General features: G+C 38.6%; 8 protein-coding genes across 13 annotated transcripts; 4 read left to right on the top strand and 4 right to left on the bottom strand.

Annotated features, from left to right (window-relative positions):
• Positions 1-2431: 2431 nt before the first annotated feature.
• nfkbie (nuclear factor of kappa light polypeptide gene enhancer in B-cells inhibitor, epsilon) lies at positions 2432-11726 on the bottom strand. The gene is made up of 6 exons (XM_015011294.2): positions 10984-11726; positions 8131-8233; positions 5901-6111; positions 5198-5286; positions 4305-4553; positions 2432-3228 (listed from the first exon to the last, which is right to left on the bottom strand). Exons 1-6 carry the CDS (start codon positions 11298-11300, stop codon positions 3166-3168), a joined length of 1032 nt encoding a protein of 343 aa, XP_014866780.2. The 5' UTR covers positions 11301-11726; the 3' UTR covers positions 2432-3165.
• Positions 11727-15776: 4050 nt separating this feature from the next.
• tmem151ba (transmembrane protein 151Ba) lies at positions 15777-26327 on the top strand. Its single transcript, XM_015011296.2, has 2 exons — positions 15777-16160; positions 20767-26327. The coding sequence occupies exons 1-2, from the start codon at positions 16077-16079 to the stop codon at positions 22207-22209; spliced, it is 1527 nt and encodes a 508-aa protein (XP_014866782.2). The 5' UTR covers positions 15777-16076; the 3' UTR covers positions 22210-26327.
• Positions 26328-26757: 430 nt separating this feature from the next.
• Positions 26758-30785, bottom strand: drc5 (dynein regulatory complex subunit 5). Its single transcript, XM_088002117.1, has 4 exons — positions 30651-30785; positions 29936-30505; positions 28864-29313; positions 26758-27527 (listed from the first exon to the last, which is right to left on the bottom strand). Exons 1-4 carry the CDS (start codon positions 30753-30755, stop codon positions 27345-27347), a joined length of 1308 nt encoding a protein of 435 aa, XP_087858243.1. The 5' UTR covers positions 30756-30785; the 3' UTR covers positions 26758-27344.
• A 4233-nt stretch (positions 30786-35018) lies between these two features.
• rnf8 (ring finger protein 8, E3 ubiquitin protein ligase) lies at positions 35019-41533 on the bottom strand. Of its 4 annotated transcripts, none has more exons than XM_015011302.2 (9): positions 41293-41533; positions 40951-41079; positions 38506-38957; positions 37837-38044; positions 37538-37600; positions 37272-37361; positions 37085-37192; positions 36682-36893; positions 35019-35421 (listed from the first exon to the last, which is right to left on the bottom strand). In XM_015011302.2, the coding sequence occupies exons 1-9, from the start codon at positions 41413-41415 to the stop codon at positions 35385-35387; spliced, it is 1422 nt and encodes a 473-aa protein (XP_014866788.1). In that variant the 5' UTR covers positions 41416-41533; the 3' UTR covers positions 35019-35384. The 4 variants fall into 4 exon arrangements, with proteins under 4 accessions (XP_014866788.1, XP_014866789.1, XP_014866786.1 ...); XM_015011303.2 differs by having other exon boundaries at positions 35019-35418; XM_015011300.2 differs by having other exon boundaries at positions 35019-35418; positions 36689-36893.
• A 1068-nt stretch (positions 41534-42601) lies between these two features.
• aida (axin interactor, dorsalization associated) lies at positions 42602-48898 on the top strand. Its single transcript, XM_015011288.2, has 10 exons — positions 42602-42936; positions 44113-44179; positions 44286-44339; positions 45152-45206; positions 45287-45350; positions 45449-45555; positions 45791-45913; positions 46065-46187; positions 46621-46738; positions 46824-48898. The coding sequence occupies exons 1-10, from the start codon at positions 42830-42832 to the stop codon at positions 46921-46923; spliced, it is 918 nt and encodes a 305-aa protein (XP_014866774.1). The 5' UTR covers positions 42602-42829; the 3' UTR covers positions 46924-48898.
• A 93-nt stretch (positions 48899-48991) lies between these two features.
• Positions 48992-64671, bottom strand: mia3 (MIA SH3 domain ER export factor 3). Of its 2 annotated transcripts, XM_015011284.2 has the most exons (28): positions 64341-64671; positions 62853-62986; positions 62688-62774; positions 60476-62591; positions 59615-59929; positions 59294-59424; positions 56583-56714; positions 56364-56385; positions 56182-56270; positions 56023-56100; positions 55718-55828; positions 55546-55617; positions 55355-55459; positions 55150-55272; positions 54965-55052; positions 54788-54843; positions 54599-54689; positions 54355-54493; positions 54042-54204; positions 53903-53938; positions 53470-53537; positions 53201-53286; positions 52871-52984; positions 51617-51679; positions 51490-51536; positions 51317-51385; positions 50535-50916; positions 48992-49721 (listed from the first exon to the last, which is right to left on the bottom strand). In XM_015011284.2, the coding sequence occupies exons 1-28, from the start codon at positions 64516-64518 to the stop codon at positions 49465-49467; spliced, it is 5352 nt and encodes a 1783-aa protein (XP_014866770.2). In that variant the 5' UTR covers positions 64519-64671; the 3' UTR covers positions 48992-49464. The 2 variants fall into 2 exon arrangements, with proteins under 2 accessions (XP_014866770.2, XP_014866772.2); XM_015011286.2 differs by lacking the exon at positions 51317-51385.
• A 934-nt stretch (positions 64672-65605) lies between these two features.
• taf1a (TATA box binding protein (TBP)-associated factor, RNA polymerase I, A) lies at positions 65606-71101 on the top strand. 2 transcript variants are annotated; one of them, XM_015011304.2, is made up of 11 exons: positions 65606-66066; positions 66855-66999; positions 67759-67922; positions 68041-68154; positions 68239-68437; positions 68644-68762; positions 69112-69270; positions 69365-69431; positions 69566-69689; positions 69777-69931; positions 70623-71101. In XM_015011304.2, exons 2-11 carry the CDS (start codon positions 66876-66878, stop codon positions 70667-70669), a joined length of 1272 nt encoding a protein of 423 aa, XP_014866790.2. In that variant the 5' UTR covers positions 65606-66066; positions 66855-66875; the 3' UTR covers positions 70670-71101. The 2 variants fall into 2 exon arrangements, with proteins under 2 accessions (XP_014866790.2, XP_087857827.1); XM_088001701.1 differs by lacking the exon at positions 65606-66066 and having other exon boundaries at positions 66841-66999.
• Positions 71102-91938: 20837 nt separating this feature from the next.
• On the top strand, positions 91939-103067 carry dusp10 (dual specificity phosphatase 10). The gene is made up of 4 exons (XM_015011295.2): positions 91939-92164; positions 93076-93905; positions 99108-99476; positions 102467-103067. The coding sequence occupies exons 2-4, from the start codon at positions 93122-93124 to the stop codon at positions 102730-102732; spliced, it is 1419 nt and encodes a 472-aa protein (XP_014866781.2). The 5' UTR covers positions 91939-92164; positions 93076-93121; the 3' UTR covers positions 102733-103067.
• The last annotated feature ends 18829 nt before the right edge of the window (positions 103068-121896 follow it).

Raw genomic sequence — 121896 nt, 5'->3', positions numbered from 1 at the left:
GTTTTAAAGTATCACCTTGCTCCATTCATCTTATTTTTAGATTTTGTTTACCTTTGTTTTGTTTAACACACTGGTTTGACATTTATTTTATTTCTTTATCCACAAGTTACAGAAGGGGGAAAACACACTGCAATGTCATTAAATCCAACCTTTCAGACGAATTTAACACGATACATCACCTTTGTTTATATTACATATTCTGCTTATTCATGAGTGAAGAGATCTATAAGATCTTCATATCTTATTTATCTTCACGCACTGCCTTCCTGTCTGAGTGAGACTTTTCTGTTATGCTCAGCAGGGGTTTTACACCTCCTAAGGTTAGAGCTTCATGTAAGACTGCATACACCTCAGTAGAGCTCACAGCTGAACATTTTCCATGGAGCAAATTAAAAGAGAATATTGAGGGTGGTGCGCAGAAGGTAGAGAGGTCAAACAGTAGGAGGGGATAAAGAAGGGTAGGTAGGATTACTCAACCGTGACCTAGTGAAGTGGCAGATTTTTCCACTGCAAATCAGAAAGCCTCACTGAGCTAACCTAGAATATCAAATACAAAGAGCCAGACTCATGTGTTACTAAACTGTGTAAACAATTTCATTCTGATGTCAAAGCGAAAGATGTGGGAACCTTTTGTACCACAGTTTGCAGAAAACTCATACTTTTTCATTTCTGCCAGTTAAAAGACATTTCGCACAGCAAAATTGATCCCTTGGTTCTTTTCTAGCAAACGGTGACATCAGCAGTAATGTACAAGATACCACAGAGCAATTTCAAGTTTAAGGTCCCTTCCAAAAAGTATTCAAACCCTTTATATCTTTCACATTTTTGCACAACTTTAATGGGAAACTGTAAATCCTTCTCTCCTTCATCTTTCTCTTTATACTGAAAAATTGTGCACTATTTTGTGTTGGCGTATCACAAAAAAAAATACATTAAAATTTAAGACTGAAATGTAAAAGAATGTGAAAAAGATCAAAAGTTGTGAATAATTATTTTTTTAATCGGTAATTTCCCCATAGTTGAATTCCCTGCATATTTTAATGTGGTTTTATTTTATCTATAATATCTTTAGAGCTATGAAAGTTCTGCACAATATAACTATTAGCTCCAGCAGCATGCAGTACAGCATTAAATTATGTGTGGCTTGTTTGCAGAAACAAATTACACACTTCATTCATTATTTGTGGAGATTTTTAGTGCAAATATTTGAGAATTGGTCAAACATCCTCTCACATCAGTAGCTGTATGAACTGAAGCGTTTGGTGCAGTAAGTGAAACATTTTCTAACAAAATTCCTGAATGTTAGAATTATTCTTACATTTGTAATTTTATGTTAGCATGTTCTTATAGTGACTTGGATCTTCCTGGGATACTCCTGAGCTGAAAACCTCTGTGTGTTACTTTAGTTTCTGTGTCCCCCTTCTTTGTTTCCGATTTCTCACCCTGCTGTGAAGATAGGATGTGGGTTTCACCCCCTCCCCCCCATTCCTTATCACACCCTTCTTGCTAATAAAAGAGACAAACAAACTGAAGGTTTTCAGAACACATGGAGATCGGCTTGGAGAAGCTGTTCGCTGTGTCTTCTCCTTCTGCAGAAGTTTGGTTGAAAACTCAAAAACTCATATACGTTGTCTGTGGTTCTTCTTTTATGTAGGTTTGAGAAAATACCTATCACTGAACTTCTGAGTAAAGCTAGATAGAAACCCGCACAATGCTTAGAGCCTCTTTCCTGCAGGTCTTTACCAGAATGACCAACAGAGACACAAAACACAAATAGCTTTAGAGTTTCCCAGGTCACAGTTGAATAGGGAAGTAGGTACAGTTGCATAACACTGTGTTCCAGCTGTTTACACAAGTATAATCATTTTTGCACTGCTCCGAATTTACCAGAATTTCTGCACACGAGCCTGCTTACAACACAGGTTACCTGGGTATCATCACATGCAAGAGTCTTTGTATCAAAAAGCCCTCCACGTGAACCAGTTTTGCTGCCAGCGTGTTTACAAATGAGATCCAGGCGGGTGGAATTTCCAACCGCCCTGTGTTCATTGTATTGTAAATGCAATAAGGAAGAAGACACTTACTGTAAAACAAAAGTTACACCTTGCAGGGGCAGGTGACAGGAAACGAAAAAAGAACTTTGTCATGAGGGTAAACCGTGCAAACTGAGTACAATCATAAAAGTTGACCTAAAGTGCATGTTTTGTATAGCTTAAAGTGAGCTTCGGTCTTTAAATCATCTCCACTCTATTTTTCACGCAGGCTCTTGCGTGCATGCCTGAATCAGTTTTAAGGATACTTGAGCAAACCTGGACTTTCCACCGCAGAGCAGCTAATTCAGGTTAGGGTGTGCACCAACAAAAGCAGTGCCAAAACACATTAATGAGAATCAAAACTTCCTTTTCCCAGAAAAAGAACACACACGTGCAAATGTTGTTTTAACTTTTATTACAAAATAAATGAACTGCTCGTTGCAGCAAGAGAGGCCAGTGTAATTACATGCAAAGGAACATCTGCAGCTTTTTGTAGACAAAGAGATAAGAGATAAATAGATACATTGTCCTACAACACAAAGCAGCAAACCTTAAAAAAAAGAAGAAAAAAGAAACATTAAGCTGCGTTTTATTTTTAATATATTACATTTTTTTATACTGGCTATCAGTTTGTTGTAATAAGCAGGGGTGCGATTAGTTTGCAGAAATGTACATTTTTTCAATTTAAAAGGAAACCAAAATATCATCTGCTTAAGAATGCATTCTCTAAACCAAACATGAAAGGCCATGCTTTCATCATTTCATATGCACAGACTGTCTCTAAAATGAATGCAGCTAAAACAATTTCCATTTGTAGAAGAGGTAGCATCTTTGGGGGCACCTGCATCGATAGTTTGGCACTTGCATCGGGGCACATTTCGAAGTCGAGAACAACACATCCTGATCCTGTTTTTGTAAATCAGCGTTCAGTTAAAGCAGAATCGCTCCATTTCCCATCAGAAGAGCAGATTAATATGGTGCACATTTCTCACTAGATATTAGAGTCAACTACGTATAAAGCCACTATTTTATAAACAACTTAGTTAAAAAAAAAACTTTAATTATTTAAATCAAAAAGTTCCAGCTGCATTCAGGCTCCAGGTGTGTGCTACACTCCATCATCTGGCTGTGTTCAAAATGACACCACCGACCTTCCCAAGATCTGGATGTCATCAAATGGAAACAGCGCCAGAATCTAGAAGAAAAACAGAAATAAGTGTCAAAATAACCGCAACTGAGATTAAACACGTTTCTTTTTCTCTCCCAAAAGACATGTAGTTTTGGACAAAAAAGTAAAAACACAGAAGTACTAAATCTTCAGTACATAAAGGTGCTAAAATGTTTTAGAGTGTGTATACATTTCAGCCGCCTGTGTAATCGGCCTCTTCTTGTAATCCCAGATCCACGCGATGCTGGGATCAGATATCTGTGGGACTCTTTATTTTTCTTGACACTCTGTGTAGTTTTTATGACTCCGACTTTCTTTTCACGTTTGCTTGGAAGCTTCTCTGCAAACCAGCTCACTCATTTCTTCTGTCTTCTGTCAATTTGAAGGCTTAGAAAAGTTGTGCAATATCCAAAAAACCCAAGATGAGGTAACTTAACATGACATATAAAAACTGCTTTGATAAAAGTGGCTGAGGCTTTCCTATTTAAAGATAAAGAGAATTAAACTGTTGAATAAAAACAAATATGCGAACAAATAAAGAATTAAAAAGTAACCTGGGAATTTTACAAACTGCAAGTACAAAGATCCTGGGACTTAAGAGGAATATTTTTCGTTTAGTAATAAAACATCTTGGGGCTTCAGAGTTACCATGCAAAAACTGCACCAGATTCAGAGATGTGCAGCACCCTCCACAATTTTTATCGCCACTAATAAAAAAAAAAAAAATCTACAAATAGCTGATTTAAATACCTGTAGACATTTCCAACCAATTCTTTTCACAAAACAATGAAAAGATTTGTGATGATTTAAAGAAAGAAAAGTTCAATTGAAAAAAGCAATCAGGTTACATTTATTTTATAAGAATTGATAGGACTGTCAATAAAATGATTTCCCTCCATCAAATTAAAAGGTTTAATTTAACACAACTTGTTTTTGGGTATTTTAACCACGAGATTGAATCCCCCAAAAAAGCCTTCCTGTCACCTGGTGAGTGTTTTCAGACAACTCTCTGACATATATGTCGCAAAAACGAAGCCTAAACTTTAAGTTCTGGTTCCTATTACTTTTAACATTCCCAAAAACAATCAGCACCAGCTGCTTACATCGTTGTTTCCGTCGGCCAGATCCAGCGCCGTCTCGTCTTCCATGTTTCGCAGCATTTTGTCGGCGCCGAACTGGCAGAGGAGGTCGGCGATTTGCGCGTCTTGCCTGCCTACGGCGAGGTGCAGCGGCGTGCAGCCGTTAAACATGGGAGCGTCCACGTTGGCCCCCTCCTTAAGCAGCAGCTTCACCGACGTCATGTCGTGCAGCTCGACGGCGAGGTGGAGAGCCGTTTTGCCGGCAGTTCCCTCCTGCGTGGGGTGAAATTAGCAAACCAAATTAAAACAGTTGTTAAAAACATGAAAAGCTTAAAATGTTTTTGCTTGAAATTAGGAAGGGCGAGTCTAGAAATTACAGCTTATGTAACAGTTTTAGTTAGTTTCTGAATGTGAGACAGAGCGGCATATTGGGACAGTGATTTAAACAGAGAGGAATGTCTGTGGTGGTTCTAAGATCAACAGCCATGTTCCCTTCCATCAATAGAAAGTTAAGAGCGGCAGGCGGCCAGCCTAATCATATCTCAAATCTAATTATGTCTCCCTGAATTCTGCAGGAAGCCCTGAGCTCAGCTCGTATCACTATCAACATAGGACAGGTGCAGCAGATTTATAAACGGGAACACAAAGTACGCGAACACGCAGTAAACAAGGCAGGGGAAGCCGACAAATGGGACAAATATTATCAGGAGAATTCACAGTTTTTTATGCGGCTGTAAAAACCATTTTGTCACCCAGTTTACTGTTTATGTACAATATCTGCAAACATCAGGGAGGATTTGGTGACAGTTTCCTGCAGGTGGACGAGCACTAATTAATAATTTGTTAGTTTCAACCCAACTTCAAACACTGAATTGCAGAAAAACACCACAAGTTGCATCACAAATTCGCAGACTAACCTGGATGTTAAGATCTGCTTTTTTTTTCATCAGGAGCTTCATGATATGATGCTGCTTGTTCAGCGCTGACAGGTGAAGACAGGTAAGACCTGCAAGGAGGAAACCCACTCATTTAAAGCATTCAGTATGAAGCGTAAAACAACCATAAGTGACGACCAACAAGAAAATTAACTGGTTTTATCTTGGATTGATTACGCGTTTAAAATATTGCGTTAAAATGTTTTGAAGCTACTTCCATATTTGATCCAGTCCCCATTAAAAACACAAAACATGCAGTTTTTAGAGAAGGAGACATGATAACAGCTTTTGTCTAGGGGTTGGCATTTATCTTATTGCTTATCATGAAAATGGTAAATAAAAAAAAAACTCAGTGTGATCGTTCTGTTTCTCTGTTCCACGAGAGCATCAATAAAAAAAAAGAAAAAAAAAATGGAGTTACTGTGATATAAATCCCAATTTAAGAGAAAAACTGAATGTTTCTCAAGAACAATATTTATGTTTGTGGTGCTATGAATGCTGTGCGATGCAAGGAAAGCCATAGAGTTACCTAAAAAAATAAGTAACAAATCTTTATCTTCATCATTAACAAAACAGTACCACAAAATATCACAATAAAATTCTGAGTGCATATTGCCCACCACTACTTTTATCTCCATTTTACACCCACAAAAGCATTTACACATTAACAGCACAGGAGTCTTACCTCTCCAGTTCTGGGTCTGTAGAACTGGTGCCAGCGAGCTCGGAGGAAGGTCTCTGGTCATTTCTGTTACACACTCTAGCTGCCCGTGCTGGCACGCCACGTGGAGCGGCGTGTTCCCGTCCTGGTCCTGCAGCTCCAGGCTGGCCCCCTTCTTCATCAGCATCGTCACCACTTGCGTCAGGTTCAGGTAGGTGGCCAGGTGCAGCGGGCTCTGAACATCACCAGCAAACAAGGATGGAGTTAAAAACACATCCTTATGTGTAATAAATCTAATACATTAGATTTATTAGAGATGCTACAAGGTATTAACTTTGATCAGTGAATGCACCATAGCCAGAGGTGGGCAGAGTGGCCAAAATTTTTTACACAAGAGTAGTTCTACTTCAACATATTTTTACTCAAGTAAAAGTAAAAAGTAGCTGTCTAAGAAATTACTCAAGTAAGAGAATAAAAGTATTTGGTAAAAACGCTACTCAAGTATTGAGTAACTGATCAAAACATCAATAATTTGAAATGTAAAATCTACATCTTCAGACAAAAATATAAAGTTATGAGGAAATTTTGTTTTTTAAAAATCAACATTGTTCATGTAAACAATAATTACAAAATAAAATTAGGCAAAAGAAACTGTTTTACAATTTCATTTCTTTCAAAAGAAAACTTAACACAATAGGTGATTTTTTTAAAGTTAAAACAAGCTTGTTCTTTATTCAGGGAAGCTACTCACAGTGGGTAGAGCATCCAGAAATTTTACTCAAATAAGAGTAGAAATACTTCAAGATAAAATACTGAAGTAAAGGCAAAATGTGCAATGCATTAAATATAATTACACAAGTAATTATTTTTCAAAAAGTTACAAGAAAATGCAACTAGTTACTGCCCAACTCTGATCATAGCCAACAGTAAAGACACTTTTGTGGCTGCTTGAGAGAGGGAGAGAGCAAGACTTTCAGCAAATAACAGGAAGGCTAGAAGCAGTGCAGGGAATTCTGTTTAATTCTTTTGAGCTTTTATCGTATTTTAAAGCATGGTGGGTTTGGTACTGTTAGCAGTCTTTTGGGAATCTCAAAGTTTTCAGCAGTACACATATTGAGATGGCAGTAACATGCTGTTCTTTGGTTTAAAGTAATAAAACACTGTGCAGCAACTACTCTCCCATGCATACAACATGTTCTCTGTTCCTAATAAAAAATAACTAAAGCATGAAACGGTAGAAAAAACTTTTTCCAATGCTATCCTTATATTGTTTTTTACGATATAGCGCTTAGAAAAAGTTAGGAAATCAGCATTTGTGTGGGGTGTCTCTATTTTTTTTTTTTTTCATCCATAAAGAAAAAAAACAGAATATTTCCTGGTTACATCTTCTCAAATATCAAGTCTGTTGATTTCTAACATCCAAATTTAAACAACTTGAGTGTGTCTGCTACCAAGATTTCAAAAGAATGCCTTTAACCAACGACAGAGAGCAGGCCTGTACCTGTTTACACACCTCATCAAAGACAACCGCAAAAAAAAAAGAAAAAAAAAAAAAAGAAGAAGCAGTTCTAGCTGAGAAAGTGAGAGTCTAGCATTCATTCCAAATCAAACAAGAATTCCTGCTGTGCAGCTTTCTGGCCCACTGAGGTTAAAGCAAATGCAGTAAATGATGAGCTTGATTCCTTTGAATTTACACAGAATTTTCAGAAAACCTTAAGTACGCATAAACTTCAAAAACAAAACCTTTTGTACGTGGCTGGATCTCTGCATGCCGACTCGAACGTAATTTTTCTCTTATAATGACTGTTGAGAGGAAATTATGCAACTGAGGAGTGCAGTGCAAACTGAGTCAACGTATGAAGTGCTGACTCTTTATTTTCAAATGTTTCCAACTGACAGCCCCTGTCAGCTTGCTCCACGTTTGAGGCTCTAGATCCCACTTCCTGAAGGCCTGGAACAATTCCTCCACCCACATCCACACAAGGATACACTCCAACCAGCTCCCTGCGGTTCTATTTCTACACAAGGTAGAGGAGGGGAGTTTCCATTCGAAGTCCCTTATGAGCTAACGCTGGAGCCACCCACAGTGACGTTCCCGAGAGGGGACAGGCTACGCGTAAGGAGGAAGAAAACTTCTCTGGAAGTACACGGATATAAATATTACCTCTGCTTCTGCATTCAAGGTACTGGAAATGAGGAAGCAACACTGGGGAGAAAATTCCTAGCGGAAGCTGCCATTTGCTGATCAACCAACCTGATATAAATTGTTCTGGATGTCCAGGGCTTCTTTTGGGAACAGCTGTATCAACTCTTGAGAGATGAATATATCCTCATGGATGATGGCTAGGTGCAGGAGTCTAAAGGAGAGACACAAAGACGAACATATTTGCATTTATGTTGAAAAGAAAAATGTCACATTGAGCAATATTTCGCTGTAACATCAAGTGGGTAGACAAAAAGTCAGCACTTCAACAAAATGTTGCATCACAATTTTCCTCAGTACTCATCTCAAGAGAGTAACATTTAGTGGGCCGTATGGCAAAACTGAGTGATTGGGATGTTGTGCAACATAGAGAAAATTCTCAAGAACATCTCGCATCAGGTCGATACTGCAAAAGGAGGATAGTGATTTCAACCTGTAAGACTACGGTATGACTTTGGGAAATGTTTCCGTCAACTTGAACGGCAAAACAAAGCAAAAGCACTCTAACCTCAAGGCCTGCGTGGGAAGTTGTAGCAAACAAATGCAAGCACAAAGCAGGAAATGGAACAGCGCTTTGGTGCTTAATTTAGACCGACCGAGAACAACACAACGAGGGCCTCGCCAGAGAAACATCTCAGCATTTTCAGAGGGAGGCCTGACCTCCACGTTTTACGTGTGCAAGAGTGCAAATTCAAGAAAGCGCACACTAATTCAGAGCCACCAAAACATTGCGCTCTGAGATGAAGTGTTACCGCAGTGTGATGTCAAAGTCTGACAGTTCTCGCTTCAGACTAAATGTCAGAAGTCAGACTCCGATTCAGAGGCAGACAGAGTGGGATCAAAAGTTCCCACAGTATGTCGCTGCACAGACTTCTCATTCAGCTTTCTGCGCTGAGAGAGGCACGCAAAAATGTCAACTTTCTCAAGTTACCCGTCAGACAACGTGGTGAGACGTAAAGAAGACACTAAACTAAAGCACTAATCCTGTTCCACAAATTGCAAAAAATATAATCAGAGAGAAAATGTTCAGAAAGTTAACAATTATATGTTTATTTTACATTTAACACATGCTACTAGTGCATTTATTCCAAGTTGAATGAAAAAGTATTTTATGAAACAGTAAAAAAATATAGCTTAGTTTGTTATACAATTCAAGATATTTCTTAAAACTTTGCAAAGTGTTCAAACCTTTAATAAAGCTAATCACTCTATATAGTGCGTGTTCTAATGCACTTTGATATTCAATATTTTTCCAATAAGACCACTTTAACACATCCAGCTTTGTGTAATTGGTTACAAAACATCTTTTGAAACAAGCAAAAGTTATTTTTTTACTCTGATTTTTCTGTTTTTAAGCAGAGATGCTAAATTTTAGCTAGTACAGGCTGAGGTTTATTTACTTTTGTCTTGAAGTGAATTACAATAATCTAACAAATACTATTAAAAATATATATATATTTTGAGATAATTATGGAAAGTTGCTGGATAATTTTGGGGAAAATACACGAATGTGAAAGCAAAACTCTGAAAACAAATTAAAAGTTACCCTGGAAAATTAAATGTTTCCAAACCTGTTCTTGCACATTTGCAATAAAACATTAAAGCTGACAGATAAATTTGAGATTATCTGGAAGTACCTTTGAATGAACAGACTCATTCAAATGTTTGCAGACTAGTCAATGTGCCTCAAATAGAGCCCTATTAGCAAATTGGCATGAAAGGGACTTCCTGGTTTGGGTAAGTCTTGAATGAATAAGACCTTAAAGAATCCCACAGGGGAAAACTAGAGTTTGCATGCTTCTCCATCAGTGTAAATAGCCCAGTGTGGTGCGATTCAGGTGTTTTTCGCTGTTCCCAGCAGGTATCTATAGTTAGGGTGCGAGAATGAAACCATATGGCTCTGGCAATCAGCAAACGGAAATCAAAAGAGGTCAGAGACACAACAACAGTTTCCGCAATTCTGCGACTGCATCACTCACTGGGCTGCATTGGTTGCAGGACTCTTTTGACAAAGTCTGTCATTTGTAGTCGAAACACACCTGAGTGGCAAAGGTGACACCGGATGAGTGGTTCACACATTAGAAGGTCTACTGAGGCTATATATGGAGGTTGAGGTGTCTAGATTTGGTGCAAAAGAGGTGAGGTTTCACCAAGTCAAACTGAGAACTTAAAAAAAACGCTGCTCTGTCGAAATTTATTTTTTCTTTCTTTAAAGAAAAATGCTCTGGTTAAAAATACACAAAAAGAAAGTTAAAATGTGATTTATGAGGGGGAAAAAATCACATGCATATAGAAACTGTCCTGTCCTGTCAAACAAGTTTTCTCTAATCTAAAGCAAGATTTCAGCGACCTCTGCAACATGTGCTCTGTCTGTGATGCAGGGGAAGTCCAGGCCTATCTGTTTCACTTCTGTTTTCTGACTGACGCCTCCCAGCAGACTGTCCACATTCATGACATGGACAAAGTTCAATAAAAGCCTCCATGTTAACACTTTGAAATCCCCTTCAGCACCAGTTATCATGGGAAAACCAAGCCTTTAGATTCACAGTAATGAAAGAAATGCCACTTGCCCTTATATGGGTGTTTCAGGTTCTCAGATGAAATAAAAGCATCTACTCTGATATTCTAGTTTTATAGGGACTTTTTCCTCCAGCAAAAAAAAAAAAAATGCAAATTAGAATAAATTAGTTCTAAGTGAAAAAAAAATGTAAGAAGTCAGTGACTGTTTTTTTAACATAAGAAAATATTTGCAATGCATAGTCAAAACTGCATTTCTCAAGATATAAAGAGTGATTTTACTATTAGTAACTGGCTTATTTTAGATAAATACATTCTAATTTGACAATTTTAAGAGTACTTCTACCGAAAGTGGAGATATTGATTGTAAAAGGAAAGAAAACCTACGTGTCTCCATCTTCTGTAATAGTTGTGAGTAAATTCTCTTGTTTAGAAAGTTCAGGCATCTTTGCTTGCACATCCTCGGCGCTGGAGATAGTGCAACCCTCTACGATGTCCGACAGGCTCTCCACCGTGATAGATGAGGACGTGTAGGCTGAGTCCAGGCGCTCCTCCCCGGTGGAAAACTTGTCCCTCGGCCCGATGGAATCGCTGGTCGGTTCCCGGGGCTCCTCTGAAGTTACTATGGAGATATAAGACTCAATGCCCGAGTCCATGCGGATGTCCTCTTGCAGGTCCTCTTTGCCACAACCGTCGCTCGACATGGTGAACGCTGGTGGCCTCCCTGGGTTTCCCCCGCTACAGCCGCCTTCCTTCCCGGATGATTTACAGTTTTCTAGCGGGTGTTGTAGCCGCTGGCTGCTCGGTGGTGAAACCCGGACAGGCTACCTCCGCTCCTTTATAAGAACAGAGAAACGAGCCGCTAAGTCTCATTCCACTAACCTATATAAAGTACTTCCCCTTGCAGTAACAAACCCTCAAAACTAAGAGATTCTTTGCTTTTGTAAAATAAAAATAAAAAGTATTAAACCATGACACGTTACTCCTAACGCGACGAAAACGGGTTTTAAAAAAAACAAAACACACAGACAAGCGAAGAGTGGTGAAACGGCTCTGTTGCCGACTAGATATCCGGTAACAGCGTGAGCTCGAGGCGGAGAGCATATGAGCAATGAAAGGCGAGGATTGGAAGAGCTGTTTTTGTCAACCGGGGGAATCCCCAGTGCGCGTGCGGCAATAAACACTCTGTCTAACACTCGCGCGCGTGCGCACACAGCTACAACAAGCAGGCGCGCGCGCACGGAACAGAAAGCAACAGCCAACGTTCTCAAGGCGGAAATGCAAACGAATTTCAAAATTAAAGCTGGGAGAGTTGAAGCTTTCAACTATGAAGGGTATCAAGTAACAGGTGTTTTCAGTAGCAGTTCAGTCTACTTCCTGTCTGCCGCTCTAGAGATCATATAGAATAAAACAATAACGAGACACAGCTACTAAACAAGCAACAGGGAAATGTGACTTTTGTTTTCAATCAATTCAAGAGACAGTGGGACCATGTTTTATTGTTCTGAGAGACAGGGACTTGTACAAATTGCAACAAATTCCAACAAATTTCAGCTGGACATACAAGAGGTTTTAGATCAGATCTCTAACTTGGAATGTTATTCTTTTTTTGTTGAGGTAAATTAGCCTAATATAGTTTGTTTTTGTGTTATAGTTTATAAATACAGCTGACCCCCATCTATTTGCATATTTACTTGTAGAGCTTAACCAGTGGCCTCTCAGAAAATTTTTAGAGTGATGGATCACTACTGACTCGTGTATTTTCACAAATTGTTTTGTGCAAACTAAAATATTTTAAACAAAATGCAAATTGTAAAGGTAGGAGCAATGCTACTTGACACACTATTGGCTGGCATTTGCAAAGTAACCAGTTCAGGAGCCCTACTTATTTTGATCAGCTGTAGCTGATGGACAAGAGTGGCACGAAGCAAGACTGTACATAATTCCATTGGTGCACTGTGCACAATAATGTACATTGAAGCATATTTGATGTTTAAAACAGGCAGTTATACACATTTTGATATTTTCTTTTTTTACATCTCAAATAGGCCTATTTGCAGATTTTAACATATGTAGCAATTTAGTATCTTGATTCAGATGGGCATAGGTAAAGGTTTCGCTCAAACACCTCAGCTAAAAGAAGAAAAAGTGTCACAGGATAACTAAGCCTCACCCAACGTGGGCAGTGTGGTTGACAGCAAACACATCGTGATAGTTCTATTCTGAGCAGCAAACAGGGGGCACCGACTCAGTGCATGGGTGCATCTACTCTCCATTGACAGCATGTGTATAAAAGCATTAGAAAAATGTGTTTAGGTAGATAAAATGATAGTTTGAGCATTCTGTTTCCAAAGTCTCCCTCGGCGTTGCCTATAATTCATATCATGAACTGAACCTGCATGATATGAAAGGACGCCATGATCACTAAAGGGCAGTCTTTTGTTGTTTGTTTACTGTAGAGCTATAATTTGTAAGCTGGAATATGCGACTATTTGCTGGTACTGACACTGGAAGGGCACATTTTCTCAGGAGAAAACCAGTTTGCTTTTGCTTTTTAATTCTGGTGGCCAAGTCAGGCGCCACCACCTCTGGTATTCAAATGCTTTAACAAAAGTTACTAAACAGAGTAATACACCTCCCAGTGGAGGAACATCTAAAATCATATTCTTAAAATGTGGCAAAGAGTGTAAGAAATATCCTCAATAAGGCTGCAGAAAAGACAAATAATGTGAAAACACACTCGCATTTACTCCATGAAAATTGCTGACCAAACTCCTAGTGATGTTCCTGTTTAGACTAAATAAATGTAATTCCTGAAGCTCAGTTTTGATGCAGTGTAATTATAACACATCTTTATGGAAATGTGTTTTATTTTTAAAAGCAGAAAACAGGAAGTAGCTCTTTGGCTGTCACTGGTTGCTGCAAAGCCACAGATACACTTTCCATTAGAGGCAAAGTTGCTTTCTACAAACAAGCAAAAACTGAGCATTTCAATGTAAAACTGAGCATTTCAATATAAATATCACCATGTTGTATTGGACAAATTTGCAAATCAACAATGTGGTAATTTTGCCATGAACTTGTTAATTTAACTGGATCGTGTAGTGAAATGTACATCATGTTTCTGTGCAAATTTGCATGGAGAAACTAATAAATGTTTCATGTCAGAGCACTGATATTTGACACCACAAACACTAAGCGAATTGTAGCCTATCTCATTTTGCTCTTTTCCTTTTTGCTGCTGTGGCTCGACCTTTAGAGGGCCCACTTCCACAGCTGCTGCTCTGCTCTCAGAGGACCAGATTAACCATAAATGCAGTCCATAAAACAATCTGACTGCCGGAAAATGCTAGAGGAACATTTTTATTACTCAGGAGCTGCCAACTACTTTCATGTCATCCACTGTCATGTTTACTTGCTCCACCTTGTGTCAGCCGTCCGGTCCAATGTCCAAACTGTGGGTGTTGCGAAAGAAACGGGGTTGTGTGCCGTGGATGACTGTGGTGAAAGTATTTTTATGTAAACAGAAGGAAGAAAATATTTTTTTCATATGTGCTTAATCTCCCTATTGTCGTCATTTTTCCTCCTTCTCACACGGCAAAAACAGATTATGGTGTCTTTATTGTCACGGTGTTACATAAAACCAACAGAAATATGATTTTTTTTCAGCTCAAGCTGCAGTGGTTTTATATGGATAATTCAGTTTTTTGTGTAAGCTGTAAAGAATGGGGAGATAATACTAGTTGGCAATGTTTTTAATCAAAGTACATAAAGATTTTTTTTTAGAATAAGAGTCAAAGTAGTTCAGAGAAACAGATTTTTTTTTTCTGGCATGTTTTATGTGAAGTGTACAAAAACTAAAATAAATGTGGCTAAAACTGTTGTCATTTCAGGAGTATAAAATACTATGTTTATAAAAAATAGAGAAAAAAGTGTTTGTTTTTTTCTCCCCCATACTGTTGCAATAAATGTAACCGTTCTTTAATTTTGATGTAAGCAGCATTCTCACAGTGAAAGTGCTGGATTATCAACAAATCTAACATGGACATTTTGTGTATACCATGTTACTGTATATGTTTAGCAAAAAATAAAATCAGTTGCATTTTAATTTGCCTTACAACGTCACCAGCCAATAATGAAATAATGAAATAATTTGCCGCTTCTAATTTATTTTTGGGATTTTCACTCCCTGTTTACGTTATTTGTGCTTGTTTTCTATTAGATTTCTCAGCCTCCTCCTAGTAGAAACAGAGAGACTCATACAGCAAAGCTTGTGTTTTTGCCCAGTGGAACATCAACATGTGGCAGGAGGTAAGTATAATCAAACCCACAGCTTTTGAATTACAAAACAACTACTCTACGCCGCAGTCAACCACATGTAATGTTAAGTTTCATTCTCAGTTTTTCAGCATTTTCCAGCAACGAGAACACCAGTTTGCGTCAATTATCATTGATGGCAGTTTACTCTGCATTTTTAACACCATCCTGGAGATTTAAGATTGTTCAACTGCTGTTTAGCTTTAACTTTTATTTTATTTACAAAAAGGTAATGAATTGTTGTTGCCAGTAAGCCACTTTTGTGACTACAATTTAGATTGTAGATGTTGGATAAGAATTTTTTTTTTTTTATGGTTTTGAATGCATTACTTGTAAAACTTTTCATGTCAGGTACTGTTTAATAACCTCTTGCAACTCATTTGCAAACGTATTAATTCAGAATCTTTGTAGAAATCTGTCAAGAGTTGCTGTATTTCTCTTCCTCTCGTGACGTCATCAACTCAAATATGCAAAAGAAAATATGTGATTTATTTCTTTCAGTGCACTTTTTAAAACAGTGTAACTAGTGATCCTGCTGGAGAAGTCAACATGTCATAACCCAGCTTTGTGTGTTTTTGTCAGTGCACATTTTGTTAGTGCAAAAAAAAAACAAAAAAAAAACACTACTGGGTTTAATCTTTAAGCCTACAAGGTTGTTATCTCTACCTCTCAGCCAGTGCGTGTCTTCGGTGGTGTGCAGAGAGAGGGTGGTTCCCTGTGCAGCAGCGCCTCTCCGCGCTCCTTCGTGTATTATTTACGTTGTGCTGTCGGGCTGGCTGCTCACACGTGTCCCACCGTCTCGCCTCTTTGTCCTGCATCACACTTTCACTGTGGCTTCACCGTCAGCAACGGAGAGAAGCTGACTGCATGCCGCGTTTGCTCTTTCCTCGCACTGTTTTTCCTGCAGCGGACTGCTCAGCCTTTTGATTGGGCTCCTTTTCAATAAAGCGGAACGCGTCCCACCTGAAAGAAGGAAAGAAAGAAGGAAAAACAGAGGCAGGGGATGCGGCATCTCCCCAGCCCTTGTCCTCTGGTTCCGGACGGACTGGGACGGGTTAGATGACGTGCGGAGGGGGTTCTCCGGGTATTTATGTTTCGCCCTGCGTTGGAAAAGACCCATCCCACCGGGAGATCCATGCTCCGGCTTTTGTGTCGCTGTCATCATGTCCCCAGCATCGGCTCCAGAGGCCAGTGAGAGCAGCACAACCACGGTCCAAGAGGAGGCAGCGGCCAGTCCCAGAGAGGAGGTAAGAAGCTGTTCGCAGCGTTTAGATCACTCCAGATGAATGTGAGGAATAAATGAATACAGCCTTTAATCGGTTTGACTGATTTCGTTAATAGGCTACCATGATAGGTCTCTGCAGGCTAATGAAAACAACCTGATTAGGGTTTAATTGGAGTCAGTGACTGTACAAAGGACATTGCTGTGCATCTTTCAAAATGAGCCTCATCGGGGATCCTGAAGTGGATCCCAACAGGCAATCAAAGGTGTGAAAAGAAGGAAAACAAAGAAAGGGCCACACAAGAGCAAAATATACTCTGGCAGGGAAATATTTGATTTCTTCACTATAAAAACACGCAATTACACACGTTTGCATGTAATTAAACTTGTCATTGATGAGTTGGCTGCACTTTTTATAAGGTATAATATCACGTCTTTCTTGCAGACTGCTGGATAAGTTACACATCCATTACACAAGAGGCTTTTTATGTAACCTAGCTGTTCTTATTATGTCAAGAAAAAGTATCTCTGAGTGTGTGAGACATTTATTTAAAGGCACAATGAAGGGTTTTTTTTCCACTCAAGAAGACTGCTGGACTGATTTGAACTGAGCACATAAGGTATCATCTCAAACTGTGGAGGCTTTTGAAGAGTATACTGTAAGCTGGTGAGATACACAAGAAAATTAAAAATGTAAGTTTTCCATCTATGTATGTTTTCTTTATATTTGGTTGTAGAATGAATACAAGGGCTAATCAATGACCAAAAAAATGGACAATCCTTAAAAAAAGGAGATTCATGTATTATTACAAATATTATTATAATATTTAGAGAAGCTGGTTACTCACAGGATTGTTGCAGATTAATAGAAAGTTTAGTGGAAGGAAAAAGTGTGGTTACCAAAAAAAAGTTGCAACAGCTAACACAGCACATGGACCAGTGTTGGATTTATTGTGTTAATCTACTTCTGAACCAGATATGACATATAAAAGCCAATTTTAGCATTTTAGTTGGAAATCAAGGTCCCAGAGTCTGGAGGCAGAGTGGAGAGAAACGTAACCCAAGGTGCTTGAAATCAAGTGTGAAGTTTCCTTTCATTGATTGTTGAAGAATCCATGTCATCTGCTGCTGTTGGTCCCTCTGTGTTTTACCAAACCCAGAGTCAGCGCAGAAGTCTACTTGGACATTTTAGAACAGTTCACACGTCCCTCCGCTGAAAAGTGTTAAAGAGACGGTGGTTTGTTTTTCCAGCAGGTCTTGACACCTGCCCACACTAAATAATGATTTTTATCACCGTGACTGATTAACCAACCAACCAACCTGAGACAGACCTCACAGTGAATCTATTTTTGAACTGGATTTTGGAAATAAACACATTGTTGATGATATTCTGAGTCGTCCAGACACTTGAATGAAATGCATGGACAGAAAACCAGTATGACGTAAATGTTGATCAGGAGGGCAAATGCTTCTGAAATCTGTAGTGAGTTCAACCCGTTTAATTCTTTGAGGCATTCTTGTGTAGCAGTTTGGTGTTATTTACTAAATGCAGGGATTTTCCTTTATTATTGTAACAGAAATGTCTGCCTTACAGTGTTTATAGTGCTGAGTCACTTCCTTTCCTTCGCCGCTATCAGCTCTAATGACCAGCTCTTTCATGTTTTCAGGCTGTGGATATTTAATTGGCATCTCATTTGTTGCAACTAAAATTTCTGTGTAATGTTCCTTTTACATCAGGCCTGATCAGTTTCACCTAGAAAACAATCTTTTACTGCACACAAGTGCATTTATTTCCAAATTTCTTACACTCCCGAATAAAGTACACATAAACATCATTGCCTGTGGTGTTTGAACAGAGCTTGTAAAATGTAACATGAACCTAAAAGTATGTCATGTTGTATTGATTATTGTGAGTGGAGTAAGAGCAGGGTTCTGTTGAGTAAATAGTCTTCCTGCAACTGGTTTTTCTCAGTAGGGAGTTTCACTGTTTATCCCCTTCACCCTGCGGGATGTTGCCTTATAGGTTGGCAAGACACTTGGGGATCATGTGACCAGGGTGGGGAGGAAACATCTATTATTTATGTTTGTCTGTCACTCAGAGAGCACAGAACCAATATGTCGGATTCATTATGAAACTAATGCATAAAACATGGAGAGTGCAAAAGTATTAGTCACAATCTGATTTAACAAGTCCAACGTAAATTATTTTGCTAGCGTCTGTCCTTCCTGAGGCTTTTGAATCTCAGTAGCTCTTTAGATTAGCTGTTAATGCTGCCGTTGGGACCCGCTTTTCTCTGGGGTGATAAATGATGCCATCGGCTTCATGCTGCAGGAGTCAAATAAATGTTTGGCTTTATAGTTGAGCCCTAATACTGGCACTGCTGGCTAACTAACTATTTCTCTGCATTGTAAGAACAGTTATTACGTACTTTACTGCAGTAACTTAATCTCAAAGTAAAGAATAAATAAAAACCCAGTCTTTCTCCTTGAAAGTTATTTTACAAAATCACATGTGCCTTGAAGAATTCATGTAAAATACATGTAGCTGAAACCTTTTTAACATTTATTATATTTATATCTGAATAGCTTTTTCTGCAGTATAGGTCTGAGGTGAAATAACAGATGAAGATATCCTGTTAGTGAATAACCTGCAGCGCTACTTTTCTTTCAATCTTGTAAAATCCACATTATAATGGACTATTTAAAACATAAAGACATTTTAAATTAAAATCTGAGCGTCTATAGGAAAATTTAAAATGGATTCCTATAGGCGTTTTAGCTGGTTAATAATCTAAAACTTTTATAGGCAAATCAACCCAGAATTGGATGAAAATGAACACATTCAGCTTTCTGTCTTAGTTATTTCAGTCCTCATACCTAAATCCCAAGACTACAATAGAGCTATTCAGCAGCAAACACTCAAGGTGGATTTGGCATACAACATATAATAAATATTTATATTTTTTTCACTTTAATAAAAAGACTGCTATAACAAAAATATTAATCTAGATATTATTTTGAGTGTTTTTGGACACTGTTCCCATCATCTAAAATGGCCAGATTTCAACCAGTCAACCCATCGCAGATCAAAGCAGGCTTATATGAGACACGGTTCATGCTAAAATAACAAAAACAAAACAATATTGTTCTGGTTTTGCTGTTTTTATGGTAATTTTCACCAAGACCTACAGAAAAACCTGCACAACTGCAGTAGTTGTTTTGATTGTTGTGACATAAATCTTACTTTTGTGTAGGCAAGGACTGGTAAGAGATTATTATTACTGTATTATAACTTTTAATAAAAGTGGTTTCACTGCATGATAGTGTTTACAAAGATATTTAAATTAAACATGATCTAATTTCTTTTATAAAAAAAAGAAAAACAAGCTGTTATTTCTGCTGCAACTCACAAAATAACTGATTATTACAGTCATATATTTTTTTTAATTTATGTATTGCTATTTTGTTAGTATGCAAAAACATAGAAAAACACAGTTTACTTCACATATGTCTGCTAATAGCTTCCAAATTAAAGCTTTGCTAATGCATGACATCCCTGCAACATGTTGCTGCACTGCCATGTTTTTTTTTAGCAAAATGTGAGACAGTATCTCAGTTGATTGGACCAGAACAAATGGATAAAAATGCTGAGCAGTGAAGGACAAACTTGGACGCCTACTCTTTTACCAAATGTATGTAAACTGATAGAAGTGACAGCTGCTGAATAAGATTTTAGACTTGTCAGAAGTGTTTCCATTGCCAATGTGTGAATCAGGTAATTGTTTCTTGGCTTGCACAGTTCAAAACATCAGGCAGGTTGATACAACTCATGCATAAACTATGCAAAAGCACTTATGAAGCAGAGAATTTGTATAAATATTTTAGTTGCATGAGCCCCTACCTTTAACTTTTGTATTTACATGTTAGTTCATGTCAAGTCTTGTTATATTTGTTGTATTTATAAAAAAACAAACAAAGAAAAATCAAGTTTTGTACAATCTTGATGTTTCTACTGCTTTTATAAACTGACCAAGTGCTTAAAAAACCACACAGCTTTTTGCTATTTTTTTTAGCAGTAAGTTAATGTTTTTTGGTGTCTGGGAAATGAGCCATTTCAAAAACTTCCAGAATGTACCTTTACAAATCAGCAGGCACCCAACACCTAGCAACCTCAGAGAAACCCAGTGCGTTATCTAGCAACCCCAGCAAAGCCCAGCCGGTCACCTAACAACCCAGGTGGAGGTCCAGGACGTTTGGCCAGCTGATTTTACAGCTGTATGCGTTGTACAAAGGCTGCTATAAAAGAAAAACAAGTGGTTTGTTCACTTACCATCTAGAAACCACTTGCTGCTGCTCTACTTCTGCTTTTCATACAGATGTGTATAATTGCGCATCTGTTTGCAGCCACTTTCAAATTGAGCTGGTGGGCGTGGCCAGCAGCAGCTTATTTGGATTTAAAGTGACAAGAGGCTCTAAAACAACTCATTCTGAAAGGGGCTCAAAATGGAGTGCAAAAAATGTAATGAACATGTTTTGTGTAGACCGCAGACCTACCCTAACCTCTTTAAGGAAGCATAACAGGTCATCTTTACTATTACTGCTGACTTCTGTTTGCCCTTCTTTTCTTGCAGCAGCATCCTCGGAAACAGTCTCTGACCAAGTCTTTGTGCCAGGAGTCTCACTGGAAATGCCTTCTGCTGTCCCTGTTGATGCATGGCTGCGTAGGAGTGATAGCCTGGTGCCAGGTGACCAAGGTCACGCGTCTCTCCTTCGACAGCGCTTACAAGGGGAAGTCCATGATGTATCACGACAGTCCCTGCTCCAATGGTTACATCTACATCCCCCTGGCTTTCCTGGTCATGCTCTATGTGGTCTACCTTGTAGAGTGCTGGCATTGCTACGCCCGGAACGACCTGCTGTACAAGGTGGATGTGGACAGTGTGGCCGAGCGCATACAACGAATGCAGCAGGCCACGCCCTGCATCTGGTGGAAGGCCATCAGCTACCACTATGTCAGGAGGACACGACAGGTGACGCGCTACCGCAATGGAGACGCATACACCACCACGCAGGTTTACCACGAGAGAGTGAACACGCATGTGGCCGAGACAGAGTTTGACTATGGGAACTGTGGCGTTAAGGATATCTCGAAGCAGCTGCTAGGTTTGGAGGGATTCCCAATTAGCAGGCTGAGGTTCACAAAGTGCTTTAGCTTTGCCAATGTGGAGTCAGAAAACACCTACCTGACACAGCGGGCTCGCTTCTTTACAGAAAACGAGGGCCTGGATGATTACATGGAGGCCCGTGAGGGGATGCACTTAAAGAATGTGGACTTTAAGGAGCACATGATTGCCTTTTCTGACCTGAACCATCCTCCCTGGTATGCTTCCAACTCTGCTTTCTGGGTGGCAGCTGCGTTCACTCTCTCTTGGCCATTGCGGGTGCTGACGGAGTACCGCACAGCCTGCGTGCATTACCACGTGAAGAAGCTGTTCGGCTTTGACTATGTGCCAGCAACGCCATCCGAGGAGCGTCCGTATTGCCAACACATCCCACGGGTCAACACCATCGACAGCACGGAGCTAGAGTGGCACATTCGCTCCAACCAGCAGCTAGTGCCCAGCTACTCGGAGGCAGTCCTGATGGATCTAGCCCAGCTTTCTGGGAGCTGCAACAGCTACTCCACAAGTGGGCGGTACGGCAGCTACAGGCAGAATTGTGAACGCTGCCACCGCGCCATCAGCAGCTCCTCCATCTTCTCCCGCAGCGCCCTGAGCATTTGCAACACAGCGAGCCCCCGCATCCCCTTCAGCGCCAGCCGCTTCTCTCTGGGCCGGCTGTATGGGTCCAGGCGGAGCTGCCTGTGGAGGAGCAGCGGGAGCCTGAATGAGCAGTCCTGTCCCACCGAGAGCACTCGCTGTCTGTCAGGTCAGCAGACTAATGAGGAGAACCCTCCGGCCTATCAGGACGCTCTGTGCTTTCCTGTGCTCATTGTGCATCGCAACGAAGGATGCCTCAATCACGACCATCGCTCTTTGCACAGGAATGGCTCCTGTGTGGAGACGTCCCTTTGACCCACAGCTAGCCCAATGTGATGACACAAACTGAGGCTGAGAAACATCTTTAGCCCTGGCTTGTGAGGGTGTGTACATTTACAATGCTTTGTGAGTATTTGGGTACTTACACTTTTTCACATTTTGGACACATTACAACCAAAAACTTCTGCACAACACAAGTTAGTCCATGACTGGGAAGTGGAAGAAAAATCCTCCATCCACCATTTTTTACAGGCAGAGTAGAGCGAGGACAATCCAGTCCGTCTCAGGGCATCATGACAGATTCATGCGTACACTTTGATAATTTAGCCTGACTTGCATGTTTTCATACAGAGAGAGGAAGCAGAAGTACCTGAAGACAACTCAGTACATGCAAATTATATGCAAAAAGGCACCAGACTGGATTTAAACACCTGCAGATAGACAAGTCAGAAAAAAACGTTGTGGAGAATTTTAATGTAGGATCAGGTCCCAAACTTTGAGCATCACATAAAGCACTCTTCAATTCATCATAAGAGTAGTAAATGTACATCCAAAACTGCATGAAAATTTATTAAATCCCATTGAGAAACTTTGGCAAGACTAGAAGATTTATGTTCGCCAGCACTAACTATTCAGTCTGACTGTGAATGAGCAAAAATGTCAGTCGCTAAGTTTGCAAAGCTGGCAGAGCGGTATTCCCAAATGACTTAGCTGTAGTTACAGCATTCACTTAGGAGGACTGGATCCTTGCACACCACACTTTTCATACTTTATTTGTAGAAAAAAAATTCAAACAATTTATCATTTTCCTTCCACTTCAAAATTATGCACCAATTTGTCTTGGTCTACAGCAAAAAATCCCAATAAAAACACTGAAGTTTGCAGTTTGCAATGTAAAAAAAAAGTGAAGCGTTCAAGTGATATGAATACCTCCTCAGCAGTCTGCATGTCTTTATCATAACATCCACCTAGAGGTTGTAACAAGATTTGTTCAGACCTTTACAAATAATGATTCTGATAAGTTTGGCACAGATAACCATTTCAAACCAAGCAGTTCTCAGCTGTCTATCAAGGGACTACCAACTTGGAAATACCAAGAGAAGTCACACCCTACTTTGAAATGTCACATTGGTGAATGAGTGTCTTGGTAACGTTTCTTCAATTCTGACAAATTAGGAGTTTGATAAGAAGTGAAAAATTTGCAATATGTTACTGATGCGCAAGTGAAACAACAAACACACTGAGATATTAATAGAGACATACACATTGCATGAGTCATGTGACTCACGAGGGAAAATACAGACATGAATGAGACTCAGCAGTTTCCTCATAAAAGTACCTCTGATGAACTCATCAGTCAAGCCTACATAGAAAATCAAAATAAAAGTATGTAGGAAACTCAAATCATGGACATATTCATTCAAGGTCAGCACAGATATTAAAAAAAACATTAAAGAGTCTGGTAGAGATAAAGCATCTACTGAACGGAAATCAGCATGTTTGCAATGACATTATACTCCCTTCCATGCCAAATATAGAACAGGAGGAAGATGAATAATTTAGTGGATGAAGGACATGAGAACTCTAAACAGAATCATCATTTCAAACTGTGTCTTTCTTTATTTCACATTTGACAGTCCTACTCAGGCTACCTCTTCGTTTAAGTGCCTAACATCAACCATTTCCGAGAAACATCCACTTTCACAATCTGAACCATCTCATCTCAGCCTCTTCCCAATAAAACTACAGAAGAACCGCATGTGGTATGTCACGGAGACGTCGGTCTTCTGATGTCATCGCCGTTGAAAATGGCATCCTACTACAAGTCGAGTCAAACGCTCTTTCTGGTGTTTTTCATAAGACAATAAATAAATCAAAAATGACTTTCAAGATAATGTAACGCAGATATTGCTTTGCCAGCTCTGCGTTGCTGCTGATGCACATCAGAGAGGCATCCAGAAAGCTTGTCATGTAACTGTATAAACAGGCCTGGACTTGACACTGTTAGTAACACATTCAATAAGATGACAGGATTACCCGAAAACAAGACTTAGAAGTACTTCCTTTTATCCCTAAAGTATAACCAGAACATATAGGATATAGCATAGACGTAGATAAGTGCAAACTAAGAGCACAGGTCTCTAATGTGAAGATTTCCTTCCTAAATGTAACATATATTGAATAAGATAGCATTTGCTAAAGGTTTTCATCGACATTGAGTGTAAAGGGTTTTGTAGTTTGCCTCTTTTATCCTTCTTCGGTAGCTGTGAGTTGTAATGCACAAAAATAGTAAAATATCAAAAGGATATTTTTAGTTTGTCAACAACTTTGGATACCAAGGGGGTTCTTATTCATTTAAATCAGTTTGCTATCAGTGACACTGTCCTTCTCATCACGTACTAATCCATGAACGGTATTTGTCTGCGCTCAATCTGTCACTGACTGTATTCCACTTGGGGTGTTATGTTTGGAACTAGCTTAATAGCAATACCTAAAATACATTAAAAATAAGAACTGAGGGTGGATTAAAAATTCTTTCAAACCTCAAATGTATTAATAGCACATATGCAAGTCCCGCCAACCTCAGGATAGTGTGAGACAATGAGTTTGCTTGCAACAACATTCCTGCTGTCATTTCTTTCTCTTTTCCTTGTGAGGCGAGTGAGTCGCTGGTATGCAGAAGTTGCGTTTTTCTAGTTCCAAGTTGGAAGAATCAAATCAAACATCCCCTGAAGTCTAAATTGAAACTCCATAAGTCAAAGGTAGGCCTTTCAATAGCCAATATGACTGTCATACACATAACAACATTGTGGCTAACAGAGAGACTGTACAGACTTTGTGAACTTTCTTATTTAGCTCTAGGACATTTAAAAGGGAAAGAAATACATTTTTATTGGCTTAAATAACAGCTAGTTGTTAGCACTTAATGTAATTAGGGTATATTTTTTATAGGAGCAATCAATGGGAATGTAAAACCCAAATATCCCACATTTAAAGGGTCACAGCATGCCATCTATGTAATTGTTGCAAGTTGCCACCTTCAGGTAATGCAAAATAAAAATATCTGATGCAGATTAATCTTATTTTAATTTCCAACAGAAATGTCTGAGTGGTGAAGGGTTGGGTCATGTCTCAGCATGAATTAGGCTAAAACCAATTAAATTTGATGACCACTACAGAAATCATCCAATCCCATTCTCTAAATTATTATCAGTCAGCAAACCGTCATGGTCTCAATGTCTGATTATGGTCATTTGTAAAATAAATAAATAAATAAATAAATAAATAAGTAAATACATAAATAAATAAATATTTGAGGAGATTTGTTTACGGGTGCAATGTTTACATTAAATGTGACAGAAAAAAAAACTGCTTGGCGTATAAGCCAGCCTGAAAGGCCAATAGCTTTCCTCTGTTAGAATAAAAGATTTTGTCATGCAAAGCACTAAACCCTTTATTGTGTCTGGCAAGCATATTAGTTTGTAGCAATAGATTGTACTGTTTCTGTCCAGAATGCTTTGGGGCTCATCTTTTTATATCTGTATAAATTTGTGTATGTAGGGCAGAGAGGCTTTGTACTGTAAATAAGATAGAGCTGAGAATAATGACTGTTCTTGTAGCTGAATGTTTCTCTCACACACAGAAACATTGAGGCCATAGCAGCAGGAAAAACTTTGACATCCAGGTGTTTAATGGTGACAAGCTATTCTATCCTTAATGCAACACAGCTGATACCAACTTCATGTGAACTTTAATTAATCTTCTGAGTAGTTCTTGTTCCTTTTAGCCACACTTATGAATCACTTGAATGCACTCTTTTAGCTACGTAAGCTGCCATGTTTGAAATGGCGGCAGAAGCTGGTGCATTCACACTTGAACACATACAGCACAGTCTTTTTGTCTAAGAGTCACTGAGGTTATATATATTTTTTACCTTTGATTTTGTTTGTTTTTTGCAAGGTTAATATGATTTATGTTTATTTATTGTCATGAATCGCACTACTTGGTTTACTACCTGTTGAAAATGTTGAGTGAAAACGTTTTTGTGTATTTCAGTATCACCACAAAGCTGCCTTGCTGTTACATAAGGACTAAATACCAAATATCTGTTCAAAACTGGATAAAAATGTCAATAAATGAAAATGCTCACTAAATCTATTTTGTTTTTATCTGTATTGTGACGAGGAGAGGGTGACTCAATATTATTTCATAACGTTTTGTTATTATCCTTCCCATCAAGTCTGACAAAGACGCCACATCATGATTCTGCCACCACTATGTTTCACTGCAGGGATGCTCTACAGAGTTAGTTTTCAGTTTTTTTGTAGATGGACATATTTTTGTAGCTTTGCAGTTTTGAACAATTCATTTTAGGATAAATTAATATATATATATATATATATATATATATATATATATATATATATATATATATATATATATATAAAATCCTGCTAGAGACATGTCAAGCAGGATTCATACCTGACCTTTCTGATGTGTTTGTCACTAAAGTATTGCATCCAAACTGAGATTAAATTGCATAACTTTATAGAGGGGTTTCAAAAAAAAAGACAATACATGCCACATTTTTCAGGTTTTTTATTTGTAAAATATGTTGAAACTAATGTATCATTTTTCTTCTACTTAGAAATCATGAGCTTTTTGTTTTGTTCCAGTTGCAATACATTGAAATTTGTGAGAGACAAAATGTAATGGTGAGTTAATAGGGCCTTTTTTTCTAAAGTACTATAACCTTTTCTTATTTATAACAAAGTGTCAAAGATTTTCAGAGTGTGTTACTTGTTCCTGCACAGCACGATGCATGTTCATGGTGCTGTGGTGATGTAGCCTCTTTTGCAAAGCTGTGGCTCACTTTTTCAAGTTACTTTGCCTTAAATCGCCACTAATTTCAATGCTACTGTGAATACATACTTGCAACTTTAGAAATCCTGCAGAATGGTTTGTTTGGTTTGTAAATTTATATGCTAAAAATATTTTTTAATCACAAATATGTTACATTTTAAAAACATCTAACAAACAAACCTAAAATTCAGAAAGTATGTGTATCCTTAGATTTAAAGGTATGAAGTAGTGTTTGAAAAACACATTTTAATGTGCTTTTAGATATAGATATGGAGTAGGACTCAGTATCTGATAAATGCAGGTTTATATTAAAGACAAAAGGTACTTCTTCTCCTCTTCCGAGCTTCCTTTTCGCAGTCTGCACACTGATTGTCCCAAATCGCCTTGTTAATGGAGGCAGCATTCGTCTCATCAATTTCTGTCTGGCGGATATCACATTCTGTTAGAGTGCTGTTGTGAACCATCGCCTCTGCCAAAGCTTTACCTCCAACCTGCACAAACACAAGACACAGACACACACACACACGTGATGTAGCAAAGAAACACAATGCTTGTGATAACATCCCACAATGTAACAGCTTTAAAGACACATTTGACAACCTTGTATAATCACCACTCCCTGCTCACACTTTCAGAACTGCACATTGCTGCTGTCACCAGTGACAAATAGTTGTTTTCTTACACAGAAACAGCCATTTCTATTTTTACAAAGATTGAACCAAGGTCACAGATACTGATGGTATTACGTTTCTGCTGTGTGGGTGACTTTTGATCCTCTGCAATGTATTCCAGACAGAGATACGGTATGCCATGAAATATTTGAGAGGAGAGAGCGTGAGAGATAAAAAGTCAGAAATGTGTCTCATGGGGAAATACTTAACTCTGCTCTCCATTACTACATGTTTTCCACACGTGTCTATGAATAATTGAAAACCCATGTATTTCACAGCTATTCTGGTTACTTGCGGCACACATGCCTGTGCAGACTGCACCAGTCATCAAGTGAAAACAAAGGAAGCTATTTTTCCACACTTTAGTTGCATAAACCAAGTTTTGTAACGATAAAGGTGTTTAATGATATGGTGCATCTGGAATGTATTCGCAGCACTTTTCTACATTTTGTTATGTTACGGCCTTAATCCAAATTGTATTGAATTAATCTCTTTCCTCAAAAATCTATGCACAAATACCTCATTATGACAATTTGGGGAAAAAAAATCATCACAATCGCCATTGCTTGAATTTCTATTTTTAATAAATTGGCAAAACACACAAAACTTTTCCTCACTTTGTTACTTATAGGCATGGAAAAAGAAAAGTATGTAAAAATATTTGAAATTGCATCTATCCATGTTTCTATAGTTAGAGCTTGAACACCATAAAAATAGCTGGTAAACCTCAGTATTAACAATTTTAAAATGTGTAAAGAAAAAGCTTCGAGAACTTAACAACTCTATGAGAACATTAATGGCTTAATTTTCACATGTAACATGTAGGATCAGAGTCCTATAAAATACATCAATTTATTGTTTATTTATCAGATGTTAATTGAAGTAGTACGTCAGAGAAAGATTAACATGCATGACATTTCTGCTGTTGGTGATCCAGGAAGTACTTTGGTATATTTCACACACCTTTCTGCTAAATTAGTCCTGATGTAGTAATAAAACCTTTAGCAAAGCCTTGTGACATGAATATTATGGTCAAATAGAACATGTTTAAAAATTATCTTAACCCTTTTAAGAGTTACAAGTTTGCTTCAATTCCCAAAGGAGCAAAATAAAGTAGCTTTATAGAGATAAATAATAACGACTTGTTCTAACTTACCTCTCCAAGGCTGTTGCAGGACAGATTGAGGGTCTTCAGTGTTTCATTCTTTAGAAGCACTTTTGACAGCACAACAGCAGTTATGGAGGTCAAATCATTGCCTCCCAAGTGCAGGTATGTCAGGGTCGTGTTGTTCTGCAAGGCCTCGACAATGGCCTGCCCACCTTCGTCCCTCACCTGGTTCAGACGCATGTTCAGGTACCGTAGAGTGGAATTGTTTGACAGAGCCTGAGCTAAGATTTTGGCTCCATGGACGTCGATTTCATTGTTGCAAATGTTGAGCTTCTCCAGTCGGCCCTTGGAGAGCAGCTCACCAACAGACCTGGCACCACCGTCTCTGAGGATGTTGTGAGCTAAGTCGAGCTCTATCAGGGAAGGATGGTCCATAAGGCATCTCAAGAGCGGGCGACACTTTTTATCGTCAACTTGACTTTGACGGATCCTCAGGACCTGCAGACACATAATACAGTACTCTGAGGCTTTAAGTTGTCAGCAATAACTGCTGATTGAATGGTAATATTAAAGAAGAAATTAATACTGAGCAACAGCTGTGAAAACCTTGCAAAAAGAAGTGGCCACAAATCTGGAAAATAGCTGGAAATGTCACAAAATTTGCAATTCTTAATTTTATGCTTTCAGACTGAGCCTAAAGTAAATGATCTGTTCCAGAAACTTTGATAAATTTGACCATAAAAGTTGTGTAAATACCAAAAAAAGGGGCTTGTAGATATGCCATCCACAGATATCTTGACTTTCTATTTTTTTTTTTTTTCACTTAAATGCTTCAGATCACCAAACTAATTTCACAATTAGGAAAACAAATTACAGTTTTCATTAAGGAAAGAAAGTAATTTAAGCAAGAAAAGTGAGTTTAGAGAGCATGAAAGTTCAAGTTTAAGTCTGAACTGTGACAACACCTCTCCAGATGCAACAATTTTTATTTTTGTGTGTGTGCCATGCAAGGATACCACAAAAAATTTGTAAATGAAAAGATTTTTTTTTTTTACAGAACTGCAAATAAAATAAATTGCAACCTTTTGTATATAAACTGATGAGAGAAATATATGTTTACCTTCAGAGTTTTGCAGCCCTTAAAAGCTAAGGTGAGGGCTCTGCAGTCCCTGTCGGTTATTTGAAACATTGTCCATTCAAAGTTCATCCCACATTGTTTGATTGTATACACCAAATGGAGCTCTTCCAGATGTATCAGCTCAGCCAACACAGGCCCAAAGTCAAAATGACAAATTGAGGGATCATCTTCCTCCTCATTGGAAAGCGTTGCTATTTCATTCTGATCATCATCTCTCCCCTTCACAAACTTCCTTGAAGTCAGCAGCAGCTGTGTGATGTTCAACCTCTTGACATAATTTTTACAGAGAGCGAGCGCATCGAGAATGACCTTAAACTCTGTTTCCTCTGGGATGAAAAGTTCGATCAAGTTCTCCAAGTGCCTCTCGAAGAACATCCGTTTCCAGCTGTAGTCATACTGAGAGATGTCGCAGATCTTCCACCGCTGCTGGCAGCACCGCTTCCAGAACAGACCGTCAGGGACCAGGTCGGCAGTCACATGCAGAGGCAGGGAAAGAGACAGCCTCGACTGAATTGAATCTTTCAGCTCGGGTGTGAGTTTTTCAAATAAATACTTTTCTGTAACAAGCACAAATTAAAATTTAACGTTAGTTCATAAAAAGAGGCACAAAAAGAGCAACACAATTTTAATATAGTGGAGTTCAGGTTGCTGTTCTGCTGAAAAGTGAACCTCTGACAAGGATTTAATAGGGTACAACAAAAATACCTTCAACTGTGTCTGCAATGCATCGTTGACATAGGCTGGACAAACTGGGAACCAAATCCAGGGACCAGTTTGGATCTTCGGCAATTATACTTCTCATTTTTATTTTGTTTTCCACTGGGTTGGATGGTTTCTGGAAAATGACAATGATATGGAACAAATTGAGGGTGTTTTTAACATATATTAAATGTAAATTTTAACAAGCTGATATATGTAAAAGATATATATAAACAATACAAATAAACCAAAATTTGTCATATTGAGCCGAAAGCTTTGCAGTTACAAAACACTGTTGTTGATATCTTAAGGAATAAAACAAGAATACTGTTGTTAATTATTTCTTAATAAAGACCAAAGTGTCCACATTTTGGATATATCTCTATTCGCAGAAGAAGAAAAAAAAACACTTGCTAATGACATAAAAGCGCTCATCTAAATGAGTTGCTAGAAGTTTTAAATGTAGGTTAAAAACGGCTAACTTGAAGATGTCCCTTTAAATTTTCCATTAAAGCAGCTAACGTTGTAGCCAAACTGCGGCCAGCGGAAAATAAACTCAAAATAAAAAAAATATGACTTTTCAGACTTTAACACTATTATTCTTCCCGTTAAGATAACAACTCACTATGCATAAAGATACATTGTATTGATAAATTTATATGAGGCCTTCGTAGCAAACCTGATGCGTGCTGGTTCCGGAACAAGCCTGTTTCTATGGAAACGAAACGCTTTCAGTTTAATTTACGGTTTCAGGAAATTGTAGGTACTATTGTTTATCTCGAGCGTTGACATAATTACGCTAACTACATGTCAAACGTTCGAGGTAGCTAAGTTAGAGAAATTCATACTCGATTTGGGGTTTTGTTCACTGTTCAAACTATTTTAGAAAAACACGTACACTCCCAATTTTAAAGTACCAGGTCTTATTTGTGAGTTCTCAAAAATGGACATTCCCGAGCTTTACGTAAATGCAACACCGAAATCAGGAGGAAATGAACGTCAAAATCACAGTCATATCTAGGGAAGCGCTCAAATGCTTCCACTTGAATAATCTATGTAAATCGTCTGTCAAAATATTTTCTGACTGGTTACTGTTGTACTTCCTATAAAGAAAATCAACAACATAGGGATAACCCGACAACTAAAATTATACAAAGCAGCAGTATTTTGGATTATATTCCAGATAGATATAAGATCTTTATGACAGTAAAGTGTTTTTGTGTTTAGTTATTAATTTATTTATTTTATCAGGCAGTGTGGAAGAGCAAGGTCATGCTGAGAACCACATTCACATTCTACAAAACAGCCAGATGGACCTGGGATACGGATCGTAGGTCTTTTGGATGAGAAAACACTGGATGGAGTGAATCCATCTGTCCAATAAACAACAACATGAGGTGCCCAGACACTGTGTAGGAGGAGGAGGTGAGGGTAAGGGAAGGATCTCCTTACAAGAATTACGACTCGCATTTGCACTGTTTATTTTCTGTGACGCCAATGAAAAATGTGAACCCTCATTACCTGAATAATCCCTGAGTGTTTTACTGTAAAGTACTTCACAACACCAATATAGAAATAAGATTTTTTTAAAGTGCCTAGTGCACCTATTTTCCACATTTGTTTTGAAATTTACTTTTTTTTAATTAAGATTTTAAGTCATAGACTTAACTTGCAAAACTGTGATAATACATTTCTTCAATTTCTTTTCTAAATTGAAATCTGAAAAAGGTAGAATGCCTTTGTATTTTTATTTATTTTTGACATCCCTAGATAAAATCCATCTCTTCAGATATTTTAATTTGTGACCTATATAAATAGTCAGTATATTTTTCTATTTTCTTGACTGACAATTGAGAAGGAATTGATTTTATAAACCCATTATAACCATGTTTCCCATATGTGCCACACAGATTGTGTCAGGGAGAGAGTAATGGCTGTTCGAGGCACCACGAGCTTCCTCCGTGTATCTGAAGTTCAGTTGGGCTGGAAGATGAGAGGCTCCAACTGATCTCCCCAGGCAGTCCATCAGTCCTGTGTTTGTGTAATTCGGCCTGACGTACACACACTGCCCTTGTAGTTCGGCTTTAATGGACTGGCGTGACATCAGCCAACGCAGGAGGCGAATTTACTCTATGAACTGCTGTCCATGTGTACTCTAGGTGAAGCTACTCTGCTTGTGAATGACAATGCACCACACAGATATCGGTTTATGTATCTATTGCATTTGGATGAAGCGACATAATTCAGCTGCAAATATCTATAAGATCAGATCTGTATAAATCAAATGGCATATTCTTGGAAATCCTCAGATTACACACACAAGATGGTCATGAGTCAAGAAAGTTATATTTATTTATTAATTTTTATCTGTTTCAGACAAAGATGTTAATGCAAAAAGCAGTTTTTAACTGATTTTATGGGAAAATAAAACTTTTTCAAATCAGCAAGTTCTAAGTAGAAAAGTATTTGTCGCGCAAAACCAAGAAACTGATCGCAACACATCATACCGTATTCACTTTATCTTTGTCTGATAAATTCTTATATTCAAATTTGTTCAATGAATGGAAACATTTGACAAAAACAGGAGAAATCACCTGTTTAGCACCACTGAACTGTCCTCAAATGTCTGAAGAACTATTTTAACACATGGAGAAACACCTTTGTCTTTCCACAGCACCCTGTGACAACAGTGTGCTTTAAAATATTGCACCACTTGTGGCATCACACATCCATTTGCTCTCATAACACCAAGAGGTGTTGCATTAGTTCCTAAGCAACGTGGCGTTTAATTTCGGAAAAACAGGAGACAGAAGGGCTTAACCCAACAGCACTTCTTTAGAAATAGAAATATTTTTGTAGAATTGACACCCACATTCAAAGCTACTGATAAACTTATGTGTGATACTGTTAAATGGGAAAGACACATGTTAAAGTAAAAAAAAAAAAAAAGAAAAGTGCTATTAATAGATATAGTGGTGTGAAAAAGTGTTTTCTCCCCATCTTGGTTTTCAGCTTTTTTCTTGCATGCTCTTCTCACTTCAGTGTTTCAGAACATCAAACCAATTTAAATATTGTAGGTTTGCGTTTCGCTCTCTCTTAATGATCAACACCTTCATTTAGTAACTCCATTTGTGTTTGACTAACATAATCAGGAAACACTTTTTCACATGACTCTCTCAGGGTTTCAGCAGAAACAAATGAGGATTATTCCTTGAGTTTGAGTCACACAAGAACCTGTATTAAATGTCTGAATTAACTATGTAATATATAAAAGCTCTTTTTACGCTGGTTGAAAATTGCATTTTGGTTGAGCAAAAGCAGAGAAAGCTGAGGTAAACTCTAAGGTGCAGCCAGAGGGAGGGATTGATGCTCTCTCTTTTTCTGCTAACACGTCCTTTCAGCAGAGCTGGTTTGCAAGGCAAGCGATTCCCAGAAGGCACAGCAACTCTGGACCGAAACAACAAATGTTTGTCTTTTCATCATTCATCATATGCAAATGCAGAATAATTTGTACCAATCAACAAGATTGCTCTGTTTTATTTTAGATATTATTTGGAGTTTAAATTACAACTTTATATATATATATATATATATATATATATTTTAAATAATATTTCATGGTAACACCTCGCAAAAATTTTGTCACTTTGCAACCACAAACCTTAACTTTTAGTGATAGGCCAACATAGTTATGGAGGATTAATAAAGAATGGTTTTAAATTTGAAGTGTAACATATTTTTCAGAAAGTCTTTTCCAGCCTCAAACATGTTTCTTTCAATATTGCTTTGTATTTTCGCATCATCTATTTCTCCCATCAAATCTAACGCGCTTCCATGATTTTGCTTAATCATCCTACATTATGATTTTAAAAAAATTATATAAATTCCTTCAAAAAACAAAAAGGGAACTAAATCACATGAAAGTGGTTGCAATGTGGGGAATTTCAGATAATGTAAAGTAGCTCAAGGGATTGTATTGCTTTTGCAAATTATTGTATACAATTGATGCTGAAAAGTGATCATGATTCATCAACCCACACAAACATCATGCTTCATAATTTGTTTCAGATTTATAGGTAAGTTGGTGTCTTTTGTCATCTAATAATTAATAATCCTATGCAATATCTTGAAAACATTATTTTTTTTGAGCTGATGTATGGTACTTGGATTTATTGTAAACATTGATAAATATTTTCAGGTGGATAAAATGACACAAAATAGACAATCTGTGGGTTGAACATGCATTAGCCCACATAATATAATCTTGCATAAAATTATGAAAAATTACTTTTTATCTAATAATGAATCGCTTTATCCGATGTCAGTGTAAGAAAAGCTAAAACACAAAAAAGAACAGGTGAAGGAATGATAGTGAAAATGCATAGGAAGAAACTTTATTCCTGTTGCTGAAAATTCACAGAAAAACTCAAAATGGCCTCAATACAAAAACAAACATAAGGAACATTTTGTGGACTCATGATGAGACCCAAACATTTTTTTTTACAATATCCTTAACCTCCCCAGAACCATCCAGGGAAATCTAAAACTCTACAGAGTCCTGTTCACATTAAAGAAAAAAAAAAACAAAACAAAACAAAAGGGCTAAACCTCCAATTCATCAAAACTGTCTTCAGAGTCCACATGGATGCTGCTGTCCGTCTCCACTGAGACCACAGAGCTGAGACTGCTGTTTATGGACACCATGCTACTGTCGCTGGTCCTGCTACTGTCGTCATCGTGGATCACCATCACCTCGGCGATGGCGGCTGCTGGAGAGCACGGAGATAAACACAGTGTGAGTTTGGTCCATTGTTGTCTCTTATAAATGAATATCTAGTTTCGTGGGTTATCTTTTCCTTTTTGACTGTGTTCCCAAAAACCATGTTTTATAGTACTGCCATCTAGTGTCTGAAATGTTTATTTCCTCTTTTACTGCCTTAGAAACATGCAACCAGATTTGTAACCTACAATTATAATTTTGTCTTTTACTCAAATATAATTTCCATCCTTTGATTTCAGATGCCTAACTTTTTGGCCACATTGCCAAGAAACATGTTTTCAGGAGTCAGGATGAAGGTTTTAATCTTAAAAACGCTACCAAGTGTCAAGCATGGTGGTGGCAGCATGATGGTAACAGTCTGTGTTGCTGATGGAGACTCTAGCGCATTTCAAAGTGGGTGGAAGAAGATTAAGGACTACCTTCAAAGTTCTTCAACATATTATCAAATCAACAATTATGATTGCTACTTGGACACAACTGGTTGTTCAAACAGAAAGAAACGCCCCAAACACGTCCATCTGGGACTGATAATATTAACTCTATAGTAGGGGTTGCACCGATTGTTGTGTTATGGCCGATCATCAATTTTTAAAAAAGCTTCACATGCTGTTCATGATTTTAGGTAATACATTTGTTTTTATAACCAACACTGTTGTCAATGTCTCCAATAACACAGAACAAAAATGTCAATTTTTGTCACTTGACGCCATTTTTAAATAAAAATAAAAAAAGAGAGAGAGAGAGAAAAAGTCGCTAGAGCTTTCTGAAAATTCACAAATTCTAGTAAAATTCTTAAGTTGGCAACAGTGGGGAAATTATTGCTAATAACACACTTGGGTGATTTTCAGACCTTAGCAGAGGCAGATAAGATCGGTTTCACAAGCAATTATCGGCTGATAGCCAAAAATTAAAGAAATCGTTGCACTCTTACTTCCTACAAGTCCCCTGATTTCAAGACAACTAAAAGCGTCTGGGCTCTGCTTCAAAGCCGTCAATCCCATGAAACATTAACGGTGTTTGTTGCAAGGTTACAACAAAATACTCTTTAAGAAAAGAATGAAAAGAGAATGAACTAAATAAGTTTACTACAAATGACACACTGATGACATTCGTGCCCATCGTGAGTGAATCCAACTTTCTGGCTGGAACTGAAATTCATGCCAACAAATATTTTTATTGTAAAATGAAAATGTATGAAAATGTGCAGGTGTACGAGTGCCTACTACTACAGACGGCCATCAGAACGCACCTCATACCTTTCCTCTCAGTGACGAGGGCCTGCCGCCGGGCCTTCATGTCGAGGCTCAGGTTCTCCACCATGCGGTCGATGCAGTTATCCAAAGCCAGACAGCGGGTTTGGGACTGGATGGCCTGGCGACAGATGGGACACTCGTCTTTTTTATTGCGCCACTGCTTGATGCAGTAACAGCAGAAACTGTGGGCACAGTTCAAGATGACGGCCTGGAACAGGAGTGAGAGGAGATGTTAAAACATTTTTAAAAACTATTCAATACAGGATTTTATTTTATTTTTTTAGCCAGTTTCGTGTTTGCTTTGAGTTGTGCTATTTGGACCGTTAATTATTAGATCTGATTTGAGGCGCCCCCTAGTGGTTTCATAAAACATTAGCAAGAGTAGTGATATAAACCAACCTCGATGAAGAGCTCTGAGCAGATGATACATTGAAGCTCGTTCTCTAGGACTTCAGTAACTTGAGTGACTACCTCTTCTTTCTGTGCTCTCGCCTTTTCTTTCTCCTCCTGCACAAACAGAAAGATTTAGAAGTTGAAAGTCATGAAGAAAAGAAATAAAACATTATAAATGAAAGCTTAAATATACCTTGGTTACTTCGAGCTCTTTGTTTTTAGCCAATATAATTTCCTCAAAGCCTTTTCGAGAGAGGGCGAGTTCATCTATCACTTTTTTTTGCTGTTGAAAATAAATAAAATCAAACTGACGTTACACAGACACTTAAAACACACAAGATAGGCAAACACTGCTGGAAAAAACCCCTGCTTGTTTTAGTTTGTCGATTTTGTTATGAACAAAATCAGTATAAAAGGGTTCATATAACAGTTATTAAGAAGCTTTTTTGAGTTTCTCACCTCTTGTAGGGCCTCTTCAAGCTGTTTTTTCATTAACTCCTCTTGCTGTTGGGTTTTCTGCTCCTGATTAAGTAGGAATGCAATTTGATCAATAAAATATTTGAGTTTAACAATGAATACAGTTTTGTTGAGAATAAATATGAAACAGAGCAGCACTGTGAAGTGTGAATACTTTTTCAAAGTTCTGCAAGTGACTCTTGTATAGGAGTTTTGTCTTTTAAATGCATAAAAGCTTAATATTTTGAATTTATACCATGTTGTAGGAACAAAAAAAACAAACAAACAACAAAACAGTGCACCTCTAACTGCCTCTTTGTTTCGCTGAAGGATTTCTCTAACGTCTCCATGCGGTGCATCTTGGCTCTGAGCGCCTCCAGCTGACCCTGCAGCTCCCGGACCTGCTCCCCCCGGAGAGGGTCCGCCTGCCTGGGCTCGCCTTCCAGAGACTCGACCTGCCTCTGCGTGTCGCTAACCTGCTCCCTCAGGAGCAGGATATTCTGGCTGTACCTGCAGAGACAAAAAGATACCATGTCTTTTCCTCTTCTACCTTTTAATTTTAACAGGAAAACCCGTTTGTAAAGAAATTACACATAAATAGAAAGCAAATGTTTAACACAGTGTGTTCTTTAACACTTAAACCCCACCAAGAAAAAAATATACAAGGAGAAACTCCAAACTGTCTAAACTGGCGAAACAACTGTCTATCTAGCAAAGTTATAATAGTTCACTAAAACTAACAAAATAACGAAACCTGAAATTGAGAAAACATTTTCGTTAACTGAAATGAATAAGAACGGTACTTAATGGCTAAAAACTATAACTAACTGGAACTATATTGTGCAATTATAAAACAAAAACATACTGAAATCATAAATTTAATATTAATATTTTGTGTTTATGAATCACAAATGTGAAATGATTAACCAAACGTAACCAAGACGACCAATTGGAGGAGGTTTTTGCCTTACATTTGCAGGTTGTCGAGGTCCCAGGCAGAACTGGATCCATCGGGAGGAGGCAGCTCTCCTTCATTCTCCTGTATGCTGGTTACCGTCTCCTCTGGCTGTGTGTGACTGAGCTGCCGCCTCGCCTTCACAGGAGACAGAGGACAGGGCTTCGCGAACGATTTGTCTGCAGAAGAGCAGCGGTAGAGCTTGTGCTTGGAGGTAGAAGGCTCAACCTCTTCTACGCCCAACTTCCTTTTGAACTTTCTGGGTGTGTGGGCCACTTTGGTATCCTCTCTATGTTCCTTTACCAGGTAGGACTTAATGTCTTTGAGGGGCCGCTGGATGAGGATGTAGTCAAATTCCACTTTGGTCCCTAGTAAAGGAACTCCAAGCTGGATGGAGTCTCCGAGTCGGAGCAGATAGGGTTGCTCAGCAGGTATCCGCTCTCCATTTACCCACACACCATTGAGACTCTGGGAAGGAAAGTAACACAGTGTTTAAAAGCTGCTGTAGTATGTGAAGTGCAAAAATAATAGGAAACAGTAGTGTTAAAGAACATAGTTTACGTTGTTACAAGCAGTAGCATTGCTCATTTCTGTTAGTCTCTCTCTGTATTACCTGATTTGCATTTTAGAGTTGTGTCTAACAAGCTATTAAGTTAGGGATGGAAGTAGGGCTGAAACGATTCCTCGAATGATTCGAGTACCTCGATTACTAAAATTCCTCGAGGAAAATTTACCTGCCTCGAAGCTTCGTTAATTTATGTTTTATTAGTTAGCGCACCGTGTTCCGGCCGGGACTTCATTTGCGTTGCGCGGAGCTCTCACTTCCGCCTCTGAGTTGTTGACAAAAGCTAAGTCTCAGCGGCATAAAGTCCAATCTTCAAGATTGGCCCGTGGGGATTTTATTGATTGATGATAATGCCCGACTTTTTATCGTTTTTGGGGAACCAATAAGCATCCTTAAAATGACTGGGGGAATGCCTGGAGTACGGCAGCATTTCTCCTCCGGGGCTGCTGGTTGAAAGCGAACGGCGGGAAGAGCGCTGAGGTGAGCGGATAGCCTGAACAGGGCGGGCGGCTGAGTAGCTGATGCTTACCGTGTAAATGTAGCTTTACCGACGAACCGCACAATAAATTTCATATCCCGGTCTGAAGAAACGGGTGGCGGAGCGCATCGTACATGGCTGGTAGATGAGTTTCTGAGTGTGACCAGTGAAGGTGTCGTAAATATCCCGTATTGCTTCCCCCCGTGTTCGTCCCCCGGTCTAACGGTTCGTCAGTCCGCTGGTCTATTTCCTCCCCTCCACCCCATGTTCGTTCATTCGCCCTCTCCTCCCACTCCAGGCGGCATTTCCCGTATTTTCAAACCCAAAGCGTGACAGGTTAGGTGGCAAGGTGAGTTTAATTAATCTATTAAACTCACTGAAGATGAATACATAAACTAAAAGCTGGATTGTAGACATTTTTTATAAGCACATTTGTGAGCCTGCTTCTTTGTTATTAAATTCAATATAATTTCAGATTTTTCTATAACTTTTCTTCTGGTTAACTTAGAAAGTGAGCTATTATTGTTACAGGTTAGTTTTCTAAACTACAAAAAGCAACTGTTAGGGATGCTCAAATATGAAAAATTGGACTGATATTGATATCTGATAGTAACACTGGTATTATGCCAGATTTACCAATATTTCATTTTATAATTTTTTTTATCCGATTACTCGATTAATCGTAAGAATAATCGATAGATTACTCGATTACTAAAATATTCGTTTACAACAGCCCTAGATGGAAGTTCGAGATTCAAGAAAGGTGAAAACTGTACACATCTTTTGTCTTCTCGGGATGACACCTTATATTGACTTTTATTTACTGAAAAGAAAGTTTAGCTCTTCTATTAGGATTTTTCACCTCATTACTCATTTGCGTCCTTTAGCTAAAGCCATAGTTTCGCACAGATGTTATAAAGGATAAATAGAATTTGAGTGTAATATAAGAAGAGAACAGGAAAAACAGATATAACTGCATTAATATCACAGCACAGTGGCAACAGTCAAAAGGAATAGAAGGAAATCTATGCATTTAGAACAATATAATTACATGAGAACCAGTTACTAATTCAGGTTAAACAGTGGGCAGGGATGTAAGGGTCAAAAGGCACACACGAGTCAGTCATAGAAATTTTCAAAACAGACTATATAATAATATATAATACAAAACAATGAGAAGAAAATAATGGACTCGGGACTGAACCTTGTGGAACTCCAAAGGTTATATAGGGGCAATGGTAGAGAACTGGCTAGCACCAACACTCTAATACAATTTAATATAAAACATAAATGCACGTATAGAGTCATAAAGAAATTAGTTTTATTAAGCATCCGTTAGACTTTAACTACATATGTGTGAGGAGAAAAGAGACAACTAATGACGTATTGAGTATTTAGCTCAAAAGAAAATTGGTCACCTTCTTATCTGTCACTGTCCACTGGCCGTCTTCCTTTTGCCTGAAGGAACAGTGCAATCTGGAGATCATGAGAGGGCAGGTTGAAGATAACAGCTGGTGGGTTACCTCTACTCCCCGTCCAACAGTGATCTGCACAGTCAAAAATAAACATGAAACTTGCAGCGCTTTACTTTGATATAAAAAAAAATTGAATTACGTCATACTGAATGCCAAACACACCAATAACACACGATAGATAAATATATATACGAATTTAAAGAGGCGACAAGGACGCTTATGTATAAACTTTAAAACTTCACAGTCATTAAGTTTTGCTTGTTAGCTAACATTAGCCAACTGCACCTCAGCGTTTTCGAACAAACGGAGCCAGTCCGAGTTTTTCCCGACTCTCATCAGACATAAAACCTCCGAGTCTGAGCAGTCATCCTCCTCAGCCGAGCAGCAGTCCGTTGCTACGCTGTCCATGTTACCTCATTTCGGTAGGAGGCCACTTCGACCTAAAACACCCTACCTACGTTACGATTCTCTGCCATATCGCTGCAGCAACTGCCTACTGTGCTAGCGTTGAAGCTCTGCAACGCTACCAGAGAAGCCGGAAACGGTTAGTTTATTTTCAAAATAAAAGCACTACACATAAACTATTATTATTATTATTATTATTATTATTATTATTATTATTATTATTATTATTATTATTATTATTATTATTATTATTATTGCTAATTGTATTGTCATTATTTATTTATTGATTATTCAAACAAAGGCATTTTATTGTAAATAAATAATAGACAATCAAACAATGTATAATTCATCCTCATAATTTAAACACATTTTTCTTTATGTATAAATTAAATATCGCTGATTGATCTATTCATTTATGTATTTTCCATTTGAAAACAATTGAGTTATTTCAAATAAATAAATAAATAAATAAATAAAAGACTGTTTTTGTTTGTTTTATTCATTTGAAATTCTATTATTATCTTTTTAACTTTTTAAATGTATTTTAGATTAAAACCCCCCAAAACAAATTTAAAAAACGAAAACAAATAAAAACAATCAATAAAGTGGGTTTATTAAAATCAACTCCACATTTATTTATCTAAGATCAATTAATAACTTTATTTCCGATAATCGATCCTATAAATTGTGTAAACTCAATTAATTTGCTTTTTCAAATATCATCATCTTTCTAAATTAATAGTCTTTTTTAAAAGTTATTTTAGCAAAAATAAATAAATAAATAAATAAATAAATAAATCCACCTCATCTTTTTTCTAATTTCTTTCTCCCAAAGATGATTTTGGGGGGAAACTCTTTTGGAAAAAACAAAAATGGACTTGTCATTAATTTAGGAAGGCGATGATATGCAAAATTTGCAGTCTCAAAAAGAAAGCCAGAACAAAAGCAGTCAGAACACCAGGCACTGCAGGCTTCACAGAACATAGAGTTCGTTATTCAAAAATAAAAAAATAAAATACTGCTAACATATATTCTTCAAATGTTTTTGAATGTAACAACCTTTTTATGTGTCCAGGTAGAAATTTACTACAGCAATAGCTAAATTTGACTGGAACTTCAACCATATTGTGTCATTATGTAACCGACGTCCACTCGGGCGACCCCGCATCCCGAAACAGGCGCACCCCGAGTTCCAGGCGGGACTTCCTCTCTCCTGCGGATGCGACATCAGGGCTGAAGCAAGCAGAAAGGGCTTGGTCGGGGTGTCACCGGGTCCTGATCCGTGCGTCTCTCTCCGGACGGCAGATATCCCAGCCGAACTGGACGCCGCCGTCGCCGCAGCTGGAAGCCCCCCGTAGAGGAGCCTCCTCCTCGGCTATGCTGCCCTGAGAGCGCCGCGACCACCCGCCCCGCCAAAATGTCTGATGTCAACAAGACTGTTCAGAAATGGCACGCCAGTTTTAAGAAAGGCACAGACTTTGACTCGTGGGGGCAATTAGTGGAGGCGATAGATGAGTACCAAATGTAAGTTCAGCATGTGTGTCCTGTCTGTCCCCAATGGTTTATCCAGAAAGCAGCGCTGCTTCCTTTTATTTTGTTCAAAAATGTTTACAGCTGTATGTCCAGAAACCTGCAGGGCAGATAACGGGTTCATAAGAAGTTAGGCTGGGAGCTGTCAGTGCTCTCTCACAGCAGTAAATAAACCCTTCCCATCCATGACGTGATGTGGCATTTGTTGCAGAGGGAGTGGGGTTGTGCGTGCGTGTGTGTTGGTGTGTGTTGCATCCCTGCTTCATCCACAGCAGCAGCAGCAGCAGCACCAGCTGTTTGATGGAGAGTTCTGGTCATGGAAAACCATACAGAGCTGCGTGTTGTGTAGGGCAGAAAGAGGGGGAGAAAAGAGCCAATATTCCTCAGAGTATTGAGAAATAGTCAGCCACACCCTCTCATTGTTATGGGTGGGTTTCATATGAGAGGAAAAGCTTTGTCCTTCTCGGAGAAAATCCCGCTCACTGCAAGTTATTTCGGGCTGTAACCCTTGTCAAAAATATTCATTTGCAACAAATGTTTTCGATAATAAAAATAAACATCAAGACCACCTGATAATTCATTTTCTTTATCACCAGGGGGCTCTAGAGTCCCTGCTCTGTCTTGAAAAGTATCATTTTCTGAATAAACATGAAGAAAATCACAGATTTTATTACATTTCTTAAAATAAAAATTTAAAATGCATATTTCTAAAAACAATCAGATGTATATTTTGTGAGCTAAATTCATACTCAATAACAAGGCTTTAACACATTTTTCACCACAAACTCTCATACATTTTGAGACTTCTTCCTGTCTAATTAAAGTCTGGTTACTTGAGTGCAAAGGTGCACTCAAGTAACCAGAGACAAAGCTGATTATTTGTGGATTTTGGCATCTTTTCATGTTTGTAAAAATTACAGCTTTAGGGGTATTTTAGATGTAGTTTAGTCCTGAATTGAAAGTTGCTTGGAGACCAAAAAGTTAAAGCCTTTTTTTTTAAATTATTGGATTAGTAGGAATTCAGTTAGTTAGCAAAATTCAAAATAATGTTATACTCAGATCACCATAACTGTTTTGAAAAAAAAAAGTCTAGGGTCTTTAAAGTTATGAGTTGATGTCTGATAATTTAAAGTGTTTGATTACGTCATCTGTTTGTGTCACTTCATCCAGTCTCGCCAGACAACTGCAAAAGGAGGTCCAGTCTACAAATTCTTCAGACTTCACAGAGGAGCAGAAGGTAGGCCTTTCAATTTTACTTCCTGCTGCTTCTCCAGGTCAAACTCACCTGCTGCAGTCCAGCTGACAACTGTTTGTGTTTCTTTTTTTTATTATTTCATTTATAGAAAAACTTAGGAAAGATTGCAACATGCCTGGAGATGAGAAGCGCCAGTTTGCAGGTCTGTATTCCTACTGCTGCTAAAATAATGTGCAGCTAATTTGATACAATATATATAAAAAAAATAAATAAAACATTTTTTTGGTAGTTTTCAAGTGCTTCATCTGTTCAACATTATATATTGATATTGTACTAAAGAGTATCACAATCCACATGTTGGTGTCTGGTGGGCTGAATCCCTGAGCATGCTCAGTTACACAGTCAAAGTGTTTTTTTTTCTCTCTTATCTCTGCAGCAACAGTTGGTTTCCTCCCATTTTTTTTATCTGTCGCTCAGAAGTGACACATATGTGTGCAAATGAGGATGTAGACCTGTTAAAAATGTTTAACAGGACTTATGTAGAGATCGCATTGTGGATATTTATGTAGCATGGGGTTGAATTTTGCAGTTACCTGACATGCAAAGAGACCGGCACTTCTACATGCCTTAAATGATGGAATAACAATATTATTTTTTCGTATGGAAGTATTTTTTTATTCCTGATTTCTTCTAAGGAAGCAAATAAAAAAACATCTTTACATACTTTATTGCACACACCTTGAACTTTCTCCTATTTTTTTATGTTAAAATAACAATTATCTGCAAAACCGCTCAAGCTTATTGAGCTTGGATGAAGCACATCTGTGAATGTTAATTTTCAAGTCTTGCCAGAAACTCTGAATTTGATTTGGATCATTACTTTGACTAGGGCATTCAGCTAAGTTCATCTTTTGATCGACTCTAGCTAACTTGTCACTACAAGTTTCTGCACTGGCACAAGTTAACCATGTTCTTCAGAATATTATATAATATTTTGTCTGTTTTTTTCTCCAGTGCACTCAGTCAAAGGAGGAGTTCAAGTTAGAAGACCTGAAGAAACTGGAGCTCAGTGAGTGACTGAATGTGGATGACTTCTAATTTATAAGAGCAGCTGTTAAAATGTGGCCATCGATTCCCTTTTCTCAACAGTAATCAAGAACATACTCACCTATAACAAAGAGTTTCCCTTCGATGTCCAGCCAGTGCCATTAAGGTGAGTTTCCATCACTGAACGCTTTATCTATTCGCTGAAATATTTTGGATTTCTTTATTTTCCGATTCGAAGGTTTTTTTTTTCCTACTCTTTGTTAGGAAAATCTTGGCTCCGGGTGAGGAGGAGAACTTGGAGCTGGAGGCAGAGGACGATGCTGCTGCTGGAGCAGTATCGACAGAAACATTCCCACCGAGAGCTGCTCCCGGTACAATTTCTCACAGAGAAACTGAACAAACAATGGAGAAAATAGCAAAGCTAACAATCCTGACAATGCAGACGGCTTTGGGGGGGCTTTAAACATCCTTAACTGGAATTATTCGTGACATCGATAAAAAGAATTATTTTAAAATGAAAACTTAAACACAACCTTCAAGCCTCCACAAGCACAGCATAGTCACTCTTTTGTATCGGAAAACCTTGCGTCACATCTTATGTTACAGGTACTCTGTTGCCACGGTTACCGTCAGAACCCGGGATGACGCTACTCACACTAAGAATAGAGAAAATTGGGTTGAAGGACGCCGGCCAGTGCATCGACCCGTACATGAGCATCAGCGTCAAAGGTAAAGGATTCAGCCGCCATCTTGTTTAACTCAAGGAAACCTCTCTGGGGCTTTGAAAGTGAACCGTCTTCCGGTCCTGAAAACATCTGTTTGTCTCTGTGTGTGTGTGTGGGGGTGTGTGTGTGTGCGTGTGTGTGTGTTCTGCCTTCAGATGTGAACGGAGTTGATCTGAACCCGATGCAGGACACGCCTGTGGCCACCAGGAAGGAAGACACGTACATTCACTTCAGTGTGGACGTAGAAATTCAGAGGCATGTAGAGAAATTACCAAAAGGTAACGACTGTCATCGTGTCCATTTGCTATTTGCAGCTCATTCAGTGGCGGTTCTGTTCTGTTCTTTTTTTCTTTTTGTTTTTTTGGGTTCATCGCCTGGGACCAATGTTGACATAGAAATTCAGAGCTGTGATTGTAGAAATGGGTGATATGGAATATTTTGTGTTAGTGGTGTGATAATTATTCAAATTATGATTTAAAAAAAAAGACTATTTATTATTTCTTTTTTATGTAACCTTATGGCTGCGGCATTAAAATCTTTAGTGTATCAACCTTCCAGTCCAATCAATTTACTTTAGAAGTCAATTAAGAAGGAAAGCTTGTGTTTAATTTAATGTTGTATAAAATCTCTGAGGTTGGATGAATGTTTTAACGGACTTCTTCTAAACCTCCTGTACTGATTTCATTGATATAAAGCTCTAATTTCCCGCAGGAGCAGCTATCTTCTTTGAATTCAAGCACTACAAGCCCAAAAAGAGGTTCACCAGCACAAAATGCTTCGCCTTCATGGAAATGGACGAGATCAAACCCGGACCGATTGTCATTGAACTGTGAGTTTGACTTTCTTTTCCACTCGTTGTTTTTTTTTCTTTCTCTAACTTTCCAGAGAGCGATCACGACTTCAACACTTTTCAGGTACAAGAAGCCAACGGACTTTAAGAGGAAGAAACTGCAGCTGCTCACAAAGAAGCCACTTTATCTTCACCTCCATCAGACGCTACACAAGGACAGCTAAGCCCCGACTCGCCGATTAATCTCACTGCATATCCAGGGAAACGTGGTGTTCCTCCTCATCGCCACATTCAGCAATACCAAATGAAGGCTGAGGTGTGAAGAAAGTAAAAGGATCCGATCTCCTCGCTCGGATTTTATGAATTTAAGTGCATTTTTTTGTCTTCTGTTACAGGGAGTCCCGTTAATATACTTTAAACCAGCAGAAACATTTTAAAGCAGTTTAAGACGCCTCATGTTCAGTCTTCCACATGTAGCTCTCTGGTTTTTCTTTTCATATGGAGTCACTGCAGGTACTTCCGGTTTGTTTTGTTTCGTCACAAAACTCTGGACTTAAAAACAAAACAAAAAAAACCCCCAGCAAATCATTAACTCCTTAATCCAACCACTGTTTTGGGAAATCTTTAATCTGCTTCCTGGAATATTTACAGTAGTTTGTTTGATTTAGCGTTTGTTCTTTGACTGCTGCTGCTGCTGCATATGTCTGGAAAAGGGGTTTAAACTGAGGCATTTAATCGGGATTGATGCCACTGAAGACACACTACTGGGTTTACACGAAGTCGGCAACAACAGAGGATTGCAAAACTGTCAAGACTTTTAGCAGATTTGGCAGAATTCCCTTAAATAATAAGAACATAAAAGCCGCCAAAAGTGTGCAAAACTGTCCTTATCTGTCAGGATTTGCTGTAGCATGCTAGAATTGTATGAAACTCCACAATATGTTGGTATTTTTAACTTCTCAAATGGAGATAAACACCTAAGATTATAAAACTTCATTATATTAACAGTATGATGCTGTGAAAAAGTATTTCTTCCTTTTCAGATTTTCTCAAGCAAAGATGAACAGAAAAAAAAATTTTTTTTTGAAAAGGGGGCTTTTATTTTATGAAAGGAACAACATATTTCCAAATTAACTAACCAAGGGTTAGAGATATTTGGGCAAATATCACTATGGCCCAAAGAGTTTGAAATTATTAACCGTTATCGGACAGATGTAATGGACTTTGTTTCACATCTGTCCTGGAGTTTATTTAGTTCAGGATGTTATTTGTCATTAGAAAACTTTTAGCCTACTTCATGTTGTTTGGTTCTGTTAAGGTTTTTTTTTAATGGTGTCAGGTTTGGGTGCGGTCAGTAAAATGTAATCAAAATAACTGGTCACAGTCACAACTGGGGGGATTTTCTGTTTTGGAAAGTTTTCTCCTATTAATAAATGAAAAATTAGAAAAAAGAAAGTTCAGTATCTACTCAGGGGGCAAATACTTTCTCTCACGTTTTTACTGGAAGTAATTCGGAAACAGGATCCACTAGTTGTGCTCCAGTTCTTCAGATTCTACAGTTCGTTTAAGTTCTAAGGTGTTTAAAACATTGAAATCTGCCTCACAGGAATACCAAACATTGTCTCTGAATCCTAAAAAAAATATCTTGTTTTGAACAACAAACCCAAACTATTTGTTCAGATTGTTCTGGTTTAATATATTTTAAACATACAATGCAATATTTTTTTAGTTAATTTGCAAAGCGTATGTAAATGAGAAATTTTCTTAATTCGGCATTAAAGCTTCAAGATGGATTCAGCTCAGTTCTACGTCTGAGAAATCAAATGCTTAAAACATTGTAAAGCAGAAAAAGTATTGAGATGTTTTTTTTAATCCAGTGGTTTTGTTTGTGCAGTTTTACTTAAACAATGAAGGTTAAATGAAGCTGTGATAAGATGCATCTCTTCACGTGGATGAAGAACAGAATTGTTCAAACATAATCCATTACTTTGTAATGCTATTTAACTTCACTTTCTGTCACATGTACGTGGTTAAAATCTGTTTGTAAACTTTATTTTTGTAACATCACTAAAACGAGGACAAACAAACTGTAAGACTAACTGATGGATTAACTGTAAACGTGCATCGGGAACTGTTTGCAATTTTTTTGTTCAAACATTTACAATTATTTTTGATTTATAATAAACTATAACCGAGGCAGTTTGTAATTGCAGTTCTTTGAAAATGTATTTTGCAATCAAAGTCCTCTTGAACCCAGAAAAGTGTATTTACTTCACTGATTGACAACACGGACAGAGTTTCCATTCTTTATTATTAAAAGTTCTAGCCAACATAGTAAAATAAGTTATACATCTGGCCATCGATTTACACATTTCCTTTATACGGTTTGCAATGAATCGACATGTTTGGGGAAGAAAAAGGGATTCCTGAAATGTTATAACTAAAACCACATGTCTCTTGCTTTTTTTTTTTAATAATTTCCACAGGAAACATTAAAAAATATGTCCCTCTAAATCACTTATTTTTAAAAAGATCAACACAACTTGTCTTGCACAATAACCTGCAAATAAAAGTTCTTAACTCATAAATTTCAGACACATAATTTCTGATTGTGTTTTTTTTAAAGACCTTATATTTTAATAAACATCATTGCAATTTTGTATGACAGAAAACTGAAAGCCATCATGACCTAATGTTTGGACTTGATTTGTTATCGTGTTACTACAGTGAAGCTGCGTTCAGCTCCGTTCCTTAGCGTTTTAAGGCTAGACCATTCCAGGTCTGACTGAATCCTGAGGAGCCTCCTGCTTCAGGTGCGTGTCCGGGGCGGGGCCGCTCTGGGGGCCCGCTGAGTTCTGGGGGTTACTGGGCGCCCCCTGACCAGGATGTGCAGGAAGGGGCGGGCGTCCAGGTGGCGGCACGCCCGGCGGCAGGTCCATGGGCGGGCTGATGTGGTCTCTGGGTCCTGGGAAGCGCATGTCATGAGGGGTGAGTGGACGGGGCCCCAAAGGTCCACGGACACCTGCATGGACAGAACGAGGGAGGAAAAAAAAAAAGAGGAACAGCAGAGAAATGAGAGACATGAAAAAAACGTTATATTTTTTATACTTCAGAGTGTCAGTAACTCACTCAATTACCATAGTTGTATAACTACAGCATAAAGAAACATGTTAAAAAACTCAATACCTTGTTCAATTAAATTTTTAAACGGTTTTGCAATTAAAATCTGAAAAATGGGGTGGAGGTTTTATGGAAGAATCTGCTTCAACCAGCTACAGACATTTTTTTTTCTCCTTGTTTACAAAAGTTGAGATGCTCAGTCAGACTGGAAGGAGATCTTCCCACAGTTTCTCGTTTGCATTTAACCTGATCTGGCTTTCCAGATGGGACGATTGCCAGAGACGCAGTTATAAAACTGTACATCTTTGAAAAGCATGAGTAGAGCCTTCTGCACAAGCAACAAGTGGTTTCTGTCTTTTCCAGCAGCCACTGTAGAACGCATACAGCGGTAAAGCAAACTGACAAAATGTCCTGGATCTTCGCTTGGGCTAACGACACAGTGCATGTGGATTGTGACTTAATGAAACGGCTCATTTTCAGACACCAAAAACTGACCAGGTGGCTTTTTTTAAGTGCTTGGGTTGTTTTTAGAAATATAAAAACCTGCAAAATGTTAATTTTGATTGAAACCAATTTTAATCTTAATGGTACCATTAATCAATAAATTGTTAGCATTCCTAGTATGTGCTGTCCGTTGTTTCCACAAAATGATGAAACCCCACCCCCTTTAGAAAAAAAGCTAAGTGCTAAAAGATGAAGTAATGTGTAAACCTACCGAGCGGTGGAGGCATCGGTCCAAAATTATGCGGTGGAGGGGGACGGAAGTGTGGTGGTGGCAGGCCTCTTGGATCAGGGCCCAGTCTGGGTTGGAATAAATGTCCGTTGGCAGGTCGAGGGCCAAACTCCCCGCCCATGGGTCCAGGCAGGGGCATACCTGGGTGTCCGTTGGCCGGCAGAGGAGGGACGTTTGGAGGAAGAGGGCCTGGTGGGAGTGGGTACGGGCCTGGTCTGGGATGCCCGTAAGGCCCGGGTGGAGGGAGACGGACGTTGGGTCCAGGAGGGTGAAAAGGGTCATGTGATCCCGGGCCTGGAGGAGGCCTTTGGACCATCGATCCGGGCGAGTCTCTGATTGGAGAGGCCATGAAGGATCCAGGTCCCTGTAAACGACGGGAGGAAAAACGACATCTAATGTGTGCAGTGAGAAACTTCCAGTGAGATCAGACAGAGTAAAACGTTAGTCGTGCAGAAAAGAGATCCACAGTTATATCCACGAACAAGAGGTGCAGTCAGCTGTTGCTCAATCACATGACCAGTTACCACAAACCATCATCTGGATCAATCAGAAACCCTTTGAAACATCGAGAGCAATTTGGTGCATCATCCATGAGTGAAACCACAAACTTAGAAAAAAGAAATCTTTGAATGACCCAAAAAGAAAACCAATTCCTTTATTCTCCTCCCGTTCCTAAACCCAGTGTTAGAGAGGAGGAGGAGGAGAAGTTGGCGTGCTTGCATTCACCTTCACACCAAACACCTGGACTGAACCTTTATACTCACTGGCTCTGGACTCTCTGTGGAAGCCACAGCCTGACTTTCTGTTTTTATCTGTGGATCTATCACTTCAGTCTGTTTTGGAACAAGGACATTCACAGCTGAAACTTCTTTAGGAGCCTTTTATGTGCAAACGGAGAAGAAATGTAGTTGTTGCATCTGAATAACAAATGACTTACAGATCCGTCTGGGTTGGCAGGAGAGGAGCTTCTTGGGCCCATCATGTCTGAAAGATGAACAACCGAGTCTCAAGCAGATTTAAAGCGAACATAAACGATGTGACGTTAAAGCTTTCAGAACACACACCCATGCCTGGGACGTGTTTGCTTTCAGAGTAGATGCCGTGTGGATCAGATGGAGGTCGAGGGCCTGAATGGAGGAAAACAAAACAAAGAGAGAATGAATAAAGAAGGTGAAGCACCTGCCATGTAACCAGCAAGTTTCACAACATGGAAAAAGGAAAGGAGGTTAGGATCAACAACTGCGACACATTTGTGCCAAAATGTAACATTTTTCCAGACTTGAATTTCCAGATGGATGAACAAACTGATGAATGGAGAAAAAGATTGATGGTGGGATGGATTTACGTATTTACAAATTGATGGTTGGATATATTTTTCCCTCCAGGAAGTCGGAACTATTAAAACAAAAATCACTCATCGGTCGCAAATCTGACCAATCATCTTAACATTTTCTGTATTTCTGACCAATCACTGTAACTCATTGATATTTTGACCAATGCCAGTACATCCTATTAAGCTTGTTAACAAGAATACGAATATTGTTAGCAATTTCACATCCCTTGCTAGTTAATGGCAGGAATAAACCCAATCCTCTTTAATTTCTGAACTCGCTGTTGCTTTCCACATTTTTAAAAGAAATCTTTGTCACAATTAAAAGACGAAAAAGTCAAAACCGCAACATTTTGTAAAAAGTGCTGCAAAATTAGTAAATTTAGGATGCAAAAAAATAAGAAACATTGTAACATCCTAGAGGGACTGATATATGAATAGATAAGTAAATGGATGGACATTCTGCAGAGAGGAAGGAGAAATAAAGAGATCGATAAAAACATTTAAGACTATAGAAAACAGTTTGGAAAAACTAACATTTTTCAAATCTTTGTCACCATACTTATCTAAACCTTGAAAATCCTTAAATTTCAGGCTTCATCACACAAGATAGGAACCCTGTTACCTTCATTTTAAAGAAAAAAGTCTAAAAATTTAACACAGAGGGATAATCTTCTCGTGTCCCCTGCTGATAATGAGAGAGCTACAAAGATGCAATCAAATCAACTGCAACACACTCCTAAAAAACACTTTGTAACAGGGAAATTTTCTGATGGTTTAGCCAAAATGAATAAAAATAAAAGGCAGGCACCAGGAAGGAAATAAGTGCAGGATGCAACGCAAACAAGAAGGAAAGTAAAGTATCGAGGTGAAAGCTGAAAAGGAAAAAGTAAAGTGTGAAAAGGGAAAGAGGTTTAAGGCGTTGTGAAGAGATGAAGTCCAGCTTTGGTGCAAATTAAAGTAGGTGAAGAGATCCACTTGGACTCACCATACGGGTCAATTCTTCGCCCTACGGGGGCAGAAGGAGGGCGCCTGGGACCCTCGATCATTATAGGAGGGGACGGAGCACCCCCACTCACAGGGGAGGGTCCATATGAATCACCTGTTATGACCAAACCATCAGCTTACTGAAAGAAGAGAAACTGCTGACAATACACTTATCAATAAGTGTTGATATTCCAGGATCTCCCAGACAAGATGGAGTCCACTTATTTAGACAAACAAAAAAAAAAAGAACAACAGGAAATGGCATCCTCTCGTTTTGTTTCTGTGGAATAAAAGTGTTGTGGAGAATAAACAACAGAAAGGCGGGATGTACCTTGACGAGGACCTGGAGGCTGACCGGAGTTCGGCCTGAACAATGGCGCGCGGCGCTCATTAAGCTGCGATGTAAGTATGGCCAATCTGTCAAATTAGATTAGAAATCATCATCAACTGCAGGTTGGATTAACATAATTGTTTCAAACTAATTTATCTTATGGAACAAGAAGAAAAAAAGTGTGCTAAACCAAAATAACTTGATAATTTTAACAACTCCTCACTCATTGCTTTGTCCAGCTTTCTGTCTACAATTCATTCAATACTCACTTTTCACGCAGCTTTGAGGATTCTACCTTTTCTTGACTTAGAGCTCGCTCAGCATTGCGAGCATTCACCTGCAGACAACACTGAGAATTACTGTGGAGCCAAATCACAATAAATCGCTTTTTACAAACACTAACAATCTAGAATGCATGGCAAAAGTTTTAACACATTTTTACATATTTTCTGGTGCAACACAGTCTTTCAATGTGAGGCGTGGACTTGCAGAGCTGATTGTTTAAAACATGGTCAATAAATACAATCCTTCACAAAACCACAGAATTAAAACAGGGTGAGGATTTAACAATAAACCAATGCAACTAAAAATCTCTAAAATCTTTAGTTGTAAGCTGACAAAATGTGAAAGTTTAAGTGATATGAAAACATTTCTAGTTTTCTCTAATTTCTCTAATAAGTATGTGAATTCTCTGTAACTTACCCAGTTGGAATGAGTTTTGTTTTCCTGCTCTTTTATCTAAAAACGATACAACAAAATAAAACATGGTTTATTAATAACCATGTTATGGCTTCTTTTTTTTTTTATACGCATTACTTTCATTACACGTTAACAACTCTACCTGCTCTTTATAGACCTCCTCTGTCTTCTTCATCTGCTCCTCCATCTCATTAATGCGCTGCCTTAAAAGTTTCACCTGCTCCTCGGCTTCCACAGCTTTCCCTCCCACCTCAGACAGCAGATTTTCTTTGCTGCGCCGCTCCAGCTCCTCCTTTGTCAACCTCCTGTGCAGCAACAGATTCACGATCCCATCAGCAAATAGTAACTGCTCCACATGTCAAACCATAGTTTCCAAAGAAGAAACCAACATATTCACATATTCCGGGCAGCTTGGTTTAATAACCGGACAGATGACTGCTGCAGGTTTTACTTACTGCTGCAAGGCATTTTCCTTCTGCTGATACATTTCAACCATGATTTCATTTTTCTGCTGCAGGATCTTGTACTGGTTCTCAATCTGACTCTTCTCACTTTTGAGGGCTCCGATTGAATGTTCCAGCTCCTGGTGTTTTTCTGTTTGCAAAACAAAACTGCATTATTCAATGTGAAGCATTTATGCTGTTATGCCAACAATTGTAACACAAATTGACACTTTAGAGAACTTATTTTAGGACAGACCCTCAAGTTCCTTTCTAGATTTTTCTTCATTGAGGAGTTTTGCCATGAAGCGGTCGCGCTCTTCTTCGATAACTGTGAGAGTTGTCTGGACCTATCAGGGAAAGAAGAAATTAAAAATGCTCAATCCTTAAAGCAAAATGTCTGCTAAAGCTACAATGACATGTGAAGGAGTTGGATCTTAAATCTTACCCTGGTAACATCCATCATTTGCTTGATTCTGTTTTTTATGGCCATTTTCTTATCAGCTGATGACATGGAAAAAAACAAAACATAATTAGTATGTAATACAAGTAGAAACTGAAATATATCTGAAGAATTTCAGTTAAAAACTTTTAAAACTTTTTTTTTTTTAAGTGACAAGCTTACCAGGTGCAACTTCACCATTTGCCAAAACACTGGTTTCACCTTTCTGCAAATCGCAAGCATCTAGGTCTGCCAGAAGTTCAGACAGAACCTAAGGGAAAATTATTTTTGCTTGGGGTTAGTTTTTTTAAAATTAATATTAATATTATTTGTAAATGTACAGAAAGATTTTGGGTCAGCAGACAAACCTCCACATTGTGATCTTTGAGCACCACAGAATCCTCCAGTTCTTTATGGGACTTTTGATAAACTTTTATCTTCTCATTCAGCTCCTTATGTTTTTCCTCCCAACCCTTAATGGTCGTTTTAAGCTGCAGGGATGAGAAACGTCAGGGGAGAGCTCAGAAAAATCTGCTCTACAAACTGATTTGAAGTGTGTTCAACGTGTCTCACCGTTTTATTCTCTTCCTTTAAAGCTGCAAACTCTTTCTGGAAACATTTGTGTTGAGCATTTCGTGCATCTTCTCGAATCTTGGCTTCATCCAAAAGAATAGTCGTCTATGACGAAACAAATATATGGGTTTAAAACATGTTTGAAGTAAGAAACTCTTCAGATGTAAAAAAGTATGATGTAAGGATCGTACCTTAGCTAGAGCTTCCTGGATCTTTTTCCGGCTGACCTGCAACTTTTCATTTGCCTTCTCTAATTTTTCTAGCTGTCGTATAAAAAAAAGACATTGCATCGTTTTCTATTTGTGAACGGCACAAATTTGTTGTTTTAATTAATTAATAAGATGAAAAAGAAGGATAAGCTACCCTGCTGTCATTCTGGAGAGAGATGGCTCGCTCTTCCTCTAGTAGCTTCAAGTATTTGTTCTTCTCTTCTGCCATCTGTTCGTTCATCTTGTCGGCTTCGACAACTTTGCTCTGCAAAAGGCAACAAGAGAAAGTTGGATGACCTAAGAAATTTTATTTTTACAGCTGTAACAATCTGTGCAAAAGTTACTTTGTTTTATCAAATGAGCCAGTTTCTAAAAAGCAAAGAAAAAAAACCCTGACTCCTAAAATAAACTAATCTCGCCCCAATCTTAAAGGCAAAAAATAGACCCAATTTCCCTTACCTCCAACGCTTGCATCCTTTTCATGGTGCAGCTCACAGTTGCCTTTGACTGTTTCTGATTTTCTTTCAGTTGTTCAGTCTTTAAAAATGAGAAATTATAATTAATACAATTCTTCCAAGTAGTTTTATGATACCACATGAAAAATATGATGCAGCTCACCTGCTTTTGGAGTTCAGAAATCTTGGCAAGAGCATCACTCTTATCTTTAATGAGTGTTTGGATTTTATCCTTGAGCTTTTTCTCATCCACTTGTTTTCCACATAGTAAAAGTATAAAATCAGTAATGTTTAAACAAATGAATTGTGGTACAAAAAAAAAAAGACATAACAACCCAGACTTACCAAGGTATTTACTCTTCTTCACCTAAAAGAAATGTGAATATAAACATCAAAAGTCTTATTAATTACTATGTGAGCACTAAAGCATACATTACCATAAACTGGGTAAGATGATCCTGTTTTTGTATTATTTATGAATATTTTACCATGCACATGTAAGTCATATTTTTTGCTGTTATTAAATTAAGCAGACATAAGAGAAAAACATATTCAATCACTTACTGCCAATACTGTCCTCCAGAAGAAGATGGTGAAGGTAAGCACTCCAATCAAAGCTGTAACAACGACAGCTTGCCAAGGACAGCCAAACATCGTTTCCCCTGGCTTCCACTCCTCTGGCAGCAAAGAAATCATCTGAAGCACAAAAACAAGACAGAAAGGCGAAAATTAAGCTTGGAAAAGGATGATTTAGGAAAGAAAAACAAAGCTGTGTAAGAAGGAAAACAGATAATGCGTTACATTTGAATCGTAATAGGAAAACCCATTGTCTCACTTTTTCTGCCCCATCTGGTGTGTGATGCTTCAGACTCACTTTGACAACTGAATATCTGAAGTACTTTTGCTCAGCCTACTGTAAGGAATTTTATGAGATGCCAATAAAAATATGCTAGCACAATATCAATTTAGTGTTAAACTGATTTTAAGACTCAAATTTGCACAGCAAAAATCCAAGCCAAGCCTAACAGAAAAGGGGTATTGTACAAAGCTCTTAGAGAATAAAATCAAATGAAATAGAACTACATGTGGGATTTGAGAAGATTTAATTATCTTAATTTCTAGAAAATGAAACTGATGTAAAATAGTTCAAGTACATGAGAACAAAATTGTTTGTTTCTCCTCTGGAGAAACAAACAGGAAAAACGTGGGACGAAATGGTAATGAGAAGGTAATGGAGGCACCATTTAGTAAACAAGAGGACTGACCCAGAGCTTAGAAAAACAAGTTAACATACAGAACATCTTTATGAAATGTTTACAGGTAATGTTATACTAAGATTGTATTTATTAGCTAGACTTTGATCAACAAACAGGAGTTCATTAGAGGTAGGTGTCCACTACATTCACAAGCCAGTCTTATGGCATTATCAGACTATTAAGAATCAATATTTGGCTAATTGGATAAAGCTTCACTGCCTTAAATGTCCAAATCTATTACAGATTTAAATGAACGAAACGCTGAACGTTAAACAAAACTAAACATTGCAATTGCATGTTTAATATTTTGTGCAGCCGCAATAACAAAAGTAAAAACATTATTAAAGTATTTCTCAAATCATTTTGTGCAGAGATTAAATTAAACAAAAAACAATTAGACTTAGTTACTTTGCAACTCGTTTCCTGTGAGGTTCAACATCCTGTATTCAGCCCGCTTTATCTAAAAGCAATCGTTTAATGTTGAAATTGTTCTAATAGGAAGCTGAATTACCCTCAGAGGGAACTAATCCAGATGAAACATGATCAGAGCCAAGATAAACAACGTCTAAAATTGAGGTCAAGCTCGATGAGTAAATTCATCTGCAGATAACATCCACCTCCTCAATTAGCAGCGAGCTAGAAGAGCATTTTAATTACCTTCCATCTGTGGTCAATTCTACACAGTCACTTACATGTTGCAGCTCCTTTAGTAGAAACACGTATATATGATCTTGTTCCGTTACAGGTGGTCTCGGTATTGTATCACCCTCCATGGCCATGTCGAAACAAAACGGGAACTAGCCAAACACTGTTTGACATACACCGGCTAGCTTGTTAGCTACAGCTAAAGTAATCTGTTTAAAAGATAGCCCTTAGCTTTCAAGCTCAGTTCGCCCGGAAAAAAATATGATAAAGCCTAAAAAAAATATTGAAGATCCTAAAAAGGTAGACAGGCGAGTAACAAGCCCGCAACAACAGCCTGCTAACGGTGTGTATCAGCTGTCATTCAGGTATTTAAAAACAATACAGTGGTTAGCTTAGCTGGGAGCCCGAACACGGCTAAGAGTTTAACAAAAAACGTAATAAATGAGCTAAAATAATCCGACAGAAGGGAGTCTACAACACAGCGGTATATAATGAGGACTGTATTCCAAAACAAGGCCCGTCAGTGCTGCTCTGAGAGCCAGCTCAGCATCGGCTGTGTTGAACTTCAGCCTACACCGCGACACAAGAGGGGGAGGGCCGTGCGGCGTTCAGGGAAAATCGGAGTTCAAAACTTTGATACGTTTTCTGCATGAACTGAAGATTACAACAACACGGCTCTATAAAAAAGTTAAATCTGTGGCAGAAGTTTGGAATGTAATGCTTTGAGGGAACATATACAAACTACAGTTTCCATAATAATTATTAAATGCAAGTAGAATCTTTTGGAAATATGACAACTTCTGAACTAAACACCATAATGACTAGACAACAGCTTTAGATTATTTTCATTCAAAGTATTTAACTGATTTTGTTTTGATAAAATTCAAAGATAGATGGTAATTACTTTAACATTTCTAATAAGTTAATTCTTTGTTGAGCTGTGTAAGAAAAGTTTTTAATAATAAACGCAATAAAGAAAAAAATGGTTTTAATAGTTCTTGTGTTTTTCTGCAAGATCTGCTTAGGACATCTACAACAGAATTGCACCAAGGTACAATGTTGTTTTTAGCTTTAAACTGCGTACTTTATATTTTTAATAGCCATCTACTTATGTTTATTTACTATGTTAATGAAAAGGGCTCATTCAGTTGCCCTAATTCTACAAAACAGTATTTCCCTTCTTATAAAAGTTGTTTTCTCTAGAATACTGAAATAGAAATGCATTTCAATTTAAGTTTCAGAGTTTGAGTTAGAACTCCAAATAGATTGTTTTTAGCTTTCCAGATCAGCTCCAAACGTATTCAGGAAACCCAAGAAACCTTACACATGTAGCTTAAATATAATATGTGACACTAGCATCATATATGAACTTACCACAGTGGTCCACTCCACAGTTTTATTCTTGATTACTGAGAAGATGCAGCACATGTAAACAGTTCCAGTTGTAAACAATCCCAATTCTTCCTCAGGCTTTTCTGTCACCGTCTCCATAGAGTCCACGGATCCTGACAGAAGTTAATATTAAGTTGCATCAGGTTATCTGTTTCATGAACTGATTAGGTACACCTATTAGATCACTTAGAAGTTTGGTCAAATTTGACTCCAAGTTTATGGCTATAATAAAATGAAGAACTATCGAGCCTTAATATCACATACTGAGTTTATTATTCCAAGAGAATACAAGAGACTACTAACCTGAGGGATGATGTTCAACTTCAGCCTCAACATCCACATCCAACTTATAGTCAGGGGTGGGTGGAGTGACCGTTTCCTCCTCGTCCGACACAGTGAGGCTCGACTGGTCTTTGTTTTTATCAGAGTCTTCAGCATCCTTCTCCGGGATCATGTTTTCCTCATTCCAAACCACCTGCTCCTCTTTATTCTTAGTCGACTCCTCTTCCAGATCTTCTGCTACTGTCAGATTATATTCTTCATCAGTTTCTGGCACATTGTCAGACTTCTCTTCAACAATGGGAGGCGTCTCTTCTGCAACATTGGAGGGAGGTTGGTCTGTAGAGCAGAAATGGACAAACGTTCTTTCAGATTTGTCTTCGCTACTGAGAACTGATGCTCCAGCAATCATTTAGGCATTTATTTATGTAAATTTGAGTACATTATTGACTTAAATCTGATAAGTTTTTCAGTTTGGTTTGGTAATAAAAGGAAAATCATCACTGCAGGTGCTGTTTTTTCTTTGGGCCTCAGTGGTTCAAAGTCTTATAACAGTTCTGATTCCAGAACATAAAAAAAATAAAAAATACTAGTTTTGCCATTCCTGAGGTGAACTGCGCACCCAATAAAAGAAGAAACACCATGTTGGCAGTAAAGTGGCATTCTAGTTGGATGAGTTATTTGAAATATCCGGCTGCCCGCTGAAGACCACAATTGCTTTTAGCTGTGTGAAAATTAATTCCAGATATAACAGGATATTGGTCTCAATGGTTTTAGAAAGATGACTCAGTCAGATGGGAGATTATAATCTCCCATCTGACTTTATTAAATACAGAGAAGATTACGTTGCAACAACAGATTAAAAAAGCTAAAAATCAAACCTACCACGCGTGCTCTCCAGTGGTGTTACGGGTGTTATTAAAGGTGCACTGTCACTGGTTGTTGAGTACTTTTGGCGTAGGCTAAAAGCAAGTTCCTGAAAGTCATCAAGCATTTCAGTTTCCTCATCCAAACTACTCGTGTCCGCCTGGTGCTCCTCGTCTTGTTTTTTTTCCCGGCTGTCGAGCATCTTCTCAATCTCGTCGAGGATAGTGTTCTCTGAAGCCTCCAGGATGTTCTCGAGAGTACTTTCGACATCTTGTGTGGCATCTGTCTGCGACAAGCGAGTAGCCTTTAACTCTGTGTCCAGATCAGCAAACATGGCTTCCACTTTGAAGAGATTTTTGAGTCCCAAAAGCTTTTGGATGTGCTCCATTTTCTCCTCTGTGAAGTGCTCTCTAAGCAGGGACAGCCTCATTATATTTTCGCTGTATTCTGGCTCTTCAGCCGACTCTGCTAACTGAGTTGTTTCCTCCGTGGGTTTTTCATCGATATCATCTGATTGAGCAGATAAAAGTGCATTTTCATCCTCAAGTAACTCCTCTTTTTCTTCATTAATCTCTTCATCAGTCCCTGCATCTTTTTCATCTTCTTCCTCCTCTGTATGTGGTTGCTCACGAATCTCTTCTTCTTCCACAGATACTAATGTTGGGCTTGTATTACTTTCAACATCTGTCACTATGTTGTCATCTATCTGATCTGGTTTCTCATCGGTTATTAAGTGCTGGTCAACAGTGACATCCGACTTATTAAATTGCTTTAGCTCAGAAGACTGGTCCGGGACTTTTTCACTTTCAGTAAGACCCAATTCCTGCTCGGACGTGGTTCTGCTTTCATCTGACACATCGTCTAAAAGTTGTTCTTCCACAACAGTCTTCTCCTGTATGTCATCATCTGTTTTGCTAATTTCTGGATCCTCTAACTCATCTTCATCTTCAGGTGTTTCATCGTCTGATTTATCATCATCAGGAGTGCTTACAAGATCATTCTTTAATACCGGCTCTTCTGACGGACTACTCTCCTCTGTTTCATGGGGTTCTGGCTCACTGGAGGAGTCTAATGCTTCGTCCTCCTGTTCCATCTCATCCTTGTGTTCACTCACTTCTTGATCACCCACATTTCCGTCAAACGAAAGCTTCTCAAGATCGTTTTTCGTTTCGTTAAATTCTTGCTCCACAGAGTTGGATTGATGGGGATCTGGAGGAGGTGGTTCCATGTCTTCTGGATGTTTTTGATTATCTGGTAAAAGGGGTTCCGTCTCAGTTTTCTCAAAACTCTTCTCAGGTTCTGCAGCAGCTTCCTCTGCCTCATCCTCGTCCTCATCCTCGTCCTCATCCTCGTCTGAACTCACATCCTCTCCTGTGGTTTCTCCTCCCGTGACAACTGAAAATACTGCATCTCCAAGTGAAGTCCACAAGTTTTTCGCCTCTGTGGCGTTTGGTTCTTCTTTTTGTGCTGGTGGAAGTTTCTCTTGCTCTTTTGGAGAAACCATTTCCAGAGTGTCTGCGGGTTCCTCCAAGAAGGAAAGCAGTGGAACCTCCTCTTTACGTTCTTCTGGATGGTTCTGTAGATCTTCGCTGTCCTCCTCTTCATATGGAGTAACTTTTGTGGTGATCTCTTCTTCTGTGACGACAGCATCAAAAGTCGTTCCAAGGGTGGGTTTCAACTGTGGGATCTGCACTCCTTCAGAAACCGTCACTGGAGCAGACTCCACATCAGATTCATCTGTGGTTTCACTACTTTCTGGCATAATTTGCACAGGAGACTCTGTCACATTCTGTTGCTGAACTTCCTCGTCCTCTGTTACAGGCACAGTGGCTGTATTAGACCCTTCGTCTTTCAATGAAGATGAATCTGTCGAAGTGTTTATTTCAAGTTTAGGCAAAGAGGCACTTTGGTCTTCATGAAGCTCCTCTGACTTATCAACCTGTTTAGTGTCTGTGCCAATCTCAGTCACTTCCTCTACTGATGGCTTAGTTTCTTCCTCAATGCTCTCTGTGTCTTTTTCTGTTGTTCCATTATTCTCGCCATCATTCTCCTCGACAGGCAGACCTAAGAGTAGGTCTATGTCGTAAGAGTCAAACTTGTCATATCCAGTGTCAAAACAGACAAAATCTGTTTCCTAAGAACAAGCATAAATGAAAATTACAATACATACTATGCTTTGCATTATTAGATATTCATCCAGTAATTTAACATGCACAATATCTTCACATACCTCTGCTTTAATTTCAAGTTCTTTTTCTGTATAAAGGTGGTTTACAGCTAGAAGGTCCTTTGGGAAATATCCAAAGTTGCTTCCGACCTTTCGAGAAGAAATGGTTTTCTGTATTAGAACAATTTAAGCAAGAAAGTGATCATACATTAAACACAGTATACTCACACTTCCTGCCCATAGGTCAGCCCTTTTTCCGGACAGCTTATAGTATACATATATAGTTTCAGATTTCTTAAATGAAAGGAACCGACAATCAGGTCCTGAGAAATCTTTTACAGCTTTTCCCCGGCAAAGAAGCACTGGAAAAGAAAAATGATACATATTTCAAGGATGCATATATTACTCAACTGACATAAACTGCAAATAACAGTCCATCTACTGACAGGCGCGCCATTTAGGAAACTGCAATTCTTAATGAAGTAAAGAATGAATCTGCAAAGCCAGATGGTGATGAACTAGCAAGACATTTAATCAACCCCACCATCCCATTTAAAATTGAAAGTAGAAATGAGCCGGAAAAGTGAAATTTAATGTTTTATGAGACGAGATAGTTTCCTGTTGTGATAAGCCACAAATTAAAAGATTACCAATCCTTTGATTTGGTGGCTTAACAAACTAGTGTGTCATTTTCCTCTGAACAAAATCACATATAAACTCAAGAGTGAATTTGCTGGCCAGTCAAACACCGCAATTTCTTGGTAGAGAATTGTACTTTTGGTAGCGTGGGCACCTGTAAAGTCCTGCAGGAAAAAGAAATCAGGATCTCTGTAAAGCTCATCAGCAGAGGATAACGAAGTGCATTAAAATTCCCAGATAAACTGCTGTGCCGACTTTGGATAAAACATAGCAGAAATAACAGCAGCAGTAGATGGCACAGCTTCTAACATCATCACTGAACTTGGAGACTTCACACAACACTTCAAAACAACTTGGACTCTGAGCCTTTCCACTCATTCTCCAGGATCTTTCTTTCCAAATGAAATGCAAAATTTGTTTCATCTAATAAAAAGACTTTAGATTACTGTGTAACAGTTCCTTTCTCTCTTTAGACCAGACAAAACACTTCTAATCCGTGGGATAAGAAGCGTTTGTATTAATGGATTGCATTAAAAATCCTTTTTTAAACAGTTGTTACATAATATTCTAACCTAGGTATGTTTATAAGCCAGAATTTTCCAAATGAACAGCAATAAACACTGATATTAATACGTTTAACTCCTTATATTTAATTATTTAAAATAAATATAAATTTCATTTATACTCTAATGTTTCGACACGCAACTGCATAAATTTAGCAGTGAAGTCAAACGGCTGTTTGGACCGAGTATGGCAGTAACGTGAGATTCTCAAACCGGCCGGTGGCTAATTTTTGAGCTAACGTTAGCGAGGCAGGCCGAAGCCACCAGGAAGACAGCCAAGACAACCTGAGTCCGCCCAAACTGTCCCTATTAAGCTACTTTTAATGTCTATCATATCCGCTTTTCGCGGTGTATGTCACAGTTAAACTGAATAACCGCAAGAGGCAGTCAAGGTCGCACATATCGACTGGCAACAAGTGAAGAGATAAGGCTCAGTTTATGGCTAACTGTAGTATCGGGATGAAGGGGAGGCGACAGGACGCATCCCTGAATTTCTCCAAGACTGCAAACTTACTGCTGCACTCCTCGTCGGCGCATCTTTTAAAGTCGGAGAACCTCTTCTCCAAAGCTGCGGTTGAAATAAAGTTAAATAAAAGTAGTAAAAAACCCTGTCGGTAAAAGTGTTTTGCTGCCATGTTGGCAGTTTTGTTTGCCTGGCTTCTTGACTCCTCCGCTCGCTGGAGCATGAGCATTGGCTGGGCAGCAGGAGCCGACACGTCAGCAGATCAGATCCGGCTGCGTGTAGGCAAGGGTGGGCTTTCCCAGGATCTGAGGATGGATGTGTGGCTGCCCCAGGTGACTCCAGGAAAAACAGTGCAGGTGGAGAAAAGAGTCAGCACATGAGAAGTGAAGGCTGCTCTACAAGTTTCAAAACGGGAACTTCTTGTTTTTTTCCCCGCTCTCATTCAGATGTGATGCATTTCTTGGATCCTCCTCACCAAATCTGTTTCATTTCCTTTGAAAAGATCTTGAATCATTCCAGTAACTTCATCTTTGTGGGGGAGGTATTTGTATACTGGTGCTTGAAAGTGCAAAAAAGAAAACAGCCATCATGAATTATACCTTCTAACACCTGGATTATCTCTTTAGAGAGTGGAAAGCATTGAATCTTTAATTTTTTTTGGATACATCACAAACTTTAATGGTTTGTATGCAAGTTTATTTTTTATGCAAGTCAAAAACCCCAAAAGTGTGGCATGCATTTGTTAAAACATCCAGAGGCCACCACTTTACAACTACCATTTGAGTACATTGCTTCCCAAAAGTGTACACATTTGAGTTAAAATGACAGGTTTGGGAGACTTAAACATTCACATTCAGAGCATGATGAATAATGCAAACCTTTCTACTTTAATGTTGCACAATTCAATTGGGGGGGAGGGGGAACTGTAAAATACAGAGTTCAAAAAGCACAGTAACCTGGTTGCATGATTCATCGTTCAGACATTAGCTAAGTCTTTCCAAAATTCTACCTTTTTTTGGTGAAATCATTCTTTTTTATTGTGGATATAGTTGAACTCACTGGGACACTGTTTGTATGAAGTTATTTAGGTGATATGTGCTGTTTTTGTGATCAAGAGCACATTTTGACTTTGCAAGCGACATCTATTTTGGTTTCATCAGACCGTAACAGTTTTCCAAAAAGCTTTAGGGAGATTTTTTCAGGCCTGGATGTTTTCTTTGGGAAAAATGCTTTTGTCTTGGAGTTGCAAAAATGCTTCTACAAACAAGGATAAAGTCAGAGTGAAATCAATATCAAAAGGCAGGAGGAAGTTGTAACTTGATATCCAGGAAGCTAAACCAAAAAAATAAAAATAAAAATCTGGCTCAGTTACAACTAAAACAAACAATATTGAATAAAAGGTGGATAATCTTATCTTACCACAGAAAACGCAGAAAAAAAAAACAAAATCAGAAAATATGAGGGAAAAAATAAGAGCCTGACGCTTTACAAGGGAATATTGTAAAATCAAACACTACCCGTAACTCCACCTCTTCCGGGTTATTGAAGAGCCAATAGAAGTACAGATTTGTATTTTACTTCCGGGGCTACACTGGAAGCATGGCAGCTACAAAACAACAGTTAATTTCAAGTAAAAAAAAAAAATAATAATTTTAGTAAATTAAGACCGATTAACCTCTTAGAATTAGGCGATAGATTAACGGTGTAAAAAGCTAACAGCATAAGCTAACGAATTAGCTATTTTTAGGTATATTCAAACAAGAATTAATCCTAAAAGGTAAGTGTGATTAAACTTTGTATTTCACGAACTTGGCTGTCTATTTTTCTGTTAAATTATATTACTGATGTTGGAAGGTTACTACTAATTCAAGAATATTTTAAAGCTTTACTAAAACGTCTAACTAGAGCTCTTGAGTTAGCGTTTCATTAGCATCTCTATGCACTTCAGTTCGCTTTTTTTAAAAACAAATTATTGAACACTTGTACAAAGAAAACAAAAGCACAATTGTTGAGAGATGTTCGAAACAAAAACAACACAACCTACACAGATTTAATGCTTTCTTTTTTTTAAGTTTATACTATGTTTTAGATCAGACTACATCTGACATCAGTTATAAATAGAAATAAATATACCTGAAATGTTCTAAAAAATTTGACAAATTAGGAAATAAATACCGGCCAATTTCTACAACGTCTTTAAGTAAACGGGTACTTTGCAGCCCTTAAAGGACAGATCCACCTAAAAGAATCGTGACTGGGTGAGTATGATTGGTATATAAAAATGCATGTTGGCTGAAATGGTGTAAGAGGTCAGTTTACCAAGCAGTACAGCCAATCAGAGGATTAGGATCTATTTTTTTCTCCCCTTATCTCAGTATAAAAATATTTTTACAATATTTTGAGTACATTATTTAAAACCGTATTCACACATTTTCTTGGTTGTAAAGTAGCTTTTGCTCGATATCAATAGAAGTTCCTTAAGTTGTCTTGTTCACTTGGAAATCTGTGGTGATAGAAAAAAAAAAACACTTCTTGGTTCACACATGTACCCGTGTTACATTTCAGAATATTCCTGGAGAGCTGATAATGGAAGCCTTAGACGAATATTTGGGCCCTCCTGTTGTCCTGGAGGATGAAAGCGACTCCTCAGACTGCAGCTCCAGAAAAAGACACAAATCAAAACTCTCACTGGCCAAATCTATGTGTGTAGGTGAGAAATTTAGCATGCGGTTTAGCATGCTACATCATTTCCAGTGTACACAAATTTTCATATCTAGGAGTCAAAATTGGTCAACAGATGCATAACAATGAAATATAATAGCACAAAGTCAGATTGTTTTGGTAATTCAAGTAGAAAACTGAAACTCGTATATAGATGAGTGATGTACATCAAGCGTTTACTTCTGTAAATTTTAATGATTAGGACTTATTTACAAATATACTTGTATATTAAAATTCTAGACTAGGGTTGCACAATATATTGCAAATTTATTTATCACTGCACACAGTATGCATATTGTAAAAAGAACTGCTTGCACCGTTTACAGGTATTGATTAACTATTTAGTTCAAATGCTTCCAGCCTCTATGTTTCTGAAATGAATTTGGTGACACTTCCTGTTAAATGCAGCATGTAGAGAGATGATAAGGAGGTAAAATCATTAGGAAATAACTAACTTATTTCATCATCAGCAGATCTCAGCAAGAAGCAAATTTTTTTCAATAAAACGTTTAATAATTTTTTTCCCCCATGGCTGTTTAGACTGCTCATTATCTGAAACAAAAAGTTATTGCTAAAGAGTGCTCAGAGAAAAACAAATAATTATAATGCTGTGTGAAATGAATTCATATAATTCTTTGTAAAAAATAATATTTTTAACTGCTAATATCAAACAAAAAAACTGTTCTGTTAATAGTGCTGCATACGTTGTAAAACGTGTTTTTTTTTTTTCCCTTCCTGAAATTCTCAGAGGCACACGTTGAAAGTAGCTTTCACAAGACATGCAGGATTTGTCTTGAGCACGTCCGAGAAGCAATGCTGCACCACAGATGGCAGGAGGCTGCAGAGTACATGGCCAGTTACACCCAGGTATTAGAGGACAGAAGTACAGTCAAGGCACAGCCAGATAAAGAGGTAGGTTGGTTGGTTTTTAATTATTCCAACATTTTTAAGATCTTCTTCATGCAAGTTTCACTTGTGTTTGGGATTTGTGTTTGGGATTTGTGTTGATTCCTTTCACACTTTGTTGCAGCTCGTTTGGAGAATGAGCACTGAGATCCTTCACCATCTCCCCAACGCAACAGTGACAGACTACAACATCATATATGAACGAATGAAACACTCAGGATTTAAACATTATCTGATGGTGTGTGTGTGCTAGCAAACCTGAGTGCAGACTTTTCATTTTCTGCTGCAATTTTATGTCTTATTTATGTCTTTGTTGCATTAGATTTGCCTGGAACATTCTTTCCACCTGATGCTCCACGGCGACATCGAAGCTGCAAAGCATCAGGTTTCCATCGCTGAGAGCTGGAGGCATGGGAAAGAGTCGGTTTCTCAGCTTCAGCGCATTAGACTGATCCATGCCTACAGGAGTTTGCTGGATTACATAATGTGGTGTGAAAAAAAGTCAACGCTCTCCAACGACAGTAAGACCACACTTGACCTCACACCATTAAAAGCATCCATTATTTATCGGATTCCTCTCAGACTTTTCCAAGTCTTTATGTAGTGTTACACTGCCCCCTCAGGGGCAAACAGAGATACTGCATGTCTATGGGAGACCTAACTTTGGAAAAACTGTTTATGATTTATGATTTGATTCGTTTCCTAATATCTGTGCCATTTTCTTTAGACCCTTTTGAATCGGACAGCCAAGGAATGCACACCTTCTTCAGACTTGCCTCTACAAATCTTCAAGAAATTTTGAAAAATCCAGGAGTTTGGGATCCCTTCATTCTTTGTTATGTTGAGGTCAGCACTGATTCAAACACTCTGAAAGGAAGGAGAAGGCTTGTGTTTGGAAATATGGATATTTTCTGCAGGCATATCATATATTGTTAAACCAAAAATCCTTTATTTTTTTAGTTTCATGCAATATCTTCCATCTTTATTTAGTTTAACCATGGTATACTATGGCTATATGGAGTGAAATAATGTAATGCACAAAATGTCTGATTAGTTAGGACTCAAATCCATTTATTTAAATGGAGGTATCTTGTATCTTTCTGTGTGTACACAACTTTTTAAACATATTTTAGCATATTCTCAGTGTTAATCAGTGTAAAGAAATGTAGCAGCCTCCTGTCTGTTACTTTGCCAGATGCTGGAGTTTTATGGAGACAACGAAGAGGCTCAGAAAGTCCTGAACCACTATGCGTACGACAACAGCTTTCCCCCAAATCCCAACGCACACGTCTACCTGTACCAGTTCTTAAAGCGACACGACACTCCTGACAAAAAGCTGATGAAAGTGTTGAAGGTATAACGCATCGTTTAATAATAATAATAATGACTTTTGTCCTATGTTTAATAAGAACAAAAAACAATTTGAATATTTTTGCATTGTACTGTAGCACCTGCAGGTGTTAGTGCCAAGCCATGAACTGATGTTGACCTACAGCTGCCTCTTGCTTCAGTCAGGTAAAAGCAGATTGTTTTTCCAATAAATGTGGAATGAATAACAAAATGGATGGAATCACCGAAATATCTCTCATCTTTCAACGACTCGTTTTCTTAAGCATATAGTAATGTGCTTGTTTTTTTTATTTTTAAAGAGAAAGAAAGTCATACCCAGAAGGCTTTAGGAGTCCTCCTTGAGATGCTCGACTTCCAGTGCTGGAGGAGCAACCTGGACGTTTGGAAGTGTTTACACGCCGTCATTCACCAACTGCTGCAACGGTACGCACACATCCTTGGATGGAAATGAGATTTCTAATCAGAAATTTCCTGCACTGCAACTGATTCACTTGTGCTAAACAACACCAGGGAAGAACGGGCGACTTCAGTCCAGACGCAGATGGCTCTAAGGAACGACTGGTGGCCTGCTCTGCATTTCACGAGCTTCCATGCAAAGAAAGACTTGGAGGAGAACAGCGAGCTTTTCGAGGTGAAGGCATCCCTGGTAGAAATCCTCTGTCCAGGTTAGTGGGTCGCTGTTTCGAGTGGACTTTACTTGTTCTGACACTTTTCTTTTTCTTTATAGTTGTTAATACACGTGGAGCATTGATTTATTATAAACCTTATATAAGATTTAGTCTGAAGTATTTGTTCACGCCTAATTTATTTGTTGGTTCTTTAGAACAGTAAATTCAACATATGAATACCACAACATGTTTTACTCACGTTTCTGGTAATTAGTGAGTCGGTAAGTGATATATTTAATTAAATTGAGATAAGTGTTCACTTCTTCTTCCTACTTTTCAAACAGAGAAATAGTGGTAAGCTAATTATTTTGTTCTTGGTTATGTATGCACATGTTTTCTCTTGTCCTTCTTGTTTTCTTTGTTTTTGAAATGAACAAATACACATTTAACCTATTAGTCTGGAATTTACTTTTATTCATTTCTGATAAAAGTATGGAAAAATAAAGATTTATCTATTAGGATCTATTTAGCATTTATCTATTTGTCAGTGTAGCGTTTTTACACTGATTTATGTTAAATTTACTTGCTTTGTCTTTTAATTTGCCACCACTTGTTTTACCCATCACTACTGATTGAATTCAGATTTTGGGAAATGATGGAAGTATATAATAATATTCCAGAACGCAGTGAATGTATTACATGTGCTCCAGATCTGCTTTTCATTGGTTTGTTGTTTCTCTCTCCGCAGGTCAATCTCCGCGGTACACCGCTGAGATGCAGATGCTGACCAGTTAAAGGATTTTGTGTGGTGGTAATTATGTCTTGTACCCTGAATTTTTTTAAAGTCTTGCAATAAATAGGAATATCCACTATGTGGAGCTATTGTTCTGTATTAGAATTTTAAAATTTTATTTCAACAGAGAGAAACTCTAAAAGTGAGCATTTACATGATATTTTTTCTAGCTTTTATGTTATCGTGTGTCTGACTTGGAGTGAGGCTTTAGTGTCAATAATTAATTCCCATGTCACACAGAAGCAGCAGTTTTCACACTGTAATATTTATTTCTTTAGGTACATGATATACATGTAGCTACACATGTGACAGGTGGTTGAAGTTTTCTAATAAAGCTAATTAATTGTCATGACAAATTGTGAACATGATTACTTTAAAATTCTCAGCATTTTCTGTGCTGATCTTGAAAAATAAATACATTACAATTTCATCAATCTGATGCCTGAAACAGTACATTTTTTGAGTGCACATGATTCTCCCTTTCAGATTTCATTCTTTCCTCCCTTGCATCCATGAAAAGAAGGTTTTATTTAGCAAGTATAGCTGTGTTTATATTAATAACAAGAGCAAGTGTTTATAATGATTCTGTGTTGGTTCGCTGCAACTTTAGTGAAGCAGCAGCAGCAGCAGCTCAGTCAGGCGTGTTCAATGTGTTGCAGTTGTTACATAAACCGAAGCCCAAAGCGTTTGCCCCGACAACAGGAGCAGCTGGAAGAGGCATCTGGGAATTCGCAACACATGTTTAATCATTCACAACTCTGGGACCAACGACGATGGACTAATCAAGAGCAGAGTTCTGGATCCTGCTCCAGATTTTCCACTTTTAGAGTTAATTTTGTTCACAGCAGCCGAGAGTGATGAAGTGTTTCTCGTGTAGGGTTCTCCTCGCATGCCATCTTGTTTAAAGCATCTCGGGGTTTTGATTTCTTCCAGATCGCAACAGTTTGATTAACTGTCTGCCTCTAGAGGTTGATGCAACCCTCATTCAGCTTGGGACCACAGAGAGTTGAAAACAATAGAACGTGTACTCGATGACCCTTGTTGCTTCCAGAAGCAGCTGCTAGTGTCCGTGGTGGGTCGTTTTGGATCCTGCTAGTGTTGATAATGTGTGTCGATTAGCGATTTTAAACACTGACGCGTTGCTATTATCTTGTGAATAATATTGCGGCAGAAAACAAAGATTAAGGCTGACGTTTAACGTAGATATGCAAAGGAAGCAAGTTAGCGAAATCAATGCAAAATGTCTCTTAAACATGCAGCATAGTCAGTTCTGCTGACATGTTGCGTCATAGGAATGCATCCGGCGAAGTACTTGCTTTCTGACTAGTAATATAATTTAGAGTACGTCATTTGTACTCTAGATTATCTTTATCTATGTAGGCACCTTATCTCCTGGTGAGATGTGGTGGTTGTAGCAGCAGTATTCTGTGGTGATACTTTTTGAAACATGACAGGCAAGCTGGTCAAGGTTTATGGGGGCATATAGTCATCCATCCATTTTTAATATCCATCCATCCATCCATCTTCTTCCGCTTATCCGGGATCGGGTCGCGGATTTAATAATTAGATTTAATTCCTGTTATATTTAAATTGAAATTAGTTTTTGCTTTGTTTTGAATAGAGGCTCTAGTTGATCAGGTTTCGTGTCCTGACCAGGCGTTTGCTTACTTTTTTCAGAATGAAACCTCCACATAGTTTTTGAAGAAGTTTCTCTGGACACAACGAAAGTGTTCTGACCTTGAACACGGCATTGCAACTCAAATAAAACGCACTGTAATTGTTGTGGGGAGCCAGACGACCTTTTGGGAAAGTTTTGTCATCAGACATCAGACTGTAAACATCTCTTTCCTCACATCTGTGACCCAAGAAACAATCAGAGGAAATTATTTTGACTGTTGCTTCGGTTTTTTTAACTGCACCCTGTGGGACAGAGAAGGATTACTGAAGGATCTTTTTGGCATTGTGACCTGAAGCCTGTTATTCTCATTAGCCCCTCGTTGTAATGTGAAGATAAACATCACTGGAAATATACAGAGTCCTGTGAAAAGCATTTGCTCCTTTGAAGATTTCGTTTAGATGAAGATAACCTTTAATAACCTCAGGATTTCCACCTCTGAATCACTTGAAACATAAAAAACGATTATGGCCTAGCCAAAGCCCAGACTTTAATTGAGATGCTTTTAATAGTTGAATGAGGTTGAATGTGGCTCAATTATAATAAATCCACAAAGAAGATTTGGTCAAAATTCCTCCAAATTAAATTAATACTTGATCTCAGCTGTTATTGGCAAGGGCGGCACAACTAGTGATTAGGTTTTAAGGGAAAGTTACTTCTTCACATTGGGTCATGTTGGTTTCTAAAGCAAGAAAATCATCATTTAAGCTTAAAAACATCTGTAAGGAGGCATAACAATAACACAAAACATTCAGAATAAAACACAAATTTATTTTGAACCAGTAGATCAAACCAAAAATAAGAAAAACGAATATATACTGCTCAAAAAAATAAAGGGAACATTTCACTTTAATTGTGTGTGGCTCCAAATCCAGGCCTCCATTGGTTAACAAATTTGATTTCCATTGATGATTTTTGTGTGATTTTGTTGTCAGCACATTCAACTTTGTACAGAACAGAGTATTCAATGAGAATATTTCATTCATTCAGATCTAGGATGTGTTATTTGAGTGTTCCCTTTATTTTTTTGAGCAGTGTATATATCATCATTTGTAGCCCTTTAGACTATTTCCGTGGAAATACTTTTTTTAAATGCATCAAAACTTTCCTTGAGTAACCATAGAAACTATATTACCATCCAAAGAAAAGAGGCTATTTTAGAATCTGACCTCTTATTTCTGGTTTTACAAGTTTTACACGTTTAGCGGAGGGAGGGACTTCAGTGCTGCTTCCAGTGAACAGGCAGGTCAACTGGTTGCACTGGTTTAAGTTTTCAGTTTACATGGGATGAAGGAGGAGTTCACGTTAATGCTGATCAGTAACACGTACTCTTTGTAAAGAGTACCGTCAAGAAAGGTGTGTTAATGCGGCCTCGTTAAGACAACTTTAATCAGGCCTTAAAAAGCCTTTGCTGTCTTCATCCTGACATCACTGTAAAAAGTATTCCTGCCACTTGAAATTTTTCACATTTTGTCACATTACAACTACAACTTGCAGTATCCTTCACTGACATTTTACGTGATAACCAAACCATTTTTATGCCATAAAAATGGAAGGAAAAAAAAGCCAGAGGGAGTCTCATTTAAAAGTTTTCACAGACTACAAATGTGGAATAAGATGCGCTGCCCACACGAGACCAAATTCAGGAGAAACCTTGAAAAGAAAATCTAGTAAAGACCACAAAAGACTTGAAACTAGGGTGAAGGTTCATCTTTCAATCCCCCTAAATGTGGAGCTGGAACTGCAACTAGATCATAGCAAGATCATATGTTAGAATGGCCTAGTCAAAGCACATACTCGTATCAACCTGAAAATGTGTGTTGTAGAAAAATACATTGGCAGACACTTCACCTAACTAGGCTTGAGCTAAATATGCAAAGAAAAATGGAAAATGGTGTCGGATGACTTGCGTATCTGGTAGAGAACGACCCCAAAATTCTTGATGTATGAAATAATAAATATAACTGCAAATTTAGATTTTCATTTATGGGCAATTTTGAAAACCAGTTATCCTACTGTTTCTAGTTATGCACTACTTTGTGTTGACTTACGACATAAACTCCCAATAAAATACTTTAAACTTGTGCTTTTAAATACAGACAGCGCTGTGTGTTTGTGTCGTTAGTCATTGCCTCAGTTTGCAGACGGGACGCGTTTTTCTGCAAAGAAAAACAAACAGTGTTGCCAAAAATGTTTCGGTCCTGTGCTTGATGTCTTGGGTGATTCTTTCCTTTCTGAATTGGACAGAAATTGAGTTTTTCTCCTCTTTCAAACCTTCACTCTTGCTCATCTTGTAGAAGGATAGATACGCTGAGCAGCTGGTCCCATACAGGGTCTCGCTTGGTTGGTCTGCAGGGCGCCAAGGATTTTTAACCTAAAATCCAGACTTTCCACAGCGAGCGACATTGTGCAACATCTCAGTAACTCTGCACGACATTTCTGTGAGTGTGGGGAGGGGGGGGGTGTAGTGGTTCAGAGGATGAAAAAAAAAAGAGAGCGAAACTGTGATAACTCAGCCATGCAATTTGGACTTAACATACTGATGTGTTCACCAGTGCAGTATCCTACAAGCTGGAGGAAGATAAGACAGGAGGCTGCAGTCAGCATACGACAACAGATCAAACAAATAAATAAACAGGATTTAAAAAATGCATGAATGCAAATCCCACAAAAGTCAGCTTTAAGTCTTATTTTTCTAAGATGATTTCAGTGCATTTCAGCCAAAGCTACGATAGCCTATTTGTACACCGGGTTTTCATATATATATATATATATATATATATATATTTTTTTTTTTTAAGTACTTGCAGCTGTTGAGACAAAAATGCTTGAGGGATGTTCTGTTTTGTGAAACATCATGGAGGCAAAGAAGAAAAATATATGCATATCCTCTGAAAAATTTCCTCTCCATTCTGTCTGTGAAGTTGAAAGTGACAACTGCAGTACCTTTGTTCTCAGAGTGCAGCCACAAAAATAGCTTTCAATAATATATTAGGAAGAATAATAAAAAAGTGTGTTAGCTGCTTTCTGCTCAGCTGTGTATGTTCCAGGTCCTCTAGCCTTTTTCTTTTTCTTTTCTTTTTTGCGCTGTACGCCAACTATAAGGGACAAAAAAAAAAAAAAATCAAACTAGTGAACACCAACTGATCCTTTTGACTTGTAAAAGCGCTCCACTAATCAAGCATGAAGTCAATTAGTCCTGGAATAAATGTCTTATTTCTCCACATGCATCATCATCATCCAATCCTAACCGGACAATTACTTGCACAGGACACATTCCTTGTATCTTTCTACATGCAAACAGCAATGTAATGACTCAGGCATGCAAAGCGCCTTGACCAACAGAGCGTCCACCTGAGGCAACGGGGGTGGAGATTTAATTTCTTGAGTGCCCCCGTATGACAAATTGCAATCCAAATGTGACTTTCCTTCAGGCTCCGTGGAGGCCAGCCAAGTGGAGCACAAGTGGAAAATAAAAGCGTGAGTATTCAGAAGAATGGGGGGGTAAGGAAAGAAGAGACGAGTCTTGGGCGGGCATCAATTATTAAGACGTGGATGACAGTTGTGACAGTACATCTGTATCACATTAGGGAGGAAATGTTTTAACAAAGCCAAGTGCCACGCCGCTGCGAATATGAGACGAGTGTTTCGAGTTCTCGCTTCCGCCCTTGTGTTCGGATTGTAATAAAACCACACGTTGAGTTTCAGGAGGATATTTTCTCATCGTGAAAGCTACGAGGAATGGGTTAAAACAAGTTGACGTGGAATGCAGCTCAAATCACGCGAGTTCAAAAACAGGGTTTTTCCAAGTTGATGAAGACCAAAGTCAGGAAGTGGGAAGCAGATGTTAGCAGAAAGTAATCAAAGTAACAAATGAATGAACATGTAGGGAATGATTAAATGGGAATGTCTTAATATGTCTCCGCTCTGAGAACCGGGGGAACATTTGGGACTTTAAGGCCTCATAATGCCTATGTCTGGAAAGGTTTTCATATTCGTTAAACTTTTTGGGATTTTCACACATTACGAAAACAAACTTTAATGTTTCATCTTGAGTTTTTATGTATTAGAATAATACAAAGTCCTACGTAGCTGTAAAACAGAAGGAAAATGATAAATAACTTTCCAAAACAAGTGTTTACAAATAAAAATCTGAGAATGTACCTAGGTATTTTAGCCCCCTTTACACTGATCCCCTTAAATAAAATCCACTTAAACCTGATGCCAGTTAAAACGTCATGTTGTAAATACAGTTGTTGTGCACATGAGACCTTAGAGGTTTGTTAGAGAATAGTATTATGACATAAAAGATACATGTCTTGATTATAAAACAATGTCCTATCTTGCGCAAAAAGGATCGGTTACATTGAGGAAAAAAACAGAAACTCACTTATTTATTCAAAGGTCAACCAGTATAATTACTACATATGGCATCAGTAAAATGGAATAATACAAAAAAAGCCAGCGTTTTAACAGCAAAGAGCAGAAATACAAGACGACATCCAAAGTTGCGTCAACATTTCGTGAACAGTCTCCACTAAAATCAACAATAGGTGTGGTGAACTCAAAATTAAGTCTCTTGTTTCATTAAACTGGGCTTTGTGTAGACTTTCAAACCAACAAAAACTTTCTCCCTGAGCCACAGAAAACACAACTTGTTCCTCTAAATACTCTAAGCCCAAATCCCTGTGTAAAAGTCAAACTTAACGTCTTAACAGTGGAGAGCTGTTCTAAATATGTTAGCTATTGTCTATTCCCACAGAAGGCACTGCAGCTAATATATTGCAAAACTATAAATTAAAGTAGTAAAGTACACCTCCGTTGTTAAGCTTGAAGCTCTTAGATGTTGACATTTGATTTTACCTGTTTTTATTTTTTTTAAAAATCCCTACATGGGGGAGATTAAAACGGCTTCTGTAGCCATTTCTCTTGTGAATGTTTACATGATGTCATCCTTTTATTCTGGCCCTTTCCTGTCACTGTACGCAGAGGCACAATGGCAGCAGTTTTCAGGAAACATGTAATCTTAGATTTCATTTGGTGTCCGTTTTGCTTCATCTCCGTGTAATGGATATATTTACGCTGTTTGGCTTGTGATGTAATTCGTCAGCACGCACAAAAAGAACCCCCTGTCTATTCTACGCTTGTTCTGAAACTCTGCTTACGTGATACCAGGTAGGTGTCGGAGCCGAGCGGTTCTCCAGAAAGCTGCAGGTTAGATCTCAGTGACTCATGTGAGTGTGTACTGTATGAGCCCACTGACTCATCTGTAATTCTTTGTAATGAACACAAACCACTAAACAACAACGTCTGGCTGGCCTAACGAAGCCTTGTTTTTGTCAGCAAACTCGTCCTGCAGGGGCGGGGGGAGACTGAGTGGTTGGAAAATACTGGGAAGCCTGATGCGTTTTGGACTGACGTGGAAGCTGGAGTGGGTAACCAAACAACCTATCTGTCTGTATGTCTGTGTAGTTCTGCCTTTACTCATCCGTCTCTCTGTGACTTCCTCTCACCCACCAGCGCGTCTGCCTGTTGCCAGGTGATGGAGATGGACTGGCTGTCATCAGTGAAAATCTGTCACGCAGATATTTAATGCGTAAAGGCTTGTTGGGTCACTTAATTGATTGGTTGAAAAAGCTTTTAGCACTCTGTGAACAAACCGTGAACTCTGGGAGCTTAAAGCTCACCAGAACTTTGCCACGCAACTGCTTGAAAAAGAAATGACATGACCCGTTGTTTTCCCAATTTAAGTAGGGCAAATGATTTGGAATCAATCGACATCATGCAAAAGTGTAAGACACAGAATGACAGTTTATGTTCTTGTTTCATGTTATATAATATCTTCATTTACTCTACTTTTTTCATATTGATAATTATAATACAGTACTGACAGGTTGCTCAGTACAAGGAGATAGATGCCTTTATTTTAGCAGAAGATGCTCTGGGGCAGGATGATATGATTATTTCATATCAATTGATATTGATAATAATTAGTTTTTTGTTTTAAATATATAAAATACTGCCAAACTTGATGGCGTGACCGTTCCTGTTTTATCCGCAGTTTTCACTCCACAGCGTTTTTCTTTTTAAGCAGTTATGAGGGAACCTTTAACTGCTACTGCGTCGGCTACTCAACAGGTCGTTGCTAGGTAACCGCAAGTTACTCAGAAGGTTGTTGCTAGGTAACCACAGAGAGAGTTAGTTTGTTGATTCCACTCACTTTGTTCAGCTGGCCTTGAGAGGTTCATTGGATGAAACCATCTTTTTGGAGTAGGAGCCAAACATTCTGGCTTTTTGAAACATACTTAAAAATCAAATATCATTCACTTCTTCGTGTTGTAGAGCTACAAACCCAGAACTTGCATTCATCCTTCACACTGTAGTGTCAGTCAAACTTCCATTACTCACCAGGGAATCTGCACTGACAATCTGTGTGTGTTAAAAATTGATTTTAAGGTGTTTTCATTGATTTTGAAATGGATTAACGGTCATAGTCCAACCTAATATCTTGACTGTTACTCTATAATCCTATACTTCCACAAATTTGTTAAAAATGTATCCTGACTTTTAGTTGAACATCGTTTGTTTGATTTTATTCATCCGTGTTTACATATTTCACTTTTTTATTTTGTTTTGTGTGGTTCTATTGAATTTTTTAACACTTCACACTTCAAATATAAACATCAAATTTTATGTTTCTATTTATCTGTTATTTGATTTATGAGTACTTTTTTGGTGTTTTGGATTTTTTAATTTATATCTGGTGTTTTCATATCGACAGCTTCAATTCGATTATTGTCAATTATGACAATAATTGAATAACATTTCAGATTATTATAAATTTTTTATTTGCATAGTTTCAAACATTTTAGTGTGATGGTCATTTGCAGTGCTTGTTGTTAATGTTTGATTGTACTGATGTGATATAATGGATTTTTTAAAATAAATTTTCTGAAAATGGGCAAATACAGTACATATACAGACATAATTTTATAACGAGGGAGCCAATTTAAGCTTTGCCACCTCAGCTGAGTCTGTCGGCTTGCAAGCCTTTATTTCTGCTTCTTCTTTTGCATTCAAAAGGCTGCGATGGTGAGCTGCAAGCTGACATTTCGCTGCTGGCCTTTCTCTACGCTGGCCTTTAAATTAGCTGTTTTGTGTGTCTTTGTGCTGTGTTTAACTGTGTGTTAGGTCAGATTAACAAATGCTAAGGCCCTTAGCAGGCTGAATAACAGCATTAACCAGCAAACAATGGGACTGTGGGACTAAGCCCTTTTCCAACCTGTCTGACAGCTTGTAGCGTTGATGTCATCCTCTGACTCAGGCTGTTACCACCGCTGCTGCCACCCTGGACGTTTGGAGGCATGACATCACCAAATGACACATATCATTCTCCACTACTGCCTCTGTGCTTTCAGTTCAACGCTTTGTTCTGTCTCTCTAACTCCAGTCATTTGCATACTCATCAACTTTGCTGCACTGTGGGCTTCCACCTTATCAGACTGTGATCACAGAGGAGGAAGGGTATTGTACTTTGCTCATAGAAATGGAAAAATCTGGATTTTTGTCTGTTTTGATTTGTTGTGTATAATTGGGAGACACTACCTCATAAACTCAAACCATATTTTCAGATGGACCCTCATTATTGAATAAAAAAAAAAGAAATAAACATAGGTTAATTAATTTTCCATTTTCTCTGGGTTTACATATGTCTAAATATATTTATTCATACATCAATACCCACACACACTCATAAGGTTGTTTTCACTAAATCATTGGTTTCAAAAACTCTTTAAGATTCCAGACTACAAAAGTCTTGTTGCCAACCTCTAAGTTGCTGGTTGACTCCCGCAAACATTGCCAATGAGATACTGAAGAAAGAGTTTGGTGGGAACACAAGCAACTCTAACAGGTATTCTTGTGAATGACTCAGCATTAATCCCTAAAAACCTACAAAATCGTTTTATAATAGTTTCCGTAGATCTTCTCAATTGCTGGGTCTCCTCAGACAGTGGGAGTCATGGTTTTGATTTTCAGAATAACGCTAAAAGATTGAAAAAGCATCAGTGTTTGTAGAAATTGTCAAATCAAATGTAGCTACACCATTTTAGGTTTAAAATGCAATTTCACATGACGTCCACAGCTGCGAAATAATCCCACTTCAAAAAGTAAAATAAAATTGTACCCATCCCTTTAAGACGATTTTACACGTTACAAATTTCCATTTGTGAAAATTAATATTCAGTGTATTTTAGTATCATTCTGTTCCCATTTTGAGCAGGACCAAAATGTTATATATTCATGTTTTATTGATACACATTTACACGCAGTTTCATCGTCCTGCTACCACTGAAATAATGTTTTTTAAAAAATGACTTTACCAAACATTAACAATGTTAGTGATGAGTCAGTAGAGAAAATCAAAGGAGATATTCAGACAAAATGTAAATGGTCCCCTCCAGTATGGAAATGTAGAAGAAGACTGTTTTGCATATTAATTTGTATCTGATGTGGTGTTTTAGTTTAATGATCTTCATGGAAACTTTTAAACTCTTTCAAGAGGACTTAAAAGTGTTGGAAATAAATATTTCAGCACTGATTTGCACGATGAAGTTCAACAAATTTCTACACAATCAAATTTGAAGGAATTATTTATTTTTGAAGGCAGACTTTGAAGTCTTACGTTTCTTTGCTTCCACTAAAGAACATCTGTTAAGCTTTGCTCTGGAAAGGGAGCAAAGGAACTGTTCTGCTGTGTGAGGAAACTTTTCTCCTGCAAAAATCATCCATCTTTCACTCGGGAAGTGGAGCGTTTTACATTCCTGACGGCTTGTTTAGAGTTATACGAGGATGTTACCTTACAGCCGAGGTCATGAATGCAATCTCAATTAAAACTTGCAGAGAGAAAATAAAAAACACAAGCTGATATGATAGACCAGATCTTTCTGTGATTTACTGACAGTTTGGGTGTGGCCGTATTAAACCAGAGCAGTTCTGTTTGAATGCAGGACGACAGCTGTGGACGGAGGATAAAGCTCAGCCTCCTGTGGGAGAAGCCATTCAGACCTAAAATGTCCTGGCTTCTGCACAGCCATGCAGCAGATGACCCTCCCACTGTCCTAGAAACTGTTGCTATTTAGACATGATTACCGTTGGGTGCAGAGAGAGTCATTGTTATTTATATTTTCTTATCTGTCAGTTGGGTTTATAGGTTTGGGGGGGAGCAGAAACAGCCGACAACCTGATGGTTGAAGCAGAGAAATTTGGGTTATGACCTCAGAAGCCCTCCCCCCCAGATAAAGCAGATGAGCATAAATATGCGGGAGCATCATCAAAAATCCCCAAGGGGATGATGCAGTTCCCCTTTGGGTTAAGGTCAGAGTTAAATCGAGATCCAACAGCGGGCTGAGTGAAATTATCTCGTCTTTTAGGGGTCATTTTCACACATTTAGTTAAAAGATTGATGAAAATCCCCAAAATGTGCAACAGATTTCAACTTCCTCACTTAGCTTATTCACCTTAAACGTGAGCACATGTTTAAATTGTATGATTGTATGAGCTGGATAATATTTAGTCGCTCCTTGGTGACCATGAGGATGAGTCACTGCTCCTCTGGCGAAGCGAACATGCCAACAGGAGCCCCTAACACAGAGCAGACTGCAGGAACGCACGAGCTGTTATGAGTTCAGAGATGGAGCTGTTATTGTTAAATGTAAACCGTCCCTGTCCTGTTAATCTGTCAAAGCGGCAGGCTTCCCCGCACACAGCCAACGCTCCCAGGAGAAACTTTGGTGTATATTTAGAACATGATTTTTCTTCTGACTTTGACTGCACACAACCGCTTTATTCTGCTAAATTTAGTTGTCCTTTACCCCCACCTGGAAACCCCCTGTCACACAGTTTCAGAGGCGGTGTAAACCACAAGATGACGTCTGAAATGTGTTAAAAACGTTGTCCCCTTTGCACACAGTTCATAGATCTAAATACGTTGTCTGTTTTGACTCCCTGGTGCATTTCAGTAAGCTTGCATATAATTGAAATAGCAATTTATCTCAGCGATTCAATTCAAAAAGAGAAACTCCTACGGAAAAAAGCTCATATTATCTACACTCACACACATATCTATGTATCACATAAATTACTTTATTATTTATTTATTTATTTATTTATTTATTGTATAGTAAATTTCTTAATCTGGGACCTTAGTCCGAATTTTGTACCACAATCAAGCAAAATGGTATGACAATAATAAAAAAAAAATCCTTCAATCCTTGAAAAATACACATTACACACTGAGTGATATTTTTAAAGTGATAATTGTAAGAATGACAACTAAGGTTGTCACTGTTGCTTTTGCACACTTTGTCCTTCCACTCAACTTTCCCTTGATATGATTTTTGTGGAGGGTGTCAGGTCATCAGTCTTCCCCATGGTTGTGAAAACCATAACGTTACAATTCTGTTCTTAAAATAGTTTTACATTGATGTGGTGTAATATTCTAGTTTCCTGATAAACTGAATTTTTGGTTCGCACTGGCTGTGGACCATAATAATTAAAATGACCAAAAATAAATATTGGAAATAAAACACTTGGTTTGATGAATCTAAATGAATCTCACTCTGATAAATAAATACATTTCTGGAAAAACTTATTAAAATCGGTTTGATGATCTGAAACATTGAAGAGAAAGATACAACTTCACAAGAGAAACTAAAGACCACTATTGATGCGGTAGATTGAAAGTGACAAATAAAGCAAAAATGACTACGTTGGAAAACTTTCTGCTTTGCCGAAACTAATAATAAAGCTTAAGTTTAAAAAAAAAATCTTAGTTGGTCATCTTGAATACAAAGTTCTTATAGATCCATTTTTTATAGAATCCTAATTCCAGTTATGTAGTTTACAGACACTATGATTAAAGAGCTTAGTAGGTAAAAGAACAACTAAAGAAAACTAACTCCAGCTGACAGAAGGGAATTAAACTCTTAATGAAATGAAATAATAAAAAAGGAATATTTGAAGAAATATTGAACTTATGTTGGTCCACGTCCTCCACCAGAATCTATTTGGAGTTCGGAGAGAGGATATTTCATGGCTGCAATCATCACTGCTAAACTCATGAATGTATTTAGTTTTTTTTTTTTTTTTTTCAAATGTATTACTAACTGCATGGTTATAAACAGCCTTAAAGGGAAATGATTTATTCCCAAGAAGAATTGTTACAATTTAGAAAGAAATCTACACATCCACACAAAAATTTAATTGCTTTTTATGTTAAATATTCATGAAACATTTTCTAAACATGGTCGTTTTTCTTCCATTGGCCATTATGTGCTACTCTGTGTTGGACCATGACAAGATTCCAGTAAAATACATTGAGATATAAATGTGCAATTTGACAAAATGTGAAAAAAGTTGAAAGGATAGAAATATTTTTGCAAGGCACTTTAATGTCGAATCAACTCTTTGTGACCTCACTGTACCGAAAAGGAAGTCAGGGGCTTTCTCGGCGCACTGGTTTCGAACATGAAATTCACGTCCAGTGGTGACACCCCATGTTTTTAAATGCTTTCAATGTAGAGTAAACATTTAGACAGGAAACCAAATTTCCATCCAGTAAAATAAACAAAACAAAACAAACAACAAAAAAAAAAAACACAACAGTGTGACAGCACTTCTGAGGGACACACCAGATTGTATTGGCAAACTGGGCTGACAGTTTTGTATTTTTTTGTTCAAGACAAACAATCAGACATCTTTATTGAACTTGTGCATTCAAATAAAGTGTCTTCTGACTCAAAATAAGATTTAAGAAAAAAGATTAACAGTTCATCGAGAGGTTAGAGGTACTTTAAACTGTCTTGTTCCATGTTGTATGCTAAAAGTAGAAGCTGATAAATATGCAGGAGGTGAAGAAGCAAAGGTCGACAGGCTGTTGAGTGTTTTGGCAGCGTCCCTCCTCGCCATTGCTGGACATGTTGCTTTTCAAGCTGTTGAGACTGCAGTGTGTCCATCTGTGCTGTTCCCTCTCAGAAGCAATCAGCAGCAACGCTTTTCCATTTATTAAATCTTGAGCTTATGAAATGAGGTGAGAGATGGCGGTCCGGTGAATATTCAAGACTAAAACAGTAATTAGTAAATGGGGGGGAGGGGGAGTTGATTTGTAATTCAAACAGTCACATGTGCCCTGCTAAATGAATATATGCATGACGACTTGTTTCCAAGGTTACTTAAGGTTGAGAGTTTCCTGTGCCTCTGTGAATGTGACTCTGCATCTGCACCTTTGCTGAAGACAGGAAGTGGTTTGGATCTTTCATCTGGGCCAGCGAATGTCGCACTGCGATCAGTCACATTTTCCATGCCGAGCAACAACAACAAAAAAAGCACGACCACATGACTGTGTTTCACATCAAGCTTTCACATTATCTAATGTGAGATACGCAAAACCACACCCTGTCATGTTTTCCACTGTATGACATTTTATAAAAGGAAGACGGCTTTCTCGGTCCACACCAAGATCTTGCAAAAGAGATTCTAAAATGAGTTTTCTCTGAAATGATGAAAAGCTTTCATCAGCATAAATCATTTTCACATCTACCTGTTCCCTGCTTCTCAAAGCAACAGACTGCAGAGATTAGGGATAAAACTATGTTTTAGCATATTTTTGTGCTTTAAGCACAGATGATCATAACAGTGAAGGTAAAAAAAACAAACAAACACAAAAACATATGCAGCACATACTGGATGCCTTGCTTCAATCTCAAATATAAATGTACCATGGATTAGTTTTCCACGCACAAACAAAATCAGTCCAGGATCAAACTCTATTAAAACCAGATAACATCCATCTATGCATAATCAGTACTTGCGTGTTCATGCATCCCTAGTAAGGATGTACACAAAGGGCTGAAAATAAATCATTGTTGTGGAGAGTTTGTAGCCCCACTCTTTGCTGCAGCTCTCCATCAGTTAGTTTTTCAGATTTTCCTACCGCTCTCTGTTTGTTTGGCTCAGTTTAGATTGTTTTAAATGTTTTCATTACTGCTCTGACTATTGCTTTGGAAAAATTCAGATGAGGAATAATTTGACTTAAGACAATCTTTTGACTTTAACAGAGGTCCACCTAACTTTAATGCCGTTAACATTTTGAAGATATGGGCCTCTGTTTCATATTAAATTAAATAAAAATTCAACTCAATTCACTTTATAATGCAGCAAATAATTATAATTCAAACAAACAGGAAGTCACAGGATACTTCCATTTCTAAGCACTCCTGTCATGTTGTTGACATCTTTTTTTTAAAATTACATTGTGGAGACGGATCAGTTTCAGAAAAGTTTTCATCCACATCAATCCTCACAAATCCACCCGAGTGTTGTTTTAAACATGCCAAGCCCACAGGGGGCAGTGTGGCGCAAACCTGAAACCTATGTCAGCCAATCAGATCGTTTCAAAACAACCACAACTTCCTGTTGGGAATTAAACGCCAGTAGGTTAATTTGTGTGTACAGATATATAGGTTAAGCTACTTTTGAATAGCCTATTAGAATATAAAATTAACAAAACACAAGACAATAACAAACACAAGTTATGTGGGTATATTGTCGTATTATTTTTCTCAGACTGTAATCTCTGTTTGCATGTAGACATGCAAACACAAATACTGAGTTTTCTCAAACCACCACTTTTGTCAGAATTTTATATATATATATATATATATATATATATATATATATATATATATATATATATATATATATATATATATATATATATATATATATATATATATATATATAAATAAATAATTGTTTTTAGTTATATTAAACAAATAAAAAGCCACAAGGGTAGACCACAAAATACATGGGCAATAGGCTGCATAATCCAGGATGATAAAGCACAATAGTGTCGAACTAAACCCCCCTTTACTATGAGCATGCTAGCACTCTCACTGTGGGTGGGAGGAGTCCAAAGACATTGCTGTTAAATGAATTGGTCCCTCTAAATTGCATTGACATAAACATGGTCTCTGTGGTGCCACAATCCAAATGTATCATCTCCAAAACCTTGTTCCCAACCTCTTTCATTGTTCCCTTGGTTTGAGTGCAGTTAAATCAAATAATGGCATGTTACACGGCTGGTAAGTATACAACAATTATGATAAAGCCGCCATAATTGAGTTAAGCATCCTGTCATCATTACTAATTAAAACACTGCAATACAGACAACATTTACACTCCCAATTTATATCTGGGTAAATTAATCTCACAGCCGACAGATTGTTTTTCCAGTGACAGAGTTAACAGGAGGCAGTTTTGCATAGAAATACCTGAACAAACAAAGAGCACTTCTGGGAACCGGCTTGTTTTTTCACAAAACCTTTTTGCATCTGAAGTCTGTTTCATTATCAGAGACACAATATCATCAAAAGCTCCTGTTATTGGCTGTCAACCTCTACCGTAAAATGGTTTTCTTGGAAATTGCTGGTTAGCTGGCAAAGCCTCATTTTCTGGCTCTGTAGAGCCAAATTCATGTTTTTGGTTTAAATTTACGACTGGTATGAGATTAGACCAAAAGTTGGGCGGAGGAAACCTGAAATACAGGGTGAGCTAGTTGAAGAGCTCAGTTCATAGAGCATCAATCAACCTGTTTAAAATTTAAATTTGATGTTGTTAATGATAACAAAACCCAGCACTTAAGTGGTTTTTCATGACTTATTTAGAGAGATGAAAGAATCAAAAAATTTATAAAATATCATGATACCCTTTCGCAAAACACTTTAAGTTGGGATTAAAAAAACTTTTTCCCTCGTCTCCATGTGTTTAGTAACAATATGATGAGGGGTGTTGAAATCTCTTACACCTCACTGGCTCCCCGCAGTCACAGCTAAGCAGCAGCTGACTTGTTTAGAGACAAGTCAGCTTTGCAGCTCGAGGTAATGATGTGGTGATGATGTGTGGTTTGTGTGCCCAGGCAGCAAGCTGCAGGATTCAAAAGCTCAAACAAGACTGATCATTTTGCAGACAAGAAAAGTAAGAAGGCGGGATATTGTTGTTGAATTTTAACCATTTATTCAGCCTAACATGGGATTAATGCACTCAGTTTGTTCACGGTCATTGTTTAAAAAAAAGAAAAGAAAAAAGAAACTAGTATGCAAAGAGTTCTGACGCAGGTTTTATGCTGAGTGCTGAAGTCAGTGTTGTTACCGCACTTCCTGCCGTTTCTGGATATCACCATATCTACTTATGATTGGCCTGAGTGACCTTAGATGTAAGTCATCATTCTGGGTTTATGAAAGGTTTTACGAAAAAAACAACAATCTCAAACCGATTCTCCCTGAATTGTGCCGAACATTTCCCTCCATTATTTGTAAATTTATACGGATGTGTTTTTAAGACTGAATTACAACATGTTAATTTTCCTCTTTGGCTGCTGTTTTTAGACCAGAGATACACTGATCCGATATTAACATCTGTATCGGTCCTTATATATATATTTTTTTATAAAACATTCTAGAGTATCGATGATAATGTACCTGATCTGTAAGGGCAGATCTATCCTGTCTAATTCTATGATTTATGCTCTGAGCAAAGTCATGCTTTATTATTTATTATTTCACATATTTAGAATTTCTGAACTATTTGAAAGGTTTTGTTGTAGTTTTTACGTTTGAACAAGGCAGTGAACCTATTGTTTTTGTCAGTTTCTGTTTCTTTATTATTTATTTTATATAGCTTAATTGCACTCACTGAACAAATTACAGAAGCATTGTTTTTACATGTTTGACCAAGCTTGTGAAGCTACTGGTGTATTTAAGTGTGCTGGATGGCTGCAAAGTAATAAAATAAATTTGTAGTCCAGTACATTTATGTTTGTGTTTAAAAAAACGAAAGAAATGTTTTAAGTCAATTCAACGCTTTTTTTCTGTATCGGATCGGTATTGGCTGATTCTAAGCTTTGCATATCTGATTAGGTGAAAAAAGTCGATCGCCGCATATCCATTTAAGACTCTCTAAATTTAATATTCTTTCCTGATAATGCCATCTATTTTATGAATTGCACTAGTTCCTCCCACAGTAAAACAACTACAGAACATAATTTTGCCACTGCCATACCCTCAGGTATTGAGAAACGATTACTTCCTGTAGTAGACTCTGCAGAAGTTATAAACTTTTACCCAATCGCTAACGTTTGGCAACAACGCATGCAATGTGCCAGTTCAACACTATGAAGCGTACCAGAAATTCTACCAGAGAAATCCATCTCAATGTCAGTCAGAGCCCTGAAGGGCGATGAGAATTGAGCGGAAATGTATGAGAAAACGATGGCATACCTAACAACTCATAAATTGAAAATACTATCTGACTGCAACATAATAATATCATAAACTAAGTTAGGTCTCTTTTGTTTCTTCTCTTTCTCTTTAACACATGGTGTAACAGGAGTCTTTGGAAATCCAATCATCGCCGATCAGCTGTGTCCATTTATAAATAACTACACAGTAAACTAATAATAGAAGCAATAACACATACCCTGCATGGTTTCAGTTTGCCAGAGGGGATAAATGGACTACTGGGGATTATTTTTGGGGACTGAGTCCAGCGGGACCCTTTCGCTGTAACACTGGTCCCATCATATGCGGCGAAGCAGTCAGCCAACTTGGCACTTACTTGACAGGGCTGTTGCCAAAAGACACCTACTTATTACAACTAATAATATTTCCTGCCTGTCCTGCTTACAGGTCAGTTGTGTTATCTTTCACAAGGGAGGCATTGTGTTTGGCTTCGTCATGTTTTGACCTGTGGCACCACAGCAAATAATAAAGCCCATTGTATTTGTCACTTCAGAACAAAAAAAAGTCAATTGGTATTTTCAGACTTTTCAAATGAGTAAGTGAGGTGAAGAAGTAGATTTCTGCTGTCTGTGATATAACTGTGACTCAGAGTGAAAAATAAGACATTGTGATATGAGGAAATGAGGTGAGAATATGACATACATAGCTAAACCACATTGACACAGCAACCTAAAAGTATAATTACCCTTACTTTTTGTACTTGTACAGGAAGAACGTTGCATTACTTGTTGCATTATGATTTCAATGAAATGTTTTCCCTTTTCTTCAAACAGTAAAGAAAATAAATGCTAACTCTTTGCCCCTTCATCCTTCCAGACTTTCACATCTTTTGTCTTTTCATGCTGCCAGCTTTCAGGTTCACACAGAAGCTGTCTGCCAACCAACCACGGGTCTCTTTGTATACTTCTTGACTGAAAGAATGTTCTCTATAGCCTAATGTAAGGAAATATAGATTTATAACTCCATTAAATGTATAGTCACAATAACTATGGTTTGATTTGGAGCCATAATCTGTAATTTTATAGACATAAACACACCAAAGGACGTAAAAAAGACTGCAATATAATATTGAGAATAACAGACAATTAAATTGTATGTCACGTTGCATTGATGCAGTTTTTACTGGTTTTATTGGTATAACTTTCAGATAAACTTCATTTTTGTTATATTTATAAAAACGAACACAAATAAAAGCTTGGAATATATTACTTGGTTTCAATTTTTTAATGGAAGAACTGAAATAAATAAATTTTTCATTGTTGTACAGTACATATTCTAAATCATTTCCTGTAGAAACTCAGACTACTCACACTAAAAACACACATTACATCGAGATCACAACACAAAATGCTCAGCAGGGTTTAAAAAATGCCTGCGGCAAAACTTAAGGAATCAGCGGAGCAGGTTCAAATTTCTGTTCATGACAACTAAATGGAAAATATTGAACAGACAACGTGTCCATGACCGAACAGCATAGAGGACATTCAGTTTGCTGCGCTATATAACTCTGCTGCACCATTAAACAAAGGTTTAGAGGGGTGATGACATAACATTATACAGGATAATATCATTGTAAAGGTGAATGTCAGCTTCTGTAGAGCTACTCGAATGGGAAAATGAAATAAATCTTCTGAGGAGCAGTTTGAAACCAAGACGTCCCAGTTTGAAGTTGCCTGGTTCACCACCATAAGAGAGAGTTTATAACTATTTTAGGTCCCCTCTGACCCTTTGAGACCAGGGTTGATTTGGTTGAGTAAGAAAAATGGTCCACATGATACCCCTGAAATGGATCCCTTCATTGGGTGTCTACGTTTCCTCTTAAACTGCAGAAAAACTTGGATTTCTTTTTACTTTTGACAAGTTCATCATGGAAATACCCAGTTTGAAAAAAGCATATTGGGCTGTTGCAGAGGTTTTTGAAGCTATTTTACCATCTGATTAACAATTCTGGGGAAGTGTGAGCCATCATGCTGCATAGACAAGAGTCTGTAAATAAAAATGTTAAATGTAGACACCAGTGAGTGGGTATGGTATTTATAGCTTAGTGGTTTCCATTTTGCATGCTAAATGCACTGACTAGGTATATTTAAGCTAATTAGTGGTTTACATCTGAACAGCCAAAAGGCAATTTATAAATCATTTCCAACTTATTTTTTTTTTAATTTTTTTTTGGAAAGAAAGGAGGTACAATGGCTGGATACTGGGAAACTGCAATTTATTTTCTGCATTACATTACCTTAAAAGCGCAGAGAATAAACATCACACTCATAGTGCTTGGCAAATGTGTACATAACCCGAACTTCTACATATTTGGCTTTTTTTCCAGCCACAAAACCCCACTGTTTTTCATTAGAATTTTATATTATAGACCAGCATGAGGTAGGTCATAATTTATAAATAAAAATCTGAAGTGTGACCTCTTTACAGTAAAACTTAAAAATAAAACCCACTCACGTAGTTATTAAAAAGAGTCCACCTGCTCTATAAAAAGTCAGCTGCTCTGTAAATGTTTTAGAGGTGTGTTAGAGAACACTAGTGAAAAAAAAGCATAATGAAGATCAAGAAATGCAACCTAAAGGTCAGGAATAACATATTGAAGAGGTTTAAAGCAAAGTTTGGTTTAAAAACTATATTAATTAACTCGTGATTAAATTAGGGTTAGAGTTCACAACTATTAGTCATAGTTTCCACAAATCTTGAGTTTATGGCAGATTGTTGAAGAGGAAGCTGTTATTAAGTCATGCTAGGGATGGTTGGCCATTATGTGGTCAACTTGAAAATTATGGTAAAATAAAATTAGCTTAAGTCATTTTTTACCCCTTAAAGAAAATATATTAACTACATCTTTTTGATTATTTTAAAGTGTAGTAGTCACAAAACGCATTTTTGGAGCTATAATTTAATAAAAAGTAAGTATTACTTATGGAAATGTATCTGAGTTGCTTTCACTTTCTTTTCAGATAAAAACACAGCGGAAACAAGAAATTGTTACTGACCATAACAATCCATTGAGATGTGAGTTTGGGGTTTACGAGCCGCACCTCAACGCGCCGCTTTCTCTTCCTCAAGCTTCCAGGCGAGTCCTTTGATTGGCTGCCAGTGACATCATGCTACCTCGTGTCTGGGACTGGAGGCAGTTCAAGCCACACCGCCCCACGCCCCGTACCCCCTCAACCTCCTCCCCACGGAGGGACGGAGCTCCGCAGGCCCCTCCCACCGCGAGGCCGGGCCTCACTGTACGCATAGAAAGCGCATTTCATATTAATGAAGACGCGCATTGGCTCACAGTCTCGTCAATATCGCTGGCAGACTTCCTTCAATATTATATGTAGGAGAGCAGGGTAAAAGTACCAATGAAAGAAAAAATGTTGCCGATCCACAACAAGGCTGGGACGGACTGAATGGAGGCAGCGCTGTCAGCGGGGGGAGATAATAAATCAGTCTGCAGTCAAGCCCGACACTCACCGGTAAGCGCAAAATACAAGTTATCAGTGTCGCAAGTTGTTGTTTAAACGCACAGACGTAGAGCGATTATAAATAATGAAATTGAATATCAAAGGAGTGTTTTATTGTGCCCTTTTTTTTATTTTATTTTTTATACTATTTCAGAAGCGTGTTTTATTGAGCTTTTATTTCTTTATTGTACCAAAGTTACAATAAAAATGCCGAATTCAGCCTCGGCATCAGAATATGTTTTATTTTCCTTACACATGCTGCTGTGAAATTGGATTTCCTTCAGTCTGCAGCTCTCCTCATCTCTGCCTCATCACATTCTCGGCACGTTCTCCTGCCGGTTTCTTCAATGAATTTGGTCATGAATGATCACTGCTTCTTTTCTGCTGAACCTGCACAGGCAATGCTCGGGACAAGCACAGCTCTAGGCGGGCGTCTTTACATAACATGCCAGGAGGACATGCTTATTAAAACCCCCTTTGATCAGAAATGAATTACCATCCCCTTTTTTTCCCTCTGATAGCCTACCCTGACTTTCTATTTGGGTGAGAGACAAAGCTGCAGCATGGCGTTGATGCAGTGTTTTCTTCTCTTGTTCTAAAAGCTTTGGATCAGACGGGGAGCAGAGTTGGCATGAAAAATTCAACATCACACACATATGTGATGTACAGTATCTGGGGGATGATTCATGTTAATTGCTCCCACAGTGATTTAGTTACAGGATGCCCTCTGATGATCTCACCGTTTATTATTAGTGGTCAGTCTGTCACTCCTAAATTTTCCTTCTAACTTGGGTGTAGCCCCTGCAGGTGTTGACAGTGCTAATATTTGGCTCCACTGTTCACATTGCAGTTTGCATGTTGATCTGTCAGTAAAGCGTTTGAGTTGTCAGAGTCTTTCATGTGGCTTGTCCCTGCCTTCGCAGAGCTGCTTGTTGAGTTCTCCATAGACGTCCAGCCCTCGGCCTCCCCATGCCTCCATCTCCCCTCGACGACAGAATTGTGGTGGCGCTGCCAAGGCCGATCCGACCTCAGGAACTCCAACTGCGCCTGGACACCAGCTACCTGGACTCAGTCACCAGCAGCAGCAGCAGCGACACAGTCATCAGCACCACCGTGGTGAAGATCCGGGCGACGGCCAATCTTGTGACGTATATGCCCTCATCCAAGGGCTCCACGCGCTCGTTGTCGTGTGGATGCAGCAGTGCCAGCTGCTGTTCTGTGACTACCTATGAGAAGGACAGCCAGAGCCTCGGCCACAGCCAGGTGAGCGCCAGCAGCCCCAACCTCAGCTATGCCGGGCCGCCCACGCCGATGGTCGGCAAACATGAAGCGCTCAGCACCCCCAGCCTCACCCAGGGCCAGCTGAAGCCCCTAGCTCCCCTTAGGGTCATCCACCCCAATGAGCTGGCCAAGCGGATGACCTGCTGCCCGCTGGGGCACCCCATCGGGCCTGTCCCCGTCATCATCGACTGCCGGCCCTTCTTGGAGTACAACAAGAGCCACATCCGCGGGGCTGTGCACATCAACTGCTCCGACAAGATCAGTCGGCGCCGGCTGCAACAGGGCAAGATCACTGTGCTGGACCTCATCTCCTGCCGCGAGGGGAAGGACTCCTTTAAGGGCATTTTTTCCAAAGAGATTGTGGTTTACGACGAGAGTACCACAGACCCCAACAGGCTGACATCTGCGCAGCCTCTGCATGTGGTCCTGGAATCACTGAGGAGGGAGGGCAAGGACCCCATCGTCCTCAAAGGTAACAAGAAGTCAGACATAATAAGAAAAGAAAGACACAACAAAGGGAACACACTTTCCTGGGAGTTGGTTTGTTTGGAAGAATTACTTGGATAGGAAAGCTTTGGGGTAAAGAGTAGAGGTGCAAATGGTGACTCTCAGTCTGGTAACCTCTGACATTTATCTTTCTGCTTTCCCAGTACTTCCTCTCAACACTCACAGCAATTTATAATACCACATTCAGCAGACATTCCACCAATTATCAAAGCTAAGCACGTAGGCACCGGGTAGTATGCGATTCCGGTGGTATAACCTTGAATTCCTCAGAAACACAGATAGAAACAATAACATCTATCATGATCTAACTGCTTGCCAACTACTTTTTAAAAAGCATTTAAATTTGTGCGTGCAGTTTCTTTAGTTTCCACACTTTAGGCGTCTAAAATGTTGGTGTTCTCTAAAAGCACAGAAGTAGCCTTCTGTTAGCCAGCTGAACGGCAGTGTGTAGCAACAGGTGGAGCAAGAGAAAACCAAATCCCTCTGTCACTTTCTCTGGTGTTCAGTTAAAAAATGCTTTGTCAACCAAAAACAGAAATCATACATATAATGGTTAATTTTTTAAGAAATTGTAAATATGACTTGAAACTGATTGCTAAAATTATACAATGTAATAATAATAATAATGCTATCTGAAACGTTTATTATTTATGGTAATTCTTATGCTTTCTAATACGTAGATTAAAGTAAAACCTATTACTAATTCATTTAGTTTTTAAAATATTTTACCTTTTCTTGTTCTAACTCCAGTAACTAGCCTGCAGTTGGCTGCTTTACAGACGACTACTCATCTCTTATGAACTCACAGTATAGCATTAATAAAAGTGATGGGTAGCACCTTCAGATATTACCGTACTTCAGCCCTCACCAGCCACTTTCTATATGACAAATATTAGGCCTTTTAGCTATTAGTAAAATAAGCAATTTAGTGAGATGGTCATCTTTGGCTTATTGCCACTTTTTTTCCGACTTTTGTGTGTGTTTAAAGTACAACACAAGTGCAACAAGCAGAGTTTAGATGGTTAATTTGGGTAGTTAGTATGTAGTTTGCTGCTTTAACTGGAGCACCTTTAATGTCTACACAATGACGTTTTGTTTTTTTTACTGGAAATGTCTCAAATTTGTTTTTCTTGCAAGCGGGGAAGCGGGGAGTGCGGTGCTGCTCTTCACTTCATACGATTACAGAAAACCGTACTGAGTGCTACGCTTTCATTTCATTAAAAGGACTTTAAACCACAGGAATGGTGTGATGGGGGGGGAATGCAGTTGGGAAACTGCAACATTTTACCCTGCATATGCATAATGCTGAGCGTTTACATCCTCTTCATACATCAACACATGCTTACCCTCTTTAGCCTCTTCTTTATGGCAAACATTAAATTTTGCATGAGGTGAGAAGCAGCTGTTAGTAAATAAGGCAATCTGTTGAGATGACAGTCTCTGGGTTGTTGCCATGTTTTCTATCTTTGGTGTGCTGCGTGTTTGAAGCTGTGTGCCACGTTGGAGGCTTGGCTGGGAGTGTTTTTTTTTATTTTTTATAATGCCCCGCAGTCACCATGTTGCTGTTAGATCGGAGCACCTTGATCCTTTCTCTTCATGCCTGTTCCCCTGCTCCTCCCCCCTCCGGTCCGTCGGTGGACTTTGATGAAACGAGGCTCCTCTCCAGTTTCTCATCTTGCGCTGGTGTCTGTCTGAAGCTTGGCTCAGTGGGAGGAACAGGCGGACCGTCTTACTTTTTCTTCGTCTGGTTTAAATTCATCTAGTCATCTTAAAGCCTCTTTTTTTATATTACATTTCTTTTCATTTACAGTTTTATTACATCCTAGTCTAACACAGTGCAAGAGAATGACTTATATTTCACCAAAAGGTTGTGATGATAAATAGTTTTTCTGTTTTCAGATTTATTTACACGTACCCCATTATTTGCTGTGTTACCACCAAATTATAGTCAGGATTTACAGGTAAACATTGCTGCTTCCTTTCCTCCTGCAGCTGAAAGCAGATATAGATTATGTTGAATCCGTCTTTAATAGCCATAAACAGCTCCTTGCTTGTTTTGGGAGGATGTCGCTGAGCTTCAGAAACAGCAGGTGATCAGTGAGAGGCAGAAACGGTTAGACAGGAACCAAGATGCTGCTGGCTCAGCCAAGAGGCAGAAACGCGTCTCGAGTTTTCAGTTCTCAGAGAGATGGCGACGCTCGAGAGGTTTCATCCCTTGTCAGCGGATATTTCTGAATAATCTGGTCCCAGCTGGATTTTCTGCTACTTTTGATAAAAACAAAACATGCAGCTGTCATGCTTCAAATATAACATAGATGACAAATGGGTGTTGCTGTTACACGTGGTTAACGTCTTTAGAAGAACCTAAAATAAACCTGGGCTTTAAATAAGTTTGAGGTTAACATTGTTGATCCCCAGAGATCATGGATTGCTCTTCAACTTTCTAGCTATAAACACAAAAATCAAAGTCAGAATTTTCTACATCAACAGTGTTTCCGCCGATGTTTGCAGTTTGAAATATGTGTATACTGTTGATATTTACTGACACACTAAAGATGTGTAAAAAACCCCATTATATTTACTCCTTTTTTTCATAATGTCACATTTATATAAAAATGTAATTAAAACTATTAGTACCAGTCGTGGTTCATGCGTGGATGGCACCCTGGGCAAGAACCTTAAACTGCCACTCTACATTCAATAAAGTGCTCTCTTTCTGCCCCAAATAAATCTTTATTTGTTAAAAGGTAGCATAACATGAACTTAAAACTTAATCTTCTCAATCTAAAGTCACCATAATACTAAAAGATTTGGAAATGGTTTTCTTTATGTCGACATTAATGTCAAATTTTATAAAAAATGTTCCTTCAAAAAGGAAAATAGTTCCTTATTTAAGAGTATTTGAATCTTCAAATCATATACCGACGTCAGTGTTACTAGCCGCCTGTGGTTTACGGCCATATTTTGTCTCAGTGATAAATAAGTAATATAAAAGTTGTCTAGAGAACAACTGGCATAGCTATTTTTCTCCTCAGATTTCACCTAACACTTTTTTTTTTTTTTTTACCACAAACATAAGTAAAAATTTGTGTGATTTATACTTATTTTAGTTAATCACAGTGTTTAGGAACTCAGCAATGCAATTTATATTAGAGAGTTTCTTTTTTCTTGTTTCTGCACATTTTTACCAGAATTACTAAAAATTGTGTTTTTGTAGATCGCCTGTGCCAAGCTGTTTTATTTAACCAAAGGTTTTTGCTATCGTCCTCTGAGAGCTCTCTTTGGGAGCATTTGCGGACAACGAGAAATAAGTTAAGTTACGATGAATGTTATATTGTATAAATCAATAAAAAAGAAAATGACCTCTTGCTGAAACACAATAAGCTGTTAGGAAAGTACCTGAAACCTTTATTGTTTTACTTTCACTTATGATTAGAGACCTCAGACAAAACAAGGAAACAGTTAAGACAACTTCAGGACAGCCCGACCGCAAAGCAGCAGCAGAAAAATGCAGTTTATTCATACCTACTGAATAAATTACATTTACCAACTGATGATAACTTGCCAGAAAAGTTTACATTTAACAGATAGGGGATTGTTATATCTTTTGCGCTGCGTGAGTTACAAAAGCCAGTACAAAAAAAAATTTAAAAAAGAAAAAAAGTAATCTCAATAAAAGAAATTGCAATGATTACTCATACTACTACTTGTTTAATTTTGATCTCATTATTTACATATTGTGCTAAAACCATGTGTAAACTAATAAAAAACATGTGAGTGACTTTTTTAAAAAATGTTTTACAAATACAAACTAATTAAGTTGCCAATTAGATTATTTAAAATCTGAAGTGGAAGATGACCAAGGAGGACTAAATGTAAGAAAATGCCAAATAGAAAATGAGCTGCTTATTTAACTATACAGGATTAAGTTTAATACTATATTAATTTTAGGCTAACTCCTAAATGTGAGTTTTTTTTCTGAAGGAAACATATTGTTACTCAATTAGATAATTTTTTGTTGCCTGCTGCATTATTATTTTACTTTAATTCTAAGAATTTAAATTTTCATAAGGATGCTCTTTGTTGTTTTGATAAAGACAAGAATCAGGTCACATTAATTTCATAAGGATAATTGAAACTTGTGGTTTTGTCGCTGCTCAGACTTTAAAAATGAAACAAATGAGGAAATACTTTCGGCCTAAGTCAAAAGTCCCTGTTCTCTAAAGTCACTTTAGTTTGGTCACATCTCCTATAATCACTTCCCTCTCTTCACCAAAATGTAATTATTTCCATATGATAGTGTGGGATTGGCTGTGTGCTTAGGCTAATGTCCCTGTCAATGATTAACAATCTGTTTCATGAAAACAACAACTTTCAGTGGAGACTCCCACCTGCTTCCCACCCTTGGGGAAGTGGTGAGAGTTTTAGATGGCCTCACATGGCATGATGTCAGCCCTCGCATTGTGAACAATGCTCAAACTGATACTTGGACACCCCCTCCTCACAGTGCCGAAGGGAAACTTTGGCCTGTGGCATCGCTGTTGCAAACAGGTGCAAGCCGGTTCTTTGTAGAAGCGCACATGCCCAGAAGAGTGTTTAACCCTGAGTGTGCCTGTTTTCCTGGTGTCTGAGTTGAGTTAAGCTAGCTGCAAAGATAATTCAGAATTTACGTTCAAATCCAAACTGAGGCATTCAAATTAGAACCAAATTAAAATGTGCGTAGCTTCAAAGATGGACTTCATCAGATACAGTATGTATGCAAAGTTTAATAGTGTTAGTCACAACCTGAGCCATGTGTTGGTCAGACTAAGTATTTTTAGCTTTGGACTCTTCCTGGGGGAATTAAACCATCAACCCATGTTTTACATTTTAGGGGAGCTATTTTTGTTCTTTTTCTTTTTTTGAAGGGAAAGTCGAAGATAGCATTGAGAACCATCTGCTTACCTTTGGTCTTCTATTATTTTTACATTTCTGTTTTTGCCAATAGTATGCCTAAGTCAATAAATACATGTTGACTTTTTAACACTATTTTTATTTGTACTTAAGCCTAACATCAATAATTTTGGGGTTAGAGGAATCAGATTTTTGTAATCTGCTGCACTACTACGCTTGGTTTGCATCAACCAGTTGTCGTATTAAAAGGCTGCATTGGTTTCTGTGTTGTCAGGAGGCCTTAGCTGCTTCAGGCAGAGCCACGAAAACCTGTGCGAGCACTCGCTGCACCTCCACGAGGGTTTGGAAACGGGCGCGTCTGCCGGCCTGACGGGGCCTCTACCTCACTCCCTGCCCTCCACGCCGGACATCGAGAACGCAGAGCTGACCCCCATCCTGCCCTTCCTCTACCTGGGGAACGAGCACGACGCTCAGGACCTCCACCTGCTGCAGCGCACGAACATCGGCTACATCCTCAACGTGACCACCCACCTGCCTCTCTACCACTACGACACCGGCCTGTTCAACTACAAGCGCCTGCCGGCCACCGACAGCAACAAGCAGAACCTGCGGCAGTACTTCGAGGAGGCATTTGAGTTCATCGGTAGGAAGTTCTTAAAACTGAAAAACTAAACCGCTTACATTCTCAGATTACGTAGAAGCATGTACCTGGGAGGGTGCAAACGCAAAAAAATTACTTTTTTGTTGCTCCTACTTTTTTAAAAAAATGGAAAGAATTAAAGGTTAAAGAGAAGGTGGAAAAGTTGTGAATCATCACTGGATTGTGCCTTTAGCCACACACTCCTACACATTGCTGGATGTAGCTGCTGTAACTTTAATCTAGCATTTAATTGTTACTTATTTATGAAAATAACGCAGCACATCCTTGCCTGAGACATATTTTGTAGACATATTTGGGCCTTGTTGGTCTTGCTTTTGCTTTTCAAAGCATTTATTGAGATACTGGATTGTGTGCTCACATTTTAAATCAAATAGCGTGACAGCTATGCGGCGGTGGTGGAAGTGATAATAGCACTTACATATCTGAAAGGTCACCCCCCTATTGAACAATGCTGTCGTAGGACGTGCCAATCCGAAAAGGTCAGAAGCCACGACATTTTGTCATCCTGTCATGCACTTTATCTCAGATGTAAATAGCTAAAAAATGGCAAACCTTTGAGTAAACTACCTGAATCTCTCTAAAACACCCCTATTAGTCTGTTTTTCTCAAAAGTAAAATCCTGTTTTCACGTTAGTTACCAAGCATCTTTATATCACTGAGGTGCTAAATAATAAACCACTCCAAATGCATAATTTACACCAGAGCCACAGAGATGATTCATAGTTGCAGCAGTACTGATTTTTTTTGTGTGTGTGTGTGTGTTTACAGAGGATCAATAGCGCAGTTTGTGTTGACACAAAGAATTATCTGGTAAATACTCCCTGTGGCGTCAGGAAAAAGATGGTGTGTTTCTTTCATTCATACTCCACAGTTTACGTAGGTCTAAATGTTTTCACAGTATCATTACCTGGTGTGAAAAAAATCACAATACATTTGAAACAAAGTCATTTTAGATATAATTCTATTTATTTTCAAATTGCATTTATTTAACAAAGGGTGCTACTTTCATAACATTTAAAATGACCTGTTCTCTTTGTGAAGTAAAATATATTCGAACTGTTTAAATTGTCTCTCCTGTAAATGAGAAGTAGTAAGCTTCTTTCAGCCAGCTGACCACCAGTGTGCAATTACAGGTGCAGCAGAGAAAACTCTGGCTACTCTTAGATTTGCCCTGGTGTCACACTACAGTAGGAATTACACGACAAAATATTTAAATAGCCTTTGAAACAGTTTCGAACTGGTTGGTGATTGCAGTCTAAGCCTAGAAACTGCAAAACTACATAAATGTTGCTAAATCAAGATAATGGATGAAGTCAGTGCAGTTGGCTGCTTCTCTAACGGATTTTTATTTTACTTCTCTAAAATGAAACGTGTTTCCTTTTTAACTAACTACTTCCCATCATTTGTAATAAAACTAGTATGATGGCATGAAAAGGATAAAAGAAAAAAATAGTCTCAGAAAACCACATGTAATGTTTCTTTGGCATTTGAAATGTAGTCAGTAAGGAACTTAAAGCTTTCTGTTTTATTTCTGATCATGAGAAACGCCTCCAGTTGTTTTGATATGAGGTGATTTCCAACACTTCAATGCCGTAACATTTGAAATGTCACTGAAAATCAGGTACTTCTCCAATAAAAGACTAGAATAAATAAGCGCAGCAGCAGTTGTGTCAACAGAAGTCTTTGTTTATTATGCTACTTCCTACTTCCTGTGTGAAAATAAAAAAAAAATCCTGAAGATATTATGTTCGTTAGCTTGGAAAAAAAAAAACGTAGATGAAAGCTGATCGTGTGATGATCAGCTTTCATAGTTTGGAGAATTTGAGAATAACATCAAGAGCACATCTTTGAAAATATAAAACAACACAAATATTGAGGCAGTTACTCTATTATTGCCTTTAGAATAGGTGAATTATAGAGTATTAGGCATGAGCCGGTAAACCAGTTTTTAAAAAGTTTTTTTAAAATGTTCTTTAGGTATATGGGATATCAAGTAACACAGCTCGGCTCCTACCCCACCTGTTGCTGTCTGGAAGAAGTCTAAACTATGTTTTTAAATCCGGTTTATACCAATTTGGCTGTTTGAAATGTGGAATCTAAAAAAAAAACTTATATTAAGTTCACAGTTTTATAACTACAGTTTGCACAGGACAAGCTGCTTGACAGCTTCTTTAAGAAAAAAATGATGCTGTGGTGTAAAATATAGTTTGAAATATTTTTAATGCATGAAAAAAAATGCTCCACACAATCAGTTTTGGATCAAAAGCATAAGTATGCAGTTAACCAAAATACATTTCTTCTTTCTTCTGCCTTACATTTGCAGTTTTCTTTTTCACTGTTTTGCATTTTTATTGGATAAGATGAATTGCTTTCAGTGAGAGACTTGTATCGACCATGCGAACATTTGTTCTCACCAAATGAATGTTTTCTGCTTACACAATTTGATGGGGATCATAAATATACTTCAGAAAACTTAACTGGCCCAAATGGGGATTAGAGCCAAAATAAATGGAAATATGGTGTAAATACATTACATTACACATGTAGTTTGAGCATTTTTATGATTATTTATCTTTAGTATAGATGACAAAGCAAACTAATGGTTTATGTACAAGAGAAATGTTTTAATCCCTAAATATGCAAGATTTTTAATTTTGTTTTTTCGTTATTGAGTATTAAGCATACAATTATTTCTTTAAAGGTCAAAACAGACGGAGTTTTTTGATTTTTCCAGTGGTCACTCTCAATGCAGAACTTCAAAATGTGACTAAAGAGCAGTAAAGAAAAGCAGTTCTCTAGATTCCTATTCTTATCAATGGGGAAAGAGTTGACATTTGATAAAAGGCCCTAATCTTACGCGTGGCTATAAAGGAAGTTGTAACGTGTTATCGAGCAGGATGACTGAACTTCCTCTTCGAGAAGTAACCGTCCATGTTTCCATATTTAGATCTTCTTCTCCTTCCTTTCTGCAGAGGAAGCACACCAAGCAGGTATGGGCCTCCTGATCCACTGCCAGGCGGGCGTGTCGCGATCTGCCACCATCGTGATCGCCTACCTGATGAAGCACAGCTGGATGACTATGACCGACGCCTACAAGTTTGTGAAAAGCAAAAGGCCCATCATCTCGCCGAACCTCAACTTCATGGGCCAGCTGCTGGAGTTCGAGGAGGACCTCAACAATGGAATAACGCCACGGATCCTCACGCCGAAGCTGATCGGCGTGGAAACCGTCGTCTAGACGAGCCGCTCGACCCAACGCTCTTTGCTGTGACTCTGGCTGCTGTACAAACCGGTTGGAGGTGACAAAGAGAGCCGGTGTGTGTGTGTGTTTTATTTAAAAACCTCCTCAACTTCGTCTTGGAGTCTCTTGAGATCGCGACCTCTTGGTTGATGATGAGAGACGGAGGAGGCGACGAATCAGGTGGGGAAGGAGGGAGGAAGAAAATCAATTGTGCTTTGGCGCAGTTACATATAAAAAGGGACTGAGGCACACAGTTTGCAGACTCAGGCAGGGTTTGCCACAGCAGTGCCTGTCTAAATATAAAAAAAAAAATAATAAAAGATAAAAGATAAGGACTTGTTTGGCGTGTTAATCTTGTTGTTCTATTTTTATACTGGGATTTTAAGGGGATGACCATGACAAGCCAACAAAGGCTTACTGTGCAATAATTTCCGCTGAATGCAACCTTGATCTTATGTGTGTATATATTGGTAACGATCAAGAAAAAAACATTTCCAGCTCTTTGCTGAAGAACCATTTTGATTATGATGTAACAACTGTTCAGCTCTATATGTGTTTATGGTGCATACAGTAATGCTGTAAGATTTGGCGCTGATCTGTGCGAGAACCAGAGAAGAAGAAGGAGGAAAAGAAGAAGAAGAAGAAGAAAAAAGGTTTTACTTTAAGTGCAGCTTATGGGATTTTGTTTGCTGAAGCATAACTTCATATCTTGTGTGCTCGCTTCAGCGTGTTGGTTTTGCCATTCGTGCGTCCGCGTATATTTTTAGCAATACGCATACTACCAGACAGCCATAAGAGCTCTTTTTATGCATGGCTGCTGGTGGAGAAGAAGAAAAAGAAGAGAGAGAGAGAGAAAGAGAGAGAGAGAGAGAGAACGAGCGCTGAAATAATCGGGGAATATCATAAAACAGGGCTACTGCTGATGTTTAATGTAACACAAGGGAGGATTTTCACTGCCTGCTTCTGTCTCCTCTGTTTGTTTTTGCTCCACTTCATCCATTAGCCGGCTCTGTTGCACTATACCTCACCGTGCGCCGTCTCTGTCCACTCGCATCCAATATTCTTGGCAATGCCCCGCATTCCCAGCTATCACTCAGCCAATTTCTACGGTAGCAACGTTGAGGTGTGTGCTTCAAATAAACACAAATGTCCTGTTGTGGAGTTCAGTTTATCGTGACAGCAGTGGTGCAGCAGAGCGGCGTAACCTTTGGGAGGATTTGTTTTGAGCTGCCTGCTGCTGCTTCAGTGCCTCTACTGATGCCTTAACTGCGTTGAAAACGATGGCATGCAAAAACAAAAAGCACTAATAACTGAACGAACGTCACATAAGGGAATATAATTTTATAATTTTCTTTTTGGTTCTTTTTGGTTTGCATTTTGCCAAGGTATCACTTTCAGACAAAGTTGAGGTCGTATTAGGAAAAATAACAACAAACATCTTATTTCTTAATGCGAATTTAGTTTGGTAATTTGTAGAGCCAATGTTTCTGATCAAATAAGATAAAACAAAAGCGACATAAAATGTTTTAGAAGATTTAATTGTAACTTTGAGCTACTAGTGGTGGCATTTTTATTTTATTTTATTTTTTTTTAGAGAGAAATAGCATCAATTTAATATTAAACAGGACTTGGGGTAAGCGTACAAACATTTTCTATTTTTCTCCCACTCACCTTTGATCCATATTAAACATGTACAGAACCTTCCACATTTTCTTCTCTTTAATAATTTATAAATAAACTTTATGACAAGTTCCTTTTATGTGGTGGCGGCAAAATACCACTACATAAATGATTTAAAAGAACCCCAGCCAGCATGGATAGGTGGGCCCCACTTGGGTTTGATGTGGGCTACATGGGTTATGAGTGGGCATGGGTTTTATCTGGGCTAACTGTATGGGACCGATATGGTAACCTAAAATGGGGCCCACTTGGGCTGGCCCATTTGGGCTAAACATATGGGCCCCATTCAGCATTAATGTGGGCTAACTGTGAATGGGGCAGAAGTGGGCAACACTATGTGGGGCCCATGTAGTTTCGGTATCACGGGCCCAACATGGGAAGCCCATGTGGGCTGACCACATTGAACCCACATGAGATAAGTATGGGCTGACCGTACATGGGTTGGACCTGGGCATGCCTATGTAGGCCCCATTCCTTTTTTATGTGGGCTAACTGGGGATGGGGCAGAAGTGGGCAACACTATGTGGGGCCCATGTAGTTTCAGTATCACGGGCCCAACATGGGAAGCCCATGTGGGCTGACCACATTGAACCCACATGAGATAAGTATGGGCTGACCGTACATGGGTTGGACCTGGGCATGCGTATGTAGGCCCCATTCCTTTTTTATGTGGGCTAACTGGGGATGGGGCAGAAGTGGGCAACATTATGTGGGGCCCATGTAGTTTCGGTATCACGGGCCCAACATGGGAAGCCCATTTGGGCTGACCACACTGAACCCACATGAGATAAGTATGGGCTGACTGTACATGGGTTGGACCTGGGCATGCCTATGTAGGCCCCATTCCTTTTTTATGTGGGCTAACTGGGGATGGGGCAGAAGTGGGCAACACTATGTGGGGCCCATGTAGTTTCGGTATCACGGGCCCAACATGGGAAGCCCATGTGGGCTGACCACACTGAACCCACATGAGATAAGTATGGGCTGACCGTACATGGGTTGGACCTGGGCATGCCTATGTAGGCCCCATTCCATTTTTATGTGGGCTAACTGGGGATGGGGCAGAAGTGGGCAACACTATGTGGGGCCCATGTAGTTTCAGTATCATGGGCCCAACATGGGAAGCCCATGTGGGCTGACCACACTGAACCCACATGAGATAAGTATGGGCTGACCGTACATGGGTTGGACCTGGGCATGCGTATGTAGGCCCCATTCCTTTTTTATGTGGGCTAACTGGGGATGGGGCAGAAGTGGGCAACACTATGTGGGGCCCATGTAGTTTCAGTATCACGGGCCCAACATGGGAAGCCCATGTGGGCTGACCACATTGAACCCACATGAGATAAGTATGGGCTGACCGTACATGGGTTGGACCTGGGCATGCGTATGTAGGCCCCATTCCTTTTTTATGTGGGCTAACTGGGGATGGGGCAGAAGTGGGCAACACTATGTGGGGCCCATGTAGTTTCGGTATCACGGGCCCAACATGGGAAGCCCATTTGGGCTGACCACACTGAACCCACATGAGATAAGTATGGGCTGACCGTACATGGGTTGGACCTGGGCATGCCTATGTAGGCCCCATTCCTTTTTTATGTGGGCTAACTGGGGATGGGGCAGAAGTGGGCAACACTATGTGGGGCCCATGTAGTTTCGGTATCACGGGCCCAACATGGGAAGCCCATGTGGGCTGACCACACTGAACCCACATGAGATAAGTATGGGCTGACCGTACATGGGTTGGACCTGGGCATGCGTATGTAGGCCCCATTCCTTTTTTATGTGGGCTAACTGGGGATGGGGCAGAAGTGGGCAACACTATGTGGGGCCCATGTAGTTTCAGTATCACGGGCCCAACATGGGAAGCCCATGTGGGCTGACCACACTGAACCCACATGAGATAAGTATGGGCTGACCGTACATGGGTTGGACCTGGGCATGCCTATGTAGGCCCCATTCCTTTTTTATGTGGGCTAACTGGGGATGGGGCAGAAGTGGGCAACACTATGTGGGGCCCATGTAGTTTCGGTATCACGGGCCCAACATGGGAAGCCCATTTGGGCTGACCACACTGAACCCACATGAGATAAGTATGGGCTGACCGTACATGGGTTGGACCTGGGCATGCCTATGTAGGCCCCATTCCTTTTTTATGTGGGCTAACTGGGGATGGGGCAGAAGTGGGCAACACTATGTGGGGCCCATGTAGTTTCGGTATCACGGGCCCAACATGGGAAGCCCATGTGGGCTGACCACACTGAACCCACATGAGATAAGTATGGGCTGACCGTACATGGGTTGGACCTGGGCATGCCTATGTAGGCCCCATTCCATTTTTACGTGGGCTAACTGGGGATGGGGCAGAAGTGGGCAACACTATGTGGGGCCCATGTAGTTTCGGTATCACGGGCCCAACATGGGAAGCCCATGTGGGCTGACCACACTGAACCCACATGAGATAAGTATGGGCTGACCGTACATGGGTTGGACCTGGGCATGCCTATGTAGGCCCCATTCCATTTTTATGTGGGCTAACTGGGGATGGGGCAGAAGTGGGCAACACTATGTGGGGCCCATGTAGTTTCAGTATCATGGGCCCAACATGGGAAGCCCATGTTGGTTGACTGCATAGAAACCAGATAAGTATGGGCTGACCGTACATGGGTTGGACCTGGGCAGGAAAATGTAGACCCTAATCCTATTTTATGTGGGCTAACTGGGGATTGGGCAGAAATGGGCAACACTATGTGGGACCCATATGGGCTGACTGCATTGAACCCACATGACATAAGCACGGGCTGACTGTACATGGGTTGGGCCTGGGCATACATATGTAGGCCCCATTCCATTTTTATGTGGGCTAACTGGGGATGGGGCAAAAATGGGCAACACTATGTGGGGCCCATGTAGTTTCAGTATCATGGGCCCAACATGGGAAGCCCATGTGGGCTGACCACACTGAACCCACATGAGATAAGTATGGGCTGACCGTACATGGGTTGGACCTGGGCATGCGTATGTAGGCCCCATTCCTTTTTTATGTGGGCTAACTGGGGATGGGGCAAAAATGGGCAACACTATGTGGGGTCCATGTAGTTTCAGTATCATGGGCCCAACATGGGAAGCCCATGTGGGCTGACCACACTGAACCCACATGACATAAGCATGGGCTGACCATACATGGGTTAGACCTGGGCAGGAAAATGTAGACCTAAATCCTTTTTCATGTGGGGTAATGGGAAAATTTTTTTTAAATCTGATTAGACAATGTGGTTACCCTGTCACTTTTAAACTTTTTACTATATGTCAAAAGCAAAAGCTGCAAGAGCAAGATTATAAAAACTTTGAAAAAAATTATGAGATGTCAGATTGATGGCCTTTAGCTAAGGAAATTGTTACTCAGTTGGCCTGTATTGGAGCTGATAAAAGGTAAATTGTTGAAGCAATTGTATAAGCTTTCTACAAAATGAAAAGCTCTCAGCTTTTAATTTTAATACTTTTATTATGCAGGGAAAAATCCAGTGTCAACACAAAATTGGGGTAATCACAAACTCAGTTGCAACAGCAAATGGTAGCCATAACTATTCCAGTTGAATAAAAGTCAGTAATGCAAATTCGATGCAGCTTTTTCCTCATTTTCTAAGTTGATCAGAGTGTCTGGGAACTTTTAGTTTTAAGTCCACAACTTTCTGCTGCACAGGTGCATAGATACGACATAGATTAGTGTTTTAAGATGAGAGGAGATGCTACTTAAGAAAGGCATATATGTGTTTTTTTTTTGTGTGTCAGAAAATTAAAATGAGGCAATTGCTCCGCGCCAAAGAGAACAATTAAAAAATGTAAAATGACTGAAGTTGTGAAGAAAAAAGCAGGACAAGGTTTATATTACAGCTGCACTCAGTGAGGTAACAGAGGTATAAAAATAATAAAAACCTCCAAAGCTAGAAAAGATTGCCATCTTAGCACCACCAAATCATTATAACAATTTATTGTGAGAAAAGGAAAACGTACTGAATTACCGATTATCCACTTTGCAGAAAACTACTTTACTCCGCACTGCTTAGATGTTATGTTAATTTACTATATTTCATTCGAATAGTGCAAACGTGCAGAAGATGTTTGAATCCACCATATTAGAGCTGGTCTGTTGAAACCTATAAGAAATTTTGTCAAATGAAATCAACATCCATGGTGGGAGATTAAATGCCATTGTAGAGTCTAACCAAAGTTTCTTTCGTGCTCTATTTCTTTTGTTTTTTGAGTTATTGATTCAAGATTACATTATAGGCTCGTGACACAAATGACAGTACTTTAAATGGCCAACTTTATGCCATTTCCAACGTCTGCATAAAGCAGAGCACAAACTTTATACATGTTTTTAAGGAATCTGTGTGTATTGTTAAAAAAAAAACAAAAAAACAAGCATTTAAACACTTATGATCCGAGTTGTCTGAAGCCTTTCTGTTCAGGCCCAAGCTTTCCAAAACATCAGGAGTAGTTTTTCCTCTTACGTGAGAGAGAAACAAAAAAAATCTTCATTTTAGAGCGACTCCAAAGCTGAGCTGAAGCAGCCTCTTCGTACGCTGTCCCGACTCTGTTTATGTCCGTCAGTCGTCCACAGCAAGGCATAAAATGAAGCACAGGGCTAACAATAACTTTGACAAGGTGCCAAAACCATCATCTGTTTTGCAATCCACCCACTGCATCATCCATTACATCCAATTGAATCCAATAGTTTAGTAAAGATCATCTGTTGTTTGTGAGCAGGAAGAAAGATTGTACAAGTACGTGATGTCTGTTCGAGATGGCTTCGAGACAGAGAACTGCAACAAAAAACATAATCCCTCGTGAAAAATCATGCTATGCAAAATGAAATCGTCACAGGATGTTTCCAACTATCAGTTGGGAGATTTGGATTTTCTTTGTAAAAGGGAAAAAAATAATCAAGTCTGTCTTGTTTTTGTTGCTGTCATCACTTGTCTACTGGTGCTCCACAATGAATCTGAGTTTATAAACACCATATATGCTAATAACCATTTAGAGGACATGCATCTTATGCATCTGTGCTTAATATATATATATATATATAGATATACATAGATGGAATACAAAATGTCTGAGCTGGCACAAAACGAGATACAAGGATGTTTTCATTGAACCTGCTGGTTCCTGCAACTTTCAGTAACAAACGGCTTTTTTTTTTCATTTTTATTTTGTTCTATTGATCTCTGACTGAAAAATCGGACTTTCCTCCCTTACTGGAGACGAAGCATGCTGTGTGCTTCTGCTCTCTGAGGGTCGTAATGGTGCTCTTCGTCTTTCGTACGCCGTTCTTTCTGTGGAGGTCACGTCCTCACTGACGGCTCCAGAAAGGCATCCGCTCCCGTTCGTTTGGAAACAAGGTTCTGAATTAGGACGACATCGAGCCGTCATGTTCGACGCGGCCTCTTTTCGACTCGGACTTGTTCAAGAGTTTCTGCTTTGGGCTTGGACGCTCTGGTGGATTTGGGCTTTGCTCTTAAGAGTCACTGTATATTTCTCTGTGTCTGTAGTCTACAGTCAAGTATTTACAGTATATGAATACATAAATATATATATATATATATAAATATATCTATTTTCTTTGTATGCATATATTCATTACTATTTTTGCACTGACTTACTGAGAAATGGGTTTATTTTTTTCCACAAAGGGTGCTACTATACTGGAGGCCTTCTCCCACACCTTTTTGCATGACTTGCTCAAAATTCCTCAACTGGTCTGTCATCTCTCCTCCTTGAACTGTTGCAACTCAAGCACTGTAATTTTGTAATCCCTACTTGTGAGCTTTGAAATAAAGATGGAAGCTTCAAATTTGGTTCGGTGTCCTGGAGGCCTGTTTTAAACGCAGTTCCCGCTTCTTTCCTGACAGCTTGCTTTGCCAAGACTAAAAAAATGTTTTAAAACTTTTTTTTTTTACCTCAGTGAGCAAAAACAACATCCAATAAAACAATAATAATAAAAATTTTTACAAGGGATAGAAGAAGATTAGTGCTTCTGAGGTCAAAATTAATGGGACGCTAACAAAAAAAAATAAAAGTAAAACTTCAGTCATCTTTTTTAATGAAGAAAATGTGTTGATGATACATTTAAATGTAAAAATAACAAAAAAATATGGAAGTGTTTTTGTGTTTTTGGCTCGAACGCAGTAACCAGAATCAGACTCTCCCAGAAATATCAGACTTCACAACAATAAAGACATTGCAGCGTTTATTTTAAGACCGAGCCTGTGAGCATTTTGACATTTGAGCATGTAGCGTAGGCAGCCAAAGTTGCTAATTATCAACACTTGCCTCCATTCAGCCATGTGTCACATAGCTGCTCTAGTTATGAGACTATATTTACTCCACCTTTGCAGGCGTCCGTTGCCTCATGGCTAGTGAGGTACTGAGGGTGTATATGGGGGGGGAGGCCTAGGGGTCAGGGTCTCTCCTTAGGAACAAGCTCAAAAATAGTTTTAGTGTTGTTTCTAATTACAAGCGATGAGTGCCCCGCCTCATTAATCCTTTCCTATCAGCACTGGGCAGGCTGGCGGGACCAGAATAGCCCTGATCTTTGTGCCTCTGCACACAGCTCTCCAGCCAGCACTGCATGGACGTATTAGGCAAAAACGCCCCGAGAGGAGGACTTACCTTTTTTCTGCACACACATATCAAAGTGTGTACATACTTCCCAGTCAGGGGAGGCGGTGAAATAAAGCAGAGAGGACCTCTCTGCGCCTGAGGGCCGCTGCGCTGGTTACCATCAAAGCTGCTCTCTGTCACTGGAAGACACACAAATAAAACTTTAAATAAAACTTTATTAAAAGTTGCATCAACATAAAACGAGGCTTCTCATGTTTAATATGTTCTTACATAGGGGCGAAAGTAGGTTTGAATTCTTGAAGGAACTACGATTGAGAAAATCATCAGTAGCTCATTGTGCAAACCAAAACAAATAAAATCATAAATATTTTACTGTAATGTAGGCAACCTGTATGGATAATGCAGAACGTAGAAGCACTTCCCAAACACTGAATTGGTGGAAATTTGACGCTTTTTGGGTACTATGTTTATAAATGTATATATTAAATAAATATATATATTCACTAAATGCCAGTGAATTTCTTGAACTAAATGGCCAGAGATGCATTTCCTTTTCAATCGCTGTAAAATAATTATTCTTTTAATGCAACCGGATACCAAAATTATGACATAACATAATGAAACGAAGGCAAGAAACAAAACCATCTGACATCTCTGCATAGTGAACTTCCACTTGACCTGATGACATAGGAGGTTGAAAGATGGCCAAAATAATTGTAAACAAAGAGGTCTTACACAAACATTTGAGTTTCAGGGGGATTTGAGAGTTTTATTGACGACTGAGAGTGTAAAACAGTTTTATCCAGTCAGATGGACCTTATTCTTGAGAAACACACTGCAGACACACAGAGGAAGAATTCATCCTGCAAGGACTTAAACCATGGATGTTTGGGCCAGAATATCCATGATGATCCACGAAGGATGACGGACAGTAACCTGAGTGCTGATGCTGAAACAAATGGCGGCAAGAATAACAATCATCTCAGAGAGTTAAGCCTATCTGAATATGTTTATTTATTTTCTGTACTTTTGTCACTAATATTCCCAGCTCTCTAGATTTTTACTCTATTTTGAACCATTCTCTGTAAACATGAGAGATGAATGTGCATGAAACAAATCCCAGTCGTTTTTGAAATACTCAGAGTAATTAGCCAGGCACCAGTTAATCCATTTTTTTTCCACGTTTGTACTGCTGGAAGTCTGCATGGCTTCATGAATTTATTTGCTATCATGTAATAGAATAAGACACTGATTGTGTTAAGAAGCAACTGAAAAAAGATGGCTCGTTAATTGAAGTGTTTATGTGCCTAAAGTGAACTAATTCAGATAAATCATTCCGCTCATTGGGATGCTGAGATGTTCTGCAGCTTACGCAGGGGAGCGTTAAACCAGGAGCAAAGACAAAAAGACAGACTTACCTTTTCCCAGGAAGGGAAATGGTAAGGCGTAGAGTTGGAAGTGCAGAGACGAGAAAGAGAAGGCCCATTTCACAGAGAACAACCATGAAGGATGGTGATAAAAGTTTCCCTGGACTGACACAGGAGACATGAATATACCTCTGCAAATAGGAAGGAACAGATAAATAAGGACGCAGCTGTAGGAGACAACCTGTGTGAGGAAAGATGTTCAAAACGATATCAAACGCCGTCTCCAGCTCTGCACGCAGAAGAGATAAAAACGCTGTCATCCGCAGCTGCTGAGTCCACAAGATTTTTCTGGGCGATGTGTAATTGGTTGCGGCACACGTTGGACTTTCCCAACGTTCGCCTGTCGTGTGTTGTTACATACCATAACCCACACTGACGACGGCACAAGAAACAGGTCAGCGCTCGGTGTGGCGACACAAAGCTGCACAGTTTGAGCGACGAGATGCTGCAAAGCAACGTTTGGAGTTTATCTGATGTTTCAAGGTTACACTCCCACTTCTGCGATTCATGGGCAAAATGAAGATGATGCACAATATTTGTTTCATTTAGCATGCTAATTTCAATCGTGACTCACTGGATGATGAATATTATTGCACATAACAATGTGGCCCAAAATATCTCAAAGATTCATTCAGTTGGCTTTGATTAAGGTGATTTATCCAGTGCGTCCCTGAATAACACACAACTTATACACAGGTTGTGATAAAACCTGCTGAGAATAACTCTGAGTTCATGACTAGTTATGTTTTTGTCACTTGAATTAATTACACACAAGATTACTAAAAGATTCGTTTTTAAAACAGGTTCAAAATGGGGGGGGTAAGTTGGGCTTTCAAAATAAGCAAGTGATCTTAAAAAATATGAGTCTTTATGTGACAATATTGCATAAAAATAGGCTCCAGATTAATGATGGACCCTACAGTGGCATTAAAAGTAATTATATTGTCCTTTCAAAATAAAGCTGGCAATTTCTGTCAGCTGAATTAATTTATTTTATTTTTTATACTCAGGATACAGGATCAAGCTAATCTGACAAAACCTAAAAACAATAAAATGAATAGGCTATAACCAGACATATGAACATAAATAACCCCCAAAAAGAAAACTGTATCCACACAAAGAAAAACCAAAACCCAGCGACGAGACACACTGTGAAATGTAAAAGTTCTCTGCCTTTGCTTGTAAGAGAGCAAACTTGGAAAATAAGCAGGGGATTAAGTATTTATTTCCACCCCTGTAAACCTTGTTTCATTTATGCGTTTCGTGTTTGGGAACATGCTGAATGAATGCAGCCAAACGAGCTCAGTGCACCTGACCAGGCCGTCTTTAGTCTGGAAAGTCAAACCAAAGACATCGGAAAACAGTCTGACATCTAAAAAGCAAACGTCTTATGACAAAATTCACTACGGTTATAGATTTCCAGGCTACATATATATGTATTTGTGTTTTATCCTGTTACATAATTATTAAATCTCATAAGCTTTGTTTTTGAAAATAGCCGAAAGGTTGTCCGAACACCTCTGAGCGAACTCTGCTGCCACCAAACACATCATGTTGTTGAAACTGCGTTCCACTTTCATCTGCAGGGTCAAGAGCAATGCGTCGCCGTTTGGCCAAGATGGATGAGAAGCCCTGAAGGTTTCGACATCAACCAGATAATGAATGTGAAACACTTGAAGCAGCGAGGAAGCAGGTAGGAAGGGTAGGCCTTGAGCGGGTATTGGCTACTTACCAAAATGCAATGTCATGCTTTGAGTCGTACAACGGTTTCTCAGAAAACGATTGGGTGTTTGTGACCTTGCAGAGCATTTGAATCAGAGCATCACAAAGAAATGCTGGGAGCAGTTTCTTTGTGGGGTTGGCCATGAACGGTTCAAATGCTTGATTAATCATTCCAGTCACTTTGAAACCTTAAGACCGAGATGGTTGATGTTGTTACACAAACTATAACATTTAGACTTTGCTGTTGCAGGAGTAGCTTCATAAAGATGTGATGTTGCAGCTAATGTGAATAGCACAAACGTGCAAATTGTAGGTAATTACAGGTTATGTGGTTGTACTCTAAAGACTAAAACACATATTTAAACCTACTATGAAGCTTGGACTTTGTAAATGCATGTAAAAATACCACACTGATATTTAGCATGTTCATTTCTAAGCCAAGTTTTAACTGGTGTAAAATAAACACGCCCTTTTATTTATTTGAAACATCATAAATGGAACATTAATCAACATTCTGATGTGTAACGATGTCACTTGACAAAATGTAGCGCTTCAATTCTTGACTATGACTTTGTATTTTTGTGTTTTATAATGTAAAGCACTTTGAAATGCCTCGTTGTATAAATAACGAGGCAAATAAACTGGTCCTCAAAAGGGAAATGAAACAAATCAAATGAAAAAATATTAATGGAAAAAAAGAGAAAAGAAACAAATACAGCATTTTATTTCTTGAGGTTATCGTCTTTTCCGCTGTACTGTATGTGCTGAAGCCCTTATGGCTTTTGTCCAAATGTTTTGAATTTACCCTTTAGCAGGGTTATTTTACATTTTTGGCACTGTTGGTGCTAAAAATGGTAACGCTGGATGCTGAAAGCATGAGAAAAGTTAGCTCTAAACCACACAAGTAATGATGAAGACTGTTTTTAGCAGAAGTGTCACTTATGGATATTATCCTCTTTACGTCACAGCTCTCCAATTTTGCTTAATGTCAGCAAATTTAATAGCTTTTGCATTGTCTTAAGAGCACAGAAATGTTTAAGTACTGTTTATATGTTGTATAGACGTTTCAGTATATGCAAAGTTTTGTGCCGTCAAGACAGCTGCTAAACTCTCCCCTAAAGTGACTTGTGAAGCTAACCCAGTTTGGTCGTCTGTGTACGGCAGCGATCACGAGAGCTGTCTGGTCCTGCTCAGTTGCCCTCCTCTCTCCTTACTGCCAGGAAGAGAAAGAAATTAGCCCCCCTTCTTCCTCCTTCCTCCTCATCTTTCCATCAGCTTTTTTCTCTCTGGGAAACCCCCCACCACGGTCATCATGACACATACAGCCCACCTATTATGTTGCACCATGGGGGGGCTTTGCAAGCCATAACAGTAATTTAGACCTCCCTTTTTTTATTTTACAAGAGCGCTTATCTCCAAAGTGCTCACCCAAGTAGTTAAAACCATCAATTGTTGACCCGTTTTTGAAGGATGATCAGGTCTCACATTTGAATTTAGTTCTTGCATAATTTCACTATTTATTTCGTAGCGCTTACAACATTTGGCTCATCAAGCAAATGAACATTAAAGAAGAAAAATCGGAGTAATAATAGATTGCGACCTTTCGTTTGGAACGTCTCTCGCAATCAATAAGTCAAGCTGACCTGCAGCAACACACCAGGTTCGGTTTGCACACTATGAGCTTATGGTGAAGCTCGAAACTTGAATTTGTGGCCTTGACTTTTCTCAGCCATGGAGGTTTCATATGCGGCAAGTGTAACTCAATAGCTCCATCAATTACCTCTGTTTCCTTGGTGCCTTTCACAAACAACAGCTGCAGATTTTATTAAACTGGCCGTGCAATTCAGTCACGCAGTCTAAAATATCACAGAGTCTTAAAACCATCAGGACGACGAAAGTCCGTTTCTCCTGTTGTTGTAGCTTCTGTGCACCTTTTCGGCATCAGCCCTTTTGAAAACCCCTCGCTGCTACAAATCCACCAGGCTTTTGACAGAGACAAATTCAGTTTTTAGGAGACAACATGCCGACATGTCGCTCGGCGCTAAGGCACGCATGTTTGTAGGATTGGGTTGCTACAGGGATTCGTTTTTGGTTGGTGGGACAGAGGTACATTTTTTCCATGGTAACTGGAGACACATTGAACCAAAGTCCTTGAATAGATCTGAGAGCTCCTCTCATCTTTTATTCTGGACGTGAGTCAGAGGTTTACGCACATGTTAACACTCAAGGCTAAGTCTAATAATAATAATAATAATAATAATAATAATAATAATAATAATAATAATAATAATAATGAATTCAGTTAAGATTTCTTTAGATTTTTATACATTTTTGTTTATTCTTCATTGGAAACCCAAAATGGCAGTAAAATATTTGAAACCCTAGGATTCAAAGAAGCTTTTGACTGCATGAGCTCTGATCAGCTTTTGATTGTGATAAAATTTCTGTAGATTTATTTCCCTGGAAATACAAAAAATAAACAAAAAAAATATATAGTGTGTGAAAAGTTTGCAGCTCTGATAGTATATCACTATACTGTAGATATATTTTTATCCAAACTCAAAATCAAAGGTAAATTACTCAGAGTTTTGCCAGCTCTGATTGCAGATCATCTAAACGCGCACATTTAAGGATGCGATGTATTTACTTCCTCAAAAAAAAGCCTCACATCTTCTTAAAAGCACATATGGATGTAAACTCTGCAAAAACAACTGATCTCAGCAAAAAAAAAAAAAAAAATCTATATTGAAGACCTAACTTTTGTAGATGTTATGACAACATCATCTATGAACAGCTAGTCAAGCAGGTATAGATAACATATTTGTTTTACCTTAAAGGACTGCTTCTCAAACCACTTCACTAAATATAAGTTTCTCCACCAGTGGTGCTGCGATCTGAGAAACATTGTTTCAAAGTATTATCACCTTTTTCAAATGGAGTAAAATAAAATTTCTTTTAAGCATTACAACTTGCATACAATCAGACGTAGTTGTACCATGGAGCTAAACTACGTCAAACTTTAAATAGTTTGAGCTTGAGAATATTTCTTTAATCAGGTCTTTCATGAGGGAAGCAAAAATCTAAATGGTTAAACAGTTGTTTTTTTTTGCTTGCATTTCCTCATCAGCGTTCAGGATTTACACTGAACTGTACATAATAACAATGTCAATAATGGAAAACAAAACAAGTTGATAAGATAAAAAATGAAGGTGTCAACTTCTCACACTAGCTCGAGATGAAACTTTTATTTGAGAATACTTTCATCCCAGGAAACTTATAAGTGAGATAAGTAGAAAAAGATAGATCAACACATTTATCCTCCTATCACCTGAAACAAACTTGTTTGATAAAACAGGATCACATATCCTGTAATATTTATGCGCATCACCACGGCGTCTACAGGCTGCAGCGTTCTCGTCTGCCTCGTCGAGGAGAGCAGATGTTCTCACCATGTGACGGCCATCTGTGGCGGTTCTGAGTTAACCCTGCATGAACAACAATTTTCACACTGACACATTTCGGCTTCTTTCAGTCCTGTTGATTCTCGTCAGTTTGCACCGTCTGTGTTAGTGTGTCATGTAAATACACGAGTTTCTTAAAGCATGTGAGTTGCAATTGTGAGATTAAAATTTGCATAAATCGTTTGATTTGAAAGTTGTGTGTGCAAATGTTAAGATAATTTAAGCTAAAAATAACAAAGCTCAAGCTATTGCACCGTTAGACCTTTGTACCTCATTAATAGTTTTATTTCCTCTCATGTTTTCTTGCTTTTACTCCACAGAGTTGTTGAAGTTTGCTGATGCTTGCTTGTTATTTTTAAGGCCAACATAATTTACATTTATATCATAAGGGATCCCAAGACGTGACCTAATATTTCCCTTCCAGGTCATACTCTGTGTCACTTGATTGTTCTTCTTTTCAGACGTAGAACATGGAATTATTACTTTCATGACAAGTTTTAATTGAGCGGTAAAATAACGCTAATGCTGCATTTAATGATATAGTTTTAAACGAATTACTTTTATGCCATTACATTTCTTTCTTATATGACTGTTTTAATTTTCAGAGGAATTTCTTCTTTGTGACGTATGTCCTACTTGGATGAGGTTTTATTTACCAGTTTGACCACTACGTTATAATGCACTATTTTGTGTTGGTAAATTGCATAAAATCCTATTAAAATACACAAAAATTTAAGTTTGTACAGTGTCAATTTGTATGAATACTTTTTCATTTCACCCTATGGAGTATTGACAGCTGAACCCATTTATGAAGCATTGTTTATTTAGCCAAGTAGTGTGCGACCTGTGTGGACTCATTTAAAATAAACAGAAGCAGCAGCAAATCTAGAGCTTAAATATCTTAATATAGAAAAATTAAGTAACAGAGTTCTTGCTGTACAAAAAGGAGGAACTATAAGAGTAAATTTTCTCATGAGGAGACACAATGCTGCATGCTAATAATTAGAAGACTGAGAAAAGGGTAAAAGAAGAAGAAAAGTGGAGACTTTTTGCATTAGACTTTATCAAGGCTCTGGACAGACACAGTGAAAAACATGACAAAGACCATTGAACACTACTATCGGCACAAAGAACATTTGATTACTGCCTCTGCAGTGCTGGGGCTCTAAATGAGCATTTGTGTGGAAGTGAGGAACCTGAGAGCTAATCCTGGGGGTGAGAGGGAGAAACCTAATCTCTGAATGACTTCAATCAGCCTTTGCTCCTTTAGGATCTCTTTAGTTCAGAGTGAACACATCAGTGGAGCTGAGTCAGGACTTTTATAAATAGCTCTGACTCTGATAAAATAACTCAGGACTGCTAAAGTTCTCCCTGCAGCCACAATTATGCTGTAAACATATACAACAGGAGAGTGCTGCCCTCTGGTGGATGGAAGAAGAACATTGCTCTAACGCTTGTCATTGTCGAAAAAGAGAAAGTTTTCCAGTGATCCCACCTCAAATGCAGTTAAATCACAACCCTCAATTCTGCTAACACAAATGAAATTGCATGTAAAAACCCACAGGAGGGGTGAAAGATTGGCTGTCTAATTAATTTGATAAGCCTGACATCGGTCCCAATGTTCAACTTAATTTAATGAGATCACAGCTGGTGGGAGCTACAATCTTGCACCTCCAGCTATTTTCATACACTCATATCCGATTTTGCTGTGCTGACTATGAGATCTTTAGGAATATTTGTAATGCTTGAAAAGAAACACAACGCATGTTTAATTGTTAAAAATGACACTTTTTTATGATTTAAAGTCACTAAAGAGTAAAAACCTGTTAAAAAGTAGATGGTTTATTGAAAAAATATGAGAAGGGGTTTATCATCATATGTGCATAGCTATTTTATCATTTCAAGATTAATATTTTATTATTTTACACTTTTCAGGGCAGGAAAACTATGCAGAATTACTTGACTCTATTTTGCAAAGCACATCACTGAAAAGGTCTTGTAAAAATAGAAAATAGTATATTTGACCAAATTCACATTTTACATGTTTTCATACTTCCATTTTCTTTTCTACTGCTTCTAAAAAAAAACAACAAAAAAAAAAAAAACACCCAGTCAGTTCATGGCATTAACTTTATGTTTTTCGTTGACTGGAAAATTACCAGTTTCAAAAACCTCCGGAATGTAACATCACAAATCAGCAAGTACTGCTCCTCACCGTTACCTTAGCAACCCCGGTGAAGCCCAGTTTGTTACCTAGCAACCCAAGCTGAGCTCAGGGTCAGCTGGTTTTAAAATGGCTGGAAACAAGTGTTTTGTTGTTGACTTCCCATCCAGAAACCACTTGTTGGTTGTGCAGGAGGCTCTACTTCTGCTTCTCGAATGCATATGGTTGTATAATTGCAACCATACATTTTCATGTGCGAGTGTAAAACGTTGAGTTTCGGGGACAGCAGCAGATCAATTTAAAGTGACAAGAGGCCCTAAAACAACTCATTGTGAAAATAGGGAGAACTGAGCAGACTACAGTTTCATTACACAAGAATAATTTTGTGTAAAAAATGTAGTGAACATGTTTTGCATAGCACATAGACTTATCCTTACCTGTTGGAGGAAGCATAGTAGGTCGCCTTTAACTGGAGGAAAAAGTGCAAATCCCCCCATTCTATCCCTTCCTTTCTCTGTCCTGATGTGTTCTCAGCAACGGTTATAAAAGTCCTTTGCTGTGATTAATGCATGTTTATCAGATACCGCATTAGGACTGTCATTGTCCAGATACCCTCTCCTCTGGGTTATCTGTGTATATTTTCTTCTCTCTGTCTCACAGACTTTTTTTTTGTGGAAGAAGAAGTTCTTCGCTGATGTGACAAGAGAATGCAAAGCAGGCCAGGACACGACAGGACGGAGGGATGCTGCATCAGGCAATAAAAGTGTCATCTCCCCCGCCTCCATATAAACAGGTCGTAATGTTGACATGAACCAATGCCTATTATGGGCTCTGCCAAGGCAGTGACGTCGGTAAACATCTAGAAAGCCTACTGTGAACGCTTGTTCTGAACCAATCAGGAGTGTGTTTTAACAAGCCGATGAGCATCTGGACAAGCTCGGCCCATGGTAACGCAGGTAGACAACGCACTTGTTATGCTTGAACTTGGGAACGCTCTCAGGTCCAACACTTATCAAGCTGTCTTGTAAGGCCTAAACTTTGGATCATGAATATTGCAGAGGTTATGGGGTTATGGGACAGCTTTATTACTCACAGAAAGAGCATTTCTCAGGGGGGCTGAGCTGGAAAGACAGAACAGCCATATGCCTCCTGTTTTGCATTGTAAAAAAGACTGCTGAACTTTTTAACTCTGCTGCATGACTTCTGATTCACCTCAAGCTTGCACTTCTTGACCCAAGCTGCTGCTGCTGCTGCAGATGAGCATCTATCTTTAGATGCTGTGACTCAGCATCTTGTGTCAGGAGGAGGCTAAAAGTCTGCGGGAGTTTTGGGAAACTGTGCCTGACGACTGCTTAAGTGTAGAGAAACACGTCCAGGCTGCTCCGCACAAACAGCCTTTAAGGCTGCAGTAGTCACAACAGTTTGCCTGCTTCCTTTGTGGAGATGCAGATTTTTGTCATAATGCAGGTGGCTGGCATCAAGGGAATGACAGGATGGAGTGAGGAGGAGAGAGTCTCCATATGTTCACTACGGCTCATACATGTATTCATGTCCACTTTCTCTTCCTTCAGATGTTCAGCAGCAAAGCATGGTAAATTCATAATACCTGTCACTATTGTCCTGCACAGACAAGGCAACAACAGGTCAATTGCTAGACTGGCAGACGGAATGTCGCCCCCATGTGTAAAAAAGGAGAACTGCACACTGCAGGAAGACGTTCAACAGCATGAAATTAAATCAGTAATTCAAATCTTAGCCTATAATAATTTCTGAAAGCACTAAATCACATGAATGTGAGTGTGTCTCTCTCTGTTTGTTTTTTTAGAGAATAAAAAACCAGTTTTAACAGTTTTAACTTTTTGATTTTTTTTTTGGAATGTTTAAAATATAAATAAATAAAAACAATAAGTTGAAAAATTATTACATAAATGATATAAACAAGTGTAATTAAATAAATGAATAAATTATCTTTTGTAATTAAATCAAAGATAAAGTCGGACCAGTTAAGTTAAATATCTACATATTCATGTAGATTTAAATAAATATGCATGAATGAATAAATACTACATATAAATATAAT

The sequence above is a fragment of the Poecilia mexicana genome, unplaced genomic scaffold (genome assembly GCF_051168715.1).
Source record: "Poecilia mexicana isolate PSO_F unplaced genomic scaffold, ASM5116871v1 scaffold_21, whole genome shotgun sequence".
Lineage (NCBI taxonomy): Eukaryota > Metazoa > Chordata > Actinopteri > Cyprinodontiformes > Poeciliidae > Poecilia > Poecilia mexicana.
The sequence above is the reverse complement of the archived record's forward strand: the minus strand, read 5'-3'. Positions and strand labels throughout refer to the sequence as shown.

What these genes read in the sequence shown, in the direction of transcription:
- rnf8 (XM_015011299.2), bottom strand. Translation starts at nt 41,415, where the DNA reads ATGGACAGCGTAGCAACGGACTGCTGCTCGGCTGAGGAGGATGACTGC. An exon ending in GGACAGTGACAGATAAGAAG is followed by an intron (nt 38,958 to 40,950) that starts GTGACCAATTTT and finishes TTTCCTTCCCAG; the next exon opens with AGTCTCAATGGTGTGTGGGT. An exon ending in GACCTCGACAACCTGCAAAT is followed by an intron (nt 38,045 to 38,505) that starts GTAAGGCAAAAA and finishes TTGTCTCTGCAG; the next exon opens with GTACAGCCAGAATATCCTGC.
- dusp10 (XM_015011295.2), top strand. Translation starts at nt 93,122, where the DNA reads ATGCCTCCATCTCCCCTCGACGACAGAATTGTGGTGGCGCTGCCAAGG. An exon ending in GGACCCCATCGTCCTCAAAG is followed by an intron (nt 93,906 to 99,107) that starts GTAACAAGAAGT and finishes CTGTGTTGTCAG; the next exon opens with GAGGCCTTAGCTGCTTCAGG. An exon ending in GGAGGCATTTGAGTTCATCG is followed by an intron (nt 99,477 to 102,466) that starts GTAGGAAGTTCT and finishes TCCTTTCTGCAG; the next exon opens with AGGAAGCACACCAAGCAGGT.
- nfkbie (XM_015011294.2), bottom strand. Translation starts at nt 11,300, where the DNA reads ATGTCGAGCGACGGTTGTGGCAAAGAGGACCTGCAAGAGGACATCCGC. An exon ending in ATTACAGAAGATGGAGACAC is followed by an intron (nt 8,234 to 10,983) that starts GTAGGTTTTCTT and finishes TCTCTCCTTTAG; the next exon opens with ACTCCTGCACCTAGCCATCA. An exon ending in TCCAGAACAATTTATATCAG is followed by an intron (nt 6,112 to 8,130) that starts GTTGGTTGATCA and finishes GGTGATGTTCAG; the next exon opens with AGCCCGCTGCACCTGGCCAC.
- tmem151ba (XM_015011296.2), top strand. Translation starts at nt 16,077, where the DNA reads ATGTCCCCAGCATCGGCTCCAGAGGCCAGTGAGAGCAGCACAACCACG. An exon ending in CGGCCAGTCCCAGAGAGGAG is followed by an intron (nt 16,161 to 20,766) that starts GTAAGAAGCTGT and finishes CTTTTCTTGCAG; the next exon opens with CAGCATCCTCGGAAACAGTC.
- mia3 (XM_015011284.2), bottom strand. Translation starts at nt 64,518, where the DNA reads ATGCTCATGCTCCAGCGAGCGGAGGAGTCAAGAAGCCAGGCAAACAAA. An exon ending in AACTTGAAATTAAAGCAGAG is followed by an intron (nt 62,592 to 62,687) that starts GTATGTGAAGAT and finishes GCTTGTTCTTAG; the next exon opens with GAAACAGATTTTGTCTGTTT. An exon ending in GCCTCCAGGTCCTCGTCAAG is followed by an intron (nt 52,985 to 53,200) that starts GTACATCCCGCC and finishes TGGTCATAACAG; the next exon opens with GTGATTCATATGGACCCTCC.
- drc5 (XM_088002117.1), bottom strand. Translation starts at nt 30,755, where the DNA reads ATGAGAAGTATAATTGCCGAAGATCCAAACTGGTCCCTGGATTTGGTT. An exon ending in ACACAGTTGAAGGTATTTTT is followed by an intron (nt 30,506 to 30,650) that starts GTTGTACCCTAT and finishes GTTACAGAAAAG; the next exon opens with TATTTATTTGAAAAACTCAC. An exon ending in AGGGCTGCAAAACTCTGAAG is followed by an intron (nt 29,314 to 29,935) that starts GTAAACATATAT and finishes ATGTGTCTGCAG; the next exon opens with GTCCTGAGGATCCGTCAAAG.
- taf1a (XM_015011304.2), top strand. Translation starts at nt 66,876, where the DNA reads ATGGAAGCCTTAGACGAATATTTGGGCCCTCCTGTTGTCCTGGAGGAT. An exon ending in GGCCAAATCTATGTGTGTAG is followed by an intron (nt 67,000 to 67,758) that starts GTGAGAAATTTA and finishes TGAAATTCTCAG; the next exon opens with AGGCACACGTTGAAAGTAGC. An exon ending in CTGCCTCTTGCTTCAGTCAG is followed by an intron (nt 69,432 to 69,565) that starts GTAAAAGCAGAT and finishes TTATTTTTAAAG; the next exon opens with AGAAAGAAAGTCATACCCAG.
- aida (XM_015011288.2), top strand. Translation starts at nt 42,830, where the DNA reads ATGTCTGATGTCAACAAGACTGTTCAGAAATGGCACGCCAGTTTTAAG. An exon ending in TGAGAAGCGCCAGTTTGCAG is followed by an intron (nt 44,340 to 45,151) that starts GTCTGTATTCCT and finishes TTTTTTCTCCAG; the next exon opens with TGCACTCAGTCAAAGGAGGA. An exon ending in CCTGAAGAAACTGGAGCTCA is followed by an intron (nt 45,207 to 45,286) that starts GTGAGTGACTGA and finishes TTTTCTCAACAG; the next exon opens with TAATCAAGAACATACTCACC.